Source organism: Asterias amurensis, chromosome 9 (assembly GCF_032118995.1).
Source record: "Asterias amurensis chromosome 9, ASM3211899v1".
In the NCBI taxonomy this organism is placed as follows: Eukaryota; Metazoa; Echinodermata; class Asteroidea; order Forcipulatida; family Asteriidae; genus Asterias; species Asterias amurensis.
Genome location: NC_092656.1, coordinates 7,211,761 through 7,325,483, shown reverse-complemented (window position 1 = coordinate 7,325,483; position 113,723 = coordinate 7,211,761). Strand labels below are relative to the sequence as shown.

Genomic DNA, 113,723 nt, shown 5'->3' with positions numbered 1-113,723 from the left:
TATACTTGTGAAAAAATGGCGAATGTGTTCCGTCGACCAAGGGCGTTTAATTTACTGGACGGTTTTGCACGGGGGCGGACACAACTGCATATGCAAATGTGTTCGGGCGGACACAATTGCATTATGCAGCAGCGTTCGGGCGGACACGATTGCATATGCAAAACCGTCCGATGGCAAGATTGCATTTTGCAAAACCGTCCGGTTTTTTTTATACCATTATTTGCCAATATGGTGTGCCACTTGGAAACCAGTGTTGGCCCAGAACAAGTTTTCTATACCCTTTTGCCAAAATGGCTTGGCGCTAAAAAAAAAACAGTAAACAGATGTCAGAAAGTAAAACTTTCATTATCAGACGAAAATTCAACCAGCATTTTAAAAATGCAAAAAGTATATCAAATATATTAAATTTAAATGAAATTACTTTGCAATAAAAAAGTCCATTACAATAAAGTGTAGTTGTCCATGATAAACAAAAAATGAAAAAACAGCAGCAATGAATAAATTAATTTAAAAATGAATGCTATGTAAAAACCAATAAAATAATAAATACATTTTAGCACAGTTTTTTTTTTTTTTTTTTTTTAATAGTATTCGTTTCTCTAAATGCCGGTACCATCAGGGGTCGATTTCACAGAGAGTTAGGACTAGTCCTAACTTAGTACTAGTCCTAGGAGATATAAGAAACGTATGGCTAGTCCTAAGTTAGGACGATTAACTCTTCCTAACTCGAGATAAGACTAGACTGCGAGGTCTCGACTACAACACTGGGCAGCACAATATATTTTGCCCAGGATGTGGGCAAAAATTGTGAGTCCTTGGCAGGGGCCGCCCAGCACTGCCATTGTGGCTACATCACTGGATGCACTAAACAAGGAGTAACTTTGTGGGGCAATTTTGCCTAGCAAACAAAAATATAGACTGAACTTGTTCAGTGCCCACTGAATGCTAATGTTGACCTTTCTAGAGCAACGTCACAGGCCGATCTTTTGCCAACAGAGGTTAAAAAACTATGGAAAGCCAAAAGTGCAAAAAAAAAACCCAGATAGCTACTGTTTGTAACAATAGACACAAATATTCAAACATAGTGTTTGCTTTGTTGGAAGTTTGCAGACAATATTATTACCAAATGTGTCCAGTGCCTTTACTACCTTAAATCAAACAACTCGTATAACAACACTTTTCATAGACTTGTGGACAAGTCGTTAAATCGGCCCCACGTGCTGAGATAGTGCTCTCGCGAGATTACTGCTCTCGCGCGAACTGATGGCGAATCGGGGAGCCATCAGTTCGCGCGAGAGCAGTAATCTCGCGAGAGCACTATCTCAGCACGTGGGGCCGATTTAACGACTTGTCCACAAGTCTACACTTTTCATGGACCTAGTTCCCATAATGTGTGTATCTTTTAAGGCAGAGATTCATCTTTAAAGACTTGTCACAGGGCATTTTTTACTGACAACTTTTAGGCAACCAGTTGCAATGCTTTTTATACAAAATGAACACTTTCTGTATTCATAATTAACATTTCGGCAGTGCAAGGTGACACCAACTGCATTGCTCCCTGTATGCAAAGGGACACTTTCTGCTTGCAAAAATAAAAAACTTTGGCAGTACAAGTTACATGTAAAGTCAACTGAAGTGGACCCAATTTTATAGCGCTGCTAAACACAAAAATTTGCTTGGCATGAAATTTCTCCCTTTATAAAAACAGGAATGCCAACCAAATTTCCACATGATTTTCAGGACAAGCAAACAACAGCTGAATACCAGTAAGAAGCAACATGCAACAGATGGAAATGTGGTTGGTAACCCTGTGTTTATCAAGGAAGAAATCTCATGCTAAGCATTAATGTTTGTGCTTAGCAGCGCTATGAAATTGGGCCCTGCTCTGCATGCAAGTGACACATTCTGATAGCGCAAATTGAAATCAACTAAATGAAGGGGGGGCGTCAAAAGGTATTGTTTTCTTAGATTATGTATTTTTTTGTTATTGCTTAGACAGTTTATTAAAATGATTACCCAGATTTATTTGATCATTCAAGTATTTATATACTGAATATTGTATGTTTGAAATAATATAGGTCTAGACTCACTCAGGTATAAAAGAAAAAGATTTTGTTAAAAACAAATTTAATGTTCAAAATTTAAAGTACTTGTACAAAGTGTGTCATTTTGTGTAGTTAGCCAATTTGTATTTCTTGTTTGAAATATAGGCCTGTATACTTACTACAGGTACTAAGAGAAAAATGGAGTTTATTTTTTATTTTTAAAATTTAAAGTACTTGTACAAAGTGTGCGTAGTAATTAATTTGTTTTGTAAATCATCCTTAGGTCACTTTATCATTCTTAGTAAATATCTGAAATATTTTGTGACAACTATTGAAAAGCTTTTATTAGGATTCGTAATAAGTAAAATAAAATTGATTAGTGTCAACATGAAATCAAGTGATTGTAAAGTTTGTACCAATAGTCCCCTAGCAATCTCACAGAGATAAACGTTTATTAGAACCATTCTATTCCTCTAGATTATTTTTTACCAGTAGAAATCCTCCACTGATAGTTTTTACCAGTACCAAACCTTAAGCGATACTGATTTCACCAGTACAAATCCTCAAGAGCTGAAGTTTAAGCAGCCAGTACAGTCTCCCAACCATTTCCTAGGACAATTTTTTTTTTCTTTTTTTTTTTTTTTTTTTTTTATATGCATTATGCAGCAGCGTTCGGGCGGACACGATTGCATATGCAAAACCGTCCGATGGACACGATTGCATTTTGCAAAACCGTCCGGTTTTTTTTATACCATTATTTGCCAATATGGTGTGCCACTTGGAAACCAGTGTTGGCCCAGAACAAGTTTTCTATACCATTTTGCCAAAATGGCTTGGCGCTAAAAAAAAAAACAGTAAACAGATGTCAGAAAGTAAAACTTTCATTATCAGACGAAAATTCAACCAGCATTTTAAAAATGCAAAAAGTATATTAAATATATTAAACTTAAATGAAATTACTTTGCAATAAAAAAGTCCATTACAATAAAGTGTAGTTGTCCATGATAAACAAAAAATACAAAAAATGAAAAAACAGCAGCAATGAATAAATTAATTTAAAAATGAATGCTATGTAAAAACCAATAAAATAATAAATACATTTTAGCACAGTTTTTTTTTTTTTTTTTTTTTTAATAGTATTCGTTTCTCTAAATGCCGGTACCATCAGGGGTCGATTTCACAGAGAGTTAGGACTAGTCCTAACTTAGTACTAGTCCTAGCAGATATAAGAAACGTATGGCTAGTCCTAAGTTAGGAAGATTAACTCTTCCTAACTCGAGATAAGACTAGTCTTAACTCTTCGTGAAATCCACCCCAGGTTCAATAGCTTGCATGGCCTAATTCCTTTTTAAATATCAAGTCGGTTTAGTAATTAGAACATATTTTCTTTACCGTTTTGCCCAAACCAGTATTGACATGATTTGCCCAGAAAAAGTTTTCTATTTGATACCATTTTTATAAAAATGGTGTGCAGCTACAAAACCAGTATTGGCTCAATGAGAGGTTTTCTGCCTGTTTTCCCAAATGGTGTGCTGCAAAACCAGTATTGGACCAGTGCAGGTTTTCTACCGTTTCCCAAAATGGTGCACCGCTACAAAACCAGCATTTGCCCATTAAAGGCTTATCATTTTGCCAAAATGGTGTGCTGCAACAAACCAGTATTGGCCAAGTACAGGCAAACCTCCGTCCTAAGCTAACTAAAATAGTTTGCCTCTATAAAACCTACATTGGGCCAGTGCATGCACTTTACTAGCAAGGACATGACGCTTGACCGGAAGAAGGCCAGCACTGGCCCAATTCTGGCTCAACATCATCATCATAATTAACGGCACCGTATCGATACTCGACGCCGGTACATAATATAATAATAATAATAATAATAATAGTAAAAATTTATATAGCGCCATATCCATCGAAAACAATGCTCCATGGCGCTAATACAGAGAAACATTACAATTTTTAGATAATCAGCAAAAACAACAAGATATAAAAATAAGTTCAAAATCAAGCGAACAATGACAAGCAATTAAAGAAATTAACAATATACAATGGAAAGGTATAAAATACACAATAGGAGTATGCACAATTTAAAACTGCAAAGAGATTGTACAAACAGACCAGCTGTGACCCAATAAAATTGTAAAAAGAGACATTCACTAAAACTCCAGGGAAACGATAATTAATTACAGAATGGAAAATAAGTGCTACAAGAGACCTTAAATGATAACAAAAACTACAACAACATGCCACCATTGGCCCGATACTGTATTGTTTGTTAGGCTATAACTGAAAAAAAGGTTTGAAAATCGGTTGTATAGGTCTTGAGATCTGGTCCCAATTCAGATTGACCCGGAAGTAGAGGTCAACATGGGGTCACGGTTTTTCAAAGTAAAAATTTAAAAGGAGTCGATAACTGAAACAAAAAATGAAATTTGATTGTGTAGTATAACTGAAACAAAAAATGGGCCAACTTCCGGTTGACCCGGAAGTATACTTCTTGAGATATGGTGGACACGATTGCATATGCAAGACCGTCCGGTGAACATTATTGCATATGCAATAATTTCCTCCGGATAGTATTGCATAGAGGACATAATTGCATGCGACACCGGTGCTCTTTAACCGCTCGGCCTTGACCCGCCACAAGTAGGCCTACCAAATCTCAAGCGAAAATGATTTTTCAATACCAATCCACAGAGATACAGTTTTTACTACATGTAGAACAATCCTCCATACGAGACCATGTTTTTACCGGTATCAATACACCAGAGATATTAACCAGTAATAATTCAATATTTTTACAGATGCCAAACCAAATGTTTACCAGATATCATCACACCAGAGAAAGTTTTTACCGCTACCAATCCTCCAATAATATAAACGAGGGTTTACCCAGGGTTGGTTGTTGGTTAATTGTTCAGTCTCAGATCTTTGTAAAGCAATTGTAAAGCTCATTCGTAAGCACTTTTGGGATTTGCTATAATTATAGTCTCTCTGTTAAATTGACGGGCATGTGAAGTTTAGTCCAATCAAAACTAGTCTTTGCATGCTTCGGAAGATTTAGGGGACGGGCGCCAGATCTGTGTTGACTTTTTGTATACATCACTTTTGTTACATCTATCCTAAGACAGGATCATCCAACCCGCCCACGCTAAGGCGGTCCTTGATACCTTGCGTAGCACTGAATGTGCCAGTGTGTTTATGGGATCGGAACAACGTCAGAACAATGACATGTTTATAAGTAAATGGATAAGAAGAGGGAGGGTGCTAGATGGTGTGACAGTGAAAGGTACACCATTGATAACAAGTTTGAAGAGCACTTACTGTGTTTTCTTATTTCATCCATTTGATATACAGACTTCATTTAATGTAGACCTACACCCTCTTCGTGAACCCTAGTTCATGACGAGTGTATGATAAGTTATGCAAATTATCTGATCTGAAACAATAGAAATTTATTCTAATGATTGTGTTATCTATTTGTCAGCCCCCCCCCCCCCACCCACCAATACTGTAGTCAAACATGACACATGGCAAAATAAATAGTAGGCCTACAATATTGTTTTTGTTTATTTTTAAAGATATTTCTAAAACTATGGTGTCCATACATTTTGATCAATCAGTTACATTAATATGGATTAGCGGCGTAGCCAAAGGGCCCCCACAGATTTCTAGTGTGCCCCCCCCCCCGAAAAAAAGAGGGGAAAAACTTGCTCTGTAAAAGGTATACATTATAAGAAATTAACGATCGCAAACGGGATCGCTACCGCGGCCACACGATGCTATAGTAAGATGGAGCCACCCCCCCCCCCCCCCCACCCAGAGCGCACCCCATCTCAAATAAAAGCACCCCGACAAATCTATCCCTCCTTGGCCCCTACTGAGAGCAATGCCGTGACCTTATGCCCCCATGCCCCCCCCCCCCCCCCAAAAAAAAAAAAAAAAAAAAAAAAAAAAAGTCCGGCTGCGTCGCTTATATAGTGGACTTTGAGTCTGTAAATGTTGATTCTAGTGTAATTTACTGGTCTTGTAGTAGTAAGTGCTACCAGTGTACCACTTAGGCCCACCTTCGTTGTTTGTACTATAGGGGCTATCGGTGTAATTATTCAATAATTTGTGCACGAAGTTCGTCGGTCGATCGAGCTGTCAAATATTACTCCTTTTTTTTTCAAATCCTTTTTTGATACAAATTATTTATAAAGTAATATGCTGTTCAAACGTTCAAGAATTCGTTTCAGAACTGCATACGTAACGGTTTCGTAATTACACTAATCAGTATAAATGACGTATAACGAGACTTGTCATCTACAATTCAATTAATTTGTTTTGTCGGTATTGCTTTCACATGATAAAATACATAATTGGTGTTTCATAATATTAACAGTGACAGTTATAAACAGTAGCCAACATTATTAACAAATTAGAAGGGCAAAACTTAGGATTGTGTGAAGCCTTGGCTTTGGTACCTTCGACATACTTACATTGCATTGACAAACAAAGGAAACAACTAGGACAGACGAACACATGTAGGTGTACCAACAATTTGCCAACAAGGGTTTAATTTTATTTCACGAAGAACTTCAAACTAGATTGTGTCTTTTTTTACCATTATCGCAACAGCGCCGCGTTTTGTTTTTTTTTTCACGAAGTGACCCGTATAACTTGAATCGTATATGCATGAAGTGACAACTAATATTTAACTTCAATCATGTTTTCCATCAAACACGTTCTCTCTTTTTTTGACGTGTGGACGAGATATGTCACGTCCCATGGCATGGTACACGAGCGACAAATTTTGTTTGTTTTACGATGTTTATCAAACTTTGTGGGAAATAAACCGTGTGATTGACAGAGGGGAGATAGTAAGCCTGGAGTATTTAAAAGGTCAGACTAAATTGTGCACGTTATTTTGCTCTAAACTCGCCGTTTGATTTGCAGGTTTTACAGCAATGGCAAACTCAAGGTGTCCTCTCCTCCGGACTCAGATTGTCTTCAGTTTAGGAATAATAATTTCTGCTTTGGGAGGTGTCCTAAGTTTTGACGTGACGGTTCTTCACACCAATGATGTCCGTGCTCGGTTCGATCCCATCCGGGCAAAGCGAGGCGCGGAGTGCACGGACGAGATGAACGCAAACGGGGAATGCTATGGCGGCCTGGCGAGGAGAGTCACCAAGATTCAAGAGATACGAAACTCCACTGAGAACGTACTACTTCTAGACGCTGGGCATCAGTTTCAGGGCAGCATGTGGTTTTATGTGTACAAGGGGGAGGCTACCGCCAATTTTATGAATAAATTAGCGTATGACGCTATGGTGAGTAAAGCCATTTGAATCAAAATTGAAGGATGAGCTCGTAGCAGTAATTGCATGCAATAAGAACATCAACCTTTTTTAAGTCAAATCATTTTGTATTTATGTGTGGAAGCATACTCAGTACTTTCCCCAAGTTATGTGAACAAAATCATCAAGTACATTTCTTATAGTTAAAGACACTGCATACTTTTTGTAACGAATCAAATAATATTAACATGAAGATTATTAGCGTGAAATTACGTTAGGTACACCTAAGTGACTAGTAGGCCTATATCATCTGAAAGCCACATATCTCATCTTTCCAATGATAAGTTATTTACTCACATTCGGCCAGGGTTGACTGAATAATTGATTTTGTTTGAACTATGGGAACAATTCTGCTTGTGACCAACTTTTATGCACTGCAATATTTAAATTCGATGCCCTAACATGAGATGAGAGAAAAACCAAATAAATAGTCCTCATTGAGATTTGAACCCAAGACCCCCGACTTTCAGGGCAGATGCTCTACACCAACTTAGCTACAAGGCATATCGGTTTATACTCCCTCAGAATTCCCATAAGAACCACTTCTTTCTCCCGGTGCTGCATGGATGCGCAACTGGGCAAAGTAACAAACACATGATTTTGTACGGTGCCAAATTAGTGAAATGCCCTGTATATATTGTGTGACATCTGTGTGTATTCTATCTCCATACAGGCTCTTGGTCAACACGAATTTGATTTAAAAGTGGAAGGTTTGGCCACTTTCCTGAGTAAAGCTTCTTTCCCAGCTATTGCCAGCAATATTGACATTACAAAAGAACCAAGTTTGAACGGGTTACTTCTGCAATACCACATCGTCAACTTCACGACTGGGGAACAAGTTGGAATTGTTGGCTACAGCTACGAAGATACGCCAGACAGTGTAGACACAGGTTCGTTTTCAAACGATGCAAGACAAGCGATTGCTTTAAAAACTAATTTTAAACAAACATAACAGATTTGTTTGTTTTTTGAACAAAACAGTTGCTAGCAGTGTAATCACTTTATGTAATCCAGCATATACACGAACTGACAAACCTGTAGAAGAGCAGGCCCACACAATTTGCTGCATGACATCGATTCAATCTCAAAATGAATGAAACGCTCACTGAGCGATAAACTTCAAACGGGAAACTAGTGTTATTCATTTCTCATCAAATATGACATTTCAGACAGAAATATTTCCTCCAAACGGGAAACTAATGTTATTTATTTCTCATCAAATATGACATTTCAGACAGAAATATTTCAAGGAATGTTTTCTACCATCAAAAGTCTAAACTTATTGTGTACGTACATGATAAGTCCAAAACTTATCATGTACGTACACAATAAGAGATTTTGTTGTTATTCATGTGGCGGCAATACGCTTCCGTGGATTTTGTACTGGGCATAAAGCTCAAGAAGTCATCCATTTCTTACGATTGCTTTTATGATTTTTTTTAATTGACACTGAAAACAGGTGACTTGATTTTCTCGGAGGAGATCCAAGGCTTACAGACTGCCGTGGACTGTCTGATGTCAATGGGAGTGAACAAGATCATCGCTCTCGGTAACTCAGGCTACGAGAAAGCTCGGGATATTGCCGATCAACTCGTGGGTGTTGATGTGGTTGTAAGCGGGCGAGATTTCACTCTGCTTCACACAGGTATGAGTTTCAATGTAAACCGTATGGTAAAATGTCCATGAATTCTGCTTTAAATATTATTTCACTGCGTTGATATGCCAGGGTTTGCTGACTTGGGCAAAAACAAGTTTCATTTTATCTTTTTCTTTCTTCGGTTGTTGCTTTATATCTGCTTATGAAATGTGTCTATTTGCAAAACTCTTTAAATACGATGAAGAAGATTTTGTTTACATAAGTTTTACTAAGGCAATTAACACATTTTGATTATTGTCAAAGACCAGTATTCTCACTAGTGTATCACACTCTGTGAAAGTCTGGACTCACTTGGTCGTCGAAGTTGCAGGAGAACATTCTATTGAAAGAAGTACAACCTCTTTGCACAGATTGGTGTGCTTTCAGATGTCTAAAAAGGACCTTCTTGCCTGAAGAACTTTAGGATTTGACTGAGAAATAACCTATTTCTTAAAAAAACTAAAAAACATGTTACTTCAGAGGGAGCCTTTTCTCACAGTGTGTTATACAATCGACAGCTCCCCATTGCTCATTTCCCACGAGCAATGGGGAGCTGTCGATTGTATATTAAACACACTGTGAGAAAAGGCTCCCTCTGAAGTAACATAAGTTTGCATGGTAATGATTATTTTGAGTACATTACAAATAGTGTGTACTGTTTTGTATAATAGGTGATAAGCCATCTACAGAAACGCCCAAAGATGTCTACCCAGTTGTGATTCACCCTACCCATGACCCCAGTGCTACTGTGTTAATTGTTCAAGCCTACGCATACGGCAAGTACTTGGGACATTTAGATGTCTCATTCGACGATGAGGGAGCTGTTACAGGATTTGGCGGGAATACGATTCTGTTGGACGATAGTGTGGCGGAAGGTACGGTACAATATTCAATAATTAGCTCAAAGAAGCATTAATGAGTGTGTAGTTGCCGTTATTCTAATCCAAAATGGAAACCAACCTTCTTCTAATACAATGGCTGGATTGTAGGAGGGGTGGGAGGAGGAGCAGCAAACACGTGCTCCCCGGTAAAATTTGATGTGAAAAAAATAATAAAAACAAATCTAACTGTTTATTATGAGCACCGAGAGGCCCATTGCGAGGCATGTTCAAAATTATACAACAGGCCGCTGACATTGTTTACCGTTTCAACGTAATGCAACTGATGAGTGTTGCTCCGATTATCTACTCCGCGGCAGTAGAATATAGCAAGACAGTTCTCTAAGAACAAACTCTACCTGGCAAGTAGATACACACATGGTGGTACCGCAAACCAAATATACATTGATACCTCACCATGCAATGCCTCAAATCCTATAAGCGGAACAATATTATGGAACAATCCACATCAGTCAGGGATCATCTCTTGAATCCTTCAGAACCTAATTGTTAAAGGGAAGGTACACGTTTGGTAATTACTCAAAACAAATTTTAACTTAAAAACTGATTTAGTAATGGTAACGAGCATTGGGGAGCTGTTGGTAGTAAAAAACATTGTTTTTGAGAAAGAGGTTATTTCTCACTAAAATAATAAAAGACTTCTAGCTATAGAAGTCTTTTATTCCTATCTGAAAGCACACAAATTCGTCCAACAAGGGTGTTTTTTCTTTCATTATTTTTTGCAACTTCGATGACCAATTGAGCTCAAATCTTCACAGGCTTGTTATTTTATGCTTATGATGGGATACAACAAGTGAGGACACTGGTATTTGACAATTACCAAACGTGTACCTTCCCTTTAAAAGCACATTTGCTTTTATGTGATAAGTTACTATAAATTTGGTTTATGTGTTGATGCTCGTGTACACAGTGCTTTAAAGCGTTGGTAAAAGGCGCTTTTTACTAATTATTATTTTTGTATTATCTGCATAGTTTTAGTCTACATATAATGTCTAATACTTTGCTGTATGTAACAGATGCAGCAACCTTACAAGAAATGAAGCCCTGGAGAGATCACGTGAATGAAGTGGCCAACCAGGTGGTAGGAAAGACATTTGTCCCTCTAATGCTATCTGATTGTGCTGCCAGGGAGTGTGCCATAGGGAATCTAATAGCAGACGCCATGTTGTTTCCTCACATGAACGGAACTATGAGATGGAGTGACGTCAGTATTGCACTAACTACTACTGGTAGTATTGATTCTTCTATTAAAGCCGGTGAGCTCATAGTCTGGTCCCCTGTCTTTATCCGCAAGATTAAAATACATACACTGGTTTTACAGACCCGGTCGGATTTCGTTAGATGCAATGATTTCATTGGATAAGCGTGTGGTGACGTATGCTTTCCATTGCAGCGTACATACTGTTTGTGCACACTGTTTGTGCGTATGCAACGTGCATATAGTGTTGGTTAATATGCATACATTGACTTCGAATCTCCATGTGAAATGAATGCGACTGGAGGTCAAAGGTGATTATTCTTCCTGGGACAAAATCACTCTGGTTTTTCAGCGATATCTCGAAAACGCGGCCACCTTTTGAAATGATTTTTTTTTTGCGTATACAAGCATCTCTATTTTATAAAGGATTAAATCAATTCCTTGTATTAAAATAATTCCTTACAGGTGATATTACCATTGGAACACTCAACAAGGTGTTACCTTATGGGGATTCCATTGATGTGATTGAATTATATGGTCGTCACTTAAAGGAGGCATTGGAACATTCAGTGTACGAGTTGGATGAAGGAAAGACCAATTACCAAATGTTGCAGGTATCAGGTACGTATATGTGGTATCAACTGGAAATTAAATCGCACTACTAATCTCTTAAAGGGCTTGGGTAGTTTGTGTACGGGACAAAACACAAACGATAATGATGGTAGAATGCTTTTCTTAAAATATGCTTGCTGAGTTGCTTTAATTTGAAGATAACAATTTTCGTCTCAGTTACGAAAATTAGTATGGCAAGCGCAACGGATTTACGCGCCACTCCTGAAGACTTGTCTGTGCTATTTACTTTTAATATTTTTTCGCCAAAAGTTGACGGCTAATGAAGCTAAAAGTTCTACAGAAGTTATCAAACCCTTAAAGGGTGTAAATACGTTTGTAATTACTCTGAAAGTTGGTGGTAATAAAAACTTCAAGAACAAACATTATAAATAAAGTTTGTAAAAACCCAGCAGGTTTTGATAGAATAACTATAGTAAATATGTAATCTTTTTCCAGAAAAGAAAAATCCGAGATAAGTTACTGGCATAAACGTTTCTCAGATTATGTATTCCGGATTCAGATTATTCCACCTTCTGAAATAAAATTTTCACAGGTTTAGTTTGATGGTACCTACAATATAGGATTGAAACAAACAATGGGAGACTTTTAAGACGCTTGGTGGCAGCAGACTTACCAGGTAAAATCCATTGTTCTCGGTAATGTGCACATGCTCATGCAGAACTACGTAAACAATGGAAATTTACCTGGTAAGTCTGCTGCCAACTAGTGTTCCAGAGTCTCCCATTGGTTCCAATTACCACACAGCTTAACACAAACACGCACCTGTTCTCAAATAGTATTTGTTAGAAACACGCGGGGAAATTGTTTTATAATAATTTATGATTGATTGATGAAAATGTTATCTCATGTAAGCAACTGGTGTAACGGGTAAAAATATATGTATTTTTTTTTTACAGGCATACGCGTCTCTTATGACTTAAACCGTATACCAGGGAAACGTGTATTAAGTGCATACGTCCGATGTACTGATTGTAATGTACCAGACTACCAACCACTCCTAGTAGATACTGTGTACAAAGTTGCAATCAACAACTATGTGGGGTCTGGGAAATACGGCTATTCATCTCTTCGTGATAATAAAATGAACGTCAGAAAAGGTGAGTAACACAACTGCACTGGACACTTTTGGTAACTACTCAAAATCTAAATCAGCATAAAATCGTACCTCTAACGATCAACGGATAGTTGATGATGGTTTAAAACATTGTGAGAAACGGCTCCCTCTTAAGTATTGTAGCTTTTGAAAAAAAGGTAATCTCTCACTAAAATATTTGATTTACAAAAACTTTAGGCCTGAAGCCTTTTATTAGGCGTTTAAAAGCACGTAAATTTCAATCATTGTTTTTTTTGCAACTTCGATGACCAATTGAGCCAAAAGTTTCAAACATTTTGTTATTTTAAGCATAATTATATTGGGATACACCACGTGAGAATGCTGGTCTTTGACAATTACCAATCGTGTCCAGTGCCTTTTAAGGGCATGTATACGTGGTAATGATTCATAATAAATTAATAAATGGTCTTCGGACTATCACATGGCAAACGACTATGTAGGGGGTGTTTAGTAAGGGAATTAAAGGGCAGCGACGAGTTCTTAAACTGCCGTTTAAAACCGGCAGGGTCATGGACGTATGATAAAGGCCCTCGCTTTCGGCTCATAAATGCATTTTTTGTTAAAAGGCGTAATAAAGTAAGAAACTCTATAAAACTTATCTAATCCGTCAGTTGCTTGAGCTCTGTACGTGTGTTGCATTTTTAGTAATAAGTTTTCGGATATGCATTCGTGTGCGTAGAATGCATCTAAACGTATCCGAAAACAACTGGTTATACAAACAGCTTCAGCTGGTCATTATCAACCGTTTAAACACACCCACGTGACGCGCTCCCAACCAATATAGGAATAGCGAAACTGTCTGGGGTATTTATGAATATCGACTATTCACCCTCAAACCATAGAGCAAGGAAGCTCTATGCTCAAACCATGCTATATTTTTTTGTAATATCATTGCAGGCGACTTGGACGTAGATATCTTGATAGACTACCTTCACAACCGGTCACCAATTTGTCACGATGTTGAGCTTGGTCGCCAGTGGATGTACCACGAATGCCCCTTGTTTTGACATACTCCAGTAACATCATGTTACAAAGGACGTGGATTCGAATCCAACCCGAGTAATATACCTGTGGGGTTTGTCATCATAAAAGACAGTTTAGTGTGATCTTGTGGCCACCTTATTTTCACTTTTTGTTTCTTAAGCACTTCTCCTGCATGACGTTACTTCTGCACAATCCTTAATAAGGAGTTCACCATTGAAAATTAAAAATTGAAGAAGGGTGGTAGATATAAGCTATAGGGTGGAGAAATCCTCATCAATAATTTAATTTATTACTGGTTTTTAAGGGAACTATACGTTCGCTAAGCAATCTTAACATTAATGGCAGTGGACTTGGGCCAAGAACACACCGCCCGAACTCAAGCTATGATGTAAATTTCGATTCACTCTTCGGTGTATAAAAGAAGACATCACCCAATTCTGGCAATTTGAACACATCTGTTTTTGTAGTACTTCGCATCCTTGATAAAATGGTGTCCACGTTTGACCATAGTTCTGTTGCCTTTATGTTTGCTTGGACGTGGGATAATTTCGGAATCCCGATAATTCACTTTAGTTTTTTAGTAACCTACCACTTATATCATAGGCACATTATTTTTGTTTTTCGTGCAATAACTTAAATTAAACACGATAATTTTATCGAGTGTATGAACATTAACTACTGCAAATTTGAGTCTTAAGTTAAAGGTCAAATCACCAAAAAATTTACCAGACAAAACTATTCAACTAAATAGTGCACAGTAGAACATAATGGTCACTTTATGTTAAACTTTCTTTGTTTGGGCACTATCATTTAAATTCTACTTCCTAATTCATGCTTTTGGCAATTAAAATAAATTAATACATGTACTGAAATACAAATTTCGTTGTTGTTGTTAAGTTTGAATAAAAGTAGGCAAAGTATGGAAGTTACATAAGTAAGGATAGTTAACAAAAGTTTTCATGTTTCTTTAATCCGCCATGATGACCCATTGCATCACGCGAAAGTCGAACACCATTAACTCAACTGCTCTTCAGACAAGACGTTCTGGTGTGTTGTTGGGTTTGGGAAAACTTCATAACTTTATTCTTGCGACCGGCAGGGGTGGGGGGGGGTGGCAGCAAGTCTCCGTGGTGGGGATTCCGCTGCCTACCCGACCCCAAACCTAGCCCCTGTGCGTTTGGGAAACCCGGTTGCCGGGGATGCGTCTCTCTTTTTCGATTGTTACAAAGTTATTGTTGTAATAATGCTCGCTTCCGATTCTTCAGAAAAATAAATGTAGAAAATGTTTCGTACAGTCAATTTAAAACTGTGTTCGAACCACCAAGGAGTAAAAACGATATTCGTTTACTCAATACGCACGCTCAAAACTGTTTTGTAGTCAAATTGCAAATGAGATGGAACGGTACATTCTTTGTCCACTAGCAATTGTGCACGTGGCAATTGTGCACGTAGTTCCAGATTCTGTGCCCCCCCCCCCCCCAACTAGATTTTTTAAGCAGCAACAAATCCCACAAACCAAACTGTTCTTCTGTAGGAAAACAACTTTTTCTAAGCTACCGTTTTATGTTAAAATTTGCAGTGTGTAACCATTTGCATGCAAGAGCCGTCGGAGTGAGTTACGTTTTGGGAAGCATTGTGGGCACTTTGGAAAGGGCCTACAATCGATATGGGGGCGTTTTAACAATTATTCGGCAAGAAAGTCGAAATTCGACAGATAATTTGAAAACAACAATATAAAATAACAGGCAATAATACCACAATGTATGCCTTCAAAAAGCTGCCAGTCTATGAAGTGTTGCCATCGTACCAGGATATTAAAAAAGAAATTGATGAAATAAAAATGCAAAACATATGTATATAGAATAAATTAAACCCATAGCAGATGAAATTACTTTGTAGTAAAAAAAAGTCTAGTTATCCATGACATAAACACAAGAAATTAGTGAAGAAAACAACTGGTTTGAATATATTAATTAAATCAAATTATAAAAACAATAAATAAATGGAGAATACAAAAGTTAAGTATCGAATGTCAATGGATTGGCGCGAAATACAAATAAATTAATTGTGTCCGGTTTCTCAAAATGCTGGTACCGTCAGGCTCGATAACTCAATGTATTTCCTTTTTAAATATCAAGTCGGTTTAGTAATGTGCTTCTTTTCTCATTATAACTCACCAGTAATGGCCCAATACAGTATTAGTAATACGGTACTCGCCAGTATACGCCTCTCTTAATATTTATGCATGAGGTACGTCACAATGCAAACTCAAAACGAGGCGATGGGCGCAGCCACTGCAAGTGATGGGGAAAGTGCGCCCATAGCCTCATTTTGGATAAGAATTATGACGTCATGCAAAAAACAGTAAATGTAAAAACCAATAAAATAATAAATACATTTTAGCACATTTTTTTTTATTTATTTTTTTTAATAGTATTCGTTTCTCTTAATGCCGGTACCATCAGGGGTCGATTTCACAGAGAGTTAGGACTAGTCCTAACCTAGTACTAGTCCTAGGAGATATAAGAAACGTATGGCTAGTCCTAAGTTAGGACGATTAACTCTTCCTAACTCGAGATAAGACTAGTCTTAACTCTTTGTGAAATCCACCCCAGGTTCAATAGCTTGCATGGCCTAATTCCTTTTTAAATATCAAGTCGGTTTAGTAATTAGAACATATTTTCTTTACCGTTTTGCCCAAACCAGTATTGACATGATTGGCCCAGAAAAAGGTTTCTATTTGATACCATTTTTATAAAAATGGTGTGCAGCTACAAAACCAGTATTGGCTCAATGAGAGGTTTTCTGCCTGTTTTCCCAAATGGTGTGCCGCAAAACCAGTATTGGACCAGTGCAGGTTTTCTACCGTTTCTCAAAATGGTGCACCGCTACAAAACCAGCATTTGCCCATTAAAGGTTCATCATTTTGCCGAAATGGTGTGCTGCAACAAACCAGTATTGGCCAAGTACAGGCAAACCTCCGTCCTAAGCTAACTAAAATAGTTTGCCTCTATAAAACCTACATTGGCCCAGTGCATGCACTTTACTAGCAAGGACATGACGCTTGACCGGAAGAAGGCCAGCACTGGCCCAATTCTGGCTCAACATCATCATCATAATTAACGGCACCGTATCGATACTCGACGCCGGTACATAATATAATAATAATAATATTAATAGTAAAAATTTATATAGCGCCATATCCATCGAAAACAATGCTCCATGGCGCTAATACAGAGAAACATTAAAATTTTTAGATAATCAGCAAAAACAACAAGATATAAAAATAAGTTCAAAATCAAGCGAACAATGACAAGCAATTAAAGAAATAAACAATATACAATGGAAAGGTATAAAATATACAATAGGAGTATGCACAATTTAAAACTGCAAAGAGATTGTACAAACAGACCAGCTGTGACCCAATAAAATTGTAAAAAGAGACATTCACTAAAACTCCAGGGAAACGATAATTAATTACAGAATGGAAAATAAGTGCTACAAGAGACCTTAAATGATAACAAAAACTACAACAACATGCCACCATTGGCCCGATACTGTATTGTTTGTTAGACTATAACTGAAAAAAAAAGGTTTGAAAATCGGTTGTATAGGTCTTGAGATCTGGTCCCAATTCAGGTTGACCCGGAAGTAGAGGTCAACATGGGGTCACGGTTTTTCAAAGTAAAAATTTAAAAGGAGTCGATAACTGAAACAAAAAATGAAATTTGATTGTGTAGTATAACTGAAACAAAAAATGGGCCAACTTCCGGTTGACCCGGAAGTATACTTCTTGAGATATGGTGGACACGATTACCTATGCAAGACCGTCCGGTGAACATTATTGCATACGCAATAATTTCCTCCGGATAGTATTGCATAGAGGACATAATTGCATGCGACACCGGTGCTCTTTAACCGCTCGGCCTTGACACGCCACAAGTAGGCCTACCAAATCTCAAGCGAAAACGTTTGGGGCTACATTTAGGTCAGGCTACATTTAGGGCTCGGGCTACATTTAGGTGCCGCACAAACGTCAGAACAGTGACATAATTATAAGTAAATGGATAAGAAGAGGGAGGGTGCTAGATGGTGTGACAGTGAAAGGTACACCATTGATTACAAGTTTGAAGACCACGTGTTTTCTTATTTCATCCATTTGATATACAGACTTCATTTGATGTAGACCTACACCCTCTTCGTGAACCCTAGTTCATGACGAGTGTATGATAAGTTATGCAAATTATCTGATCTGAAACAATAGAAATTTATTCTAATGATTGTGTTATCTATTTGTAAAAGGTATACATTACAAGAAATTAACGATCGCAAACGGGATCGCTACCGCGGCCACACGATGCTATAATAAGATGGAGCCACCCCCCCCCCCCCCCCCCCACCCAGAGCGCACCCCATCTCAAATAAAAGCACCCCGACAAATCTATCCCTCCTTGGCCCCTACTGAGAGCAATGCCGTGACCTTATGCCCCCATGCCCCCCCCCAAAAAAAAAAAAAAAAAAAAAGTCCGGCTGCGTCGCTTATATAGTGGACTTTGAGTCTGTAAATGTTGATTCTAGTGTAATTGACTGGTCTTGTAATAGTAAGTGCTACCAGTGTACCACTTAGGCCCACCTTCGTTGTTTGTACTATAGGGGCTATCGGTGTAGTTATTCAATAATTTGTGCACGGAAGTTCGTCGGTCGATCGAGCTGTCAAATATTACTCCTATTTTTTGCAAATCCTTTTTTGATACAAATTATTTATAACGTAATATGCTGTTAAAATGTTCAACAATTCGTTTCAGAACTGCATACGTAACGGTTTCGTAATTACACTAATCAGTATTAATGACGTTTAACAAGACTTGTCATTTACAATTCAATTAAAATTTTTGTCGGTATTGCCTTCACATGATAAAATACATAATTGGTGTTTCATAATATTAACAGTGACAGTTATAAACAGTAGCCAACATTATTCACAAATTAGAAGGGCAAAACTTAGGATTGTGTGAAGCCTTGGCTTTGGTACCGACAACCTATAGACAGACTTACATTGCATTGACAAACAAAGGAAACAACTAGGACAGACGAACACATGTAGGTGTACCAACATTTTACCAAAAAGGGTTTACTTTTATTTCACGAAGAACTTCAAGCTAGATTATGTCTTTTTACCATAAGCGCAACAGCGCCGCGTTCAGGCGCGAGTGTGACATTTTTTTTTTTTTTTTTTCACGAAGTAACCCATATAACTTGAATCGTATTTGCATGAAGTGACAACTAATTTAACTTCACTCATGTTTTCCAGCAAAAGCGTTCTTTTTTTTTGACAAGTGTATGAGATATGTCACTTCCCCTGGCATGGTACACGAGCGACAAAATGTGTTTGTTTAACGATGTTTATCAAACTTTGTGAGAATTAAACCGTGTGGTCGACAAAGAGGAGATAGTAAGCCTGGAGTATTTAAAAGGTCAGACTAAATTTTGCACGTTCTTTTGCTGCTAAACTCGCTGTAGACATTCAACTGTTTGATTTGCAGGGTTTTACAGCAATGGCAAACTCAAGGTGTCCTTTCCTCCGGACTCAGATTGTCTTCAGTTTAGGAATAATAATTTCTGCTTTGGGAGTTGTCCAAAGTTTTGACGTGACGGTTCTTCACACCAATGACGTCCGTGCTCGATTCGATCCCATCCGGGCAAAGCGAGGCGCGGAGTGCACGGACGAGATGAACGCAAACGGGGAATGCTATGGCGGCCTGGCGAGGAGAGTCACCAAGATTCAAGAGATACGAAACTCCACTGAGAACGTACTACTTCTAGACGCTGGGCATCAGTTTCAGGGCAGCATGTGGTTTTATGTGTACAAGGGGGAGGCTACCGCCAATTTTATGAATAAATTATCGTATGACGCTATGGTGAGTAAAGCCATTTGAATCAAAATTGAAGGATGAGCGCGTAGCAGTAATTGCATGCAATTTGAACATCAACTTTTAGTCAAACCATTTTGTATTTAACATTACACTGATGTGTATAAGCATACTCAGTACTTTCCCCAAGTTATGTGAACAAAATCATCACGTACATTTCTTATAGTTAAAGTCACTGCATACTTTTTGTAACGAATCAAATAATTATTTACATGAAGATTAGCGTGAAGATTAGCGTTAGGTACACCTAAGTGACTAGTAGGCCTATATCATCTGAAAGCCACATATCTCATCTTTCCAATGATAAGTTATTTACTCACATTCGGCCAGGGTTGACTGAATAGTCGATTTTGTTTTAACTATGGGTACAATTTTGCTTGTGACCAAGTTTTATGCACCGCAGTATTTAAATCCAACGTGCCCTACACATGAGATGAAAGTAAAACCAAATGGTCCTCATTGAGATTTGAACCCAAGACCCCCGACATTCAGGGCAGATGCTCTACACCAACTTAGCTACGAGGCACATCGGTTTATACTCCCTTAGAATTCCCAAATTTGTGAAATGCCCTGTTTATATTGTGTGACATTTGTGTGTATTCTATCTCCATACAGGCTCTTGGTCAACACGAATTTGATTTAAAAGTGGAAGGTTTGGCCACTTTCCTGAGTAGTGCTTCTTTCCCAGCTATTGCCAGCAATATTGACATTACAAACGAACCAAGTTTGAACGGGTTACTTCTGCAATACCACATCGTCAACTTCACGACTGGGGAACAAGTTGGAATTGTTGGCTACAGCTACGAAGATACGCCAGACAGTGTAGACACAGGTTCGTTCTCAACCGATGCAAGGCAAGCGATTGCTTTAAAAACTAATTTTAAAGAAACATTACATTTTTTCCTTTTCAAACAAAACAGTTGCTAGCAGTGTAATCACTTTATGTAATCCAGCATATACACGAGCTGACAAACATGTAAAAGATTAGGCCTATACATTTGCATGACATCGATTCGATCTCAAAATGAATGAAACGCTCACTGGGCGATAAACTCCAAACGGGAAACTAGTGTTATTCATTTCTCATCAAATATGACATTTCAGACATAAATATTTCGTTCAAACGGGAAACTAGTGTTATTCATTTCTCATCAAATATGACATTTCAGACAGAAATATTTCAAGGAATGTTTTCTACCATCTTAAGTCCAAACTTATTGTGTACGTACATAATAAGTCAAAAACTTATCATGTACGTACCCAATAAGAGATTGTTTTGTTATTCATGTGGCGGCAATACGCTTCCGTAGATTTTGTACTGGGCATAAAGCTCACTAAGTCATCCATTTCTTATGATTGCTTTCATGATTTTCTTTTTAATTGACATTGAAAACAGGTGACTTGATTTTCTCGGAGGAGATCCAAGGCTTACAGACTGCCGTGGACTGTCTGATGTCAATGGGAGTGAACAAGATCATCGCTCTCGGTAACTCAGGCTACGAGAAAGCTCGGGATATTGCCGATCAACTCGTGGGTGTTGATGTGGTTGTAAGCGGGCGAGATTTCACTCTGCTTCACACAGGTATGAGTTTCAATGTAAACCGTATGGTAAAATGTCCATGAATTCTGCTTTAAATATTATTTCACTGCGTTGATATGCCAGGGTTTGCTGACTTGGGCAAAAACAAGTTTCATTTTATCTTTTTCTTTCTTCGGTTGTTGCTTTTGTTTACATAAGTTTTACTAAGGCAATGAACACATTTGATTATTGTCAAAGACCAGTATTCTCACTATTGTATCACAACATATGCATAAAATAACAACTCTGTGAAAGTCTGGACTCACTTGGTCATCGAAGTTGCAGGAGAACATTCTATTGAAAGAAGTACAACCTCTTTGCACAGATTGGTGTGCTTTCAGATGCCTAAAAAGGACCTTCTTGCCTGAAGAACTTTAGGATTTGACTGAGAAATTACCTATTTCTTAAAAAAACTAAAAAACATGTTACTTCAGAGGGAGCCTTTTCTCACAGTGTGTTATACAATCGACAGCTCCCCATTGCTCATTACCCATGAGCATTGGGGAGCTGTCGATTGTATATTAAACACACTGTGAGAAAAGGCTCCCTCTGAAATAACATATGTTTGCATGGTAATGATTATTTTGAGTACATTACAAATAGTGTCTACTGTTTTGTATAATAGGTGATAAGCCATCTACAGAAACGCCCAAAGATGTCTACCCAGTTGTGATTCACCCTACCCATGACCCCAGTGCTACTGTGTTAATTGTTCAAGCCTACGCATACGGCAAGTACTTGGGACATTTAGATGTCTCATTCGATGATGAGGGAGCTGTTACAGGATTTGGCGGGAATACGATTCTGTTGGACGATAGTGTGGCGGAAGGTACGGTACAATATTCAACAATTAGCTCAAAGAAGCATTAATGAGTGTAGTTGCCGTTATTCTAATCTAAAATGAAAACTAACTTACTACACCAATACCCAATTGTTGAGCTTTTGGTAAAATGGATAATTTCCGCCAAAATATGGATCCCTCAAGCACAACTTAAGCAGCAGCACCAGCGGCTATTCGAAATGTCGAGACCAACCGGCTCGTTTTAGAGCCAGCACTCCCCTCAAAAGAGATTTACTGCGTAGTGGTTGTACCCGCAAGTTTACTGTTATTTATAGTTTATTTATAGTATAAATGTTAACAATATGTTGTTATCTGCATAGTTTTAGACTACATATATAAATGTCTTGCTTTGCTGTAAACAGATGCAGCAACCTTACAAGAAATGGAGCCCTGGAGAGATCACGTGAATGAAGTAGCCAACCAGGTGGTAGGAAAGACGTTTGTCCCTCTAATGCTATCTGATTGTGCTGCCAGGGAGTGTGCCATAGGGAATCTAATAGCAGACGCCATGTTGTTTCCTCACATGAATGGAACTATGAGATGGAGTGACGTCAGTATTGCACTAACTACTACTGGCAGTATTGGTTCTTCTATTAAAGCCGGTGAGCTCATAGTCTGGTCCCCTGTCTTTATCCGCAAGATTAAAATACATCCACTGGTTATAACAGACCCGGTCGGATTTCGTTAGATGCAATGATTTCATTGGATAAGCATGTGGTGACGTATGCTTTCTATTGCAGCGTACATACTGTTTGTGCACAATGTTTGTGTGTATGCAACATGCATCTCTAGTGTTGTTAATATGCATACATTGACTTCGAATCTCCATGTGAAATGAATGCGACTGGAGGTCAAAGGTGATTATTCTTCCTGGGACTTGATAATCACTCTGGTTTTTCAGCGATATCTCAAAAACGCGACCACCTTTTGAAATGATTGGGTTTTTTTCAGCGTATACAAGCATCTATATTTTATAAAGGATTAAATCAATTCCCTTTAACTTGTATTAAAATAATTCCTTACAGGTAATATTACCATTGGAACACTCAACAAGGTGTTACCTTATGGGGATTCCATTGATGTGATTGAACTATATGGTCGTCACTTAAAGGAGGCATTGGAACATTCAGTGTACGAGTTGGATGAAGGAAAGACCAATTACCAAATGTTGCAGGTATCAGGTACGTATATAAATATGTTAAATTGGTGAAACTTTGCATGGTGGAAATAAGATATAGAAGAGTTTGCGGTAACACCATGTAATAACAATCTCTAAATGAGTTGGGATGGTTCTGAAAAGAACCGTTGAATTAACTCTCAATTGGAAATTAAATCACACTACTAATCTCTTAAAGGGTTTGGGTAGTTTGTGTACGGGACAAAACACAAAAGATAATGATGGTAGAATGCTTTTCTTAAAATATGCTTGCTCAGTTGCTGTAATTTCAAGATAACAATTTTCGTCTCAATTACGAAAACTAGTATGGCAAGCGCAACGGATTTACGCGACATTCCTGAAAACTTGTCTGTGCTATATTTACTTTGAATATTTTTTTCTCCAAAAGTTGACGGCCAATCAAGCTGAAAGTTCTACAGAAGTTATCACACCCTTAAAGGGTGTAAATACGTTTGTAATTACTCTGAAAGTTGGTGGTAATAAAAACTTCAAGAACAAACATTATAAATAGAGTTTGTAAAAACCCAGCTGGTTTTGACAGAATCACTATAGTGAATATGTAACCTTTTTCCAGAAAAGAAAAATCCGAGATAAGTTACTGGCATAAACGTTTCTCAGATTGTGTATTCCGGATTCAGATTATGTATTCCGGATTCAGATTATGTATTCCGGATTCAGGTTATTCCACCTTCTGACATAAAATTTTCACAGGTTTAGTTTGATGGTACCTATTATAGGATTGAAACAAACAATGGGATACTTTTAAGACGCTTGGTGGCAGCAAGGTAAAATCCATTTGTTCTCGGTAATGTTCACATGCTCAGAACTACGTAAACAATGGAAATTTACCTGGTAAGTCTGCTGCCAACTAGTGTTCCAGAGCCTCCCATTGGTTCCAATTACCACACAGCTTAACACAAACACGCATCTGTTCTCAAATAGTATTTGTTAGAAACACGCAGGGAAATTGTTTTATAATAATTCACGATTGCTTGATGAAAATGATATCTCATGTAAGCAAATGGTGTAACGGGTACAAATATATGTATTTCTTTTTTACAGGCATACGCGTCTCTTATGACTTAAACCGTACACCAGGGAAACGTGTATTAAGTGCGTACGTCCGATGTACTGATTGTAAGGTACCAGACTACCAACCACTCCTAGTAGATACTGTGTACAAAGTTGCAATCAACAACTATGTGGGGTCTGGGAACTACGGCTATTCATCTCTTCGTGATAATAAAATGAACGTCAGAAAAGGTGAGTAACACAACTGCACTGGACACTTTTGGTAACTACTCAAAATCTAAATCAGCATAAAATCGTACCTCTAACGATCAACGGATAGTTGATGATGGTTTAAAACATTGTGAGAAACGGCTCCCTCTTAAGTATTGTAGCTTTTGAAAAAAAGGTAATCTCTCACTAAAATATTTGATTTACAAAAACTTTAGGCCTGAAGCCTTTTATTAGGCGTTTAAAAGCACGCAAATTTCTGTCACTGTTTTTTTGCAACTTCGATGACCAATTGAGCCAAAAGTTTCAAACATTTTGTTATTTTAAGCATAATTATATTGGGATACACCACGTGAGAATGCTGGTCTTTGACAATTACCAATCGTGTCCAGTGCCTTTTTAGGGCATGTATACGTGGTAATGATTCATAATAAATTAATAAATGGTCTTCGGACTATCACATGGCAAACGACTATGTAGGGGGTGTTTAGTAAGGGAATAAAAGGGCAGCGACGAGTTCTTAAACTGCCGTTTAAAACCGGCAGGGTCATAGCCGTGTGATAAAGGCCCTCGCTTTCGGCTCGGGCTTTTATCGCACGGCCAGTTTAAGAACGAGTCACTATTCTTTTATTCCCATTCATAAATGCATGTTTTGTTAAAAGGCGTAATTAAGTAAGAAACTCTGTAAAACTGATCCGTCCGTGATTGAGCTCTGTACGTGTGTTGCATTTGTAGTAATAAGACAGTTTTCGGATATGCATTCGTGTGCGTAGAATGCATCTAAACGTACCCGAAAACAACTGGTTATATAAACAGCTTTAGCTGGTCATTATCAACCGTTTAAACACACCCACGTGACGCGCTCCCCACCAATATAGGAATAGCGAAACTGTCTGGGGTATTTATGAATATCGACTATTCACCCTCAAACCATAGAGCAAGGAAGCTCTATGCTTAAACCATGCTATATTTTTTTTGTAATATCATTGCAGGCGACTTGGACGTAGATATCTTGATAGACTACCTTCACAACCGGTCACCAATTTGTCACGATATTGAGCTTGGTCGCCAGTGGATGTACCACGGAGATGCCCCTTGTTTTGACATACTCCAGTAACATCATGTTACAAAGGCCGTGGATTCGAATCCCACCCGAGTAATATACCTGTGGGGTTTGTCATCATAAAAGACAGTTTAGTGTGATCTTGTGGCCACCTTATTTTCACTTTTTGTTTCTTAAGCACTTCTCCTGCATGACGTTACTTCTGCACAATCCTTAATAAGGAGTTCACCATTGAAAATTAAAAATTGAAGAAGGGTGGTAGATATAAGCTATAGGGTGGAGAAATCCTCAACAATAATTTAATTTATTACTGGTTTTTAAGGGAACTATACGTTCGCTAAGCAATCTTAACATTAATGGCAGTGGACTTGGGCCAAGAACACACCACCCGAACTCAAGCTATGATGTAAATTTCGATTCACTCTTCGGTGTATAAAAGAAGACATCACCCAATTCTGGCAATTTGAACACATCTGTTTTTGTAGTACTTCGCATCCTTGATAAAATGGTGTCCACGTTTGACCATAGTTCTGTTGCCTTTATGTTTGCTTGGACGTGGGATAATTTCGGAATCCCGATAATTCACTTTAGTTTTTTAGTAACCTACCACTTATATCATAGGCACATTATTTTTGTTTTTCGTGCAATAACTTAAATTAAACACGATAATTTTATCGAGTGTATGAACATTAACTACTGCAAATTTGAGTCTTAAGTTAAAGGTCAAATCACCCCAAAATTTACCAGACAAAACTATTCAACTAAATAGTGCACAGTAGAAAATAATGGTCACTTTATGTTAAACTTTCTTTGTTTGGGCACTATCATTTAAATTCTACTTCCTAATTCATGCTTTTGGCAAGTAAAATAAATTAATACATGTACTGAAATACAAATTTCGTTGTTGTTGTTAAGTTTGAATAAAAGTAGGCAAAGTATGGAAGTTACATAAGTAAGGATAGTTAACAAAAGTTTTCATGTTTCTTTAATCCGCCATGATGACCCATTGCATCACGCGAAAGTCGAACACCATTAAAGGAACACGTTGCCTTGGATCGGACGAGTTGGTCAAAACAAAAGCGTTTGTAACCGTTTTTTATAAAATGCATATGGTTGGAAAGGTGTTTTAAAAGTAGAATACAATGTTCCACACAAGTTTGCCTCGAAATTGCGTGGTTTTCCTTCTACTGTGCAAAATAACATGGTCGGCCATTTATGGGAGTCAAAATTTTGACCCCCATAAATGGCCGACGTGTTTAGTCGACGAGGTAAAAGGAAAACCACGCAATTTCGAGGCATGTTTGTGTGGATTATTGTATTCTACTTTTACAACAGCTTTCTACCCATATGCATTTTATAAAAAACGGTTACAAAGGCTTTTCAAAGATCAACTCGACCGATCCAAGGCAACGTGTTCCTTTAACTCAACTGCTCTTCAGACAAGACGTTCTGGTGTGTTGTTGGGTTTGGGAAAACTTCATAACTTTATTCTTGCGATCGGCAGGGGTGGGGGGGGGGTGGCAGCAAGTCTCCGTGGTGGGGATTCCGCTGCCTACCCGACCCCAAACCTAGCCCCTGTGCGTTTGGGAAACCCGGTTGCCGGGGATGCGTCTCTCTTTTTCGATTGTTACAAAGTTATTGTTGTAATAAAGCTCGCTTCCGATTCTTCAGAAAAATAAATGTAGAAAATGTTTCGTACAGTCAATTTAAAACTGTGTTCGAACCACCAAGGAGTAATAATGATATTCGTTTACTCAATACGCACGTTTTGTAGTCAAATTGCAAATGCGATGGAACGGTACATTCTTTGTCCAGTGGCAATTGTGCACGTGGCAATTGTGCACGTAGTTCCAGATTCCGGACCTCCAGAAATTCTGTGGCCCCCCCCCCCCAACTAGATTTTTTAAGCAGCAAAAAATCCCACAAACCAAACTGTTCTTCTGTAGGAAAACAACTTTTTCTAAGCTACCGTTTTATGTTAAAATTTGCGTAATTTTGTCCTCAGTGTATAACCATTTGCATGCAAGAGCCGTCGGAGTGAGTTACGCTTTGGAAAGCATTGTGGGCACTTTGGAAAGGGCCTACAATCGATATGGAGGCGTTTTAACAATTATTCGGCAAGAAAGTCGAAATTCGACAGATAATTTGAAGACAACAATATAAAATAACAGGCAATAATACCACAATGTATGCCTTCAAAAAGCTGCCAGTCTATGAAGTGTTGCCATCGTACCAGGATAAAAGAAATTGATGAAATAAAAATGCAAAACATATGTATATAGAATAAATTAAACCCATAGCAGATGAAATTACTTTGTAATAAAAAAAAAGTCTAGTTATCCATGACATAAACACAAGAAATTAGTGAAGAACACAACTGGTTTGAATATATTAATTAAATCAAATTATAAAAACAATAAATAAATGGAGAATACAAAAGTTAAGTATCGAATGTCAATGGATTGGCACGAAATACAAATAAATTAATTGTGTCCGGTTTCTCAAAATGCTGGTACCGTCAGGCTCGATAACTCAATGTATTTCTTTTTTAAATATGAAGTCGGTTTAGTAATGTGCTTCTTTTCTCATTATAACTCACCAGTAATGGCCCAATACAGTATTAGTAATACGGTACTCGCCAGTATACGCCTCTCTTAATATTTATGCATGAGGTACGTCACAATGCAAACTCAAAACGAGGCGATGGGCGCAGCCACTGCAAGTGATGGGGAACGTGCGCCCATACGCCTCTCTTAATATTTATGCATGAGGTACGTCACAATGCAAACTCAAAACGAGGCGATGGGCGCAGCCACTGCAAGTGATGGGGAACGTGCGCCCATAGCCTCATTTTGGATAAGAATTATGACGTCATGCATAAGTATTAAGAGAGGCGTATAGCCTCATTTAGGGTAAGAATTATGACGTCATGGCCTCTATTAATACTTATTCATGACGTCATAATTCTTACCCACTTGATTAAAATCAAAATCCTGCGTTAGTATAACGATAAATCGACAAATATTTGGAAGCACCAACATCATTAAATGGTCCGTTTTCAACCTTTTTTTTTGAACGAGAATAATGAATAATTTGAAACTGGAGAGGGCGCTATCCCAGATTAGCGTGGAGCGATATTTCTTCGTAGATACACATTCGACATGGTTACACTTTGAGCACACTGTACATACACTGCACCTGCCTTGTATTCGTTGAACATTAGTGGTTAGTCAATCTAACTATTTACGCCATTTTGGGGCCATTATTCATTAAAAAGTTTTGCTTTGTTGTGTAAGCTTGTCTTAACCAAAATAAATCCATAAGGAGCCCAAAGGTGTCTTGATAAAAAATAAGGGGTTAGTGTTTGATAAAGGTGATTAAAGCAAAAATTTATGGTTTATGCTAAAGGCTGCAAATGTAGGTATGACAACAGAGGGCTCTATTAATATTTCACGGTTGTTAACAAATAATGGTGGAGGACTTCAAAATACCAAAGCCCTTTCAATGTTTTCTACTCCGAAAGGGTCTCTGTCTTGTTATGACCTTCTAAGACAGTCCTATCTCTTGTTTCTATCAATTTGCTCCTCGTGTTTGGCCACTATTCCATCGCCTTCACATCTTGCCCCCTTCCAAGTATCAATATCATCAATTTCCTGTCCCATTAAACCTTTCTTCGATTAGAAGCGCTAAAGTTCACCCGTTTTTCTCCCGTCTTCTTATCTTGGATGTCTCTTTCTAATAACGTCTTAATCTATTGCCTTAAGTTTATCAGTGGGTTGGGATTCAATAAAAACGTTTTTTTTTTCCCAACCTGTGAAGTAAAAAAAAAGAAAAACTCTCCCGGAGCGAGGAATCTGGGATTATTTTCCCCGATTATTAAATAACGCCATTAACACGCCGGTAGAAATGGCAGGTATCTTCTAACATGATACCCTGGCTCTGTCGTCATCTACATGTATCGTGTGGTAGATTGAGGAGGGGGATTAACAAAGGCTAGGGAGTTAAGATCAGCCAAGAGCTGGTCGGTGACATTCGAAACACCTTTTTTTCCCCCAGCTACTCACGAGAAAACGACATAAGACCGGGGGAAGTTATCTAATCAAATGACATCAGGGGTTACTCCGCGTCTATTTAGAGGGGGTCTAAGCCGACCTCGAACGGGGAAGGGGGAGTCAAGGGATTGGGAGGAAAGACCGTGCGGGCAATGTCCCCCAAAATCAAGGAGCAATACGACTGTTACTTGTGATGTTAGTTTGATTCATTATTAATTTGATTTAACCATGCTAAATTATGTAAATGGCTGTCTTTAATTTGGATTGTTCTTACAAGAAGTGAAATTAAAAAATATAAAAAAAATATAAAAATCTTGTATTTTTCTAGTACATGTGTACTCACATTCGGTACCTTCTGGAGACCAAGGATAAACATTAAAAAAGGGAAAAGGGGACTCCATGGGAAAATTCTAAAGACCGGTGCTCCACAAGACATTGTTCAAAGTCTGGGGAAATCTTTAGTACAGGGACAATGGGAAAAAAAATGTTACCACAGGGATGCTTATTTTGAGAATGTGTGTACTGAAAAAGCTAAAACTAATTTTATCATTTAGAGCTGTTGTAAAATACATGACGAACTCATACTTTGCATTGTTATTTTGTTCATATATTGCCAAGATTTTAGTCTAAGATTTTGATGTTGGGTTTATGACCATTTGGAGTGTGATGATGTTATACAATGCACTGTTTTATATTAAAATCGGTCAGAACTCTTTCTCTGATAATTTCAATAGCGCCCCCATACGAGACGTAGGCCTACTACACAGAAATAAAGGCATTAATGTTATTAAAAGACCCTGGACACTGTTGGTAATTGTGAAAGACCAGTCTTCTCACTTGGTGTATCTCAACATATGCATAATATAACCAACCTGTGAAAATTTGAGCTCGATTGGTCGTCGGAGTTGCGAGATAACTATGAAAGAAAAAACACCCTTGTCACACAAAGTTGTGTGCTTTCAGATGCTTGATTTCGAGACCTCAAATTCTAAATCGGAGGTCTCAAAATCAAATTCGTGGAAATTACTTCTTTCTCGAAAACTAAGTCACTTCAGAGGGAGCCGTTTCTCACAATGTTTTATACTATCAACCTCTCCCCATTACTCGTTACCAAGTGAGTTTTTATGTCGATATTTGTTTTTGGAGTAATTACCAATAGTGTCCATTGCCTTTAACAAGTCCAGTTGTCTTTATTTGATTTTATTTTAAATAATATTTCCAGTGCCTCATTAGCATGTAACTAGACCAAGTCAAGTACTTTAAAGTCTCCACAGCAACTTTTTAAAAAAACTTTGACCAGTTCATTCTCAGACACACTCCTCCCTGGATTCATTTCTATAGCAACTTTCACACGAAGCTTGCCTGAGAGCTGATCCCGAATCGATTGTGTTTTGTGTTCACACGGCACAAGTTCAATGACCATGGTTTTGTAGCAACTTCGATCGGGCGTTCGTCTTTTAGAAGGAGAGTATTGGGCAGTCCCATCTTGATTACCTACGGCTGATAATAGAGGTTCAGTAGGAGATGCTTTGCTCCATTACCGGTCTTTGAGTCGCTAGGAAGCGATCACAAGAAACCCGGGATGAAACACATCTCCTTAACTATTGTGTCCGGACACTAAAGGCAGTTTCTTAGCTTGAATAGAGGTACGGATTGCGTTACGGAGGAGCGATCGGCCCAGCGGGGACGTAAAGCCAAACCGGGCGGGGCAAACCACGTCCATTCCCCCGCCAAATAGACGCGGCTCAGGGTATCTCTTTCGGAAGGTCGTGCTGTCGAGATCCCCCGTGCACTGTGTCCTCTCGTCAGCGGACCCCAGGTCGACCGGGGGACCCCAATAGATCACGGAGATTGACAAACAAGCAGTTAAAAGCCGGATGTGTCCATTTGTTGCTCTCTGAGGGACGGGGATGTTGTGCATACGAGGGGTCGATCACCATTCGTGACTTGGACAATGTAGGGCTGCCCCTGAGAAAGCTGATCGTTAAAATTACTCAGTCCTCACATTAAAAAAAAAATGCACCGACGATCGACGGGATGGGGCAGGTTGAAAGACTGAAATCTGAAAAGCTTTGAATAAGCTGCAAGCAAGATGCATTAACCACAGACACACATCCAAAATCCACAAGAAGTTTTTACAAGGCGATAGAATAATGATAGTCGTAAGGTGATCGATGATGTCATGATGAATGCTTTATGGTGTTGTTTGCTGTGAGGCAATAATGTCGTGTGTTTCTTAAAACAAAGGAGCCCGGCAACTCTAGCCTTGTTTTCTTGTTAAATGGCAAACGAAATAAGAATCATCAACCGCCGAAGGCTTTGTGGGGCGGGGTTCAATTTCGTAGTTCAATCAACATTGACCTGATTTTAAAGGGCCTGGTGTAGCCTATATACGTATAGTAATGACTCTGAAAATGTACACCAATAAAAGCTTACATGCACAGCACCTTCGGGTAGTATAATGCGTTTTAAGAAACTTCTCACTTCAAAGTACTGCGGTTATGTAAGAAGATATGTTTTTACCCAAAAACATTTAATCTGAGAAGCATTACTGACAGTGACATTTTCAGATTGTGTATTCCAATTGCAGATTATTCTTCCTGCGTGGACATAACCGCTCCAGATTTTTGGCAATGTCTCAAAAACGCTACCGCCTTTGAAAAAGTTTCTTTTACAAAAGGATTGAAATAAAAAATATGGTTTCAATTACCTTACGTATACAATCCCTTTCAGCTGTGTTTCTTCTGAAGGTTTAGATAGTGGCCATCATTCAAACCAATTTCTTATTTTAGGACAAATCCTTCAAAAAGCTTCTTTTTTTCATTTAAAAAGTGGACAGGACTTAATCTGAGTGCCATGGAAGCTCTTTACACAAATTGGACAGGATTTGCTTCGCAAAAACTTCACTGTATGATAGGGCCTATGTAAAAAGATTATCCCTAATCTTTGAATTTGATACAACCAAAACGGGAATTGATACAACCAAAACGGTGCACGCATTAGCAATAACGTAAATTAGAATTATAGGCCTACTGTTTGAATTAATCTAAAAAAATAAAAAATAATAATACCTTATAATTTAAACAGCTACCTGAGCGGAATGTTTTCAACAGAAATGGTATTTTTACTTGTTTATAATGCACTCGTTCACCATTTTAATGTAATTTTGATATGTGTACACTTCTGAACTTTTCGTAATTATCGATTAAAAAATCAGGCCCCTCTAAAGGTTTTTTGAAAAACTAAAAACACTTCTGCCGTTGAGAGCGGGCGTCAAAGGACAATGCCGCTGACGTCATTTGTGGGAGTTTGCTTTGTTATACATCCACGCTGCAACAAAGCGGCTTTATCTACTTATGACGTTTTGAGAGTGATTACGTAACGGGGCTTTTCGCAAATCTCGCAGAAATGCTCTGGACAAGGGCGTGCAAAATGATTGTTTTTTTACACAATTGAAACGTATTTATAATCATATGACTCGATTTCCTTATTCATCGAAAACATTTTAAGTGGAATTCAGCAAAGTTCACGACTTGACATTTTCGTTCAAGCAAGTCTTTAAGAACGCTAAACAATGAAAGTTAACCTCACCAGATAATCTTAGAATATATAAAGTATTATTTACCAGAATTTAGCATCTATGTGGCAATTACAGTAAATTCTTAATATAATTTTTCTCAAATTTGACCCATAGGCCCACATGGTTAATAATTTCGCATCAGCCTATCTACAAGATCACATTGATGACCGGTAATCATCCAACATTGCCGACCCTCCGTCTTCCATCCCCGGCGCCCATCAACCATAAACCCAACCCGTCCATCATCAACAAGACGATCACAACATCTTCTCTCTCTAGATAATTGGAGCGGGGATGCGCCCGTATGCCCAAATCGGCTAATCTAGAGTAAATAACAGTAAACCTTAGATTCATTTGGGAGGTACGGGGAGGTCATCGACTAGACAGAGGGGAGACAAGGGGGTGGAGTGGCCAACCCTTCCCCCGTGCTCAAACTCTCTCTTCTTTAGTGGCGGTGACAGAACCATGAAATCAATGACCTCGTTTAAACGTTTCGCAAACCCTTGAAGATGGTTAATCATTCTTACAAGATACTTTTTCATTTCTTTGCCTTCTCCCTTTTTCCCCCACAGATATCCTCTTTTTTTTAGCCTGCCTCATTCACTAATTAATTGCTTCTTATCCCTCTTCCCACCTTTGATCTTATCATTTGTTTTTCAAACTTCTTGCGGTCAAACCGTCCCTTTTTCCTCCCTTCCTGTCTCCTTTATCGTGAGTCTCTTGCTTTTCTGATGCTTTTTGCCTCTTTATCTCTCTTTTCATGTATTTCAACTCGATTGCTATCATGAACATTGGAGTAATCACGAAAAGTATGCACTCCCTTTAAATAAAGCTTATGGTTAGACAATCACTTATTTTAAAGGCAGTGGACACTATTACTCAGAATAATTTTGAGCATAGAAACTTACTTGGTAACAAGCATTGGAGAGCTGTTGAGAGTTGAAGTAACGTAGTTTTCGAGAAAGAAGTAATTTTCCACGAATTTGATTTCGGGACCTCAGATTTAGATTTTGAGTTCTCGAAACCAAGCATCTGAAAGCACACAACTTAGTGTGACAAGGGTGTTTTTTATTTCATTCATATCTCGCAATTTCGACGACCAATTATGCTCAAATTTTCACAGGTTTTTATTTTATGCAATAATGATATACAGTTAGTGAGAAGACTGGTCTTTGACAATTATCAAAGGCGTCCAGTGTCTTTAAAGGTTTTCTGGTAATTGAGCTCCCTAATACATTTTCATCGCCGCTTCGTGAGAAAAACCGGTTTTGGCTCTTCAGTTACAAAATTTCACTTTGAGGCATGCATATTTACGTTGCATTATATTTAAATAATCTTATAATGTAAAGCGTTTGGAGAAGCCATTAGCACTTCTCTGTGAAAAGCTGCTGCGAATTTAAATGTTGTTCGAGTTGAATGTTTATTGAATGGTTATAGTTGTTTAATAATCGCATGGCGCGAAAGAAGAATTACTCACACATTAAGTGAAATATTGAGTGGCTGTTCGGTGAGGAGTTTTCAATTGCGCGCCAAATGGAACAACGAGACGTTCCAATTTGCCGCTTAAATGTCGAAAATGACCGGGGAAAATATTATGCATTGGGGGGGGGGCTATTATTTGCTAAACGGTTTCTTGTATTTGGTGGAGATCGAGTAAAACTCTTTTCAGGTTGTCCCCCTAACAGATACTGAGATACTGGTAAACCATAAGGACACTAATTAATATACGCAATGGGTGTAATAAGCTTTCCAGTGATTATTTGATGCATTTCTCTCTGCTCGACTTCATCTCTTCGAAGAGGGTGTGGCCATCTTGTGAAGACAGCGGACCTCATGTATTGACGTCATACAGCCGCCATATTAGAAAAACCGACGATGAAGACAAGCAGAGTAAATACTGTTCAAAACGAGCCAACACTCATCCAAAAGATATTGTATACATGGTTGTACCCTCAAGTTTACTATTAGTTAATACTAATTTTATTCATCAAGATGTTTAACGTGATCGAGTACTACCTCCCAACACCCCACCCCTCCCACCCCACACCCCTCACCACTTAAAGATGCAATGTCAGATTTTTGGCCCCAAACATTAAAAAATTGATATTTTTTTTGGAGTGAATGGTATTTCAAAGAGTATCACCCGCTCTAACGAAAACAAGTTTAACTTTTACTTTTAATGGTCAGGAACCATGACAAAAATTTAAAACGTTTCTTATAAAACACATAAGAATTGGTCACGTGATATATTGTCGGGATACCGACAAAAACTAATTTTGAGCACTTTATTTCACTGCTACTAATAATTGGCGGACTTTTTCGAGCAATGGCTCACATAAAAGCTTGTAACTTTCTCGACCCCCATCAAAATACCTATCAATGTTGGGTCAAATCGGCCAAAAATGTCTGATATAGCATCTTTAAAGCCATTATATACTTTCGGAACATAAAAAAAAAAGTTCACAGATTTACAAATAACTTACGGGGGTTTACAGAAGGTAATGGTGAAAGACTTCTCTTGAAATATTATTCCATGAAATGCTTTCCTTTTTGAGAAAACATTAAAACAATTTATTATCAATTCTCGATAGCGAGAATTACGGATTTATTGTAAACACATGTCATGACACGGCGAAACGACAAGGGTGGGTTTTCCCGTTATTTTCTCCCGACTCCGATGAGTGATTGAGTCTAAATTTTCACAGGTTTGTTATTTTATATATAAGTTGTGATACACGAAGTGTGGGCCTTTGAACAATACTGTTTACCGAAAGTGTCCAATGGCTTTAACCATCACCACCAACAACACCAATGGCTTACAGTTCTTTCTTAATCAAATAAACTAAAGAAAAGCGGGTACTATTCATTGTGGCCTTTACCAATATACACCGATGTGTGTTAGCACTGTATACTCAGTACTTACCCGAGATGTGTGAAGAAAATCACAGGCAATGTACTCGGGCGAGATTCGAACCCACGACCCTTGCAATTCTAGAGCGGTGTCGCATCTTTTACAAAATAGGTAATAAACGAATTCAAGAACAAGAGATCTAACTGAAGTTGTATTTCCAAGGGTGGTTGCTTCCTGTCTCACTCGTCCCTCTCCCATTATATTTCCTTCCCGATAAAATGTTTGCCTTAAAAATATATTTAAAATCGAAGTAAGACTGTTTTGTGATGAGAAATTTTTTGAGATACGGAACTGTAAAAGTAGGCATGTTTTCTGAATGGTTTTCCTGCCAACATAGCATCCTAGTCTACGGAGTAAAAAAAATAAAATATAACTTTTTAATGTGGACGAACCATGGGCGTCAATCAGGGTGGGGGGGACAGGGGGACATGTCCCCCCCCCCACACCTTTTGGGGGTGGGGGACACAATATCAAATGTCCCCCCCCCCCACCTTTTTGACCACCTTTATCACGAAGCCCAAGTTTTGCCCTGTGTAAGACGAAACCCTGTGTCCCTATATGGGCATTAATTCTGTGGGCAAAGGATGACACAATATCCCCTCTCTAAATTGGCCCTAAATTGCATCACAGAGCATCTAAAAAGCAAAATTTTCCCGGGCCCTTAATCGGGCCCGCACCCCGAGCCGTAAAGGCTTCTCACACGCATGCTCTAAAGATTGCACCACAGAGCATCTAAAAATACAACATTTTCCCGGACCCATGACGTAAACGTTTTACACTGACGTGCTCACTATTTGACAGTATTTTCCCCAAAAACTTGGTTCATAGAGTCGCACTTGAAGATGCTGTCAACCCAAAAGGTTCTACTGCTGCTCACATTTTTACAGATGTTCTGTTCCGTTCTGTATGCCTCTTATTGGCCTAAGGTTGCACCACGGAGCATCTAGAATGCAAAATTTTCCCGGGCCCTTAATCGGGCCCGCACCCCGAGCCGTAAAGGCTTCTCACACGCATGCTCTAAAGATTGCACCACAGAGCATCTAAAAATACAAAATTTTCCCGGGCCCTTGAGCGGGCCCGGACCCATGCCGTAAAGGTTCTACACTCGCGTGCTCACTCTTTGACAGTATTTTCCCCTAAAACTTGAATCATAGATCCGCACTTGAAGATGCTGTCAACCCAAAAGTTTCTACTGCTGCTCACATTTTACAGATGTTCTGTTCCGTTCTGTATGCCTCTTATTGGCCTAAGATTGCACCACAGAGCATCTAGAATGCAAAATTTTCCCGGGCCCTTCAGCGGGCCCGGACCCATGCCGTAAAGTTTCTACACTCGCGTGTTTACTCTTTGACAGTATTTTCCCCTAAAACTTGGTTCATAGAGCCGCACTTGAAGATGCTGTCAACCCAAAAGGTTCTACTGCTGCTCACATTTTTACAGATGTTCTGTTCCGTTCTGTATGCCTCTTATTGGCCTATTAGATTGCACCACAGAGCATCTAGAATGCAAAAAATTTCCGGGCCCTTAAGCGGCCCGGACCCATGCCATAAAGGTTTCGCACTCGTGAGCTCACTCTTCGACAGATTTTCCCCATAAACTTGGTTCATATGTCCGCACTTGAAGATGCTGTCAACCTGGGATGAACAGGGTAACTTATTGTGTAGGCCCCTACGTACTAAATAAATCCAAATTTATCGTGTACGTACACGATGGATCGCAATTTATTGTGTACGTACACGAAAGTATAGAGGTTTTTTTGTTAATCACGTGGCGGCAATACGATTCCGTAATTCAATCATTTCATTATGAGTCATGTTCAAAAAAACATGAAATTATTTTTTCCTTAATGTAAAAAGTATATAAAAAATACATAAAAACACATTATGACACACAACTCTAAAAACATATTACAATAAAAAGATTGACAAAAAATACAGAGAGGCGACAGTATAAAAACCTCTAAAGAATATTAGCCATGCAAAAACAAAATACAGACTACACGCACAAATCCCCCCCCCTTAGTTAAAAACTCTCCTGTGATTTATGTAAAACATTTGAATTGCACTGGGCACAAAAAAATCCACGACACACAAACCGGTCGGTAAAAAAATGCACACTTAATTATCACAGTTAATTAGCAAAATTATTTTTAGAGTTTCACCTCATTATGCAGTCATATCTCAAGAGAGAGAGAGAGACAAACAAACACAAGACATGATAAAGTAGGCCAGGGTCAGTCACAGCAGACATGCCAACATCAATGATAGTCAACTAAGTCAAGGGCTGTGTGTGCTCCTTGGTTTTCTAAAGCACTTCTTCCGTGAGCTGGTATGGCTTTGCTTAGCTTTTACAACAAGCCTAAGCATGCGATTGGACTTGACTTCCTTGCTAGCTTGCTTGCTTGGCGTTCCACCACACAGTCGTCATTTGTAATCATCATAAATTGGTTTTTACCGGGAAGTCCTCCAGTAATTGACCCCCTGTGTACATTTGCGCCACGAATTAGCCTCGTTTTCCACCGGCGCTGAGCGCTCGGCAGCCGGCGGACCCAATTATGGTTCTCGCTTTATGCAATTGCCCTTGGACGACTGCCCTTGAATTAAATGTTTCTCCCTTTTTTTTCTCTCTTCAGAGGTTGGAATCAGAGTTAAAGGCAGCTACCGAAAGATCGTCTAGGTAAATTTGTTTTGATGGCAACGTTTGACCCACAATTTGGCAATAGCCGGGGACGTATGTAAATAAATTGAAAGAACAGTCCCGATCTTTGTTGATATTGGAACTAAATTTATGAGGTTATGCTTTGGGGAAGCAAACTACTTAATCTTCTCAAAAGAGCATCTAATAATGATTTAATCTTTCGTACACTGCGTTCTTCTATTGGTCACGTTCGCTCGAATATTAAAATTATATTTCATTTTAATGCGACTATTACAGCGTGCGCTCCTATTTGGCCTATATATACATAGTGCAGTTTTTAACACAATATTGTTTGTTATTTACCGAGTTAGTTTCCCCTGTGGTTTATTGACGTCATTTTGTTGAATACTTTAGGTTTTTTCTGCGAGTTGATTAAAAAATTTGTATTTCGCCATTTATTAAAAAAAAACTTATATTAATTGACAGTTCAAAAAAAAAATCGGATTAGATTAATGGATGGCTAGACTATTGGAGATCTTCTTAATAATCAGGAAAAAACGCCTAAGATTTTTAGCTAAGCAATGACAGAGCAGAATATTGGTATTTTGACTGGAAACCTTAATTTTAAAAGCATACTTTCGTTTGGCTTTGCTCCTTTTTGTGGTTAAGCAGCTCTATGCAAATGTTTCCTAAATCAATTGTGCTCAAGAAAAACTGTAGAGCCTTTATAACAATCATTTTGGAGGAATTCGTATTGTGCAGGCTATTATTGGATGGCAGACATGATGGTCTGCTAAACTTCAAAATAATGGCATGCAAACTGTGTTATTTTGTGTATAATAAAGGTGATCTTTGAACTGTCTGAACACCACCAACATGTAGCGTTCAAGCATGGAGGAATCATGGTTAAAAGGGAAGGTACACTGTTGGTAATTGTCAAAGACCAGTGTTCTCACTACATGTATTTCAACATATGCATAAAATAACAAACATGTGAAAATTTGAACTCAATTGGTCATTGGAGTTGGGAAAAAATGATGAAAGAAAAACACCGTTGTTGGACGAATTTGTGTGCTTTCAGATCGGAATAAAAGACTTCTAGCTAGAAGTCTTTTATTATTTTAGTGAAAAATCACCTCTTTCTCAAAACTACGTTACTTCAGATGGAGTCGTTTCCCACAATGTTTTATACTATCAACAGCTTTCCAATGCTAGTTACCAAGTCAGTTTTTAAGTTAATATTTGTTTTGAGTAATTACCAAACGTGTACCTTCCCTTTAATTCAGTAATCTTACCCAAGTTATCAGCTTGGAGGTTGCTAGTACATCCTGAGATACGTTTGGGTATAGGTTATGTCTCGTTGTTGCGTCAGTAGTGATGTACAGTTGGGCTATATCATGGAGGTAGAAATATCACTGATATTTCTTAGCCTCGATGCGGTACTACCGTTAGGCCACCAGTAGCTCCTCTTTGGCAAGGTCAAGGTGGCGACTGGTGTCATATTCATTTGGCTTGGATACCATGTCCTCATGTGGTGGAGTATTTATCCCATTTATGTAAGTGCCATGTCACACAAAGCAATTTCACAGGCAACCAGTTCCAGGCAATCTTCAAGAAGAGAATCCATTCCCTTTCGTATGTTCACATATTCTTGTGGGTCATAAGACATTGAAAAAAATGACTCATGTGCTACCAAAGTGGTCCTGTAGCATGCACTGCAGTTATCTCAGTCAAAGTTGTCTGTGAAAGTCGCTTCGTCTGACTGGGCCCAAACAATAACTCTTTCCCTCTTCGGAGAAACAAAAAGAAAACTTCTAAAGAATTCCTGAGATTCCTGGCACATAATGATAAGATGAAGACACAATGGTTGGGTGGGTGGTAAGGGGGGGGGGGGGGGGTAAACATGCCATATATATCGAGCATGAGATGGTTTTGGAAGCCATAATGTCTCGGTAACCCATAAAACAAATTTGGGTTACGTGTACCAAGAATCACCACAAGTAGGATTCGAAACTGTGCTTGGTATTGGAATACGATATGGAAAAAGTTTGCGGTAACACCATGTAAATGATAATCTCTCAATGGGTTGGGGTGGTTCTGAAAAGAACCGCTGGGTTCAACTCGACAGAATCACCACCTCAATTTTTAAAACTTTAGAATAAGTTAATTACTTTTGAAAAATATGATTTAAATACACTTTCTGAATCAGCTTTTACAGTGATAGGGTGAACTTAGTTGATGAATAGACTGATCTCCAAATGGTTGAACATGCGCGTGTTCGCGTGTATAGCATTACTTCTCCCCTGAGTCCTTTTTTTTGGGGGGGGGAGATTTAAGCATTTTACTATTTTGTCTGAATTACAGGATAAGTTTTAAGATTTTACTGAATTAAGCCTTAACGATAGTAAAACGTCTATCATGCATGATAGCGCCCTCACTGGTAAATGTATATCAGCTCTTTTATTCGGTATTCCCTTTGTTTATGTTTTGAAGCCATTCTGTCCTGACTCAATATCATTCATGAAGACCCCATTCATGCATTAACTGGAGTTTTACATTAATTACACAAAATAAACCCCACAAAATAAATTCCAAAAGCTCTTGCGTGTAAGTTAGAACTGACCCTAGACTTGTGGACAAGTCGTTAAATGTCTGTTGCGGTGATAGCAAAACGGCTCTCTTGTATTGTAAATATCTTGCGATACTGCTGATCGATGCGAGACTACTGCTCTCATGACTACTGCTCTCACTTAGTCGAAAAAAAATGCGTGAAAATGTGTAGTTGCAAAGTTCGAAAAATCATCTTGCTCCAAAAGTTAAAGAGTAAAAGGGGCAAACCGATTTCGATTGTTCAAAGAAATTATCTCGCAGTGTCGCGAGATGGTTGCAAGAGTGCCGTTTCGCTATCACCGCGACAGACATTGAACAACCTGTCAACAAGACTACACTGACGTAATGATGAGCGTCATATAAGTTGGATTTTAAAGTTTGCATAGTGGAAGTAAAATATTAAGAGTGGTTTGCCGTAACACCATGTGTAAATCTCTTTTGAGAAGTGTTGATTCTGAAAAGAACCGGTTGTTGACAGCTCAACTTTTCATTGCAGTAGGCCCTATGCGTTTCAATTTGCTTTGATTCTCTCTCCCGAAGACGATCAGAGCATACTGATCGATATATTGAGTTGTCTTTTCAGAACCAACACTACTCAAAAGAGATTTTCAGATGGTGTTATTGCAAACCTGTCTTAGTTAGCGCCATTATATTAAGTAATATTGCATTCCTGAGAATAGCGCATAAATTTTAGAAACTAAGAGAGGTTGCTGGATAACACAATGTGAGTATCTCTTTTGAGTAGTCGTGGTTCTGGGAAGAACCGGTGGTTAACGACTCAACGTTTCGATCAGTACGCTCCGATCGTCTTCAGGAGGATGCTGAACTCTGTTTTAGAAACATTATAAGAGATACTACATACATCAAAACAAACAAAAAGACAAACAAATTATCCGCATATCCCAAAATTTGGTACATACTGTATATTTTATTATTTCAAGAATCGTGTCTTAGAGACACACACACGTCACATTTCATTTTGAACTGTGAAAGGACAATTTTAATAGAACAATGAAAAACGGTCGCTATGGTAACGATAACAAAATTGTCTAACCCTACATCTTGGAGCCCATGATTGGTTGTTCAATATTTTTTGAAAACTAAACTCCCTAAAAACCACCGGTTGGTGTTTTAAATTCGTGTTTGAAGAGCCAGATTAAGCAAAATTTGTCAAAATTAATTCGGAAATGTGGAAGGCCAGTTATTCTTCTCTTTTAAATGGGGGACTTTTGGTAAGCTAAGTGACAGCAGCTAAATCCATTGTTCTTGGTAATGTGCACATGCTCAGAACTACGTTAACAATGAACATGTATCTTGTAAGTCTGCTGCCACCTAGCGTTACAAAGTCCCCCATTGTTCGTTTGTGACGACTTCTGAAGTCAAAACAAGTAGTTACAAATTTTCCTTTACATCCGCAACAAATGTGGATATAATATGGAGTAACATTGAACAACATCAAAGGAAATCTCAGGTGGGAAACATAATAATGAGTCTTTGAAAGACAATAAAGTTAGTTTGATATTGGACACTCAAACAGTGAATGTCTACCTTGCACATCGTTATTGGACTGTGAACATTCACATAGGTTTGCACAGTGAATGTATAAATTGTTCATCGATATTGGATATTGGAAATTGTTCATCGATATTGGATATTGGACATTCACATATGTTTGTACAGTGAATGTACCTTGTACATCGATATCGGATATTTGACATTCCCGTAGGTTTAGTTTGTACATTGAATGTCTACCTTGTACAAAGGTATTTGATATTGGGCATTATACAGTGAATGATATTTGCTGTACAAACATAGGCCTAATATGACGTAGATGCCTAATGGCCAGTATCAAACTAACTTTACCGTCATCTGGAAAAGTAAATATGTAAGGGTTTTAATTCTCGAAAGACTGTTGAGGTCAGAGAACTACATACCCATAACCATAGCAGCAAACCATGTCTGGTTCCCCTTGTACAGATCGGCAATAAACGATATTTGCTTAGGGGAACCATACTATCTCCCCTTTTGCCTGGGAATGGTGACGGCAATTTTAAGGGGGACAAGATGGCCGCACAATGTTAAAGGTACGTTTCAAACAATTCTGATCAACAATGGTGTTTTAACATCTTGATATCTGTTGGAAAACCTCAAAGCTGCGTACATATTTCGCAAAAAGAAAAACGACCTGCCCTTACCCACCGTTTGCACTGTACTGTTGGATGCTAAATAGAATGAAACTACTTCTAATAATATAAAGACATTTTTTTATGAATACAAAAATATGTCATTTTCCTGCTTTGTATCAATTTGAGTGTATTTCTGCCTTACATTATTACATAACTACAGAGAGCTTTTTGGGATATAAAAAAACGTTTTCCAGTAACAAACAATTCTCTTACACTCTCTGGTTTTAACCAGAACTTTTTTGTACAAAACAGCAAAATACAATTATAAGACAAAGCCCAACTATTTAAAATAGTAATACAAAGGTCTACAGAGTATGTTATTATATACCTAGCCCCTATGGGTTTATACAATGTGAAATTACATTGTTTTAAAACAATACAAAACAATCCTAGAAACACAGTACTATAGACAAAATACAACATTGGCATGTCCATTGGCAGGGTATATTAATACATATATATTCCAAAGCGTATATAAATATGCATATTCATAGATATGTGCATTGTGTACGTATACGTCATGTATACATTATTTTACGCAACATATTTATAAATTTATACATAAAGATATACCTCACATATATATGCATGAGTAAAGTACATGTTTACACAGCCAAAACAATAGACCTAAAACTACCTATAAACATAAAATAGTTCATTTTGTATATTATGATACAATATAATTTGGTGCAGTATAAAGTGTATTAAAACAAAGCGTGGAATTATTTCAATTTAGTTTAAGCTTATAGCAGTATCTTAGGAAATTGTTTTCAATTTGGAAATTGTACGATTGTTTGCCATCGTTCGTTTTGGAGAAGAGTGAGAAATTCATATATGTTTTTTTTTTCCAACAATAGCATTGTACTGCTTATGCCAGTGATATATTGGTTTTGGTATTTCGATTTGCATGGTAAACTATTGTTTATAACAACTTGAGATGTTTATTAAACGGACCAAGAGTGATTAACTCTTAAAACTAGTTCTGTATCATAATAAATCCATTTGAACTCAACGTTGAAACAGGTTCGAGGCAGGAACTGATAATACACCTTAATTTAAAGGCAGTGTATACCTTTGGTAATTGTCAAAGACCAGTGTCCTCACTTGGTGCGTATGCATAAAATTACAAACCTGTTAAAAATTTGGGCTCAAATGGTCTTCGAAAAAAAAAAAAAACTTGTGTGCTTCGAGATATCTGAGAAAGGCTCTGTGTATGAAGCCACTCTCAGATTTAAATTTGTGGGTGCAAAACTCACCCTTCCCCTACATTACTTCAAATGGGTAGTTTTTAACAATGTTTCATCAACAGCTCTTTCCTAATGCTCTTATCAAGTTAATTTATATTTGGTTATTAGTTTTTTTGGGTAATTACCAAAAGTTTCCATGCCCTTAAATGAGAAGTGTTCAAACAGTGCTGAACTAATAGGCTAGTAATACCTTTTCTATTTCATTGAAAAGTTCTTCCTAAATTACCCCCCAGTCACCAATCTTCACTTTTAAAGTGTCTTGAAATACAAGTTCAAAAACGGTAAAAAGATAGGATACAATAGTATTAAATCTGAATGTGGAATAAGTTCATGTTTATAATAAAAAATACTGCAATTAAAAAAACATTTTTATATTTCATTTCAAAGGGTTTTTTTCCAGCTGCGGTTAGGACGTAACAATTATTGTCAGACTTTTAAAACTTGACACATGATTCGCGTTTTCAGTAAACAATTTATAATAATAATATCGGAAATATAGCTTTAGCCTGCTGTTCCCTCCTCAATTAACTTAAAGTTGTTATTATATAGTCAGTTTTTTTATAAACAGGGGAAGGACATCAAGCCCAACGGGAAGTAAATGTGTTCGTTTGTTTCGTTTTATGGCAAAAGCCATACTTTTTTGTAAAGTTAAATAAAACATGGCAATAAAACCCATCAGAATTCTTTGAGATGAGCCTTTCATAGAGGACTGTGTGTTGATGTTTTCTACAGAAACGAAAACCAGGATTAAAATTTCTTTGTGACAAACAAATTATCGTTTTTGTTAATCACTGTGACAACATCATTATTACGTCAATATTCAAAATACAAAATACACCGTACATTTAACGAATTTTGGCTTTGGCAGTTTAGTACGAAAAAGATTATAGCTCTGCAAAGTTTAAGAATTACCTTTTTTGTTTTTCTTTTTTTTTCTTTTTTCGTTTTTTTCTTCTTTTGTTATGCAAATAGTTGACATTGTATTTCCCCCCACTTAAAAACACCTTTTAAAAGTCCATTACACCCTTTGATAGCAAGAAATGGCATAAAATATATAAAAGGAAATCATCAAACAGATACAAAAATCATAATTGATTTAAAAGCAATCTTTAAAGTTATGAAACTAATTAATATTATTTGAACAAAAAAACAAACCACGGGAGCCCTCTTTGTGACTCTGGACACAAACTAAACACAAGCAGCAAAAAAATAATAATAAGTATACAATATAGCAGTGAAAAACGGCAGCCATCTTAAATGTTCTTGTCAGTAACAGGTGGATGAGTAGTTTTTGTTTAGTATTTTTTATTTTTTTTAGTTATTTACAAAATTCACACTTTTGCTTTACTCTCATCACTCCTTATACAACAGTAAAAAATATTATCCTCAGTTGACTCAAACGTTTGAAGATAATGATTCTTTTAATTTCAGTTTGTACTAATTCTCATTCTTTATTTATGATACTCGTTTGCCTTGCTTCTTACAGACTCCCTACGTTCTAAACAATTTATAGTCTTTTGAGACGGACACTATGTTCGTGTACACAAAATCTAATTTAAGTTGGCAAAATATTGCAGCGATCTTGAACCTGTTTCCCCCTTGAATGTTTGCAAAATGATCTATATTTTTTTGATGATTTTGTTTCGGGTTTGACTGTAATAGTGGTGGTTAATGGTAGTAAATTGCTTGAAAATGTGTAGTTGTGATGTCTCGAAAAATCAACCCACTCCAAAAGTTGAAGAGTTAAAGGGGCAAACCAGTTCGATTGTTCAAAAAAAGTTGTACAACTAATTTGGGTGGTTCCAGTCTGTGTATACATTTGAAGTTATTACGTCAAGTTAAAAATGCTGTGTTAGGGAAGTCGATGTGCCAGACTCAAGTTTTTAAAAACTCAATTAAATATGAATGGAAATGGTCTGAACGATTGAGGGGTCCACCAATATGAAACTTATCAAACAAACAAAAACAAAACACTCCTAAATCTAACGGCAAAGGACTGTCTTCCTTATGAACCACACTTTGCAAGTTGTAGACCTATTAAGCCCTGACATCCATTTCTCACATTAAGTCTCACACATAATTGTTAAGAAAAGCATCAACGTTTCTCTGATGAAGCCGCACCAACTTGACCAAACAGCTCATTTGTCATGTTATGATCATCATGTTGTTTACCAACAATTTTCTTTTCCGCCTTTGATTACACGGAAAAGGTTTTCAAACCCGCAAACTTTCTTGTGGTTTTGCACTCCATTGAAAGAAACTTCATAGCACCATGTTTATGCTGCAGTTATTAGTCCAGATTCCAGTGACGTCACAATTTGTTCCTTGTGCAGGACCGTGGTGACGTCATGTGTACCAAAAGTACTGCTTTATCTTAAAGGCAGTGGACACTATTGGTAACTACTTATTAGCATAATAATAATTATTAGCATAACACCTGTCTTGGTAACGAGTAATGAGGAGAGGTTGATAGTATAAAACATTGTGAGAAACGGCTCCCTCTGAAGTGGAGTAGTTTTCGAGAAAGAAGTACTTTTCCACGTATTTGATTTCGAGACACCAGATTTAGAATTTAAGGTCTCGAAATCAAGCATCTGAAAGCGCAAACTTCGTGCGACAAACGTGTTTTTTCTTTCATTATTATCTCGCAACTTCGACGACCAATTGAGCTCAAATTTTCAAAGGTTTGTTATTTTATGCATATGTTGAGATACACCAAGTTAAAAGACTAGTCTTTGACAATTACCAATAGTGTCCACTGTATTTAATGTTAGCTTAAACAGTATGAATGTGAGTTAGTCAGACTCAGTGTCAAGTCATCATCATAATTGCCGTTGCTAGTTTATGGTTTTGAGAATAGGACTTTATTAGCTTGTAATTTCATAACCGTTTTGAATAATTATTTAAGATGAACATAACCTGCTCTGACCACCAATACCTCCCAAATCGCAAAAAAAGTATATTATTTCAAAAGAATAATAATATATTACAATAAGGTATTAATTAATACCGAAGAAAACAACACTGTTTCATACGCTTCATTACATGAAGCCCAAAAACAAATTTAAATTTTCCCTTGGAAATGTGGGACAGATTATAAACGAAGTGACGTCACAGCCTTTTTGAAAGGCTCTCCTGTAAAAATGACAAGCTCTTTAAGCATAAGTTAAACTCATTATCACACCAGCAGTGTTCGCAAATCGGAGGGGCGCCACCTTGCGTTAGATATCATTGTAGGACTTAGATTCATTCAAGTAACTCTGGTTTATCCAACAGTTTCCAAACACAGTCATTTTGAGGAGTGTTTTTTTTTTCTCATAAATCCCAACTCTCTCTCTCCCGTCTCTGTTTAACCCCTTTCTCTTGCTTCCTTTTTTTATATAAATTCGACATACCTATATTACTATGACAACACGCCCTCAACGGCAAACCCGTGTTAATATCACTGCACGGTCATGTAGGGCCAGCTGAAGGAACTGCCTGATAGTAGCATGTCGCGAATTAGCGTCTCTATCGGCGTCTTGCCCACTAACCGGACGAAGAACAGCTGCTCGATGACCTGCGAGGACACGGTCCGGAGGGAGGGCAGACGCAGGAGGAGACGGCCGAATCGGTTAGGCTGGTTCGGGTACTGGCTCCGTACGTACTCCTCCAGCGCGCACTGTGATTTCTCCTGGAGGTTCTCGATGTGTGCGGCGTCGGACAGACCGCAGGCATCTGTAAGACACAATTTGATTGGTTGAAAGTCATGATTTGAAACAAACACAAGGTACAATATTATTTAATCATACATCAAACGAACACAGACTGTGTGTACGCTCCCCACCAATCAGTTTTGGGGAATTAAGTTGGCTTTCCTCATGTATCTCCTCATTTCGCCACTGATTAGTGGTTGCACTATTCAGGGTGATATATATTGCACACTCAATTTATTTCGTTGAATTAGATTTGAATAATGTCTGGTACACTGACTCCCTTAGTTACAACGCACCGCTTACATTTTAATTCCTCAGACTATCGAGACAGTTGCGTACGCCACGTGATTAGCAGCAAAATTTTGTATAGCAAACTTTCAGGATGAGCAAACCCAGGTACTGTTGTGCCATACACATCCAATCAGAATTGTGTGTGGGTGTTCACCGTCTCTTACGTAACTACGCAAAAGCTTGCCCCTAATCACGTGGCGTAGCAACTTGATAGTCTGAGGAATTCAAATGTAAGCGGTGCATTGTAACTAAGCGAGTCAATGTACCAGACATTGCTCAAGTCTAACACACAAATTGCTTATTGACACAAACAGACACTGAGGAAAGAAGTGCTACATTTCATTTTATTTTTGAGACAAGTCAATAAGTTCATTTCCATGATCTCCCATCTCCACATCCCGCCAAGAACATTCTCTGAGAAGATCTCATAGGACATTCGAGGCCCATAAAATGGTCGATATAACCCATGACCACACACCCACACCCGTATTAAAGCAATACAGTCGAACAACTTGTAGTACAATCATTTTTCTATATCGATATAGTGATTGATACATAATGAATTATTCAAAATGTGATATGTCATCGCCTATACTTATTCAGGCACTAGATCCATTAGATTTATCGAGACTGTATATGAAACAAGTTATTGTCTGTCTTTTTATCTCCTACTCTTAGACAGTATAACTAGCCTACTTTATTTTTTTCGACCTTGCCATTCGAGCGCATTCCCTTGAGTTGAACAAAAAATATTGTTACTGTCCATTGCTTTTCATCAGTGAAGATCAGCATTCTTATAAATATTTGATAATGTCTTAAGCAGAGAATTCTCAATTTTGAAATAATGTTTAGTCAATTTTCAAAGCTAAACTTTTAGTGAAATATGTTATCTCGTTATGTTTATGGAGTGACTATTTTGCTTTTTCTTTTTATCATTACGGCATTGAGACTGAAGTCAGTAGTATAGGTTGTCGAAGACCAGTATTTTCACTTGGTGTATCCCAACAGTATTCATGAAATAACAAATCTGCGAAAATTTTTATTCAATTTTTCATTGAAGTTGCAAGAAAATAATGAAAGAAAAAATACCCTCGTTGCACAAATTTGTGTGCCTTCAGATGCCTGAAAAGGCGTCAGGCCTAAGGTCTTTCAATATTTTAGTGAGAAATGACCTCTTTCTCAAAAACTACGTTTACCAGAGGGGGCCGTTTCTCACAATGTTTTATACTATCAACAGCTCTCCACTTCTCGTTACCCGTAAGTTTTTGTGCTAACATTTTTTTTGAGTAATTACCAATAGTGTCCACTGCCTTTAACAGTTCTCACTACGAAGGAATTATGACGTGGTAAAAATATCACGTCAGATTTCTTGATCTGGGAAAAGTACTTAAAAATGAGAAGCTATTTAGACGTGTTACGTGCCGCAACACCACAGAACCATTCGCCGAGAGTAGGTGTGATTTTAAACATAGCAGCGAGGCGACCGCAACACGTCTACCGCCAGATTTGTTGATTGACGCAGGGGAGCTGTTTCGACTTCTCCGCCCAACCCATATGCCGAGACCGGACACTTTAGCAGTACCCCGCCCAACCATATGCCTTTCGTGGACTCAGTATTTAAAAAATAAGTTCTTTGACCCAAGGATTCAAAAAAGTACATCAAACTTGAGTCTATCTTTTGATTTGGTCAATTTCTATTGTATATAAGTAGCAATAAACCTATCAATGATTCAAATATTAGTTATTGGTATGTTCGGGATTGCACATGCTTGGAGCCCATTAAGATATTTACTCAAGAGTTTTAAACTAAAGGGCGATGTATTTTCAGAACTTTTGATCGAGTCAATCAAAGGATCATCAATCAAAGGAATATTTGGGTACACTGAATAAAGCTGATTTCGAAACCAAGGTTACTTTAGTGTTGTCACAGTGTAACATTAAAATATTGTTGTAACATTAAAAAATTGTGAATTTACCACCCCCCCCCCCCCCCGCCCGTTTAAAAAAAACAGACATTACAAACTAATATTCTGTATATTTGGCGCAATTATGTCTTTATGCACCACGTGAGGTAAATAAAAATAAACCGTCTTTCTGTCTGTTAAATTCCACTCCAGAAATATTATTGTTGTAAATATGGGTTATAAGTCTTCAATGAAAATACTCACTGCAGTTGTTCAAAGCTTTTGTTATTACATTTCGGTAAAGCTTTACAGATCTAGGGCGAAGGCTATAGAATCAGTCTTTTATCAAAAACAAGTTCAAGTTGATTTCTAAATAGTGTTATGGGGTGAAGGTCATCGTGGCACAGCAGTGCGATTATTGGTGTATGTGGGGGTGGTGAGAGGAGGGGGGGGTGGGCGGGTCCAGACTGGCAAAAGAACCAAATCTTCCCCTGGGTTGGCTGCTCATACAGATGTAGAAACCGTGTGTGTGTACACGCACAGTCGGATTATGTGATTGTGATCCATATCGTCCATTCATTACGCACGAGTTACTTGGTGGGTCCAATTGTGTTGTGGTTCACAATTGCACAATTGGGGGTCAGGTTTTAAAACATGGGTTTTATTTCGGGATTGTATTAATAATCCAACCTAGACTTAGTATTGAGTTACCTAGAGGTCAGGCATGATCACATGTACTTTTTTTCTTAATTATTTATTTTATTTTAAATTTTGCGAATTAGTGTTCGAACTATAGGAGATCAAAACTGGTCTTAAAATGATAGGCCAGTTTGCATACCAAATGACGCTCAAATAATTCATATCATCAATTGCTATGCGTGAACGTGTATGGGTTCTTTACATTGAGAGCTCTGGCGATGTCACATTGTTTAAAAACAGAGAGTTCGAAATGATCACCCAACTTCTTCCCAACCCCGCCCGTCAACAAGCAATACCAAAAAGTCCAAATAAGCACAAATATTATGAAACAAATCAGCAAATAAAATAAAAAAACGTGTTCACTATTAGGCCGTTCCTAATCATAGTTACAACCAATCAGTGCATAAAACCGCACCTTGCAATCACACACGCAATACTTTCAAATGAGACTTCCATCAATCATACGTTAATCGTTTATGTCTTACCAATGTCAAGTATCTCAGAATGGCAGTGTATTTTACCAATAAGGAACCACAAAGGTGCCTATCGATATATCTCGGTATATGACAGTGTATTGTACCAATAAGGAACCACGAAGGAACTAATCGAAGTATCTTAGACCAATAAGAAACCTTTCAAAATATCTCAGAATATGAGTGTATTGCACCAACAAGGAGCCACGACGGAGCATATCGAAGTAATGCAGAACGACAGTGTATTTTACCAATAAGGAACCACGAAGAAACATTATCGCCGTATCTCATAATGACAGTGCATTTTACCAATAAGGAACCACGAAGGAACGTTATCGAAGTTTCTCATAATGACAGTGCATTTTACCAATAAGGAACCACGAAGGAACCTAGACACATAGATCGAAATATCTCACAATTTGACATTGTAATGCATTGTACCAATAAGGAACCAATAAGAACCTATCGAAATAATATCTCACAATTTGACAATGCTTTGTACCAATTAGGAACCAGTAAGTAACCTATCGAAATATTTCAGAACATGATAGTGTAGTGAAGGAACCACAAAGGAAGTTGGAACCAGTGTGTACCAATAAGGAACCACGAATGAACATTAAAATGAGCATCTCCTCATATCCATCCATTCACGACGATAAGTACATGGGTGGTTGACCATGTTAGTCGATCTACCTTCGCCAATTATGATATATATACGCCCATGTCTGTACATGATACCAGGTCATTATATGCTCTATTGTTTCTCATAAAGTTTGGCTAATGAGGCACAGCGTCAGGTTCTGCATTTTAAATAAGAGATGGGGGAAATGTTGTGAAACTGCTGCTGATAGCTCTGTGTGTATCAACATTGGACCTGCTGCTTCTGCAATCTGAACACGAAACCTTTTACTACATCAGTAATGGTTTACTCTTTCGCGATTGGTATACCAGTAGGATTTGGAACTTTGTATGATGGAAGTATAATTAGGTGAGGTTTGTGTAAATCACTCTTGGGTAGTTTGTTCTGAGTGGAAAATTTAGTATCTTTACTCTTATTGTATAGTGATTAGCAGCAGTGAAATTTCGCATGTGCTGCATTGCAGAAGATGCTGCTTGGCAAATTGCTTTGATAAGCAAAATATGAGTGGGGCACAAGTTGCAAAAAGGTTAAACTTGAATTTCGGCTGGTAACGAGTTTCTGTAGAGCTTTTTTTTCTGTGCTTAGCAAGTTTTTGTGCTTATGCGTTACGAATTTGATAACTTTATAAACAAGCGGTTAAAATTGCTTCCAATTCACAACACAGTGGCAATTTTTGTAAGTTTAATGGAACCCCTTCACCAAGCTACAAGTAAAATAAAGAGGGCACAAAAACGAAGGCAGAATCTTATTAAGTCAACAAAGACAAGTTAGCCTACATAAACTTTTTGTAATACTCGTCACTTTGTATATTCATATTTTATACACGGGAGCAAAAATCTCAGTTTCACTATCGGCATTGAAACTCTAACTCATAATAAGTTCCCATAAAATACAGTCAGCAATTCTACTCTTTAGCCGAAGAATCCAAATCCATTATGTAAAGAGGGTCCAAAATCCAGCGTAAATTACTCGGCTGTTTTTCTGCCAGGGGCGTGAAAAACATATCGAGTTGGGGTTGAGGTTTTTTTTTTTCGTTTCTCGCCGTGTCTTCATTTCACACCGCTCTGGAATGAGAACCGCCTGCAGCGATCTCTGTTTGCTTCTAACCCCCATATCTTACCCTTCTGATCTCGATTGACCCCTCGCTACGACGAATCAATGCACTTTTGTATCAATTAGACTTGAGGAAAACCCTTCCAAATAAAACGGGTTTAATACTGTAGGGTTATGTGGATATGTACATGTATACCCTGACTAACTATTACTGTCTCACAATATAGCACACGTAGGCATAACTGGTTATATTGGCGTTCATTTTAAAGATGGACGCTATTGGTAATCACTCAAAATAGTTATTAGCATAAAAACCTTACTTGGTAATGAGTAATGGGGAGAGGTTGATAGTATAACAAATTGTGAGAAACGGCTCCCTCTGAAGTGACGTAGTTTTCGAGAAAGAAGGTTTTTCCACGATTTTGATTTCGAAACCTCAGATTAAGAATTTGAGGTCTCGAAATCGAGCATCTGAAAGCACTCAACTTCATGTGACAAGTGTGTTTTTTCTTTCATTATTATCTCGCAAATTCGATGACCATTTGAGCTTAAATTTTCAGAAGTTTGTTATTTTATGCATTTGTTGATATACACCAACTGTGAAGGCTAGTCTTTGACATTTACCAATAGTGTCCAGTGTCCAAAACTGGTCTAAAAATGAATCTTGTATACCTGGAAGAATCACGCTGGACCTTTTTGATGTATACGATTCGTGGTTCACGGGACTAGCAAGTTCAATATTTGTTCTATCAGAGTGCTTGATAATGATGATATGAGCTTAGAATGACCACAAGTTGGCTTCGTGAAACCCATAGTTTGTGTAGCTTTAAATTTTGCATGTGAAGTTTCCATTCTGATTGAATGGTAATTACAACTTATTCTACCGCATCTCCAATATGTCTTCCCCCCAAAAATGGTTTCAACAAGTAATTGTTGCGTCTTCCATGAACTCGGCTTCTTCAGTCACAACAAGATGTCACTGACAAAAGGAATTACACCGTCTCTTTAAAACAAAATATAAAATAGCAGTTGCTTGTTTTGTTGTTTCCCTTCCTGTAGCGCACGTGCTCAAACACTTGTTCAATAAACAGGTCTGGAATGTTCATAACTTTTATGATCAATGAAAACACCACATGGATTGCCAATCACAAGAGACTATTCGATGGATCGATCATCGATCAGTCAATTGATCGATCAAAAACTTCACAGCTTCAACAAAAAGTGCATTCTTGATCAATAAGACTACTGCACATGTATGGTAAAAAATGCAATTTAATCACGTTTTAGTGGGTAAATTAATTGTTGATAATTTATCACCTCTTTTTGCATGGCTACTGAGGGCTTAAGTTGAAATTTGGGAGTCGGATGCTTTTCGACTTTGACATTAGTATATCTCATGAAGATTGTGAACGGTTTAAACTTTATTAGCATTCGGTTCTCAGACTGAAACTTTTACTTGTATTGTAATGTCACACGAACAGGTAATTGGTAACAGTGTTAGTGCGTAAATATCTTTTGGTTGTAATCTCATGGCGGTGTCTTGCTAGTTGGAAAAGTTATTGTCTTTTCCCTGATGACTGATGCATCGAAGTGAACAAAGTATAACAGCGGCCATCTTTGAAATAAGATACCACCGGATGCACTCAATCCCTGCAAACAAAATGGCGGCTATCATTCCATTCTAATGTGCTATGGTGAACAGTTTGAGCACATTCATTAACACGTGTTTGTTTGCTTGGCCGAGATTATATGACTTTATTATATTGAAAAAAAAGTATAACGGATGTTCTGCCTAGAAAACTCCGGAAAAATACTGTGAGAAACAAGGTCCGGTTCTTGCCACATTCGGGTTGTAAGTTCAACCACCTTGTTACACATGGTTAATTCGTTTCACTTAGGTTATTTCCTCGTCTGGGGGCTGCCAATAGAGAAATTCCACTTTATTAAATCATTTAAGTCTCTCGCGTTGAGTAGCATTCTTGTGTCTCGTTTTTATGCATAAATGTTAATGGCCTGACGTTTCGACCCTGCTAGAGTCTATGGTCCTTTTCGAAACCAGGGCTTCGGCTTTGGATTCTGCTTCAAGCTCCATCCTCACGTCTGAAGCCCTGAGTGCGTACGCAAAACACGCGCAGTTGTCAAAACAACCGCGGGGCCAAGCTAGCCTGAGCTGCATCCAAAGCCGAAGCCGTGGTTTCGAAAAGGGCCTACGGGTTACGTTTAGACCCCATCAGAGTCCGGGGTCGAAACGTCAGGTCATTCTTTTTTTCTTTCATTTATACCATAGGTCCCTTCGGTTTGTAAGTTGTTTTCCAAAACCATGTTCTATTTTCTCGTTTTTATCATGGCAGACGTTATAAGGAAACGTCGGCAAAACGCTATAAAAATGAAGACTTTTGAATGCAGCTTCAAAATAAAATGACCTTCAACTTGGTAACAATCAAGTGTTATGGAATCAACCGTCTGGTGCATTAAACCACGGCGTACATAGCAAGGACGTAACCATTACAGGCGGTAAAATTTGAAGGTTCTAGACACGTTTTGCGTGCAATCTGCTGAAAACGATCCGTCTATGACTTGAAGGTGCGGTTAATTAGAGCCTTATATCATGGAACCCAAGCAGCAATAAATATAGCGTATTGATTTGTTGTTATTATCATAGCGTGGGTTTTGGGGTTGTTGTTGTTGTTGTTGTTGTTGTTGTTTTTATTTTGTTTTGGGGGTTGCTTTGGTGGTGTGTTGATAGCCAGAGGGGGGTGTCAGGGTGTCTTCTGGACACCTTGTTTTAAAGCCAGTGGACACTATTGGTAATTGTCAAAGACCAGTCTTCTCACTTAGATAACTATGAATGAAAAAACACCCTTGTCACACGAAGTTGTGTGCTTTCAGATGCTTGATTTCGAGACCTCAAGTTCTATACTTGAGGTCTCGAAATCAAATTCGTGGAAAAAAATGTTCTTTCTCCAAAACTACGTCACTTCAGAGGGAGCCGTTTCTCACAATGTTTTATACTATCAACCTCTCCCCATTACTCGTTACCTAGTAAGGTTTTATACCAAATGTTATATTGAGTAATTACCAATAGTGTCCACTGCCTTTAAATGTGGACACCCTGTTGCATCTGCCAGTTTTAGTGCATTGTAAGTAAACAATATTTTGGACACTCAGTTTTTTTAATTGTCAGCAAATGTTAACACCCTTTTACCTAATCCTGGGATTAAAACAATCGAACAGCTCCAAAACAAAATATTTACTGGGCCATTAAGAATCTACAGTTAAAACGAAGAAACAAAATGTTACGTCTTCAATGATCACGTCGTTCCTTTGTCAAAATTTTGGCGCCAAAATCTCCCCGGAAAATAAATTGGTGCATGGGCTATACAACTTCAACTGTTTTTGATGCTGACGTAATTAAAACAGAAGTTTCAAAATGTCAAACGAGGCTAAAGGTTTGAGCTACAAGTTAAAGGAACGCTGCAAAATTGATAAGAAACAAAAAGACGTGAATATCACAGATTTACGTTAAACTTTAATACACAGCCTGAAGATGATGATGATGGTAGAAAACATCCCTTGAAATATATCTGTCTGAAATGTCATATTTGATGATAAATGAATAATCTAATATTTCGCGTTTGGGGTTTATCGCTCAGTGAGCGTTTTATTCATGTTTTGTTTTGCCATCGATGCAATGCAAAATTTGTAATCGTTTGTTCACTATTCTCTCGTGACCCAGAAGGCCGACCGATCTCGAACTTGTACAGGTTTGTCAGTTTATGTATGGTGGAATACATGAAGTGCTTACACTGCCAGCAACTGTTTTGTCTGCAAAACCAATTTTGTAATGTTTCTTTAAACATATTTACAGGTTCGTGAAACATATGGAACAAATTAATCTTCAGTACTAATAAAATATAGGTCTAATAAAATGTAGGCCTAGTAGAAGTTGTATGTGTTTTTATTTTCTGCAATATTCGGAAAGCACCGAGTTCAGTTAGCCTACTTTATCAGTGGAGTGCAAAAACTAAAAATCAAATTGTACAAAGAGTAGCTCATGTCACATTGGGTTTGTTGTTGTTGTTGTTGTTTATAACATACCAGCAATAACGTAACGGAGAAACAACATACAATTTTTATCACCTCGAAAACAGAGAAACAAGTCAACATTTTTATCGCCTGCAGCCAGTCCCCATGGTACATAGCCCATTATTAGTCTATGCTGCAATCATATAGCAACCTAGATAAGCCCCGACAGTCTAGTAATGCTGCTTGTCTATAGGTTAGACCCCCGTGACCTCTAGAAGGTCAAGTTGATGTGACCCTGGGGTTGTCAAAATGCACGACTGTTTGAACCTGGATTCAATGGCGTCGCGTCGCTGTAAACCCGTCTAGTGGCAACGAGTCAAGTTCGCGCAACAACGAAATAAAGTCTTGTTTCGCGAAATGTGTCTGGCAAATTCGCCTGCTTTGAATGGATTTCTGTTTGTTTGGTCATTTTTAAAACAAGAGCTGTGGTGTTGTATTTCTTGATATGTTTCATATTTTTTGCTGGTGGTCTCCATTTGCCTTTTATAGAAAGAACATTTAAATATTTATTCCCGATTACGGAATGAATCTGTTCCGTATTCAAGTTTTTTTCTTATTTTCTGTTAAGATTTAATGGGTTAATACTTGACTTGACTAACTGCATTAGTTCAGAAAGATCAAGGTTCATTTAAAGTTGACAGTGAGATGGCTTTAAAGGGTTGTGTCTAGCTAGTTTGATATGGTAGGAGTCTACTTTTTAATTGGTCATCAGTTGAGATGCGTACAATTTAATCTTCGCTGAGGGTAGATTCTAACAATGCTCGAAACCAATGAGAGTTATTTTCTTAAAACAGACTATAATTCGCATTCGTGAAAAGGTACTGGCCCATACTGGCCCATATTTAGAGGGAAAGTATACCTTTGGTTTATGGAACCCGTTCGGGTAGTTTTAAAGGGAAGGTTGGGTAATTACTCAAAACAAATATTAACTTAAAAACTGACTTAGTAAACAAGCATTTGAGAGCTGTTGATAGTATAAAAAACATTGTGAAAAGTGACTCCCTCTGAAGTAGCATAGGTTTTGAGAAAGAGGTAAATTCTCACTAAAATAATAAAAGACTTATAGCCAAAAGTCTTTTATTCCTATCTGAAAGCGCACAAATTCGTCCAACCATGCAGGGTGTTTTTTTCTCTCATCATTTTCCCGCAATTTCGATGACCAATTTAGCTCAAATTTTCACAGGCTTTTTATGTTATGCTAATGTTGGGATACACCAAGTGAGAAGACTAGTCTTTAAAAAATTACCAAACGTGTACCTTCCCTTTAATCATAATACAAATATAGAAATGACATACAATTACATAACAAGGAGTAATTACCAACAGGTAGGCATGCCCTCCCTGTAATCGTCCACGACATTGAAATCATTTTGAGGTATTAAAGGGAAGGTACACGTTTGGTACTTGTCAAGACCAGTCTTCTCACTTTGTGTATCCTATCATAACCATACAACAACAAGCCTATGAAAATTTGGGCTCAATTGGTCATCTAAGTTGAATGAAAAAACACCCTGGTTGGGCGAATTCGTGTGCTTTCAGATCAGAATAAAAGACTTCTAGCTAGAAGTCTTTTATTATTTTAGTGAGAAGTTACCTCTTTGTCAAAAACTATGTTTTTAATACTTCAGAGGGAGCCGTTTCTCACAATGTTGTAACCTATCAACAGCTCTCCAATGCTCGTTATCAAGTCAGTTTTTAGGTTAATATTTCTTTTGAGTAATTACCAAACGTTGACTTCCCTTTAAGACTTCAAACTTTAGTTGGTTGCTCTAGATCTGGAATAATGGACTGGTATCTCACCACATCAATAGTTCGAGGTAAAATGAATGTGAGGTAATGTTTTTCATCAGAGGAAACGACCAGAGTCAAAGGTCATAAAGCATGTAAGCACACAAACTTGCTTAGCATGGAATTTCTTCCTTGGTAATAAAAGGATTACCAAACAAATTTTCATTTGTTGCATATTGCTTGATACTGGTATTTAGCTGTTGTTTGCTAAATCCTGAAAATCCCGTGGAAATTTGGTCGGTAATCCTGTTTTTACCTAGGAAGAAATTTCATGCTAAGCAAATTTGTGTGCTTACAGGCTTTATGAAATTGGCCCCAGGGTCAAATTTCATAAAGCATGTGAGCACACAAGCTTGCTGAGCACGGAATAGTTTTGCTTAGCAGACATAAGGTACTAGCCAACTGACATTGTTGTGAGAGAACTTGTGACAGGTGCCCCGACTCAATTCTTGCTTATCAAATATAACTATTTGCTGAGCAGAACTATCTGCTTATCAGCTTTCAAAGTATGAAATCGGGCACTGATTTCTGAAACTGTTTCCCTAAATTGAATAGCTACATGAACGTGTAAAGTAAAATGGCTGCGATTAATCAAGAGATATATACCATGATACCATGAATAGGCTATAAGACCCGACCTTGAAGTTTTGTCTGAAAGGGGTGTTTTATTGACGAGACAATGTATTGATATCGGCATACAATGTGCACCTTTAAAAGCCTGATTCGTCCATAAAACACCAGAAAGCTGATAAATTTTCCATAGAGTAATTGCTCTATGTATTGAGATGCACATGTAGTAATAGTACCATCAAGTCTAATGATGATGGTAGGTACATACATGTATACGTTGAATAAATGTATGTCATTATTTAGAACACAACCATTACAACCAGTGTATTTTGAGAGGTATTGAATGAATTATAAAATATGAGGGAAGTAGTTATGATATCCTGAAGTAGTATTTACTTAGATTGTGAACATACAATTTATGAGGTATGCACAGTGTGCATGTTAAGCTTTGCGTTTAGAAGTGTTTGCGACGACCGCCATGTTTTTTTACTTCAATAACACGTGTTATTTCAACTACATAGCCTTTTGCAAAATTGAATGAGTAAACCATATGCATCAAATCTACCCATGGCGTGAAGCCCGGGTGTATCATAATCGCCATAGTATGAATTATCAACTGATCAAAAATGAATTCGTTTCACCAGGCCACAATACCTTCATTGTACACGCACAGACATCTACGTCTGCTTTTCGTGATATCATTTTGGCGCACATTCTTCTTCGGGCTAGCCTGTGGATTTAACCCTTGCATCACTTTTAACACGCAATAAGACCTAAGTGATGTAAATAACAACACGTCAGCAGGCTAGGTGTCATCCCGACCTATAATTGTCTCCTCGTTTAATCTCTCTCGCCCTCTCTCTCCCGGGCAAAACAAAGCCACATCCGTCTATTGAACGTTTTACCTTGATCACGTGTTTAGTAAATTCGACCATGTGAAATATGATTGTAATTGTCAGTAGCGTATACGGGCCCTATAGACCATGTGAACTTTGTTTACAATAAGTGTGACCTGGTGCATTCTTTAGGTATTCTGGCAGGCAATACACTGCACTGGACCTATGTGAAAGTTGACATTTTGTGTCATAATTTACACATAAATCCAAGAGTTATGAAAGTAAAAGCTGGACAAGTTTTGAGATGTGCCCTTTTCATAATATCAAAAGTTGATAGGAATTAGACAGTGTTATCTCCATAAAATATAATATTTTATGTTTTCTAGGCTGTGTACAAATCATGCCTGCATGAAGTCCAGGCCCTGTGGCTCTTTTGTAAATATGTGATGTCACAGGTCATATCGTTTATAGAGTGCTATTCACACAACAGCAGTTTAACTGGGGTCCCTTGCATAATTTTAGCATGATTGTAAAAAATGTAGCAATGTTTGACAACAATTGCAAGATAACTTAATCGTAGGCCTCTACAGTATACAAAATTGCTGTCCTTTCACACGAGGTACATATTTGTAATTTTTTACAACCATGCTACAATTTAGCAAGGGACCCGTGCTAAATTGCAATTGTGTGTAAGGGGCTTAGGCCCATACGCTCTCCCGCCTAGTCAACTGTAATACATAACAATTTGCCCTTATTGTACTGTGCACCGGAGAGTCATGTTGCTATGGTCATATCATGTGGTGTTAACGACACATTAGAGTCTAGACGAGACAGTCATGGATACTGATAAATGAACATACAGTTCATGTACTGCCTTGCACGATAAAGAAACAGTTCTAGAATGTTATGACGTCAACTGTTATAGTAATTATACAAAATTCCTAAGACGCAAACAACATCCAGGCAACGGAGGTAAAAATCACAGATTTCGTTACCGTAGTAATTTTTTTTTTTTTTTTTTTTAAAGCAAGGGCTCAATCATAATGATACAATAGCGTAATTACATTTTAAAGTAAAATTGTCGTCTGGTTCGAGATGGTTAAAAAAGTAGTCCCAATGTCTCACTACAAAGGCCATGGTCACAGATTTGAATTCTGGGCAGTTAAAGGCACTGGTTTGTATTGGTAATTACTCAAAATAATTGTTAGCATAAAAACTTACTTGGTAACGAGCAACGGAGAGCTTTTGACAGTATGCAACATTGTGAGAAACGGCTCCCTCTGAAGTAACGTAGTTTTCGAGAAAGAAGTCATTTCTAACCTGGTCATGGTATACATTCACTATCGTACGACACTTAAGCCCCTTTCACACGAGAGAAAATTAGCAAGGGTCCCTTGCTAAATTGTAGCATTTTCAAAATGTACCTCGTGTGAAAGGACAAAAGAAATTCTACTGTCCAAGTTCTCTTCTAAATTCTTTGTCAAACATTGCTACTTTTTACAGCCATGGTAAAATTGAGCAAGGGACCCAAGTTATATTGCTGTCGCGTAAATATGGCTTAAGAAACCCTGGGGCAGTTTTGTATTATTACTAATTATTATGAAATAATTGCAAATGAATTTGAACTTACCGGATGTGAAGAGAACAATTGCTTTCATGCAGCTGTACTCGGCCGAATCCACGTGTAACGCCTTCAACTTCTCAACCTGTTCTTGGAATATCCGAATATGATCCATAAAAGCTACCACCCGATCTGCCGACATGGGGCTCGCGTGGAGTCCCGAGGCAGCGAGGAGGGGGGCAACGTGGAGGGGCATGGAACACTGGGACGCGTTCAGAACGAAGAGTTCGCTCCAGCACATACGGAGCAGGGCAACCTGGTCGGTCACCTGTAGGTCCGGAAAGAAGGGAATATTACGGGCCCATTCCACGGCGCTGAAGAGCAACCTCGCCGCCAATTCGCAGATGTTATCAATGCCCATGACACTGTTGGTCTGCATACACTGGGCATATCTGGAGGTGGGGTAGGGTTCGGCCCGGAGAAGCAGCGAGATGTAACCAGACAGGAACGAGTGGCCCTCGAATCGGCCGTCGAGGTACTGGCCTGGTCCTGGCTGTGACGGTGGCACTCGTCCGCGCTGTACTGCTGCAAGAGACCATGAATTGCGTTACGTTATCAACTTATTCACTGGGCAAAAAAACCTAAAACGTATTTATAGTTCAGTTACCGCTTCTCAGTTGTTTTGAAAATTTGTGTTTTGAGTGATCGTTTAACTTGAACAATTGTAATAATTGAGTTTGATAGCAGTGGGTGGTTTATAAGAGAAATATTTAACCGGTATTACGTAACTTTTTTTATAACCATGTTTTTGTAACCATTAAGATCAAACTTTTAATAACTTTTTAAAGTGCATTTAAATGTGTTTGTTGCAGATTCTAACTGCGACGCGGATAATTTTGTATCAAATCAATTTTAACTCCACTGCTAAAGCCAACTTGATTCTGATTTGAACGATAGCAACTTCTTGATTATTACAAGTTTTGTATTTCAGCAGACTACTATAAATATAATTTTTATATTCTTGATATAGCCTTTATCACAGTTAGTGAATACACTAAGGTTTTTTCTTTCCACTTCTAAAGTAACAAAGTCTCACGCATGCAAAAAAAATAAACGCGTCTTGGTCCAATACTAATTTGTGTGTGTTTCTTTAACATTATCAAATCATAATTTTTGAAGGCAACACGAGCAAGGGCACAAACTCAAGTCTGTCGCCATTCTCAGATCCATGAAAATAAAAAGAATCCTTTATAAGAAACTCTTTTATACTTTCTTTAGTTTGTGTATATCATGCCCTTCGTTACAGTTCCATGTTAAATATAGAACATGAACCAAAACACACGTTATTATATAGACTGTTATTGTAAGGGTATTGTAAGTGCAACTAAATTTTATACTTAATAATTTAGTATCGATAAAAAAAATATTATAATTTTGGATATAAAGTGCGCCCCTTTTTATAACGACTTAGAATGAAACGTTGAAATAGATAGCTTCAGATAGTTAATGTTCTCGTACTTAAAATAATAATATTTTAATTTAGTGTACACCCAATATTGTACCAAGTTAAATAAAACAAAGTTTATGGACAAATTTTAAAACGTTATAGTCAGCATGGAAACTGTTAGTTTCAGAATTATTTTAGGTATCACTTTTATTTTCGGTAAAAGAGATAGATGAAGTACAACGGATAAAAATGTCTTTATAAATATTTCAAAGGATATGGTTGAAAAATCTAGGAACGTAAGGTTGTGAATTTCAAGTTGACTGGTGGAATGTTGGTTTCGTTAATGCAGAACATCCTTCGAACGTATTTAAAAGTGTTCCAAATACTTTGAACAAGCGTATAAATGGAATTGTGCAAACTTTTCCAAATGGACATGGAGGGTTGAAACTTTGTGAAAGTTGAACATAATGTTGAGGGGAGTTCTTAATTTATTGATAATTCACAGATCTTCTCAATTGAAATGGTTCAAAGCTACTTGCAAAAAAAAAATATGCGAAAACTGCAAAGTCTAAAAAAAAAATTGTGTTTTTAAGTTTGTTGATTATTATAGGCCACACGGGAAGTTGCTAGTGTGATTTTCAGATATTTCAATATTACTATTCTTTAGTTTCACCAATGTATCATCGTAATAAGCTAAAAATCTTCTTGAGAAGTTAATGTATAACAGTTTCACACTTTGAACAGAAGTTGACAAACTTTTCTGAAAGACTTCGAGGAAATGACACCAATTGTTACCAACACTACAAACTTTGAAACAATTAGGTTAATCAAAATAGAATAAACAACATCCGCTTTTGGTTTGGAATTTAAGGCTGGCTTACCTTCTCTCCTCATGCCCATCTTCAGGCATTTCTTGAGCCGACAGTACTGGCATTGGTTACGGTGGTGTTGGTCTATGGGACAGTTACGATTCGCCCGACACGAGTAGCTCAGATTCCGTCGAACGCTCCGCTTGAAAAAACTTTTACACCCCTCACAGGTGAACTGCCCGTAGTGTTTCCCGCTTGATTTGTCCCCGCACACCACGCACTCAATGTGGGGTGGGCTTTGCTGGCTCTGCTGTTGCTGCTGTTGGGTTTGTTGGGGGACTTGACTTTGGGCCGTCTGCCCTGGTGTGGGTGTTGTTTGACTGGGTTGCGTCGGGGTGGTGGGTTGTGGTGTTTGGTGCTGTTGCTGCACTCCGATCCCCTGAGTTCCCGGTGTTTGCGGCGGCTGTGGGGTGGCCTGGGGGGCATGCTGCTGGCTCTTATCCCCGGCAAGTTCATCGTTGACGTTAACAGTGCTCCAATGTGATGGAGGTTGGGACACCACAGACTTGTCCGAGCCCAGCTCGTCCCGGCTCCATGTGCCAAGACGCACCGGTGGGGGTTGGATCGGTTGGGAGTTAGTGTGTTGTTGCTGTTGCGATTGCTGTCGTGATTTATCCCCGGCCAGATCGTCGCTACTCCAGGTACTAACTGCCATCGCCATGTTGCGGCGGAGTACGGTGGGTCTGCGACGGGCTGCACTTGTTGTAAAGAGTCGGTGTCAAAGCGGGGCCACCAAAGGGCAAACCAGGGGTGGAGAGAGGGCAACAAGAGAGGGGAAAAAAGAAACCAAGGTTAGTGTCGAGGTTAAAACACCAAAGCGCTTCTGTTACCAATACATGATTGTCACTTGTGAAGTACAATGACAACCAATAGCGAAACATCCGGGAAGAATGAAGAAGAATAAGAAAACTTACTAACCCCAGCAGCTACCCAAAGGTCGTGTTTATAACAATCCTGTTAAATCAAGAGTAGAAAAACTAAGGTCTAGATGTAATGCCATTATTTCAATAGCCCGAATGCATTGCATGGAGTGGTGTGTGTAATGATGAAATACAACGTGAATCAAACGCCAGCCACACAGCCGCAACGGTACTGTACTCACCTGGTGAGCTATGTAAAGATCAACGCGCTTATTCACCACCGACCTCTAACTACCTATCTCGTAACCTTAGAACCGCAGACAGGGCAAAATGCCTAAAGTGACATCGTCGGTTGGCCAGCCCGCCGGAGCGGAGTAATTCCTTCTCTGCCGCGCTCCTGCAAACGGGGGCGTGAGCTCTCGCTGTCTCGGCACAATAGCTTGAACTCTGACACTGACTGTTTGAAACTGTTGGGTTACCATGACGGCCCCTTGCCTTTTATGGCGGGGGGATGTCAGCCGAGTTCACCCGGGTTGATTGGCGGATGGTTAATCAGTGTAACCACGGTCACGGCCTTTGGGGTCCATCAGTCATAACAACCAGAGCACCCCCTGATTGGCTCCCATCATGATTTGATAAATTATAGTCATGAATAATGCATGAGGTTGTGGGCGTGTTCTGGGGGTATGGTATATCCCTACGCCGTGGTGTGGGGATTACCAGCACTGTTGTTTGGCAACTGGTAAACTAATCAAGTATTATCGAGAATCTCTCTTCTCTCTCTCGCCAGTGACTTCCCAACCTATGGGTTGCACTATTGGCACTCAGCTGGCACATTTTGAGCCAAGTCACAAGGGCAGAGCGAGAGTCAGTATTGTGTGCGTGTGGGAACAATCCAACCATCCGACTCGTCAGATTCCCGCCGTGTTGTGAGAACTATTGACCGATTTAACGTCTGCGCGAGGTTTGGTGGACACCGCTGCAATGTGACACAGTTATCAAGCGGAATGCTGTTCCAAATTCGATTCCCAAAATGGAGTGTTTGTTTACTTATAATCGCCAAAAAAATATCAACCACATTTATGAATGAAATTAGGGTAAAAAAGCATAACTGCGTGGCTGCATGCGCTAAGAAGACGAGATTCCCAAATGGAGTCATGATTGTTTACTTGTAATTGCAGGAACATCAACAAAATCTATAAATTAAGCTAATAATAACTACTTAAGTAGCACATAAAAACATCACTGGAAGAATTATCGATGTACTTTACAGGAACAAAAGGTTGCAAGTTGAAATAGGTGGGTGTTGAGGTTGGACCTGAAATTGGCCAAGGTAGCATACGTAATTTAAACAAACTATGGGATGTTGATTAAATTATATGACATGAAATTCTATATAAGTCATTTGTCTATGATTATTCGAAGGGAAATCGCCAATATGTCATTACAGCTGAGAAATCTATGATTGCTGTCATATTTTGCAATCTGAAACTAAAACTTTCGGTCTTAATATGAAAATATCATGTTTCGTATACAAATTGAAGAAATGACATTGAATGAGAAATTCACAATAACTTGCAAATTTAACATTAGTAATATTAACCCTGTGCCTTAATGTTGTGAGTTTGTGCAAGACGTATACATGATGATTCAAACAACTAGATTTAACCACTTAGTGGCAAACACCATTTTGTCCAATCTAGAAATTACACAAACAAAAAAAAGGTCTTGTCTATCACATCAAAGAACATCATTATACCACCAGCCCATTGCCAAACACTAAATACAAATGCATATATTATTTCATTGTATTTCCTGAATGAAAGTTTCATTTCAAACAGAAGGGGAAAAAAGTACCGGTATATACGCACGGGCTGTCCAGGGTAATTCCAGCTTTGTAACCCGGAATAGCCGTTTGAACCTGCGCTCGCAATTCCAAGTACTACCACTCACCCCTCCGTAAAACACCGACCCAAATAAAACAACTTTTGCCAAACGATGAATGCGCGGGTTGTCCTTTAGTTTTTCGTGACTTTGCTGCGTGGAAACGGATCATTTAGAAGAGATGACTCTGAAATTTGCTCGTTAATAATTCATGGTTTGTTTGTTTGTATACATTTTTATTCTGTCTAGACGGTTTGTTGTTGCGTCTGTTTGTTTATTTGTTGGGGTTGTTTTTTTGGTTTGATTGTTCGGGATGTATACACGCAAATAAGGCGCATGTGACCCTTGCTGAGATATCCAGCCTCGCGCTGCAATTGCAGTACATAGACCATAAAGAATCTTGCTGAACTATGTATAATAATAAACTAAATAATACCTTGCGGGTACAACCATGTAAAAGCTTTTTCTCCTGAAGACGAGCAGAGTATACTGTTCGAAACGTCGATACCACACCGGCTATTTTCATAGTCAACACTCCATCAAACGGAATGCAAGTTTACTACTATTAATATATTTATTCTCATCATTTACACCATGCAAAGCTTCTAACATCACTTAAACTATGTATACAAATAAATCGTTCCGTCATTTTAAAATCTTGATCTTAAGTTTCTCTTATGCCGCCCTCGTTCAGACAGCTTACCACTCTTCAATTTCGCGCTCAATTTACTAACACTATTTACATGATACGACTCGGTCAAGGGTGGCATCAGTCAGCTCAAGTTCATTCTGTTCTAGAAATTACTTACAATACACTAGACTGACACGGCCTATCCACTTGCTTTCTATCCCCTTCTGACCTGCATACATAGTTTTTACGATCTACCCTAAACCTTACCCCCAAAGGGTTGGTTGGTTATCAATTTTGCATTCAACTCATGCACTGATATAAATTTATAAATACCCATCTTGTTGTCGTCTATAGGTCATCACAGCCCAAGTTCAAAAATCGTGGGGTTATTTTCTTTTCTGTGTTTGCTTGCCAGACAGTATTGTCTGACGGCATTGTTAAGTGGTGACCTTATAGGAGAAAGAAAAAAAGCCAGACAAACCAATGAATCGATATAGGACCTTTTATGCGCTGAGATATTATATTGTTTGGTAGTGGTTGACTTGCCAAGCGCATGCAAACAGTTTGACGTTGGAGACATGAACGACGTTCTACCCCAGTGGTTACGAGTATGGCATTGAACATGAAATTACCATTCAACATCTATAAACCGCTGGTTTTGGGGGGAAGCATTTTTACGGCAACAACTGGTGTACCAGAAAATCGGCCAGTTGGAGGATTGGTGTTCATTTTTTCGTTTTTTTTTTTGCAGCATCAAAATGTTTTTTAAATAATGGTTAGCTCTGATTCTGTCGTGAATTATTATGATGATAATATCATACATACGAAATAATAATGTTGGCCTTGTAATAATAAATAGATGCCATCAGGACTATGTATAGCACACATTGGTCTAGGCCTGTTTGGCTAAAAACATGAAATAACGTAAAACAAAAATAAATGCTGCTATGTATAGGGTCGTATGGAAATAATTGTACATAATGTTGTAAACAGCCCTTATGTATGGTGCTTTTTATTACCGCTTAAAGGCAGTGGACACTATTGGTAATTACTCCAAATAATTATCATCATAAAACCTTTCTTGGTTACGAGTCATGGGGAGAGGTTGATAGTATAAAACATTGTGAGAAACAGCTCCCTCTGAAGTGACGTAGTTTTCGAGAGAGAAGTGGTTTTCCACGAATTTGATTTCGAGACCTCAAGTTTAGAACTGCACCAGAAAGCACACAACTTTGTGTGACAAGGGTGTTTTTTCTTTCATTATTATCTCGCAACTTCTATGACCGATTGAGCTCAGTTTTTCACATGTTTCTTATTTTATGCATATGTTGAGATACACCAAGTGAGAAGACTGGTCTTTGACATTTTACCAATAGTGTCCACTGTCTTTAAGTTATCTTATTCGATTCGTATAATGCCAATGGACCGAGTTGACTATGACAACAACAAAAACTATTTACACAAACTATTTCAAAGATATAAACTTCTGTTTCAATTCTTACAGATCATAATTTTTATGTTGTTCTGAATAAAATCTGAATGTATGTGTTTTTTTGTTTGTTCTTTTATTACAAAATGCTATTATCTGTTTTTGTACAATCCTATAGCGTGGGTAGGCTTTCTTTGCAACCAGTTTGATATACAGATTGTGTAGTTATGTAGGGTTGCATTCAATAGATTCAACCTATACAGGATACGGGTCGATTAACATTATCAATACATGTGACCTTTTAGCTGCAGTACTTCTGCACTTTATCACAAAGATTTACTTATTTATGGTTATAAAACATTCACAATACTTTGTTTTAAATGCAATGTTAAGCATACTAACCCGGTATACTTTAGACTATGGGGTTATATCAGTCTCAAAGGCAGTGGACACTATTTGCAATTACTCAAAATAATTATTAGCTTAAAACCTTTCTTGGTGACGAGTAATGAGGAGAGCTTGATGGTATAAAACATTGTGAGAAACGGCTCCCTCTGAAGTGCACTAGTTTTCGAGAAAGAAGTAATTTTCCACGAATTTGATTTCGAGACCTCAGATTTTGGACTTGAGGTCTCGAAATCAACCATCATAAACGCACACAACTTTGTGTGTCAATGGGTTTTTTTCTTCTTTCATTATTATCTCGCAAGTTCGTTTGTATATTTTATGCATATGTGAGATACACCAACTGTGAAGGCTAGTCTTTGACAATTACCAATAGTGTCCATTGCCTTTAAAGGTACTGCCTGGACACTATTGGTAAATACTCAAACTAAGTGTTAACATAAAATCATACTTGGTAACGAGCAATGGGGATATGTTTAGTAAAAAACATTGTGAGAAATGGCTCCCTCTGAAGTAACTTACTCAAATAATAATTAAAAGACTTCAGGCCTAAAGCCTTTTCTAAGGCGTCTGAAAGCACACAAGTTTGTGCAACAAAGGTGTGTTTACTTTCATTATTGCCTTGCAACTTTGATGACCAATTGACTCCAAATGTACACTGATTTGTTACGCAGATTATGAAATACACCAAGTGAGAATACTGGTCTTTAACAATTACCAAACGTGAACAATGCCTTAAAAGGACACTATTGGTAATTACTCAAAATAATTGTGACCATAAAAACTTTCTCGGTAAGAAACAGCTCCCTTGTAGTGACGTAGTTTTTTACGAATTTGCTTTCGAGACCTCAGAATTAGATTTTGAGGTCTCGAAATCAAGCATCTGAAAGCACACAACTTCGTGTGACAAGGGTGTCTTTTCTTTCATTGTTATCTCGCAACTTCGACGACCAATTGAGCTCAAATTTTCACAGGTTTGTTATTTAATGCATATGTTGACATACACCAAGTGAGAAGACTGGTCTTTTTACCAATCGTGTCCAGTTCCTTTACGAGCAGAGCGATTTGGTCACGTTAAATGTGTGAAATTTGCTTTCATCCACACATGTAGCAACGTCGCTATTTACGCGGGAAAACCGAATTGTAAAACAAGTTTTTGAATTGCTACGAGACAAAATAGCCTATTGCACTTATCAACATTACTGTTGTCTTGATTTAATTACTTTTGATTTGAAAGGAAACTTACCCTCAAAAGAGTTGCACAATCTCAACAATGTTGCACAAAGTTCCTCTCAATGAAATTTACACCAAAATGCTATCGTGACCCTAATGGGTTCATAGATAACTTGGTTTTGAACATGAACGAATGTATTAAAATGACACTTTAAACTTCCCCTCTATATCATACCATCATTGTCTATTGTTGACGACAACACACCCAGTGATTAAAGTTCAACATCATAGCCCAAAAGATATGCCATCTGATTGCCAGTTTTGCCTGCTTCAAAAACCAACGGTTGTTTGATGTTCATATATTAGCCAGAAGTGCATCCCAAGGCCCAAATTATTTTATTTGATACATTAATCAGTCGTTTGGATCACTACTTTTTGAACGATACTGCAAGTTGGCGTCATGTATACTCAGTGTATTGTAATTATTATTGGATAGCTCACTGAAAATTAACTCGTCAAAATTATGTTATGCAACTGTGTATCTTAAAGGTACAATATTATTCGTTGAAGCTATTAATTAGGCTTCATACAAACCCAAACATGAACCCAAAGCTTGGAGTCATGTTAGAATGGAGAAATCAAATCTGGCCGTTTTCGAGCATTTTTTAAACAGCTTTTCTTTTTTGCAATAACGCTTCTCAGATTTAAATTTTTGGGCATAACAATTTCTATATTATTTCATAACCACATTATTTTTCTTCATAGTGAGTTTTATTTCAAAACTATCTTAAGCTGCTGTAGGTATCTAACCAAAGGTTTGTATTGTCATTAATTTTAAGAGCGATTACCAAACGTATGAAACTCCCCTTTAAACTCAGAATCTCAAAAAACGGTAAATTTTACCTACACTAGGAATGTTTTGTAAAATTTCCAATCAATCGTTTTCCAGAAATACTATACCACTGGTAAACAGCGGCACACATCACCTTTAATCAATCGATGGAAGCAGTTTGGCCAGGCCATAAAGCTAACATCCCGTTAGAGTATAAACGACAGGAAAGGCAAAACACAACGTATACTACTTCATGTTAGTTTCAATCTGCCAGTCGGTTAGGGAATTCCCCGGATTTATTTGCCTGCGATTAGAGGTTATTTTTTCAACTGATCTTTCATTAATCTGGACCATCTTCATGGATAGATTGCAAGGGGGATAGTGGTCGAATTAGTGTGACCTGTATGTCAATGACCTCTAGCTAAGGTCACTGGTAAGCGGGTCAGGACACTATGACGTCACAATGTTGACCATTCTTCGATAAACACCAACATGCTGTCTATATGACCGACTAACCCCTGCTTAAAGACACTGAACACCTTTTGTCAAAGACCAGTACTCTCACTTGGTGTGTCCCAACATATGCATAAACATAACAGATCTATGAACATTTTGACTCAATTGGTCATCGAAGTTGCCATGGAATAATGAAAAAAAACTCTGTTGCACAAATCTGTGTGCTATCATGTTGGTCTAATTAAGGGCTGAGGCCTGAAGTCTTTTAATCTTATTTAAGTGAGAAATAACCTCTGTCAAAAACTACGTTACTTCAGAGGGAGCTGTTTCTCGCAAGGTTTTATACTATCAACAGCTCTCCATTGCTCATTAGCAAGTACATTTTTTATGTATTTTAAGTAATTTAACCTGAATAATAATGACGGTTACGTAACACTTAACTGTTTTGACCTTAAGCTAAGGTCATATTAAGTTTGCGATCATAAATCATTTTATTGGAAAAGTCAATTCAGTTTACACACGTGTACGAGTGGGAATTTGAAGAAAACAAAAAGATCAAATGAAGCGCTGAAATTGTCGATGGATATACTCTATTTCAATCAAGTTTTTTGTTGATTTGTGCGTGTGTGTAATTTTTGTATCATTCATTTGGCGACAAAACAATTCTGTAAATTGCTGTTTTTGACAGTGCATTTTTGTTTTGGCTCACTGGGTTGAAACTGAATGTAAGAGGCTGTTTATGTTAGGTTTTCTCCAAGTTGACAACATTTCAGACGGAATTTGTTCCTGGAAACGATTGGTAACGACCGAATGACTAGGTTTAAAGTTGAGATATTCACGTTTGTTTAGGTCTCTGATAAACAACACTTATTATTTTCAACATTCTAATACTATCTTGTCTTTATGTGAACTCTTAACACTGCGTAAAACCTTTAAATACTTGTTGTCAAAAATGTTTTTGTTTTCAACTGCAAAAGTTTACCACAGGCCACAAGCGTCTAATTATTGGTTTAATGTTAAAGAAAAATACCGTATGAAGGTAAGTTCACTCATGGAGGAAGGGAACCATGCGCAGTACAGTCAAGGTAAACTCACTATTAAACGAACAGCGCCCTCTACTGTCAACTCGATTTGCGGATGAGTATCATTTTGTGATATAATTTCAGCTCAGTGATTCAAGTCATCTCAAAAATGATCTCTGCGTACAACATGTTGCAAACAACGGTGATGCTCAAAACTGACAAACCCCGAGGGCAGCAGCGAAAAGTAAGAAATTCAAAATGGCCGCTGACGATGTAACTAAACCTCTCAATGATCCGAGGGACTTGACCGTATCCCTCCCTAAATAAACTAAAATCTATGATTCAAGCATCTCAAAATAATGATCTCTGCGTAGTACATGATGTTGCAAAAACATCACAGATGGTCACAACTAATACACCCTAATTCAAAATGGCCGCCGATAATGAAACCAAGTCAATTATATGGGAACTTGACCGTATCCCACCCTAATTTAGCAAATTCGTCTATGATTCCAGTCATTTCAAAAGATCTCTGCGTAGTGCAGCAAGTTGCCAACAAGTGATGCTCACAACTGATACACCCTAAAGGGCAGCTGCGAAAACGTAAGAAGTTCAAGATGGCCGCCGATTATGGAAGTTAAATTGTTTAATGATCCGAGGGACTTGACCGTTATCCCTCCCTAAATTTAGGAACTTCATCTAAGATTCAAGTCTCAAATGATCTCATGCGTACAACATGTAGTTGCCAAAACCAGCGATGCTAACAACACACTGAGGCAGCGAAACGTAAGAAATTCAAAATGGCCGCTGATGATGGAACCGAATGTGTCAATGATCCGGAGGACATGACCGAATTCCTCCCTAAACTTAACCATTTTATCTAAGATTTCAGTTATCTCAAACGATCTCATGCGTACAACATGTAGTTGCCAACAACAGCGATGTTCACAACTATACACCCTATAGGCAGCGAAACGTAAGAAATTCAAAATGGCCGCCGATGATGGAACCAAATTTGTCAATGATCCAAGGGACTTGACCGTTATCCCCTCCCTACGTTGAGAGGTAGGCCTACAATCACAAATCACATCTCGTGGATCGTCCATCGCCTCCCCTCTCCCCTTACTTAAATTCGTTACACGCCTAGATAGATGCCTTGGTGTTAATTGACAGCGCGGATGAAGACACCCGTAATGCTGTTGTAACATGACCGCTAGGGGTGAAATCAGTCCGCAGACAGCATGTTAGCAAACATGTGACCCCTAAAGGCTATACCAGGAAAACAGTGAAGTTTGAGGAAAGTTAAAAAACTGGATCTGATTGAGCCAAAATAATAAAAGTAGTTTAAGTTTGTTTGGAAAAGTGAAATTTGAAATATATAAAGCCACCCTACTATCATGATTTTTTTTATTTTAATTATTACTTAAACAAAGTCGAGGATTTCAATGTAAATAGGATTAACTATTGTTTTTATGGTGTTATCCTGGTGCAGTTATTCTTTCGAATTTGGCTACTATTGTTATTTCTTCGTATACCCCCCCCCGCCCCCCCCCCCCCCCCCCCCCCCGTTGCTGTTTGTGTAATGTGTTGCCGTGTTCTTGTTGCATTTTATCTGAATCAAATTTTATCAAATCAAATCAAATCAAGTAATTCTTGGAAGTAGTTGTCAAATCAAATGAGTCAGTGTGTCTGGCAAAGTAAACATGACAATGACTGGACACAAACTGCATCTCGCCACATCTTTAGGGGAAAGTATACCTTAAGTTTTAGGAAGTGTTTGATTGTTTTAATAATCCCATACAATAAAATTATCATGTAAAATTTCATTTCGAAACATGGTTGCGTTTGTGAGATAATGCCGAAAACTACCCTGCGAAAATGAACTCTTCACCTGTCATGAAAGATGTAGCAATACTTCTCAGGACAACACAAAATACAATGATGCAACGGTCAACGTCAAGTTTATTTCTTACGTTTTCAATTGTTGTATATTTATTATTTTGTACACCTATAAAAGGACAAATCTTTAGCTTTATTGCTTCTTAAATGACAATTAATTGCCGCTAGCAAAAAAAGGTTTATTTCCGTCCCTCGAATTTAAATCAAATGACACAAATCTACCGCGCAACACTGCCTTGAAGACCTCTCCATCCTACCATGCCCTTTTTCCCGATTTGAAATAAATGCAATTATTAAAAAGAATAACTGCATGGAGCCGAGAGTGAGAGGTGATATATGATTAATTTACTATTCGTGCTGATAATAATTCCCCAAGCACCTCTCTTCCTTCGGACAAAAAGCATCGGGTTCGCTGACCTACTTGACGAGTTGACCCCGAGTATCCCCCGTCTAGCCTTTCTTTGATAACACGGTAAAAGAGCCCATAGTTTTTTATTAATAAGCTCGGGGCCTCCATGACTCCCCCGTTCGCGACCGGGGGAGAGAGGGGAGAAAATTTCCTCGTTCCTTAACCCCGTAGTTTTTTCTTACTTCTCGGCGCTAATCAACACTACAACCGGGTGGGTCCCACGGGACTAAGTGTAGTTCAAAAGGGGATATGATAACGCTGGATTATTGTCCCGACTTTCCTGTCTCGTTCAATATAATTTTGACATAAACTAATGGCATCACAACCCTGAAGCGGGTTACATAAATTACATTATACACTCGTGGGTATAGCTACTCTCGGGCTTCTGATGTAAGGCGTGCGTAGGTCTTGAAACAGGTTGGCCCTTGGCTAGTCTTCGTCTTCTTCTTCGTCTTCGAGTAGGAGACTGAGTATGTTACTGTTCCAATCAAGGAGCTGTTTTTTATGTCTTAGAGAAGAAGACGAAAAAAAGACATCTCATGACATTTTATCATACAAATTTTACAATGAAATATTTCGACTGCATTATGGTTGCAGTCGATATTCTGGTCACGATTGAGTTGTGATATTATACAGACGTATAATAGGTGGATGTCATTTCGTCGTTGTTAGTACGACATACTTGTGAATAATGTAGGCTCGATTTCATTCAGATTTTCTAGATAAAATAATTGTAAAACCTTATCTATTCAAATGCAAATTTTATCACAATTTTTTGAAAGTCAACATACGAAGTTCAGAAGTGAAGCTGTAATTCACAGGTGTCATCTTGAAGTGAAATGTATAAAGGGATAAATGGGAATAATAGTAGGTTAAATCAAACAAATGTTGAAATTCTTCCCTCAAAATTTCCTCTGCTTGACTACAGGGTTGTTAAACAATTACAGTATACATAACAATATCTTATTTCTCAATGTAACATGTTGCCATCGGGAAACTACTGTATACTGTCAACCATATTGGGTTTTTTTTTGCCAGGATTTGGTCAAAGGGTGTCAACATTTGCTGGAAACTTAAAATGAAAATGGGTGTCAACAGTGTTCACATGTAAATGCCAGATAAAACAGGGTGTCCCGAATTAAAACAGAGTGTCCATCCAAAAGACACCAGGAACACCCTCTTGCCAACACTATGAATCATATTGGGAAGGGGGGCAGTCACTCCAACTATATATTTGCCCAAAACTTATAACGTTACATCTGATCCCTACCAAACTTTCAGTCCTTCCCCAATATTTATCTAGGGTCATATAGTAGAGAAATAGTTGTTCTAGGGGTCAGCTGTTACCATGTCAACCGTTAATCAAAAGCCCGGTCCCGACAGAGCTATAATTGGTCACACATTGACAAAATTATCACATTGATTCTCCACTTTGCACACAGAAAAAAATGGTCTTGTCTCTCATGAGATTTCATTGGAGGTGAAAATTGATGACAGTAAAGTTAGTTTGATTTTAACATTCACATTGCGTTTGTACAGCGAATATCATTGTTGCTTTTTCAATATTGGATATTGGACATTGCCGTAGGTTTGTACAGTGAATGTCTATCTTGTATATCGATATTGGACGTTGGATATTCCCGTAAGTATGTACAGTGAATGTCTAATATAGACATCCATATTGGATATTGAACATTCCCATCTTCAGTGAATGTCTACCTTGCACATCGATATTGGATGTGTGACATTCCTGTAGGTTTGTACAGTGAATGCCTATAACTCTTGTACGTCAATATTGGATATTGGACATTCCTGTAGGTTTGTACAGTGAATGCCTATAACTCTTATACATCAATATTTGATATTGGACATTTGTACAGTGAATGTCTATAAATATATCTTGTACATCGATATTGGATATATTTGTGTCATCCATGAAAACCAAGACATGAAACAAAAAAGCAAAGTGTTGTTACCTCATTTTAGGATCTGATGCATAAAAAAGCTGTAAAATTGTCTTCACTCCTGCTTCTTCTGGATACGGTTTGATAGAATACTTTGTCAAAACATCCAGAGAGATTTAACACCGTCCAAATGCAAGTAACCCACCCGAGTGAGAAGGCGAACTAGCGCAGTGCATTACACTCCTCGCTAAGTGATCGCATTTGAAAACACCATATGTATTACACGTCAGATACCAATAGCATTTTGCAACAGCAAAAAAAAGAAGAAGAAAAAAATCCCTGTCCTCATCACAATGTCACCAACATCAATTCCAAAGTGGTGATCTACATCAGTCAAATTCGGTTACCTGGCACAAATCGGCTCATCGCCAAAAACATCCCCGTGCAAGATATTCTGTAATTCGCTGTCTCAACGTAGCACAATGAAAGCGAACACTCTTTTCACTTATCGGTTACTGATACCACCTATGCAACCACACACCTTACCCAAACAACGACTGATTTTTAAGCCCTTGCCGAAAATTTCGCGTATTATATTTTCGTGTTCTACAAAAAAAAATGGATATCGCATCTGCATGGAGCTCTTATGTCCTGCGTTGAATGCAGGTCGCTGACACCACGGCAGTTCGCTTTGAAAAGGCATATCTGTACTTTGTACACACATTCTTGATTCTAGAGTCAAGAAGGAGCACAGTAAAACAAAAATCTCTCTGGAAAGTTTCAATGGGAAGAATTCCGAAACGTGTCATCCCGTTTTAGAGTGACTTTGAGACGATGCCTCATCATGTTGTTCTGTTTCCATGTTTTGCCAAACATGGAATGTTTGGTTCAATGATCATAATATTCCAAAAATATTCCATATTTCATATTATTCATGCAATGCTACTAATGAATGCCTAATGAATGCCTGTATGTAATTATGTACGGATCAGTTCAGATCAGGGTGGCGGGGGATAGGTACAATATGGTTCTCTCGCAAGCAATGTATCAATATATGTTGGTCGTTTCATCAGCGGCCATTTTGAATTGGCTTACGTTTTACTGTCTCTATGGTGCCATTTAAACTATATGAACTTACCTACATTGCCTCGCTTTGGATCGAAACAGTACACGACATTGCAAGGAGCGAAACAAATACACCCATCCATATTAACGGGCCATTCATAACTAAAGTACGCAACTCTAGATGGCATAACTATCTAAACGACGGCAATACGAAACCCAAGCTGACAAATCAAATGTATATATTCCACCTTAAACTTTGTAAAATGTTTATTTTAAAGGTTGATTCCCCGCTCAACAAGTTATGCTCGCAACTTAAAAGGTGACTTGATGTTCCAAGAAATTATGAAATATATATTCAGACACCCTGGGGATCTTTCCCCCTAGAGGGCGTGTGGTCGGGATGGCAAGCTCTGCAAATAAAACGACTCATTAGATGTTTTCAAAGCCATTTGAGAAACAATTTGTAAAGAGGTTTAAAAGAAACGGGAGCTTTATTTGTGCGGAAATACCATGTTTTATTAAGCCTAGTAAATCCGTGCAAACTAATGTATCACACTACTGGGATTTCATATCGGTGGTTGCCATGGAAACGCGTATAAAAATTGACGTTTTTACATGTTACGAGCCATATTATTTCGTCTGATCTTTATTAGTGAGAACGGTCATCAGAGATTATGTAAAATGAAGTGCGGCATATCACGTGAGTGTACTGAATCCCTAATGAAATTTCAAAACTTTCAAAATGCAATTTAACATAATTTGTGAAGTATGGAAAAAGTCATGTTTAAATGGAGGTTCGAAGAAACACCAATTATCATTGAAGAACCGATCAAATGAAGGTTCTAGGAAGAACCGTTGATCGTTGAAGAACAAATCAAATGAAGGTTCGAAGAGGAACCAGTGATCATTGAAGAACCGATTAGATGAAGGTTCGGAAAAGAACAAGTGATAAAATGAAGGTTCAAAGAAGAACCAGTGATAATTGAAGAACTGATCAAATGAAGGTTCGAAGAGGAACCAGTGATCATTGAAGAACCGATTAGATGAAGGTTCGGAAAAGAACAAGTGATAAAATGAAGGTTCAAAGAAGAACCAATGATAATTGAAGAACTGAGTAAGTGAAGGTTCGAAAAAGAACCAATAATAATAAACAATTAAAAAACACGATCAAAGGAAGGTTCGAACAAAAACCAGTGAACGTTGAAGAACCAATCGATCAAGAAGCGAAAAAGAAACAGTGACCATTGAAGAACTGATCAAATGAAGGTTCGAAGAAGAACCAGTGATAATAGGAGGTTCGAATGGAGGTCCATTGAAGAACCGATTAGATGAAGGTTCGGAAAAGAACAAGGGATAAAATGAAGGTTCAAAGAAGAACCAATGATAATTGAAGAACTGAGTAAGTGAAGGTTCGAAGAAGAACCAATAATTATAAACAATTAAAAAACACGACCAAAGGAAGGTTCGAACAAAAACCAGTGAACGTTGAAGAACCAATCGATCAAGAAGCGAAAAAGAAACAGTGACCATTGTAGAACTGATCAAATGAAGGTTCGAAGAAGAACCAGTGATAATAGAAGAAACGATCAAACAAGTTCTTCGATGAACAATTTACCATCGATAAACCGATCAAATGAAGGTTCGACGAAGAACCAGCAATGAAGAGCCGATTAAGTGAAAGTTTTTCGAAGAACCATTTACCACTGCAGAACCGATCAAATGAAGGTTCGAATAAGAACCAACGATCATTGAAGAACCGATCAAATAAAGGTTCAAAGGAGTACCAGTGGTCCTTAAGGAACCGATGACAAGTGTGGAAAAAGTGTTATTTAATAGTTTTTAGAAGAAGCTGTGATCAGAACGTTGTTTATGAGAAGAACAAGTACCAATGAAAAATGGATCAATATGTAGTTCAAAATAATAAAGCGTGATGATCGTTTTTATAACAGCTTTTATAGCATATACATTCGATTACTTGATAGACCTATAGTTACGGTCAAAGGTCACCAACCACTGGTAAAGCTGGCACCATGTCACTACGCCCTCTATACGCTTCACACTTACAGAGGTTTATTTTAAATGCATTTACAAACTCAATGCTTAAATCTCAAGAAAGATTCTGCTATAGGGTCAACACGTCAGGTCATTAACTATTTTTTTGCAACAGCTAATTCTATATTCTGCCTTAAATCTCGTCGATAGAAGAAAAGATTTGTCAAACTTTCCAAGGTTTCAAGACCGACAATTATGCTAGCCCTGTTTCTAGAATGCATGAGATGAAGTAACGTGTATACTTGTAAAGGATCGTTTACATACGTTGAGTATGAGTCAAGGCTTAAACGATCATAATAAGCATTGCCATGACATTACATGAACGTTTTTACGCTCGCCAAAAGGTCTATGTTAAAAACCGCTTGTTCGAGATACATTACTCTTCTGATATTAAAGGCAGTGGACACTATTGGTAATTGTCAAAGACTAGACTTCACAGTTGGTGTATCTCAACATATGCATAAAATAACAAACCTGTGAAAATTTGAGCTCAATCGTTCATCGAACTTGCGAGATAATAATGAAAGGAAAAAACACCCTTGTCACACGAAGTTGTGTGCGTTTAGATGGTTGATTTCGAGACCTCAAGTTCTAAACCTGAGGTCTCATAATCAAATTCGTGGAAAATTTCTTCTTTCTCGAAAAGTATGGCAATTCAAAGGGAGCCGTTTCTCACAATGTTTTATACCATCAACCTCTCCCAATTACTTGTCACCAAGAAAGGTTCTATGCTAATAAATATTTTTGAGTAACTACCAATAGTGTCCACTGCCTTTAAATGACGTAACTCGAATACGATTACATAGTCAGACTTACAGCATAGGAATGATGACGTAAATGTAATAATAATTTACTACCAATGGGGCAAACATTTGTATTCCATAAATACTGCTCAAATGTTTCATAACAAGTATTTTGTGCGTTTTTGTAAGACGGTAACATGAAAATTAGCAGCAATGAAAACTGCATGGTAACAGCAGCTTTTGGATGATGCACTTTGAGAAACTGTTCACTTCGAAGTGCTGCGGTTGGGGAAAAAGAAATCAATTTGTATCCCCCAAAAACTTGAATCTGAGAAGCGTCACTGTAAGTAACGTTTCTCAGATTGTGTATAAAGTAATTGGAAAGAAGTTAAAACTCGAAGAACAATTTTTTTTTCAGATAGAACAAAATTATGCCTAAAACACGCTGGAAAACTTGAAGTGGTCTTGGTGGGGATAGCTAGAATAACTCCCTAAACTGAGTTTTGTTTCGATATACGGCTATTCAACCAGTGTGTGCTCATAATTGGGTACCTTCTGGAAGCCAAGGACGAAACAAAAAGGGGCAATGAAAGGACTCCATAGGGAAATTCTAAAGACCTGGAAAATTTGAAAATTGGAAATTTGTGTACAAAGTCTTTGGGAAACTGTGGGACGAAGAAACGAACAAAATAATGCTCCACAAGGATGCATTTTTGAGAATGTGTGTATAAAGGGTGTGCTAAAATAATAACCACACGACATTTTGAAATTGGTAAAGAGTGTACAACAGAAATCGTTTCACTTGTAGCATCTTCAAAACCTCTCTCATCATTTGCCGGTCGTAGCTTGTCACTAACGAGGCGTTTCCTTACCCCGGTGTCTTGTCAGCGATGACCAAGGTACCCACTCACACACCCAGCCTCGCTGATGTACAACTTACACGTGCCCCATAAATGCAACCGTCTTAACGAGCCATTGTCCTCAAATTAATGATAAACAAATCTGTTTGAGAAGAATCAGATCAAAAACAATTCTGATGCCTCGGTTTTATGCCGAACGTGAGGTCTAATCTACTGCTAAATTCGTATATAAATAGCATTTCGATACTCCGTAAATAAAGGGTCTTTATACGTTTGGTAATGACTCTAAAAATGAATGGAAATATGATAAAAACTTATTTGATAAGCAGCTTTGGATTGTTCAATGCATTTTGAGGAACTTTTGACTTCGAGGAACTGTGGTTAAGGCAAACAACTATATAATTTTGTATCCCTATCATAATGATAGTCTGAGAAGCGTTACCGACAGTGACGTTTCTCAGAATGTGTATTTCAATGGTAGATTACTTTTCCTGTATGGACGTAATCGCCACAAATTTTCCGAGAGATTAATTCTCTCTTAATAATTGTGTAAACTAAACCGATGAAATTCGGATTCAGAAAATCAGAAATGGAATTGTGTCAGTTTATGACTTTTCCCCAAACAAGTTATAGACTCTAATTGAAAATGTTGGGCACTTAATACTACCGCACAGAATAATGGCAAGCAATCGTCCTTCAAGTTGAAGTAGTTCTCAGCATCTTTAAGTTACTTTTCAAGACGTTGACTATTATTGGCAACCTCAAGACAACAAATACTGCTCAAAACGATTGGGTATATTCTTGATTTCTTCTCCAAAAACCCTTGAGTTTAGTAGTTTTCAGACATTAAAGCCTAATACGATCTAACATTTCCAATCTGTTTCATACTCCGGTTACTACAACACTTCTACTGATGTCTTCGTTTTAAAAGTCGCTGATTTTTTATTTCTTGATTATTTCTCATAATTTTTCGGGCGTTGTCACATTTGGTTAGTCTCGAGTGTGGTGATTTAGGAGTTCAAGTCATTATTTAGTTACGGGGTGTTAAAGTGTAATAATTATATGCTTTGACGATTGTTTGCCATTACCAGACCCGGCAACATTACGTAAAGTGATCAAAATCCATCAAGTATAATAGTTAAAGCTGTCTGAGGAAACACAAATTGGATTTTTGATTATCTGAATATGAATTTTGATGATCGGTTTTGTTTACAGACATGAAATGAGAATAATTAAATTATTTGTTTTGTTTTGATGTGTTTTGTTCGGTGATTCACATTTTCAGTAAACACACGGCTGTTGTCGTGTTTGAAAGGGACTCATTGCCTTAGGATCGGGCGATATGGTCTATGAAAAGCGTTTGAAACAGTTTCATAATATGCATATTGTTAGGAAGATGTTTTATAACTTAGAATTTAATTATCAAAACAAGTATGCCTCGATTTTGCCCTTTTGTTCCTTTTACTTTGCAAACTGGCGTGCCGTGTTAGTTCACGACGTATATAAGGAAAACTGTACAATTTCTAACAATTTTTTGCATTTCATAACAAACTGTTTCAAACGTTTTCCAAAGACTAACTCGCCAGATCCAATACAATGTGTCCCTTTAAAGACAGTGGACACTATTGGTAATTGTCAAAGACAAGCCTTCACAGTTGGTGTATCTCAAAAATAAATAACAAACCTGTGAATATTTGAGCTCAATTGGTCGTCGAAGTTGCGAGATATGAATGAAATAAAAAACACCCTGTCACACGAAGTTGTGTGCTTTCAGATGCTTGATTTCGATACCTCAAGTTCTAAATCTGAGGTCTCGAAATCAAATTAGTGGAAAATTACTTTGTTTTCCAAAACTACATTACTTCAGAGGGAGCTGTTTCTCACAATGTTTTATACTACCAACAGCTCCCCAGTAGTCGTTACTAGCCTTTAATAATCAAAACAAATATGCCTCGATTTTGCCCTTTTTTTTCTTTTACTTTGTAAACTATATAACACGGTCGATCGGCGTGCCGTGTTGGTTCACGACGTATAAGGAAGACTGTATAATTTCTAACCATTTGCATTTCATAACAAACTGTTTCAAACGTTTTTCAAAGACAGTTGGTGTATATCAACATATGCATTAAATAACAAACCTGTGAAAATTTGAGCTCAATCGGACATCGAACTTGCGAGATAATAATGAAAGAAAAAAACACCATTGTCACACAAAAATGTGTGCGTTTAGATGGTCGATTTCGAGACCTCAAGTTCTAAATCTGAAGTCTCGATATCAAATTCGTGGAAAATTTCTTCTTTCTCGAAAACTATGGCACTTCAGAGGGAGCCGTTTCTCACAATGTTTTATACCATTAACCTCTCCCCATTACTCGTCACCAAGAAAGGTATTATGATAATAATTGTTTTGAGTAATTACCAATAGTGTCCACTGCCTTTAAGTACAAATAACGACTCTGTACACGATAATGTCAAGTTGATTTTGATTGTAGTCGAGATAAGCAACAGTGATTAACGGCGTATTGAAATGCTATTTCTACGAGCTCATCAGAAGATCAGACATCAATATGTGGAAGTTCTTTATAAGGGGTTTGGCGTATCAGAGGTTTTTTTTGTGGAAAAGAACTTTAATTACAATCCGCCAATTGTCATAAAAACCTGTGGGAATACAATCGAATATTAAAGAATTCGCTATTGTGTACATTGTCTGCATGCATGACTTCTGTTTTGTTTTGATTTCTTGGCATGGGAGCATATTCCTCATGTGGCATTCAACGGAAATTAAATTACTAATATTGCGGAAATGTGGAAGATCATATTAGAATCCACCGAGCCCTGGGAAAACCTAAGGTCCTCACTTTGTAACCATGCTGATTGCGAAGTTATACCTTTAACCCATTGTGCTATACTTTGCAATCAAGCTAATATCGGATTTATACTTCACTTTGTAATGAAGTTAACTTCAAAGTTATACCTATAACTCAATGTAATCGCTGTAATATCAAGGTAATTTCAAAGTTATACCTCACTTTGTTATCAAGCTAGTTTCGAAGTTATACTTCACTTTGTAATGAAGCCAATTCTGAAGTTATACTTCTCTTTGTTATCAAGCTATCGGAGTTATACATCACTTTGTAATAAAGATAACTTTAAAGTTAAACCTATAACTCAATGTAATCGCTGTACTATCAAGGTAATTTCAAAGTTATACCTCACTTTGTTATCAAGCTAGTTTCGAAGTTATACTTCTTTGTAATGAAGCCAATTCTGAAGTTATACTTCTCTTTGTTATCAAGCTATCGGAGTTATACATCACTTTGTAATAAAGATAACTTTAAAGTTAAACCTATAATTCAATGTAATCGCTGTATTATCAAGTTAATTTCAAAGTTATACCTCACTTTGTTATCAAGCTAGTTTCGAAGTTATACTTCACTTTGTAATGAAGATAACTTCAAAGTTATACCTATAACTCAATGTTATTATTATTATTATATTATTATTATTACTTCACTTTGTTATCAAGCTAGTTTCGAAGTTATACTTCACTTTGCAATGAAACCAATTCTAAAGTTATACCTCACTTTGTAAAAAGCTAATTCCGAAGTTATACCTTTAAAACATAATGTGCTCACTTCGTAATCAAACTAATTTCGAAGATACATCTTTAACCCAGTGTGTTCTCTTTGTGCTGAGGCACTGATTCTGAAGTTATACTTCACTTTGCAATCAAGCTAATTCCGCCGAAGTATACACCTTTAAGATATTCAGTGACAATAAAGGACAATTACAAGTGACTGCCACCGTCTTACTTGACCTCCTGTCATATCATCTTATATATCTGCATCATGCCTCTCTTATATAGTGCCTTCATTTCATGACCAACACAACTTATGTATACACTTACAACCTCATAATCATGAAGTACGGTTATTATGAAGTTGCCTTTACTGTATCCATATTCAATGGGAAATACACTAGAACCTTAGACGCGTATGTCGTTCGATCCTGCCTCGATCCCACGGTAAAGTTCCTTGTCCCCAGGGATCAAAACCTCTTCGGTTATGTTTTATTAGATATGATCTTAGGTGTTTGATTTCAGAATGCTGTGAACCCGACCGGGGTATTATCCCATGAAGAACAGAACTAAAACCATACCGCAAACAATGCTGTGGCGAAATTTGAGCAAAGTCTTGCTTAATTTGAATAATGTTCTAAACACACGGTAATGGAAGAGTCACGTAAAGAATTTTTTTCCAACTCTATCAATCATTTATTGCGCTGAATGAAATACTCAATATTTACATCAATATTCTACAATCGTTTACCAGTGATGCAAATCGAATGAAAGGCCGAAATAAAAATTAATGATCACTGACAACCAGCGATTTTATGGTATAACATATATCACAAGAAACAACGGGGTGTTAAGCAGCAGGAATTATCCCAAAATTATCTTATTTTAAAATCATGTTTAAGCCTCCAAGTCTACTTTGAATTTTTGATTAAAAATGTAGTCACTCGAATGTATTCTCAACCATTCAGTTCATAAGAATGGTACACTGCGCAGCGGGCACATTGTTGCAGTTCACGTCACAGTTGCATACCGCCCCCTATTGACGAAAATGCCTTACAAATTTCATTTTGTTGTGATGAAGACATTATTCAACCTTACTGCATGAAAGTTGCCTATTTTGTATTCAAAATATAGACAATATATGTAACAATAAATACCGTAGATTTTAGTCGTTGGCGACCTTTACTCGAATCCACTATGGCAGTAACTATGGGCTTTTGTACGTTCTTCTTTGAGGACAAAAACATGCAAGATTGCGTGTAAAAATTAAAAGCATCTTGTTATATACAGACCGTACGGACGTAAACCTAACGAAGAATATGTCTTCAGGGCAACTCTTGTAATTTGATTTCTCACTAGATTTCCCGCCATGATACAACAGGTCACGTGAATACAGTAAGGTCAGCGAGTTTCACGGTATTCACAGAGTAAATTAGATCAGTGAATGTTGTGTTTGGCTGAACATAAATACACGGTCATTATGACGAAACTTTACCGTTTGAAATAGAGAGGGTGGCAATTTAATAAATCGTCCGCCATAATAACATTAATTTTATTCTCGGTTATGGTTGCCTACGTTCGATCATGTACTGAAGCAGTTAAATATAGTTGAACATTTTTATAAAACAAAATCGTTGTCATTTCTTCTGGGTGCTTAAATGCATTATTTTAATGCATTATGTTTTGTAAATTCTTAGATTAGCAGAAGAAATTGTTGATATAAACGTCAAACTTGCAACGTGTTAACACCAATCACAATGTTTTTTGATGTAATGACAAGACGGTAACTACTCGATATTTGAAACTTAAGTTAGTGGATAAGTTTTGACGGAAAAGAAAAGAACTACAAACAAATCACCGTAATTCAAAGGGTTTTGATTTATAAAACTAAAACTTCTTTTAAAATAGTGAATGGTAAAAGTACATGGGCCGATGTTCTTAATTGAATGAAGAACTGCAACAACTATTAGTTGAATTTGAGTTAAGAGCTAAAGTGGACAGAACAAAGTGTCAATTTAAAAAGATTCTCTTGCAAACTGATTCAATTCAACATTTGGAATGAAAATCTGACAAAGATGAAATAACCAAGCATTTACTTTGAGTTCGTTTGTCATTGTAATGTTTCACAAGTGTCTGAGTCCAAAAAGCACCTTTTACAATAGCATACTGGATTCACACACGGTGAATTAGTAAACGAGGAGAGATTAAAACAGGTTAATTTTAAAACGATTGTTAACCTAGTTGACCTGTTTTCAATTACGATAAAACAGGTTAATTCTACACGAGTAAAACATTTTAAATTTACACGAGTAAAACAGGTTAATTTTACACGAGTAAAACAGGTTAATTTTACACGAGTAAAACAGCTTAATTTTACACGAGTAAAACAGGTTAATTCTAAACACGATTGTTAACAGTGTGCAAGCTTTTAAAACTCAAGTTTGTTTTATATAGAAAAGTGTAAGTGTAAGTATGATTCATAAATTTTCATTTGCAGCACACTATAACTTTCAATTAGAAACGGAAGACGCGACAACATGGTACACCAAGCGTGCGTGTTTGTAGCAAATCATTTCCCAAGGTTTCCACGTGCTGCCAAAAAGCCACAGAGCTGAAATCTCACGCAGTATGCTACTCACAGCGTGCGAGAGGAGAGAGGTTGTGATTCTTTACAAGAGAGGTTGGGTATGGAGCATGATGCACGCACGGGGAGCCCCGGCCTGGTTCTCACGGCCAAGGACACCCTCGTCTCGGCTCGCTTCGACGGCAGCGGCGCCCCGGCGGTAAGGGCCTGCCAGACCATGACCAATTAACCGAGTTCCCCCCTTCTTCGTTCTGGGGCGACTGTGTGATCCCTTTTTTCATTTCCAGAGTCGAGATCGGTGGGTGGTGATTTTCAATTTTGAACAAACATCGAGTAGTCGACTCTCTGGTTTGAATTTATATTGACTCATTAGACTGTAGGATTTCTACACGTCTACTTTAAAGCTCAGAACTTTCTAGGACAAATTGTAAAGTTGTCGGTACGCAGCCTGCATATTCAGGCTGCACCTTTCATTCAAGAAGAGCCAAACTTTGGTGCTCATTATTCTTATCTACAAATGGACTAGTTATTACATTTCACAAAATGATTTAATTGCTAATTGGTAAAGTTCGTCTCGATCTGAAGTTGTGGCTGTCATTTCTTGCAAGGTTTGCAATTTTTGTTCTCCTTTTTTTTCCCCTTTTTTTTGTTTACATTTTCACCTAGAAGATAGGACATTTCTGTATAACAACCAGAGTCAGCACTGTCTATTGGGTACTTTTCAGGGCGTCCTTGAAAATTGTCATCGAAGATGCAAGAAAGAACTATTAAGAAAGAACACCCTTGTTGCACAAATTCGTGTGCTTTCAGATGCCAGATTCAAAACATTTAGTGAAATTTACCTCTATCTCAAAAACCACTTTACTTCAGAGGGAGCCGTTTCTCATAGTGTTTTATATTATCAACAGCTCTCCACTGCTCGTTACCAAGTAATTTGTTGTGCTAATAGGCCTACATATTTTGAGTAGTAACCAAACGTGTCCATGTGCCTTTAAAGCAGCGTCTATTCTAACACAACAAGGAAGGAGGGTTTGCGATCAGACGTGATAAAAACATACATTGTGACCTTCATTTCCCGCGCAAACTTCCAGGCCATCCCACTCTCTTAAAGGAACATTACAGAATAAGTCAGACAAAAAACTCGTCTAAAGATCACAGATTTACATTCACGGTCTAACGATGATGAGAGTAGAAAACATTGCTTGAAATATTTGTGTCTGAAATGTCGTATTGGATGAGAAATATTTAAAAAAATAATTTCCCGTTTATCGCTCAGTGAGCGTTTTATTCATTTTTGTTAATCGACACCATGCAAAATGTGTAATCGGTTTTTCACTGTTCTCGTGCCGATCTTTTTCAAACTTCAACAGGTTTGCCAATTTATGTATATGGTGGATTACACTGCCAGCAACTTTTTTAATTCTGTAATGTTCCTTTAAGCTTTCCTGAGTTCACAGTATTTGGCACCAAATAGCGTCAACTAACATGAGGTTACAACACCATAGTTTCCGCTCGTGCAGCTACACTCTAAACCACCACCAAACCCAAACTATCATGGCGGAAATACCCCGCCAATTTAAGGACCCAATTTACGTTATTTAAACAGTTTAAATTTGACTTTGGGTCAACAAAGAAAAGTGAACAGAAACACAAGCTCTTGGTTACGTTTTCAGAGTGGTACTTGTCAAAGTTTTATGAAGGAAAAGGATTTCATGTCAACAGGTAAATCAACATTCAACAACCCAAACGAAATGTATGAACAATGTATTCTTCGACATGGAAGTTCCATGTGCAAAGTCGAATTAAGTACAAATTAACAGTAAAAGGCAGTGGACACTATTGGGAATTACTCAACATAATTGTTAGCATAAAACCTTACTTGGTAACGAGTAATGGTGTGCTGTTGAAAGTATAAAACATTGTGAGAAACGGCTCCCTCTGAAGTGAAAAGTGTAACTTTCCACGAATTTGATTTCGAGACCTCCGTTTTATAATTTGAGGTGACGAAATCAAGCATCTGAAAGCACACAACTTCGTCTGACAAGGGTGGGTTTTTTCCACATCATTATCTCGCAACTTCGACGACCACAATTGAGCTCAAATGTTCACAGGTTTGTTATTTTATACATATGTTGAGATACAGCAAGTGGGAAGACTGGTCTTTGACAACTACCCATAGCGTCCAGTACAAATTAACAGTTAAGTTGTTCAGGGTATATTTTTGCTTGTGACCAACATATTTTGTAAACATTTTTAGTTGACATCGATTTCTGCAAATTACATGAGAGGGAAACAATTTATATTTGTCTAAATTCAAATGCTATTTTTTCAATTTACTTCTAAATCACGAGCTTCGATTTTTTTTTTTTTTACCTGTATATGAGAGATGCAAACGCATTTGTTTTTTGGGTTTTTAAACCTGCAAAGTAATTTCAATAAAGGTTGTAATGTAATTGTGTAATTCCACTAATTAATTTGTATGATAGCACAGGGAGTTTTAATTTTTAGTTAATCTTAACCGAATACAATTCACTCAAATCAAGAGTAATCAGAGAAAAAAAACATTACACTCAGTTACTTTGCTACACCTTCGTTGTTTTCTATTACCAACCAAGTCCCATAAAGTGGACGATAAACAAGCCTAAATTAGTTTGTTTCATTGACAGCTTAATATAAACTTCATAAGCTAAGATTCATATTGTTCACAACGGTGGTGTGCAGTTTGCCTCAAACGAACTCAAATATCAGTCTTACAGATAATTCATGGATCAAGTTAAGTCCTCAAAACCACTTTTCGTGGTCATAACTTTAAAGAAGTTGGTCGGATCTCCTTCAGGACATCATAATGGCAGGAAGATAATAAGAAGTCTTTTCGATTGACTATTATACACCAGTTATTAATTAAAGAGTTTGTAGCATACACGTTTAGTAATCACTCTTAAAACTTAATGTCGATACAAACTTACTTGTTTTGTCAATTTGGGAATCCTATTTAATTTTATCCTGAATATGAAAACCTAACAGTTTCACACATCTACTTTGAGCGAAGACTGAATCCCCAATATGAAGATTAGGTCACGCAAATGAGCCTTGCTGGAAGTTAGAATACAAAACACAACTACTTGGTAACAAGTAGAGCAGCTTTGGAAAGAAGAATGCATTTTAAGAAAGTTTTTACTTCGAAGTACAACGGTTACGGAAAAAGATATCACTTTTTATCCCTACATAACTTGAACCTGAAAAGCGTTACTGACAGTAACCTTTCTCAGAATGTGTATTCCACTTGCAGATTATTCTTCCTGTGTGAACATAAACCGCTCCAGATTTTCGACCATATCTCAAAAACGCTACCACCTTTTGAAATGATATTTTTTTAAAGGGAATGTACTTGTTGGTAATCGTCAAAAACAAGTCTATTCACTTGGTGTATCTCAACATAAGCATAAAATAACAAGCCTGTGAAAATTTGAGCTAAATTGGTCATCGAAGTTGCGAGAAAATGATGAGAGAAAAAACACACTTGTTGGACGAATTTGTGTGCTTTCAGACAGGAATAAAAAACTTCTAGCTAGAAGTCTTTTATTATTTTAGTGAGAAATTACCCCTTTCTCAAAAAGAAAGTGCTCGTTACCAAGTCAGTTTTTAAGTTAATATTTGTTTTTGAGTAATTACCAAACGTGTACCTTCCCTTTAACATGTTAGTTTTAATGGTATACCTTTAAAATTAAAGGATTGAAACTACAGTGGGTTCCAATTACAAAACGTTTACAATCCCTTTCAACTTTTCATCGTGCAAAAGAAAATCAAACAGACTAAAATAAAAACTCACAATCCTTATGTACGGAAATAAATGGCAGTTAATACGTAACCCGCCACCACAAGTGCATTTAGTACACGTCCTTCTCTTGTTAAAATACTCTAATCCACCAGCTCCGATACAATGTTCATAAAGTAAATTTTGTAATTGTTTTGAGCTTAAGAGTCCGTACAATTGTCATAAACAAAATTACAATTTATTGTAATAAGACCATATGTTTTTGGTTTGAAAAAAAAGTCTAGATCGGACAAGCATTAGTTTTTATCGTGTAGTTGTAGATTCATAGAAGAAGCATGTAGTGTAGCTTGTTTTTAGAGTACATGATTTTGTTTCAAATGATGGCTTTGATGAAGATATGTGACTGTGCCACTTTCTTGGTCTGATTTATAACAACTTTATAGGGAGGAAGACTTAGGGTTGTAATGATTGTTAGATAAAAATGATGAAAATGAATGGTTTGGGTAGGTAAGGCCTATATACATCCGCCGGGCAGATAGCAGTTATGAACAGGGGATTAACTGTACAACATGCAGTGCATGAAATGACTACAAATTTTGTTTCATACTACAAGCATCTCCTACCGATATTACAGCTAAAGAACGAATCAATAGAAATGAAACAATATCTCTGTTAATTGTTTTCCAATTACTACAGTATATATTTATGGAAGGATAAATAGAATATAATCACAGACGCTGTCATAAAGAAATTGACAATGCAATGAGGCCCGTTTCCCTAAACCGACATTTAAACGGGGAAAAATAAACACCAGAAGTGAAATAAATTATAAAAGTGCAGTTCAGTAATAACTGACAGTAACCTTTGCGTGGAGAATCCAAACATAAATATTTTAAAGTAACATTTCTAGCTGTGCTGCCAAGTGGGCGAAAATCATGCAAGCAAAATGAAACAACTATACACAAAGTCATGGTTTAAGATAGTGCTTTTATCATCTAAAACCAAAACCTTTTGTTTTTAGCTTCGGGTAATGTGGAATTAACAGACACTCTGTGTATCAAAATTTGTTGATAAAAAATCATTGTGATTTGTTATTTCATGATATGTCTGCAGCTAAACGACGTTGCGATAGTGTGAGTACACACAGTGCATAATGGGTTGTGTTTTTAAGGCAGTGTGGTACCTGCAGGTTTACGTTCATCGAACAAAAAGTGTTTTAGATACTGAAGTGCATGATTAAATAATGCACGCCATTCGGGTAAATAATCAACACATAACAGTCCTTGTCTGAACCATTGACAGTGAACTTGCAACCCTGCATTAGGCAAACAACACACACACACAGAGCAAACATTAGCCACATATCATTCGCCCTGAATTTAACTCTCGATATTGTCTATGATGACTATTTATAAACTGAAAGCAGCTGAGGGGCAACAATGGTTGCTGCCATTTAGCCTCTGTCTCACCTTTGAACACGCGATGTCAGCAAGCGGGCACCTCCTAAGTCAGGCTCGGTGGAGGGGGTCGCCGGTTTGCACTGATGGGTGGGTTCCCTCCACTAGCTCCACACGACGCGGTGTGTGTCTCTAGCGCGTCACCTCTATAATGTTGACGGGGCGGGAGGCGCTTTGGCACGGTATGGGAGGCCTGCCCTAGCACGGTGATTTTCCAAAACTGCGTGACTTCTATCCACTGCTCTAAATCCCCCGATCAGACTCTGAAGACTCAGATACTGTACAAATTCTCTGGACGGTGTCCTACCATGAGGATGCGAGCCTATAGTTCGTCCTGCCGTGCTGTGGTGCCGAACTTTGGCAGACTCTCTGCTCCTAAGCCCATGCAATACAATGCTCTAACTCGTGCGATGGCAGGCCGTGTGCCGGTTTTTGACTCCGGTGCAAAGAATGTCTGCGCACTTTTAACCCCTGAACCCGAGCACATTAATAAATGCACGGGCAGAGAATCACAACGCACGGGGGTTTGTGTATATTTCCAATACACAGGTATCATGTCTTGTGTGTGGCAATATGGGCAAGGCAGCGTGTGTATCGGCCGGCCCTAAAATTGCACTTGCACAACCCGGCCCCCTGGCATATTCGCCTATCACAACCTGTTATGGGCGGGGTCTTTCAAGTCAAGCGACCCAACCGCGTTACAAGCTGACACTGCGCTTAATTATTTATGTTAATTAAACTATAATTTTGTGTCCAACACTTCGGTTTTCCTGATAGGCTGGCACAAGAAGCACGCTGTCATTTCTATTTATTTGTTTGGCAGCAATGATGTCTAATTTGTCCCCTACTGTTTTGCGGTTGGTCGGTAGTTCCCGACCGGGTGTGACTCGGGGAAGGTGAGTGGCGTGAACGAAGAAGGGGGGGAAAGTCACGCGGACTGTCCGGGGTCTCTCGTCTCAGCTACGCGTGCCAACACGTACCGAGGGCTCGAGCTGCAGACTGGGGGCCGAGTTGTCAAGCCGATCCATCTAAGCTTTTTTTGCCTCCTCCAATGTTTCATTAAGCAGAAAGCAGGCCGAGGTATGCGATTTGTATTATACCGTTATTTTTTGGGTACATGTAGTTAATTATTCCTGGTTTATCTAAACATGGCTGCCGAACAATTTCCACCAAACGGTAATAAGAGTATTTGGTTTAATCCGACCACTCGATCCAAACACCATCTTCGAAAAAACCTAAGCGACTTCATAATTTCGTCCACCAGTCCACATAACAATACCATCAAGACGAAAGTGAGATACGCTCCCTTTAAAAGAATTTACTTTGAGCAATGCATCATCGACACATCGAATATGGAATTAGAGATGGAATTGGACGTGTACTGTAAAAAGAAAACCATTAATTACTTTACAATATTGTGCAGCCAAAACTTCAACAAAAATGAGCATTCGGACATACGCTGTTTGCACTGTAGCCTACAAAGCGTCTGTTCATACGGGCTGCACTCTCTGGCATATTTCAATGAGAATTGTATCTTTTGACACGGGGTAAGGAGCAGAGGGCCCTAGACCCACCTAACTGTTCTGTTGACATGTCTTTGTTCCCCTCCCCCTGGTACGTTCACCCCTTGTTGAACAGTGACAGACCCACCATGACCCAGGGGGGCATTGGGGACAAAGACCCACCCGTGGTAACAAAGACCTCAAGAGCAAGGACAAACTATTGGCACCATTACAATGTCAAATACCCCGCTACTCTTGGTTACCTATTGGTTACCATGTACCCTATACGGGTACCACCAATATCCGCGGTTTGTTGCTTAAAACGCCACACCCCTTGAAAACTCTTATCCCTATATTTTACCAGGTTCAATTCTAACCATTCACAGGAGTACATATTTTACCACATTCAATTCTAACCATTCACAGGAGCATATATTTTACCACATTCAATTCTAACCATTCACAGGAGTATATTTGCCACTTTTCCAGTCGACTATGTACTCCATCTCATTCCAAGCGAAGCTAATGATAGGCTTTCTGCTTTTGTCTAAAACTATCTTTTTGAATATAAATATATACTTAAAGACACTGCCGTCGATTTCACAAAAATCTTCATAACTTAAGAATAATCTTAGGACTTAGGACGAGTCCTAACCCTGCACTGAAGCATGCAGACCTTAGATTAATCATAAGTTAGGACGAGTTACTCGCCCTAACTCGAGATAAGACGAGTCCTAACTTTTTGTGAAATCGACCCCAGGAAACTATTGGTAATTGTCAAAGACCAGTAATCCCACTTGATGTATCCCAAAATATGCACAAAATAAGAAGTCTGTGCAAATTTAAACTCAATTGGTCGTCGAAATTGCAAGAGAACGGTAAAAAAATAAAAAACAAACACCCTTGATGCCGAGCTTATGTGCTTTCAGATGCCTAATACAATTCTTCAGGCCTGAAGTATTTTAATATGTGTGTGACAAAATGACATTAAAAACTACGTTACTTCAGGGGGAGCCGTTTATCACAATGTTTTGTACTACCAACAGCCCTCCATTGATCGTTACCAAGTAAGTTTTTATGCTAACAATAATTTTGAGTAATTACCATTAGTGTCCATTGCCTTTCTTTTGTGTTTTAATTTTAAAACCTGTTCACGTGCGTTGTGTTGTCATTTGGCCTTTGAGAGAGACTCTGCAAGGGTTGAAACGTCAGGCCATTAACTATTTCTTTGCATGTATACCATTGGTCCTCTCGGTTGCTAAGCAGTGTGTAACAGCTAATTCAATTTGACCAGTTCCAATAACTCTGACTTGTAAGTCAGTGAGCTTTTTTATTGATTATGAGAATGTTAAGTTTCGGATTGAACTTTGTGAACGTTTAAATTCGCACCAATCCAAAAAACTGACTGCACACAGTGTATATGGTAATAAAATGCAGCATTTTGTGTTAGTTTTAGAAAGTCAGAAACAACATTGATTCTGTCAATTTTATGATGCCTTGTTGATTTACTCGTCTACATCGGTTGATCTTGGGTTTTGTTTTCCCATGACGTCATCTTATTTGAATCTCAATAGACATGGGGGTATGATGTACTTTACAATAGAGTGGTAATATGATACATTATAGCTAACCAGGCGGACCAACTGACAGACGTTTTGTAACGAACCGTATCATGCAGTCATGCAGAGTTAAGGGATCTGTCGTTTTTGTTTTGAGGTTTTGTTTTGGGTTTTTTTTCTTTTTCTTGAAGGGTTGCTTTTTGTATAACATATCAACCGATATGCATGTATTGCAAGTCAATCCTTTAGAGTTGTATGACCTGACTTTTGCAGTAAGAGTTTGTTTACATCCCTTTTTTTTCTCTGTATGAATTTTGACAGGTAATGCTGTTTCAAAACGGAAAAAATACCAAGCAAATCGTAATGGACAATGCACAAAATAGATAAAACAAGCAAAAGTTGTTTGTACATGGTTGATGGTTATTCAGTTTAGTTTGTTAATTAACTTACCATTGGTGTTTTTCTCTTCGTACAACACATTAAATGAAACCTTATAACTTTCTCTAATCTAGAAAAGTAGCTATTTAAATTTTCAAGGCTAAACCTTTGGGTCAAATCAGGAAAAATCAGATTTAGTATCTTTAAAATGTTGGCACCAAAGATACAAAATATTATTATTTATTTTTTATTTTATTTTTTCCAAATTATTCGTTGTTGTTTTTTGTTTGTTTGGTGTGTTTTGGGGTTTTTTTTTGGGGGGGGGGGTTGAACTGATGAAGATAAAGGACAAATATTTGTATCCTGCAATCACATTTTTACCAAACAAATATCTCATTTGAGAAAACTGATTTCATTAAGAAACGAAAAAGTGGTGAAAAGATACGGACATTTATCAAGAGACAATTGCAAAAAAATGTTTACATGAGTTGCAAGTTGTGATATTAAAAAATATATATATATATATATAATTGCAAGCTAAAAACTGAACGTAAGACATTTTTAGAAGACATTATGTGTCTTCAAAATTGGACACACAACAGTTGCGGTCCAAGACCTCAAAGCAAATTTAATCTATCAAAACATTAATGAAAGTTAAATATTTCGGGATTTCGTATAATAAAAAATAGAGAAAATTACTTTTGACGAGTAGTCAAAATTTGACGAATGAAAGATGCAAGTCAAAACACACTGAGAATAGTTGACACGTTTTACGATGGTATAATGAAAAATAATGTGCTGAATGATGACGTCAAATCACTTTCATTATAGTATGTGAAATCATTTTTTAAAGTTAGAGATTTGAAACTAGAAAAATATCCTGAAAACTTGACAATCTAGATTATACCGCTCTGTTATAAGAGATTCGTTTGCTTATTTTGGACAATGGGGGCGTTGTTCATGAGATCAAAAAAAGAACTTTGTTGCATTCAAAATACAACAACGAAATGTGGAGATTGGTTACAAAGTAGTTTATCGCGTACAAATTTTGTAAACCAAATATTATTGGCAAACATTGTATGAGTTGCATAATATACAAACATATGCTGTCACTGGGTTAAAGTACTCATTAACTAGCATGTAGGTCTACGTGATGTACGTAATAATTAGCCACGCCACTAATTAGCGTGTACGTAATAATTAGCATGCACGCACAAAAAAGCAATCACCCAACAATTTATTGTAAATTTGTCATATTTCTGTTGTGTTGGATATGTCATTTGAAAGGCAGCGGACACTCTTGGTAATTACTCAAAATAATTATTAGCATAAAACCTTACTTGGTGACGAGTAATGGGGAGAGGTTAAAAACATTGTGAGAAACGGCTCCCTCTGATGTGACGCAGTTTTTGAGAAAGAAGTAATTTGTCCACGAATTTGATTTCGAGACCTCAGAATTAGATTTTGAGGTCTCGAAATCAAGCATCTGAAAGCGCACAACTTCGTGTGACAAGGGTGTTTTTTCTTTCATTATTATCTCGCAACTTCGACAACTCAAATTTTCACAGGTTTGTTAATTTATGCATACGTTGAGATACACCAAGTTAGAAGACTGGTCTTTGACAATTACCAATAGTGTCCAGTGTCTTTAAAGTAGGTCTACGGTGCTCGTAAAATACCCATAGAGTAGGCCCAACTCAACATTATATCTGGCATTCTATTCAATTCTATTCTATTCGATGTAACATTTCTTTCCATGACCAATAAACATGACCAATGATTATGATACTAAGATCAGGAAATTAAAAGGGTTTTCGACCAAACTTTGAATATCTTTGGATATGACATGTCATTAAAAAACAAAGAGGCCGGACAATGCTTTCTCACCATAATCACTACTGCGTGACATCTTTAGCACTAGACACTATTGGTAATTACTCAAAAATAATTGTTAGCCTAGAAACTTATTTGGTAATGAGCAATGTAGAGCTGTTGAGTTACTTCATTATAAACTTGCAACTTATTGAGCCAAAACTTTTACAGGTTTGTTATTTTATGTTGTTATACAACAAGTGAGAATACTGGTCTCTAACTATAACCAAATGTGTCCAGTGCCTTTAACGTCCCATGCATTTTTTTTTTCTTAGAGTGCGATCGCGCACGCGTGCAAATAAATGTCTTAGATGTAAAATTAAAAATTTAAAAAAATAAAAAAGGAAAAAAGGAGTGGCGTGAAAGTTCAATGATCGACAACCTTGATGCTAGACGCACGTAATATCAGAGCATTCATGTCTCATTAAACGAATGTTTGTATGTTGTGTCTACCAATGTCTATCCTTGTCTGGTAACCATGGTAACCCGAATGAAGAAAGCATCTAAACATATTTATTTTTTTTCTAAATGACACCAGTTTTCCTCCAGGCATAAACAAACTAATGACGTACGCTGTAACACGTGTGTGAAGGCTCTGGCATTCAAATGTAAATTATTCCACAAAGGAGACAGCCAACCAATTACAATGAAACAATGGTCGCACATCAGCGGTAAAACTAGCGGTAAATTAAAGAATATTAAAGTCAACAAGTTACAATTTATGCAAATTGACCTAACCTGACTTGATCTGACCTTACGGTAGCAATGAACGCTCAACAGTCAACAACAAACAACAACAAGGTCACAATAAATTAAACATGTGTTCAATTTATGAAAGTTACCTTGATGTATTACTGATTTAATAAAATATGACTTTGTTTTACGACACCCACTATGTTTAATACGGCGACAATTAAAGACACTTCACACCATTGGTAGTTGTCAAAGACCAGTCTATTCACTTGGTGTATCTCAACATTATGCACAAAATAAAAAACCTGTGAAAATTTGAGCTCAATCGGTCGTCGAAGTTGCAAGATAATAATGAAAGAAAAAAAACACCCTTGTCAATTAAACGAAGTTGTGTGCTTTTAGATGCTTAATTTTAAGACCTCAAAATCTAATTCTGAGGTCTCGCTGAGGTCTCGAAATCAAATTCGTGGAAAATTACTTCTTTCTCATTACTTTCCCGGGTTCTGTGAAAAACAAATCACAGGCAAATCACTCGAGTGGGATTTGAACCCACGACATTTGCAGTGCTAGAGCCAGATGTCTAACCATAGACCACAGAGCTAGCCCGGTGGCTAGAGGCAGTTCGAATCATGTGTGTAAAGCAGTGGGTACCGCAACGATTTCATCTGTTAACTTTTAGGATAAAGAATTAATATTTTGTTTTACCCTTATAGTATACATGTGTGTGTGTGTGTGTTACTCAGTACTTCCCCGAGGTCTGTGGGGAGAAAAAACAGGCAAATCACTCGGGTTGCATTTTTTCAGCATTCATTTTAGAAATATGATATTATATCACAATTGAACAGGTTGTAATCGTTACATGAAGCTTTACTTTTTATCTTGGTTTTTTTCTTCTTCCTTTTCCAGGAAATCGAAAACATTAATCGTAAATTGACAGTGATTATGAATTATAGATAAGACAAAAGACACCTGACGTCAATGTTAAGCCCGGTTGTACAGATCAAAAGACAACAACAAATGGAGAAAATGCGTTTGTCACATGTAATCTTAGTATCAAATGTACGTCTGAATTTGTTTGTTATCTTTAACGTGCCAGCCTAAACTTAACAATTTCAATAATCCGTCCCTTCTTATCGTAAGTTCCCGGTCCTGAAACTTTAACCTTTCAAGAAACAAGTTAGGTTGTGTTTATCGATTTAAAAATGACCTTACAGAAGCGAAAACATTGCCTTCTGAAAAACAATTCTTTCTTTTTTCCTTCAAAGTTTCAATATTTCACACTAATTTTTTAAATCAATAGACCTTTGTTTGAGAATTGACCGGTGTTTACTGCTGCCGACATTTTTAATTCCGGGAACACGTCCGTTCTCCACGTTTGAAGCAGCGGGAATTTTAAAAGATGCTAGCGGGTGAAACGGCGCTGTCTGACGGCAATAGCAATGGCAGACACTCACGGTCACGCCACGAGGCTTGCAACTGGGACACTCATTAAGTAATTAGGTCGAAATTCAAACTCGTGCCCAAGCAGTCTGTATTGTGATGTGTTTATACTCAAAACAAGAATACAACTATTTCATAAGAGCAAAGGTTGGTTCTTTTTCAATGCCAATAGTAAGTTAAGTACAACAATCCCTAATAAACGTAATATATCATATGCATGAAGTTGTTGTCAAAAGAAGATTCAATAAAAATATTTACATTTTTAAAGTGGACTTTCTATTTCAACTTTTGTTATGTTTTGAACACTTTTAAGTGTTTCAAAACTGTTTTCTAAATTTCGGCAAAGCTAAATTGAAAAACAATTTCTATAACTTCCGTTTATAATGATTTCATAAACTTTCACAACACCTGTTTCTGTGACGTATTAGCAACCAAATGAGACATTCAAAGAATTTAGACTTGTTTGTTCCAATTCTTGTAAATGAGACTATCGTACAACGTTCTCTTTTTCAGCTATAGTTGTTGGGTTTTTTTTTTCTTTAAGAACACTTCAACGAGTAAAGTGAAGAGTACCTCTAAAGTACAGTCCCACTCGTCCGTCCAAGTTACTGAACTTTTGAGAGTACTCTCGTTTGAGTCCCAGGCCAAGTCTTCTTGTCTTCAACACCCATGAAAATGGACCATCCAAATATCCGTTGCTAATAGCCCAATAATCAACGAACGGGGCTCGCAGTTCATACCCGTGCCGTCTTAAGTGGGACTTGGTGACAACTTGTCAATTGCAAGAAAACGCAGACGAGAAGGTAGGGCTTAACCCCACCCGTAAAAAAAAAAAAAAAAAAAAAAAAAAAAAAAAAAACTTTATCTCAATTTACCAGTCGGCGATTTTCCATTTTACAAGGAAGTTATAGCATGGAGAGTTGGGTATGAAGATAGAGGAGGGTAAAGCAAGGGGCAAGTTGCTACAGATGATTAACAGTGGAAAATGCTGATTTCTATTATTTTTCTTCCATCGTTGAGGAACGTGGTTTTTTTTTTCGTGGTTTTTTTCGTGGGCTTTGGGAAGCGGTCGGGGTCTGTGGGTGGTAGTAGCTACTACCTTGATGACTAGTGATTAGAAATTGAGATCGGTGGGCGCAGGTTCGGTGGAGAGAGCCGGATCAAAAACACATTGTCGGCGATTCGAGTTTCTCGCGCGTCTTTCAAAAAGCTTAATCTGAGCGCATTAGGCATAATTTACATCCGTTCCCTCTCACTAATCGTGATGGGCAGAGAATATTGAAGAAGATGAGAGGGGAAAAAACTGGGCATCAATAGCAACTAAATAAGCATCTACGGTTTCACCACAAAGAAAACATTCGTGGCGAGGTAGAATTTGTGAGTCAGAGAGGGTTCGAGAACCGACAAGTTGGACCTGCCACTAACCCATATTGCGACTGATTGCATCGACGAATAAAACACGCGGTTTTTTTTTAAAGCTACTCAAGAACTTCTAAGTTTCCTTTACTCGTAAAAATGGACAAGGAATAATGAATCAATAGAGTGTATGCTTGTCAATATTATTCCAAAATCCAACCGCCCATTTTTTTCTTACAATAACAGAAGTTTCGGATTTCCAACATTTCATAATTTCAATTATGCAAAAAGCCCGCGAAACCGTTCTGGGAAAATGTGGCCTTTCAACTGATTACCGTGCCCGTGTTTGTTGACTAGCCAGCAGGTGGTGTTAGTGTTGCAAACCCATTTGGATTTTAAAACCTTTTAGTTGACCAGAAAAATCTACAAACCGAGGGTCACTTTATCATTGATTGGCGCGATTTGGTCTTCTCCATAACCCGTATGAACCATTAATGGAAGCATTAGAACCGTTCGTTATTAGAACCATTGTCATCACCATAACTAGAACATTGTTAGAACCATTACAATATATAAGAACCATCATTAGAACCATTATCAGCACCATAACTAGAACATTGTTAGAACCATTACAATATATAAGAACCATCATTAGAACCATTATCAGCACCATAACTAGAACAATGTTAGAACCATTACAATATATAAGAACCATTATTAGAACCATTATCAGCACCATAACTAGAACATTGTTAGAACCATTACAATGTATAAGAACCATTATTAGAACCATTGTTAATTACGATTAAAAGTATTATTGGAATCATTAATAATAACAAAATAAGAATCATTAATAGAACTATTATTAGATCCATAAATCGAACCAATATTAAAACCATTATTCGAACCATTATTAAACCGTTATAAGAACCATTATTATAATCATCATATAAGAACAACTATCACTCTTAGAACCATGATTAAAATGGTTAATATTTCAGTTTTATCTTAAATCGACACAGACTGAAAATCTAATTTTCCATGAAAACACAAAGTATGATCTCGTCTATAAAAAATATTGCGGTTTATGTATTTCTTTTTGCGTTTCAAATGTAAAAAGTTGTAGGTTTCCCTAATAAGCAGCTTATCAATAAAATTATTAGTCCTGGGTGGTTTAGTTTGATAAGTGTGGTTTTTAACGATCCACAATACTTCCCTGACAACTTTATACCCTATATGCCACGATTAATGTTACAATTTGTTGTTTTTCTATGAGCGATGTTGTCCCGTACTTTCAGGTCACTAGACACCTTTGGTAATTGACGAAGACCAGTGTTCTCACGTGGTGTATACATCACAACATCTTGCACTAAAATAATTAATAAATATGTGAAGAATTAAAGAGACACACCCTTGCTGCACAAACAAGTAAGATGCCTCTGCAGGCCTGAAGTCTTTTAATATTTGAGTGAGAAATTACCTTTCCTCAAAAACTACGTTTCTTCAGAGGGAGCCGTTTCTCACAATGTCTTATACCATCAACAGCTCTTCGTTGTTCGTTACCAATTAAGGTTTAATGCTAACAACTATTTTGAGTAATTACCAATTGCATCCAGGGCCTTTAATGACAGTTATGGTAAAGACTAAAAACTATTGTTGTATCGATTAATCATGATTTAGTCAGGTTTTAGCAAAACCCATGTAATCACTATTAAACCAATGAAAGTCAACCCAACATACATTCACCAAAAAACACCGCGTTTGTGTTGCAAATGATTTAAACAATTAAACAGTGAAATGGGGCCGAGTTGCCATCCCCATATCCAAAAACACAAACACTGTCACGTTTAAATATACATCTACAATTAAAATCTGTCTTAATTAATCCCCGATCGATAATTTAAAATCGATATCAGACGCAGCTGGGACTCGTCCCCTCATCCTTTACAATCTTCGTCTCCAGTCCCCCACCTTCATTTCTTATTCCTCTCTCTTATGATAGATGAAGACAGAAAAGATTTCAGCTGTTATAAGGCTTTGAGTCCCGGGTAGTAGACTACCGCGTGGCAATGCCCTTAACGACGCGTCTACTCCCCGTACAAAACTCTATGAAACTCCTCTCATAGTGCATCGCGCACCGATACTCAAGGTTTTTTGAGTGAAGGTTCCAATCGAATTTTGGGTGTTGTTTGGACGCGAGATGAGTTGATGGGGAGGATGTGTGTGAGTGGATGGGGGATGATGAGGGTGGATGACTCTCTTACACCGTGGAGGAAAGGTAAGGAGGAGGAGAGGAGGAGAGGAGGAGGAGGAGGAGGGCGAGATAAGATGTAGAGTTACCAAGGCGGCAGTCATTTCTGTTGTCTCATGTTGTGCGCAGAAAACTTTCGAAGAAAAATAAGGATTTTTCTGGCCAATCGTGAGGTAGAATTTATGTTTTATAGGTCACGAGGCAAACCTTTCAAAGATGCCGGTCTGTAGTGGAAGTTAAGCTAAAGTGTTGTTGAATTGTATTTTTTTTTCAAAAGAAGAAGGACAAAAAACGTGTTTCTTCTGCGCACGAAGAAGGCTTTATTTCTTCTTAACACGGAATTCACTACCAAAGCAAGCATGAACAAGTGTGTTTTAGGTTTCTGCTTGAAGAGAGGGCCTTAAGATCAGACAACAAAAATGATGTATTATGTGTGTGTTCTTTATTGGTGCTTCAAAGAAGAGGAAACAATTTCTGATAAGGTTAAAAAGCAATTGGTGATAAGATTTTGCACACCAAGCAACACTGATGATAAATAATATAAATACAGCATTTGCAGGGCTAACCTTCATGTAAAAGATATTCAAACGCGCCGGTCTATAGTAGAAGTTAAGTTAAAGTATTGTCAAATTGTAGGGAAGCCACGATGAAGATGTGTGTGTTTTGGGTTTCTGCTGGAAGAGAGTGATGTTGTGCATTTTGTCTAAGGTCTTCAGGAAGTGACTTCCAGAGTCGTGGTGCTATTATGTTGGAAAAGGCAATGATGATAAAACCAAAGTAATATTTCAATTGTGACAATTTTGGTTTTTAACCTTACACCAATGTGTATTAAGCATTTTATACTCAGTACTTTCCCGAGTTCTGTGAGAAACATCCACAGGAAAATTGCAGAGTCCTTAATTACTTTTTCCACTGAACAAACGCTTTTCGTTGCGATCGGCTTAAAAACTGGTTTCCTGTGAACGAGTGTGTTGGTGTGTCTTTAAGGATCTCTCTCGAGTAATGAGGTTTTTTTTTTTTTTTTTTTTTTTTTTTTTTTTTTTTTGGGGGGAGGGGTAACTCGTTACATCTTTGATGACTATTGTTTTCCATTGTTTGTTACTCACGACACCTTGGGTGACTTCATGATGATTCCAGTGTTTCAAATCCACAACACGAGCGAACAAAATAAGCAAACAACACAACACTTTAGCAAGATGTTCAGCATGAAAGGCATTGGACAGTTACTCAAGATAATTGTTAACACTTATTTGGGAACGAGCAATGGAGAGCTGTTGGTAGTATATTACAACATTGTCAGAAACGGCTCCCTCTGAAAAAAATAATTTTTTTAGCAAGAGAAATATCTCACTAAAATATTTTGAATCTGATGAAAGACTTCATGTCTTAAGGGTGTTTTTCCTTTCATTATTCTCTTGCAACTTCGCTTGAGTTCAAATTTTCAGAGGTTTGTTATTTTATGCACATGTTTGGATACACCAAACAAGAATACTGGTCTTTGACAATTACCAAAGGTGTCCAGTGCCTTTAAACAAGACCCTATTATAGTTGATTTATAAATTAATGATTGAATTTAAAAAAAACTGCGACCTCTTATGTTTTAATACAATGTCCCATGTCAGACTAACTGAATTGATTTTATGCATTGTCCTAAGCAGCCATCATTAATTGAGCCATTATTCCTCACACTGATTTCTCTTTAGCATTTGTTGGTGCACATTGACGTTCACGATAGCACAAAGTGCCGTAGAGATTCTATAATTGCTCACATTAAAAGCCGCTGTCTCTGTGAGTGATAAGGTCAATGAACTCTAGACGGCAAATGTTCTTTTGATATCGTCACTGGTGTTTTCATTGGTAGGCAGTTGATGTTTTCATTTTGGCGGGCAATGATTATTTCTCTCAATTCAAAAACCCTAGGAGTCATTCAAGTGAGAGAGATTCTTATAATAAATAAATTTTATAATAGATGACTAGACAGGGTACATAAGACCAAATTTAAATATCAAATGAAATCAAAATAAGTATATTATGCTTGTATGAGACATATCTTAAGAGTATAATGGAAAAAGTTTGGAATTGAAAGGCTTAATAGAAATGTACTTGGTACATGTTGAAATGACAATATCGGAGCTATTTCAAATTTGTTTGGTCATGTTTGCGAGCAACTTTTGCTTCAAAAATTAACGTTCATCATAACCTGCTTTTTGAAATATCTGGTCTACAAATTGATAAAAATGCTCGTTTAAAAACAAATATCTGAGGTCTCGAAATCAAATTCCTGGAAAATTACTTCTTTCTCGAAAACTATGTCACTTCAGAGGGAGCCGTTTCTCACATCGTTTATACCATCAACCTCTCCCCCATTACTCGTTCACCAACTGTGAAGGCTATGTCTTTGACAATTAGCAATAGTGTCCACTGCCTTTAAAAACATAAACATACATCCTTCGTCTAGGGTAAACTGTAAACTCTAACTTATGTGATCTGTATTTATGCCAGTCATGACATTCACATACAGTGGGTTTATACAGCGAATGTCTTCATTTCGATACTGGACATTGAACATTCTCATATAGGTTTGTACAGCAAAGCCCAATATCCAGATGAAAAGTAGACATTCACTCCATAATCGTACGTGAATGTCCAATAGCGAGATACCGTACAAACTTGTGGATATCAAAATATCCAATATCAAACTATAGATGAAAAGGAGAGTGTCCTACATCGAAATACCACTGTACAAACCTATGTGAATGTCCAATATACAATATCGAACTTATGAATGGAAAGTAGACATTCTCTCTACCAACCGTATGTGAATGTACAATGTCAAAATACCAAAGCAGACATTCACTATACAAACCTCAAACATGTCCAGTGTACAACATCACTTTTTTACTGTCTTCTACTCGAAACACCAAAGTAGACATTGGCTGTACAAACCTGTGCGAATGTCCAACATCCAATATCAAACTATTTTCACTGTCATGTACTCGAAACACCAAATTGGACATTCACTGTACAAACCTATGCGAATGTCCAACATCCAATATCAAACTATTTCACCGTCATGTACTCGAAACACCAAATATTGGACATTCACTGTACAAACCTATGCGAATGTCCAACATCCAATATCAAAATATTTTACCGTCATATATTATGTTTGCAACTGCATTTGCCGTAAGCGAGTACAGCAAAACGTACGCTTGTTGACGGCAATTGCAGCTACACACAGCCAACTATACGTCCGTCTCGTCCCCAGCCATGGCCTGTACTTTAACGAGGCCGACGCTTATTATTTAACTCGGACCTAATATGATTGTCTCATACTATAATTTAATTCAATGGCCATAACTTAAGCTTTAAAGGGGCACTCCAATAGCTCTTAATGTACTTCAACCGTATTTAAACGGTAAAAGGGCACTAGTTATTTTGTTGGTTAAAAATCTAAAGATCTAAAGAAGAATGTACAAAAGTACCGACATTTTGAAAAACATTTTTATCATTACCCATAGTGCTTAATGACTTCCGTTACGGATGCATTTGACATGTTTCAGCAGATAGTTAACAACGAAAACAACTATTTTTTTTCATTATTATCTCGCAACTTTAATGCATATGTTGAGATACACCAAGTGAGAAGACTGGTCTTTGACAATTACCAATAGTGTCCTGTGTCTTTAAACAATCTTTACACAGTTAGACACGAGAAGAAAAAAAATCAATAGCAACAAAATCTTCTTTTTTACTTCTTCAACCTAACAATGTGCTGCACATTAAGTGAGAGGCCCGTTAAGTCAATGCAAAACGACATTGTTATCTCACCAGCAGGGGAAATAAAACCCAATTTTTCATTTTGAAAAGAGAAAAAAAAAATACGCCTGGATATAAACGCTTACACTTAAAGTATTTCTAAAATGTATTATTTTATTTTGTTTAAACCCTCTAGACTATAACAGTGTATCAAACAAATCGGATATCGGCAAGTCTTCGGGTATTTTCAATTTTTCCCCCCATACCTCTAGCAGACGTAAATAAATAATTGGAGTAAAAAAAGAACGCGCCAAAACAGTATAGTGCATTTGTACTACTGTGGTGGGGTTCTGCGATCCACCCTTTAATCGTTCCTCCCTACAGGGCCGCTTCGTACATCCGCTGATAGTTCCGGTGATACTCCGGTTTCCCGCCCTCAAGGAGGACGGTCGCCATGGCAACGTGGTCACGTGACTTCGCCATCGCAGTCAACGTTCGCGTGCCCTAAATATACCTGACCCCGACAGAGAGTGCTGTAGAAGACGTCTGCTACTGATGTGCATTTTAGTTTGTGATTATGTAAGAAGATGACAATCATTATGACATCATTATGATGCGTCTTATTGTTTCAAAAACAGAAACGGGTTGTGATGTAGACTTAAAGTTACTGGACACGTTTGGTAATTAGTTAAGAATATATACATTAGCATACAAACTTACTTGGTAATGAGCAATGGAGAGCTGTTGATAGTTAAGACATTGTGAGTAATGGCTCCCTCTGAAGTGACGTAGTTATTGAGGAAGATTTTTGAATCTTGGAAAAGGCCTTTCTCAGGCATTTGAAAACACACCAATTTGTGAAACAGAGGTGTTTTTTCTTCCTTTAGTTTCTTGCAACTTCGGTGACCAATTGAACACAAATTCTCACAGGTTTGTTATTTTATACATAATGTTGGGATACACCAAGTGAGAAAACAGGTCTTTGACATTTACCAAAGGTGTCCGATGCCTTCAAGATAAGTTCAAGACGCAATCTGATTTATGCTGTGTAATCTTGTAATTTGCACACAGTAAGATAGTTTTCTTAAAAGGTCAAACGAGGTCATTCTGCGACTCCGTCAATCGCGAAGTGAGTTTGAGATCATGTGACAAGAATGACGCTTCACAACATCCAATCACATGGCGATATTCAATCCGGTTACTTTTTTTGATCTGAATATCTATGATATCAAAAACTTAATCCCACAATTTGGGTTTATTATTAGCTTTGAAATCAATTAACTAATTAATATGTAAATCTGTATCATTACTTGTTCCATTTTTCCAAAACTATAGAAATCTTACTCCAAGAACTTTTGATGAAATCTAGCTTTTTATAAAGCGAAATATAAAATGATAAATTAGTTTTTAAATAATAAATTATCATAGCAATTAATATAATTACTATTATTAATGTTATTATTTTATGACATTAGCATCCAAAATAAAGACCACCTATTCCTTGGTGCCGGTATAACTCCTTAAGTGAGGCTGTACACTATTGAAATATTAATAGTATAGGCCTATCATGACTGTTATTTGTGTAGTTGTTTGTTTATGTATTAATGAATTCGTATATTCATGTATTCATTATTTGTTTTATAAATTATTTGTTTCTTTATTTATGTGCACGTATCATACGTGATTGATTAAAAGTTAGCTCTCAGTTTTCGTACAAACTTTGTTGTGTGTTAATTCTGTACCATGGGTTTTAGTTTGGTGTTCCTGTGTACCAAGTTATTTGATATAATTATTTCTGGTGATTAAAGGTACATTAGAGGAATTGTGGAACGCAAAGTGTCTAAGATGAAGCGCGGGTACTCTATTGTTTTCACGGAATTTTGATGTTGAACAAACGCTAAAATTGATTTTGGAGTTCTTTTGTTGATCATGTAGTGTGTCATTTAATTTACACTGTTATACTCACGCGCACGCTCATTGCAAACAAAACCCAACGACTGTTTTGTTTCCTCATGTGTAAAGACAACGGCTAATTCATGTAGGTAACTTAGTTTAAACAAATTTATTTATCCAATAAAGATTGTTCATGCCGAACTGTACTTTTCAAAACTCCGTGATAATTTACAGGTAATTTTGTACCAACCGGGAAAGAAATTGTGATTTATCCGATTTAATCGGGGAGTTTTTAAAGGAAAACAAATCCTGATTTCTTCTTTTCAAAAGCAAAATTATCACCAGACAGTGATGGATAATTTATTATTTAATGCAACACAAAATTTGGTTGTATGAATATCATTACCTTTTTAAAGCTGAGCTGTACTTGTTTACGCCGAAAAAAATTCTCCCGTAGGTATAATTATTATAGTTGATTCAATCAAATAAATTCCTGTTGGCAATTGAATATAAAAGCAACTCCTAATCGAATCGAATCTGGATAGATCTGCGCGGTTTTTTTTTTCTTTCTTTCAAGAAACACGATTTGAGAGGATTAGAAAACAGATTATGACATTATGATTGTGGATTTTTATGCAACAGCGACGAAATAAAATTAAGAGTGTGTTCACCCTGTGGTCGTTCTTTGGACTGCTGGTAAGAGCAGTTCTACAACAAAGGACCACCATCGGCAAGGTTTTTATTGTCATTGCATCATGCAGTTGTTTGACTCATTTAGAACGCAGTGGCCGTTATAGTTCTATGCTACCCCCCCCCACACCGACCCCCCCCCCCCCCCAAAAAAAAAAAAAAAAAAAAAAAATCATTAAATTACTGATATTCCAATGAAAACACAATCACACACCAACTTATACAGGGTACTTTTGGCAACTATGGCTTATCCAATACGGGTTTCTTTGTCCTAGTGGTACCCTTCAGAGAAAAGGGGGGAGGAACATCACTAGCAGGACCCCACCGGATTTCTAAGAGTGTGTGTATTTTAGGGGGCAGTGAACACTATTGGTAATTACTCGAAATACTTGGTAACGAGTAATGGGGAGAGGTTGGTAGTATAAAACATTGTGAGAAACGGCTTCTTCTGAAGTGATGTAGTTTTCGAGAAAGAAGTAGTTTTCCACGAATTTAATTTCGAGACCTCGCAACTTCGACGAACCAATTGAGCTCTGTTTGTTGTTATAGGTTTGTTATTTTGTGCATATTTTTTATAAGTATATATGTTGAGATACACCAAGTGGGAAGACTGATCTTTGACAATTACCAATAGTGTCTAGTGTCTTTAAGGGTAAAGTACTGAGGTTAGAATTACAAATCAAGATCATCGTTTCAGACCATTGAGTTATTGTTAAACACTAGTTTCAAGCAGATATGATATGGTTGTAAAATGTTTTGACCCAACGGTATAAAGTTTGACCGTGAAGCGGGACTTGAACCAACGACCTCCGGATTAACGTACCGGCGCTCAACTGTGAGCTATCCAGCCCTAGGTTTTTTCTTGGGTGACTCAAGTAATAAACAATTACATTTGTTACTTAACAAATTCCACTGAAAAATGGGTGGAATTATCTTTCATCGAAAACACAAAATCATCTTTTGGAGACGCACCGGCAAGCAACTTGAATATGCAATTTTAAACCTCCCAGTCAGATTGCAATCTTTAAAGACACTGGACACTATTGGTAAGTGTCATGCCTTCACAGTTAGTGTATCTCAACATATGCATAAAATAACAAACCTGTACAAATTTGAGCTCAATCGGTCATCGAAGTTGGGAGATATTAATGAAAGAAAAAACACCCTAGTCACACGAAGTTGTGTGCTTTCAGATGCTTGATTTCGAGACCTCAAATTCTAAATCATAGGTCTCGAAATCAAATTCGTGGACAGTTACTTCTTTCTCGAAAACTACATTACTTCAGAGGGAGCCGTTTCTCAGAATGTTTGATACTACCAACCTCTCCCCATTACTCGTCAATACCAAGAAAGGTTTAATGCTAATGATTATTTTGAGTAATTACCAATAGTGTCCGCTGCCTTTAAAACTGTTCATTCTTACATTATACAGGCAGTGGGTTTTTTATGTAAGAATTTGGTTCTAGTTTCAGATATCGTTTTTGGCCACACGACAAGAGAAGAACAAACTTGTCCCACACCATGCACCCTAAGGGAGGTTACAATCCGATATAATCAAACCGGCCTTCCGTCACTCATATCAGAAATCGACCGTGTTTGAGTCAACTACGGGAGAGGGGTCAAGAAGCCAAGATCTCAGGGCCCCTGTGGGGTGCATAGAGGAGGCGTAGGGCTGGGGAGGGATGGAGAGGGGGGACGGGGGGCAATGGCCGGCCGGGCGACCTCTCCAATGATCACACTGCTCATAATAATTGCTCGTTGTCTCGTCTTACCCATAGTCCAATATCATTTTCAAAATTTGTTCTTGTATCATACCCTATCAATATGAAGTCATGTTTCGAACTGCTTCAAAATGTCAACGGCAGGGCTGACACTTTGAGGAGGCAACGAAGGCGATTGCCCCATGCCCCCTGGTCATTGCCTTCGTGCCCTTAAAATGCTCCAATAGAAGTTTACAATGTCCTCATAGGGTGCCCTTTACCAAGGAGAAAATGACTTGGTGCCCTCGTGCCCTTTCAAAAAACTAAACATACAGGCATGCAACAATGATGCGGGTACAGTGAACGTGTGTAGTTTGAAAGAAACTGACGAAGATTTGATGCACACAAAACATGTCTTTAACAATGACAATAGCTTTGGGCGACACACAATGCCGCATGCAACTTGGTTGCAATAAAAATGTGCCTGGTCCGACTTGGTTAATTTTGAACTCGGAGGTGAAATGCAAGACATGTCATCAGCATCAATAATGTATTCAAAGAGAGCTGACGTCACGAGCTGGTAACCACTGATAACCAGTAGCCTGTATTGCCGACTAGTCACTGACATTGCATAGTACCAGGAACGTTCTCGCCATCATTGCATGGGTTAGGGAGACTGTGTTACACACAGTGGTGTAGTAAGGTGGAGTGGAATCGCGCCCTAAATGGTTAACCGTGCCCCTTCCCTGTGCACCCCCCCCCCCCACACACACACACACCCATTTCAAATATGGTCTTTTG

The 113,723-nt window shown here is 37.7% G+C and overlaps 3 protein-coding genes across 8 annotated transcripts; 2 read left to right on the top strand and 1 right to left on the bottom strand.

Moving 5' to 3' along the window:
- The first annotated feature begins 6,884 nt into the window (after positions 1-6,884).
- LOC139942326 (snake venom 5'-nucleotidase-like) lies at positions 6,885-15,302 on the top strand. The gene is made up of 8 exons (XM_071939149.1): positions 6,885-7,357; positions 8,058-8,274; positions 8,844-9,029; positions 9,692-9,895; positions 10,936-11,175; positions 11,583-11,738; positions 12,647-12,847; positions 13,762-15,302. The coding sequence occupies exons 1-8, from the start codon at positions 6,995-6,997 to the stop codon at positions 13,869-13,871; spliced, it is 1,677 nt and encodes a 558-aa protein (XP_071795250.1). The 5' UTR covers positions 6,885-6,994; the 3' UTR covers positions 13,872-15,302.
- A 3,973-nt stretch (positions 15,303-19,275) lies between these two features.
- On the top strand, positions 19,276-26,787 carry LOC139941586 (snake venom 5'-nucleotidase-like). The gene is made up of 8 exons (XM_071938156.1): positions 19,276-19,766; positions 20,394-20,610; positions 21,175-21,360; positions 21,983-22,186; positions 22,561-22,800; positions 23,224-23,379; positions 24,438-24,638; positions 25,607-26,787. Exons 1-8 carry the CDS (start codon positions 19,404-19,406, stop codon positions 25,729-25,731), a joined length of 1,692 nt encoding a protein of 563 aa, XP_071794257.1. The 5' UTR covers positions 19,276-19,403; the 3' UTR covers positions 25,732-26,787.
- A 16,048-nt stretch (positions 26,788-42,835) lies between these two features.
- LOC139941650 (nuclear receptor subfamily 2 group F member 1-B-like) lies at positions 42,836-94,255 on the bottom strand. Of its 6 annotated transcripts, none has more exons than XM_071938246.1 (4): positions 93,842-94,255; positions 64,825-65,505; positions 62,566-63,078; positions 42,836-48,617 (listed from the first exon to the last, which is right to left on the bottom strand). In XM_071938246.1, exons 2-4 carry the CDS (start codon positions 65,471-65,473, stop codon positions 48,343-48,345), a joined length of 1,437 nt encoding a protein of 478 aa, XP_071794347.1. In that variant the 5' UTR covers positions 65,474-65,505; positions 93,842-94,255; the 3' UTR covers positions 42,836-48,342. The 6 variants fall into 6 exon arrangements, with proteins under 6 accessions (XP_071794347.1, XP_071794342.1, XP_071794346.1 ...); XM_071938241.1 differs by having other exon boundaries at positions 62,566-63,081; positions 93,842-94,254; XM_071938245.1 differs by lacking the exon at positions 93,842-94,255 and adding an exon at positions 71,268-71,379 and having other exon boundaries at positions 62,566-63,081.
- Positions 94,256-113,723: the final 19,468 nt, after the last annotated feature.

What these genes read in the sequence shown, in the direction of transcription:
- LOC139942326 (XM_071939149.1), top strand. Translation starts at nt 6,995, where the DNA reads ATGGCAAACTCAAGGTGTCCTCTCCTCCGGACTCAGATTGTCTTCAGT. An exon ending in AATTAGCGTATGACGCTATG is followed by an intron (nt 7,358 to 8,057) that starts GTGAGTAAAGCC and finishes ATCTCCATACAG; the next exon opens with GCTCTTGGTCAACACGAATT. An exon ending in GCCAGACAGTGTAGACACAG is followed by an intron (nt 8,275 to 8,843) that starts GTTCGTTTTCAA and finishes CACTGAAAACAG; the next exon opens with GTGACTTGATTTTCTCGGAG.
- LOC139941586 (XM_071938156.1), top strand. Translation starts at nt 19,404, where the DNA reads ATGGCAAACTCAAGGTGTCCTTTCCTCCGGACTCAGATTGTCTTCAGT. An exon ending in GGACGATAGTGTGGCGGAAG is followed by an intron (nt 22,187 to 22,560) that starts GTACGGTACAAT and finishes TGCTGTAAACAG; the next exon opens with ATGCAGCAACCTTACAAGAA. An exon ending in TAAAATGAACGTCAGAAAAG is followed by an intron (nt 24,639 to 25,606) that starts GTGAGTAACACA and finishes ATATCATTGCAG; the next exon opens with GCGACTTGGACGTAGATATC.
- LOC139941650 (XM_071938241.1), bottom strand. Translation starts at nt 65,473, where the DNA reads ATGGCGATGGCAGTTAGTACCTGGAGTAGCGACGATCTGGCCGGGGAT. An exon ending in GATGGGCATGAGGAGAGAAG is followed by an intron (nt 63,082 to 64,824) that starts GTAAGCCAGCCT and finishes GGTCTCTTGCAG; the next exon opens with CAGTACAGCGCGGACGAGTG. An exon ending in AATTGTTCTCTTCACATCCG is followed by an intron (nt 48,618 to 62,565) that starts GTAAGTTCAAAT and finishes TGTGTCTTACAG; the next exon opens with ATGCCTGCGGTCTGTCCGAC.